Source organism: Eretmochelys imbricata, chromosome 17 (genome assembly GCF_965152235.1).
Source record: "Eretmochelys imbricata isolate rEreImb1 chromosome 17, rEreImb1.hap1, whole genome shotgun sequence".
In the NCBI taxonomy this organism is placed as follows: domain Eukaryota; kingdom Metazoa; phylum Chordata; order Testudines; family Cheloniidae; genus Eretmochelys; species Eretmochelys imbricata.
In genome coordinates this window covers 19,188,981-19,302,621 of record NC_135588.1, presented here as the reverse complement: position 1 = coordinate 19,302,621, position 113,641 = coordinate 19,188,981, and the positions used below count along the sequence as shown (strand labels likewise).

Genomic DNA, 113,641 nt, shown 5'->3' with positions numbered 1-113,641 from the left:
GTATGACCTTCCCTTGGTGAATCCATGCTGGCTGTTCCTGATCACTTTCCTCTCATGCAAGTACTTCAAGATTGATTCTTTGAGGACCTGCTCCATGATTTTTCCAGGGACTGAGGTGAGGCTGACTGGCCTGTAGTTCCCAGGATCCTCCTTCTTCCCTTTTTTAAAGATTGGCACTACATTAGCCTTTTTCCAGTCATCCGGGACTTCCCCGGTTCGCCACGAGTTTTCAAAGATAATGGCCAATGGCTCTGCAATCACAGCCGCCAATTCCTTCAGCACTCTCGGATGCAACTCGTCCGGCCCCATGGACTTGTGCACGTCCAGCTTTTCTAAATAGTCCCTAACCACCTCTATCTCCACAGAGGGCTGGCCATCTCTTCCCCATTTTGTGATGCCCAGCGTAGCAGTCTGGGAGCTGACCTTGTTAGTGAAAACAGAGGCAAAAAAAGCATTGAGTACATTAGCTTTTTCCACATCCTCTGTCACTAGGTTGCCTCCCTCATTCAGTAAGGGGCCCACACTTTCCTTGGCTTTCTTCTTGTTGCCAACATACCTGAAGAAACCCTTCTTGTTACTCTTGACATCTCTCGCTAGCTGCAGCTCCAGGTGCGATTTGGCCCTCCTGATTTCATTCCTACATGCCCGAGCAATATTTTTATACTCTTCCCTGGTCATATGTCCAACCTTCCACTTCTTGTAAGCTTCTTTTTTATGTTTAAGATCCGCTAGGATTTCACCGTTAAGCCAAGCCGGTCGCCTGCCATATTTACTATTCTTTCGACTCATCGGGATGGTTTGTCCCTGTAACCTCAACAGGGATTCCTTGAAATACAGCCAGCTCTCCTGGACTCCTTTCCCCTTCAAGTTAGTCCCCCAGGGGATCCTGGCCATCCGTTCCCTGAGGGAGTCGAAGTCTGCTTTCCTGAAGTCCAGGGTCCGTATCCTGCTGCTTACCTTTCTTCCCTGCGTCAGGATCCTGAACTCAACCAACTCATGGTCACTGCCTCCCAGATTCCCATCCACTTTTGCTTCCCCCACTAATTCTACCCAGTTTGTGAGCAGCAGGTCAAGAAAAGCGCCCCCCCTAGTTGGCTCCTCTAGCACTTGCACCAGGAAATTGTCCCCTACGCTTTCCAAAAACTTCCTGGATTGTCTATGCACCGCAGTATTGCTTTCCCAGCAGATAACAGGAAAATTAAAGTCACCCATGAGAATCAGGGCATGCGATCTAGTAGCTTCCGTGAGCTGCCGGAAGAAAGCCTCATCCACCTCATCCCCCTGGTCCGGTGGTCTATAGCAGACTCCCACCACTACATCACTCTTGTTACACACACTTCTAAACTTAATCCAGAGACACTCAGGTTTTTCTATAGTTTCGTACCGGAGCTCTGAGCAGTCATACTGCTCCTTTACATACAGTGCTACTCCCCCACCTTTTCTGCCCTGCCTGTCCTTCCTGAACAGTTTATAACCATCCATGACAGTACTCCAGTCATGTGAGTTATCCCACCAAGTCTCTGTGATTCCAATCACATCATAGTTCCTTGACATCACCAGGACCTCCAGTTCTCCCTGCTTGTTTCCAAGGCTTTGTGCATTCGTATATAAGCACTTGAGATAACCTGTTGATCGCCCCTCATTCCCAGTATGAGGCAGGAGCCCTCCCCTCACAGACATTTCTGCCTGTGCTTCCTCCCGGTATCCCTCTTTCCCACTTACCTCAGGGCTTTGGTCTCCTTCCCCCGGTGAACCTAGTTTAAAGCCCTCCTCACTAGGTTAGCCAGCCTGCTGGCAAAGATGCTCTTCCCTCTCTTCGTAAGATGGAGCCCGTCTCTGCCCAGCACTCCTCCTTCATGGAACACCATCCCATGGTCAAAGAATCCAAAGCCTTCTGTCAGTCTTTCCTCATTGGCCAGGTTTATTAACCCTTCCCTTATTTTTATTGCTCTCCTCTGAATTCTCTTCAATTTGTCCACATCTGGCTTAAAGTGCGGCACCCAAAACTGGACACGATTCTCTCGCCGAGCTCTCATCCAGCACCAGGCAGGGCGGGACAATTACCTCCTGTGTCTTACCTACAAAACTCCTGTTCATACCCCCCCAGAATCGTTCCCTCTTTCACCACTGCTTCACATTGTTGGCGCCTATTCATTTGTGATTCGCTATCACCCCCAGACCCTTTCCAGCAGGATTACCGCCTAGCCAGTTAGTCCCCGTTCTGAGTTTGAGTTTTCCTTCCTCGGTGTAGCACTTTGCACTTGTCTTTGCTGAATTTCAGCCTGTTGATGTCCAATTCGCCAATTTGTCAAGGCCGTTTTAATACTGCCTTCCAAAGTGCTTGCAACCCCTCCCAGCTCAGCCTCGTCCGCGAACGTTGTGAGGGCTGAGAGGTGGCGGGGGCGGGGAGGTTGAGCTATCCCCTCCCACACCAATCTGTGGCCTGTACTGCAGTGTCTGTTGTTATGGGGGTCTTTCCCCCACCTTCCCCTCTTAGGGTGCAGCTACAGTGCAGTCGGAGGTGCGATTACAACACAGGTAGGCCTACCCAGACGAGCACAGCTCAAAACAGCAGTGTAGATGCAGTGGTGTGGTTTCAACAACGCGAGTATCTAGCCAGGGTCCCGGGTGGGCTCATACAGCCCACGTGAAGCCCAGGCCACCACCCCAGGTCCATTGCATCCACTCCAGGAGCTTCCACAGCTGCGGAGATCGGGTCAGATTTGCCACTTAGTGAAGCTAGAGCAGGGGAAATCTGCAGCCACCCCCTCAGAAACGTGGACATGAAGTGCAGCTGGATAAAGGGGACTCTGACCGAGAACACCCTGTTTTGCAAAGAACTCCCCCTTTACTGTCAGGCTCTTGACGTGGAAAAGAACATACAGATATAGATGCCCAAGCTGGACCAACATCTAAGGAGCTTTCAGTAACAATGTCAAAAGCCGAGGCATGCTCATAGATTTGAACCTCCTGAGTTTGCCCGTGTTGCAGGACAGTGCCCGCTTTGTACCCTGCAGGCAGAGTTTGGTGGGTATATAAGCCCTGCCTCTACATTTTCAGAGGGCATCAGTGGACGAATTCACTGGGCCCTGCATGGAAAGTCTTGGATTGGGTACCTGCTCCCCTTGAGAGCAGACATTAACACATTCCCCCGTCTACAGCCATTTGGGCCCTCTGACCTCCTCTCGCACAGGCTCCCAGATGCCACGCACCGTGTAACCTGCCACACCTCAGCACACGGCTACAATATGCAGCTTTCCCCTGCCAGTGGCGGCCCATGGAGATAACCCGGAGAGGTGAGGACACAGCCTGAACTCTGACGCGTTTGGCTGGGAGACGTCTGAACTCCCCCCGCAAGACCAACGTGCTTGTCTCCTTGTCAAACACAACTGCCGTGGCGACTGGCATTCGGCTTGAGGACCATCTTCACGCAAGCTGCCTGCCCAGAGAGACTCACAGCTCCCACTTTATTCTCCTGGCCCAAAGATTTGGAAGGGGCTCCCTGAGGCCCGGCCCCCCTCCCCATGATGGGCTCTAATCTACACCATGCTTACAGTGTACTGATCTTATCTTGCTTTATGAGGCACAAGGCCCAATTCACTGACTTTCAGTGGAGTGCCGTCCATCTAAGGCACTTAAGTTGCCGCATCACTGTAATACCTGAGCACCATCTTTAATGTATTTCTCCACACACCATCCCCGCACGGCAGGGCACTGTTATTATCCCCATTGCACACCTGGGGAGATGAGGCTCAAAGAGGCTAAGTGACTTACCCAAGGTCACACCAGGAGTCTGTGTCATAGCAAGGACTTGAACCTGGGTCTCCCAACGCCCAGACTAGTCCCCTACCCACCATTTTATTACATCAAAGCCATCAGCAAAGATCATGGCTGCTGGGGCCACATGCCTTTAGATGTCAAAGACCATCCTATTTGGGCCATCAAAGACCACTTCTCGAAAGGGGACAAGCCCCCATGAAAAGTGTGAGGTAACAATGGGGAAAAGTGAGCCCACCTGGATACAGTATCAATCAACCTGACTCTTCACTCACAACTCACGCTCAAACCTTCCTTCCCATTTCCATGCTTCTTGGCTTGGAGGGGCCGGAAGAGCAGCCCAGAAATACCGCAAGACAGGCCTATCCAGTGAGGGCTTGTGACCCAGCCAGAAGTGACCAGCCCCAAACATCTCCCCAGGAAACCAAACTGGGTGAAATCACAAACCCGATGGAGTGAAGAGGGGTTCAGAAAAGCTTCAAATGAGCAACCGAGCTTCCAACCCGACTTTGCTCCTTACAAGTTAAAGATCGATTCAGAAACACCCACCCAAACCTGAATTCCATTCGCTGCCTTGGAAAGACGCCCCGACGTGATACAACCAAAGCCTGGTTTATGTGGTCATGGGCGACCTCCCAGACAGGTGCTGCGTTTGCACTGTAGAACTAAAGACCCTGGAGACCTACAGACAACAGAGCGAGCGCTTTAGACCGAGCGGCACGACGGAGCAAGCGCCGTCATGCGGATCTATAGAAAACGGAGCGAGCGCTGTAATGTACGGGGTGTGCCGCCGTGGAGAATTCCCGACGTCCTGCGCTCTCCTTGCTCGTATGCTGCTCGCCGAGCTCGCAGCGGGGACCCGCCAGCAGACAAACGGCTCCGTTATGAAGGGATGAAAAATAATCTTGTCCCCACTGGTGTGTTTTTCAATACTCCATTCATCCCTAATGTGCCAAGGCTCCATTCCGAATAATGGCACCTTTTGTCCTGCCCGGCCCGCCCCGCCCTCAAGCCTAGACTGGCTGAAAGAGGGCAGATGAGGCTCTCCTGGGCCAGCGGCACATACCTGTTCCCTACCAAGGGAGGACGTGTGGCCAGGCTGAAAGGAAACCATCCCAGCCTTCCCCCAACAAGCACAGCTCCCAGTGCCATCTGCCCTTCCCCGCCTGCTTTAATGCAGTCAGACGGGGGAGGTGGAGCAGTCTTTCCTAATCGCCTTCCCTACGAATGATCATCATCGGTGACTTTTGTGAAAGAGCCAGAGAGCGATGGACAGCCCCTGGCAGGGGCACCAGCCGGTTTTAACCATTAAAATGCCACCCTCCGCTTACCAGACTGCAGTGGCAACACCCAGCCTGTACTGTGTTGCTTGTGTGTGTCAAGTGCCCGGCAGCAATTCACTTAATGGATCCCGGCTCCCAATCCTCCTCCGGCACCAGCCTCCTCAGCTCTCAGCCCCCCGATTCAGGATTACACCCACTCTTCTTTAAACCCCAGGGGAAACCCCTTCATGAATCCCCATTGATCGAAAATTAGCTTTAATCCAGTACTGGTTATCACAACCCTGCAACAAGCACCCTTTCCATCCAGGAGGCTTTCTGAGCCCAATGTGTTATAGAACCATCTTTAAAAAACTGGCATGTATTCTACACCCAGAGTTGATATATTGCTCACAACCTATGCCCTCACCGAAATACTGGACAGGGCATCTGGAGTAACCTACATGCAAAGCAACATTGATATCGCACAGGGCATAGAAAGTCCCTACACTGTCATTCCACAAATTCATAAATCTGATATCAAACAAACGGTGCTTTAAAACAGCTCATTTAAAAATCCTGCCTTCGGCGTGAATTGGAAATGCATTGGATAGAGAAATGAGCCTGTCTTTCATTGTTCTAGGGTTGGATCCATCTCTCTTCGTAGCCATGTCTCCTCTCTAAACTATTTAAACACGCTCATTAAAAAGTAAACTCTTTCCAGCTCCATTTCCCTGCCCAAGTGCTATGGATGGGTAATGATCACACTGATAAACATAAAAAGGGAGTGCCATAAAAATCACGTACCTGCTTGGTATTTTCTTTCCAGTGCAGTGATGGTTCTATAAAATCCCACAAATAAATCTCTTCTTTTGAAATAAAGAAAAGAGCTGGCTAGTTAACGAAAGGAATAAAAATAAATAAATACAGAAGTCACTCCCTGCCTCCCCCACCCGGCACCAGGAAACCAGGAGGAAAGGAAGGAAACTTTGGGGAGAATTTTTTTTTGCAAATGAAAGGGGAAAAAAGTAGGAAGAGGGAAAAAATGTTTCACCCGGCAACCAACGAGCTCCAATCTGTCGTCGCGTTCACCTTTCGGGAATGGAAGTTGCTGCTGTTGGATGTGAAGTTGACTTAAAGCGCTATAGTGTGGAAACAGCCCTGCATTTACAGGATCACATCCTGGGGTGGGTTTTCTCAAGAGGGAAAGAAGAAGAAAGAGAGAAAGAGGGGGAAAGGGACATGTTTAAAGAGACATGGTGGGGTGGGGAATGACTCGGGTTTCAGGCAGGCAGGCAAGAGATACCCTCTTATGTTGGGTTCTAGCTCTGCTGATGAAAAGTGGAGGCTGATTTAGCGTCTTGGAGGAGGGGAGACCACATACTGAAGGCATTTCTATTTGTATTTTTTCTTCTCCTACAAAATGCCTCCACTGGTAGTCTGCGCTAACCGTTCTGCTAGCTTCATGCACGTTGGCCAGATCCCTCGGGATGGCCAGCGGCTGTGATGCACCAGCAGGGAAGGGGTCGCAGAGTCTGATGACCCCTTGGTTAGTGGGCACAGCGTATGCAGGATTGCCAGCCGACAGCCTTGCACTCCTCGGAGTCCAGCCCATTTACACCGGGTAAAAGGGACAGAGCAGGCGTGAAGGAGCCCTAAAATCCTGCGTTCCAGCTGGGGGAGGATTCTCCTGGTGCAGGAACTGTGGAAGACAGGTTGTCCTCCAAGGAGCCCCTTGTAAGCTCTGCCACAATGGTTGTGCCAGGGGTGAGGATGGGGGCTACAGAGGCATGAGGAGGATATGGCTACACTGCACAGCCCGGAGGAGATTCTGGGCAGCACTGCGGCCCATACAGCAACCTAGGGAGGCTGCTGCCTTCTGAGCTGTCTAAGGCCTGGTCTACACTAAAGAGTTTACACTAAAGAGTTAGGTTCATGCATATTTAAAACCTGCACCCCTGAGCAATGCAGTTAAGCCGACCTCGCCCCTGGTGTAGACGGTGCTAGACTTCTTCCATCGGCCTATTTACCGCCTCTCGGGGAGTTGGATTACCTATGCCAATGGCAGAACCGCTCTTGTCTCTGTAGGGAGCGGCTACGCTGAACACTGCATCGCTGTCGCGTTTCCAGTGTAGACAAGCCTGAAGTTACACGGGGGGGCCCTACAGCCTCCTGAACAGCCCAGCATCAGGAGGGCACAATGGTGACTTGACACCAATGGTGATTCTCCTCTTCTGCCCATAGTTCTGCGCTATGCTTCATCCCCCCTGGCTACTAAGCAGGGGGCAATCGAATTCCTTGGGTGACTGGTTTTCATTTGGCTGCACCAAGTCAGGCATATTCGGCGTGTGCATTGAAGTGTTACACCCTTTCCCCATCCACCTCCATTCCACTGCACGCTACACTTCCGCTTTTTCTCCTTAAATAATAATCGAGGGCCAACTTGCGGAATTAGGAGAATGGGCAGGAGTCTAAACCTGTTTCACTCAAGCGCAAAGGGGCCAGAAAAAGGTGCAAGTGGAGTGTATAGGAACTGGGTAGTATCCCTTTAAGTGGGGCGTGAGTCCTCTCGTGGCGCTCACTGTGTTCTGTTGAGGAAGCCGCCCCAGCAGCAGGGCTCTATGTAGCTAGGCCTTGTATGTTTGCTGAAAGTTCGGAAACATGGTTATTTGGAACCCTGCTGTGGTTTCCTCATGTTCTGAATGGTGTCTAAAGAGCAAAGACACAACAGGGAGGAATCCATGATTTCACCCTTACCCCGTTGGCTGGGGTTCTTGCTATGTCCCTCTCTCGTTGCCCTTCAGTGTGCACCTTACAATAGCTTAGACTTCCCTGAACTCAGGCACACCCATGTACGCACATGTCACTTACATGTCACCCTCTGCGGCTGAAGTATTGTTCCCCACTGAGCATCTTCCAAACCGGTAGATAACAGTGAGTGGAATCACTTCCCCTTGACATGCAGCCCATCCAAGCCTCCTGGCTTTAAACCGCTTTTGGAAACCAGTCTGGTTGAAAAATTTCTGCCTAAACTGGTTTTGGACAGAAAATTGGGATTTCGGTTAAATGTTTGTGTGTGTGTGTGTGTGTGTGTATGAAAAGTGTCTGCCTTCCATGGAAAAATTAGATTTTTAATTTAGAAAAAAAAATGCCTGAAAACCAAAATATTTCCATTTGGAAATGCTGCCACTGTGCCCGGGGAGTTGTAGTTCAGAGTGCCTCATGCTGCCATTCTCCTCTATGGGGTGGGCTACCCAGCCAGACTACATCTCCCATGATGCACCCACCCAGTGACTCACATGATGCATCACTCATGCTCTCCCAGAGGGGACACCGTGGTGCATCATGGGTGATGTAGTCTAACCAGGGAGCCCAGCCTATACAGGAAAATGGCAGTATGAGGCACTGTGACAGAATTGCCAAATCAAAGTATTTCAGTTTTCAGCCGAAATTTGCTAGTATTCAAATTTTTTTTTAAAAAAATCCATAAATCCTCTGCATTTTCCAACCAGTTCTATTGAAAACCCATTTATTTCCCAGAGCATTGCCGGTGGAGTCACGTTTGGGCCCCTTCTTTAACGGGGCCAGTGTGCTTATTTTTCATTTTCTATATAATCTTTGAATTCCTACAGCACTTCCTGAGCACCTTGCTGGGGTGGGAGATGGGGCATGGGCCAGAGAAAATGCTTTACAAATAATACTGTTGTGATTGTGTTACAGATAATGGGTCGTGTCCAGCCCTGCCCATGTATCTGTGCAATGTGCAAGGATCACGTATGGATGATGCCAACACACGAAACGTGTGTCCTGCATGGAAGGTGTCCTCAGCCAAGCATGCTCCTGCCACCAACGCTCCAATGACTGATCCCTACGCGCCTTGTACTTTTGTCAACGTGAGCTGGTACAGAAGAACGACTCCCATTGACTGCACTGAGAGATGCGCTGCTTTACACCAGGGCTGAATTTGGTCTATTCTTGTCAAGAAGCCAAAGGGCCAAATCCTGAGCAGTGAGGAAGGTGGGATTGGATGTTCTGAGAAAGATGCAGAATATCTGAAGTACCTGCTCTGTGCACACTCTGAAATACGGATCCTTAGAGAACAGGAGAGGACCAAGATCCGGGGGATGTTATGAACCCAAACTGACCAGTATCTAACTAGCAAATCTTGAATACAGGCTGTGAACACAGGGTCTGCTCCTAGTCCCATTGCAGTCTATGGGGATTTTGCCACTGTCTTCAATGACACAGGAGCCACCCCCTTAGAGTTCTCTCTTTAAACTCCTTTGTTTTGTTTTCAAGCCAGGATCCGAATACAAGTGTCACTAATCGCACTGTTAACCATCTGTTATGACTTTAATCTCTGGACTCAGTAATTAGCAATTAGGCATTTAACGTCTCCTTTCCAGTAACGTCGGAGTTTTAATTAGGCAGCTCGCACATGCAAGAGCGTTGCATTTAAAGTCTAGTTTGCCTCAGCTTTGCTACACTTCTGGCCATCCTGGCCTTTTGCTGGGGGCGTCAGGACTATAAATAGTCTACATCAAAACTGGATCAAGATCTAAATCCCAAGTTTGAACACCCCACACCCAATCTCCTTAAGTCCAGAACTCAGGGATCAGACCAGCAGCCTGAAGAAGTCCTGGGCACTACACTGTTGATCATATAAACTCTCAGGGGGAATTTCATGATGAATCAAGACTGTACTACTTCTAATCTCTTTACTTCCATGGTGTTGGTGCCACCTTGCTTGGCAGTGCCAGGCCCTGCACCAAAGCGGGTCTGGGGACCAGAGAACACCCCCACCCCGATCCTTGCACTGTCAGGGGAGCATGATCAGCAGCTACGTCAGCAACACTATGGATGCCAGGTGGGACAAATGTATTCTGTTTGCTGAACTAGAGAAAGACCCTCACTTGCTAGAACCTGCTGTCTAGGGAATCACCAGGACTCTGCTAATATTCAGGGAGCTCACACAGCAAGAGAAGTCTCCGGCCTGGCCAGGATTCTGCCAACTGATCAAGTCCGTTCTCACGTCCAGCACAGCAGACAAGGGAATGGAGCACCTCGCTGTTCCCTCTGGAAGCTCCAGCAGACCACTCCCCTAGTGGTGTGAGCAGGACCCAGGGCTGCTGTCTTGAGGGGTCTTCTACAGGGGCAGTCACCACAATGAGGGGAGAGGAGCAGGAGAGAGCATGCTCTGGAACTGCTGCAAAGCTACCAGGACATATCATGGTGCTTTTTAGCTAGGGGACAGTGCAATGTAAAGAGCCAGGCCGGTTTTTGCTGAGTTGGGAGGATACAGGGCAGAGGCATGGTTCAGGTCTTTAGCTAGTGAGGCAGGTGGCCACACCAAAAGCCACCCGCACTGCTGGCAAGGATCACGGGGAACAAACACCTACAGGTCCCCGTGGAGTTACAAGCTCAGGAACCAGTCAGAACCACTAAGACTGGAGAGGGGGACACTTTCACTTACCCAGATGGACCGGGCACCGGCTGCTGGCGTTCCCACTGCAGCAGGCTGGATCTGCTGCCCAAGCGACACTAATCCCAGAGGGTGTCCCAGGGACTTAGGATCTGAATCTGGGTTGTGGTTCTTTGCCACTGGTTAGCACAGTGGATGGTCCATCGCCATATGGAGTAAAGGACTGCCACGTTCTTTGAGCTCCTTTTTCGCTTGGGATCATTTTCCAGTCCCTTTAACCCCATCTTTTCGTTTCTGTCCCTTTCGCTTTTCCTGCCTGGAAAGAGAAGGCCCACTTCTCCTTTCACCTGCATTCATGTGAGAGCAGGATCAGGGCCAGAGCTAGTTATTCTGCCTCTGGACAGCGACACTCCACCCAGACAGCCAAACTCAGTCCTTCTTAAAAAGAAAAGGAGTACTTGTGGCACCTTAGAGACTAACCAATTTATTTGAGCATGAGCTTTCGTGCTCACGAAAGCTCATGCTCAAATAAATTGGTTAGTCTCTAAGGTGCCACAAGTACTCCTTTTCTTTTTGCGAATACAGACTAACACGGCTGTTACTCTGAAATCAGTCCTTCTTAAGTCCCCTTTGGCAGCTGCTGCAGATTCCCTAGTGTAGGACAATCCTCAGCTGGCACAGGGCATGTTCTAGGAGTGGTCAGGACAAGGGTGTAGCACGATGCACTGTGGCAATCCTGGCCAGCCGAATAGCTCCTTAGGAACCATTATCTCCTGGTGCAAGTTAGAGCAGCCCCAAGACTGCTCTAATTTGCGCCAGGAACTGATGTGTCTCCCAGCAGCTCCAAGATGGAGGAGAAGGGAGCAGAAAGGCGGTGGGGAGCCATCAATGCCCGTCCCCCATTCACATTTACCAAGCACTGCACAGGTGCAGCTGAGGGGGCTTTTATTTGATTTTTGTGAATGGATTGATTCATTTCCATTTTTTACATGTTTTCGGAAACCTGTGTGCGCTAGTAAATGCTGAAGGAAGGACAAGGGCAGAGGAGAGAAAGGCTGGAGCAGCAGCTGACGTGCCCACGAAATGCTGCTGGCAGACAGCTGCACTCAGAAGCATCTCAGTCAGAGGTGCCCATCCCCGTCCTAAACAAAATCACCTTTGTTTGTCCCTGGTAATCTGCTTCCTGCTGCAGAAGCCACCCTGGCCAGGGGAGAAAGAGCAGCCCAAGGACGCCTTGTTGAAAAGGGGCTGCCTGGAGGGGACTCCGGGGAGTGCTACCTACCCACATGGCTGCCAGCCTCTGATCTCGGGTGGGAGCGTAGAAACCGCACACCACGGGCTGGAAGGGGGCAGGGAGCAGCCCGGGTCCCTTCCCACCTGCCAGGCTGGGGATCATTCAAAGAGGCACCAGGACCCCCCAGGGGAGGCTCCTCGACACAGGGGGCATTCTGGGGACCCTCCGGCAGCCCTTCGATTCGGCAGGGCGGGGACAGCCCCACAGGTGCTGCCGCAGCGGAGTGCGAGTTCGAGCCGCCCCTAAAGCGGCTCCAGCCTGCGCCGGCAGCCGAGCCAGCCCCTGGCAGGGCCAGCCTAGGGGAGGGGTGCAGCCTCCCATCTCGGACACCTCAGCACAGACCTGCATTCATCCGTATCTATCTCGGTACCTCCACGGCCCCCCATCGCTGAGCACCGACAGAAGGTCTGTCGTTTAAAAGCCCCATTTCAGCGGAGATCAGGGCTGGTGAAGATCCAAGCTGCTGCCCCTTGCCCATCTCTGCCCTAGCAGCTGGGCAGGATTCCAAGTTAACTCCCGAGGGGCACTAGGGGGATGGAGCCACTGCCATACCAGCTGGTGCAGGGGGGTGCCCAGGGGGAGTGCCCAGGCCCCACTGCTTTTGCCCCTGTGCAGCCTGTCATGATGGCAGGACTAGCTGCAGCTCTGGCTTCTCTCTGTTCTCTGAGAGCACCGCATCGGGTATCATCATGCCTTTACTTCTCCATTCTCAGACTGGGCTACGGCACCCTGGGGACTGACTGTTCTGACCCAGCAGGTCCAGTCTGGGTTTGGCCGCTGCTGGTTTTCCGTTCGGGAGTCTGAGCGGGGTGAACAGGAGCAGACAGCCTTCTGGAAACCGGAGTGTCGTTGGTTTTAACCCTCGGAACAAAGCATTTAGAGGAAAAGAATTTTAAAACAACAGTCTGCTGATTCTACACACCTCCGTCTTACCGAGAAGCTTCCCATCCCCTGCTGGCAACCCTCACGTTCAGACACCCCAGCAGGTCCTGTGTGTCAAGACCTGACCAACTCCCCCTCCGAGAGAGCGTGTTCCTTTCCAAACTGCTCCAGCCTTTTGATCGAGTGGGTCCCAGGCCTTGGCTCTGCCCATCAAAAGCAGTTGTGCAAGCTGGATGGAACCCAGAGACAGACTCTTCACAGCATCTAGTGCAGGCGCTGTCTCTCTCTTCCCAACCTGGAGGGGGAGCCGCAAAGTGGCTTGCCACAGGCTGGCTGGCCCTTGAAGGGGACCTGGGCTGAGCCTCACCTGTGATGGATCAGTTACCTCCCGGCTGAGGCTGCTCGGCTAGGGATAGGGGATTATCAAAGCCAGAGGGGGTCAGGTGGGGAGAGAGCTCTGGTAGGTCGGGGGAAGGCCTGAAAGGTGGAACTTGTGTTACCAGTTTTACATGCAAGAAATAAAGCTGAAGCCCTAATAGCCTGAACTAGACTCTGGGGTGGGGTCAGTCCTTCCCCAGCTGGGCAGACAGGCCTGCAGGACTTATCTTGAGCCACTCTGTGTCCTTCATGCTTGTTTTCCTTACAGGCCTCTATTCAACTGGGATTAATATTACTGCCGTGCCTAGACCCCTCTATTCAAACAGAAAATATCCCCAATACCAGGTCAGCCTCCAGCATGAATTATTACAGAGCTGCTGTCACGTACTCCACACCCCCTTAGTGTCATGGCTGGGGCACAAAGGGAGGCTGATGAGCCTGGGGTGAACCTTCCCTCTGAATTCCCCACCCCCGGTGGTCAACACCGCTCTCATTTCAGTTCCTGGGGAAAACACTGGCAGTGGGTCTCTTAGCTCAGGCAAAAAGAAAAGGAGTACTTGTGGCACCTTAGAGACTAACAAATTTATTTGAGCATAAGCTTTTGTGAGCTACAGCTCACTTCATCGGATGCATTCAGTGGAAAATACAGTGGGGAGATTGATATACACAGAGAACATGAAACAATGGGTGTTACCATACACACTGTAACGAGAATGGATTTTTTACCTTCAGTCCTTTTGGTATGATGTCCATCTGTTTGCATTTGGAAAGGAAGATGATGTCTGTCTGTATCTGTACGAGTTTTTTCATGAAGTTGATAGATTTCCACTCCATACGGCTAAATTCAGTGCCTTGCATAATGACAGGTTTCAGAGTAGCAGCCGTGTTAGTCTGTATGTGCAAAAAGAAAAGGAGGACTTGTGGCACCTTAGAGACTAACCAATTTATTTGAGCATAAGCTTTCGTGAGCTACAGCTTACTTCATCCATTCTCGTTACAGTGTGTATGGTAACACCCATTGTTTCATGTTCTCTGTGTATTTAAATCTCCCCACTGTATTTTCCACTGAATGCATCCTATGAAGTGAGCTGTAGCTCACAAAAGCTTATGCTCAAATAAATGTGTTAGTCTCTAAGGTGCCACAAGTCCTCCTTTTCTTTTAGCTCAGGCAGTTTAAGATCCATTTCAATCCCGGAAGCCACCGACCCACCAAGGCACATGGGTTAAGAAGTTACAGCCCGTACGTTCCCATCTGCAGCATGTGCTAGGCAGTGATGTGGGCGGCTGCTTTCCAAGGTGTACCGACCAGGCTGTCTCTTGGAAGTCAACGCATAGCTGGCACTGCTCTGTTCCCCTTCCACCCCCACATGGATCCCGCCCAAGTGAAGCATGAGGGCTGCAAACTCACCTCCCCTGAAGCAAAACCAGGAAAAGGCCCTGTGTTCCATTTGGTCTAACGATAACACCCTGTCCTGCCCTCGCCCACCCCTAGAATCTGCCCTGCTCTGCTAACTACTTTTGTGGGGGTTGTTTTTTAGCGGCGGGGCAGAGCTCTGTATACTAGGTGGCACCAGTTTTCAGGGGGAATCCGAAAGCGCTCCAGCAGGAGTTAGTTTAGGAAGAGGTTGAACCTGAGCTCCACTCCGAGTTGTTCCCAGCCCTGGCTCCAAATGAGACTGCCAGGCTGCCTGCTCCTGGGACATTAAAGCAACAGGCAAAGTATGCATGGGGCAAGCTCAGCAACATCTGCCTTTAGCCAACCATGGAGCAGCAAACGAACAACAAATGAAAACAACAGGGGTGAGGAAACAACCTAGGGAAAAGCAGTTGTGAACTAGAGTGTCACTCCAGAACCACCAGCCAGCCCAGGAGAGCTAGAGCACAAGAGGAAATTTACCCCAGTTGAGGATCTGCCCTAAAATGTTTAGCTCTAAGATCTTTCCACCCATACATCTCCAAGAACTGTACAAAGGTGGGGGAACTGAGGCACAGAAGACCTGGGTTCTATTCTTAGCTCGGCCATTGGCTTGATGTGTGACTTTGGCCCAGCCACTTATGCCACAGTAGTCAAATTATGGGATACCTATTTGGAATATCTGTGTTTTTAGGCACCCAACATGACACCCTGGGTAGCTTTCTAGTGGCACCGAGCCCCTGCAACTCCCACTGACTTCAGCTGGAGTTGTTGGGGCAGTGGGAGGGCTCAGCATCTCTGAAAATCAGGCCCTGGGTGTCTCACGTTCAGCACCCGCAATCCAGGGCCATTTCTGAAATATTTATCCTCGGTGACTCAGCCATCGATTTAACAGCAGAGCCAGGAAGAGAAGCCAAGAGGGCTGCAGGCTGGCATCTTGCCCACCACAGCACAACAGCCACTTCCTAGGGACAGAGATGTAGCCTTTCTCCAGTAGCAAAAGCATCAGCTGGTTCCGGGGGGGCCAGAAGACAAGACCACATCTTAGCAAAGCCATGATCCACCTTCTCCGCTATTCTGTCTCTGAGCAGCACCAGATGCGTCAGGGGAAGTACAAATCTAATGACCTGCCTGCAGGGGAAGTTTCTTCCTAACTGCTATCACTTCGGACTTGTTTGCATGGGAGTTATGCCCAAATCAGGTAGGGTGTGAATTTAAAGTCCTTTTGCTATCCTGGTCAATATCCTTATACAGACAGGCCCTGTGTGATTCGTTTCCTCCCTGAAGTATCAACCTAACCCGCATCACTTAGCAGAGCTTGAAGCATGAGGGTTTATATACCTTAGTACAGGTCCTTGGTTCAAAAACACGTGGGAGGTGGTCATCATGGAGAAGTTAACTCAGCCCCTATGGTCCTGCTGCAAGAAAAGAACCAAGGCGAGGACAAATCTTGAGCTAGCCGGTTCCTGTCTACTGACTGCGCTAACAACAGACTCTCCCACGCTGGGTGTTCTCAGTCTGTGCTTTGGCAGGGTGATTTGGATAGCTGGGTACGTGTGTATGGGGTATCGGGAAGTGTCCACCCACGGAGCAGCGTGGGAGGGAATGCGGAGTTGTGCTGGCCCTAGGAATGTGACATGCAACAAGGGAGTCTCTGCAGCCCACATCCTCGAAGGTTTTTAGGCACCTGACGCCCGTGAAATCAATGGGAGTGAGGTGCGGATCTGGGCCCCTGTATCCGGCATGGCTCTGTGCCAATGCTGCCAGAGATTGGGCCCCATCGTGCTGGGTGCTGTCCGTACACATAGTGCTAGACAGTCCCAGCTCCCAAAGAGTTCCCCATCTAAACATCCAAAGGCAATCCCAAACCAGCATTCATCTCTCTCAGCTACCTCTTAGCAGACTGGAAGGCTGGCCTTGTGGTTAAAGCCCTCAACTCAGACTCAGCAGCTCTGTGTGCAGCCCCCAGCGTTGCTGCAAACCTCCCATATGGCCTGGGACAAATCACTTACCCTCTTGGCCTGGATTGTCAAAGGCATTTAGGCTCCCAACTCCCAGCGATTTCACTGCCTCAGTTTCCCAGCTGTAAAACAAGGATGAAAATCCTGTCTTGTCAATGTAGAGGCTCAGCTCTTTGAGGCAGGGGCTGTCTCTTATTGTGTTTGTACAGCACCCAGCACAATGGAGACTCGATCTCGTCTGGGGCCTCTCTGTGCTTCTCTAATACAAAGGTGTCGTTAGACTCTTGTGCTCCAATACAGCGTTGCTGGCTATTTTACCTTGACACTTTATGCCCAGGTGTCAATGAAGATGTCTCATGTAAACACCACTGAGCTCTCTGATAGGGCTCTGGTAGCAAGATCACGTCTCCGCAGCACACAGAAAGGAGCCCTGTTTGTACAAAAGCAGATCTCACCCTGCTTGCACACCCGTTCTGCTGACGACCAAATGCAGAACTTGTTTTCTGGATACGCAACATAACTTCTTCATCTGTTAAAGGGCGGTTCAGGAAGACCCTTTCTAAGGTTTGTAAATGTGGCCCTGGTGTGTAGAGCCATATCTTTACAGCTGTTTGGGTTGACAATCTGAACACTTGGGCTCTGGTTAGTGCAACCTGTCTTTGGAATGCAAATTGTCCGGCCAAAGTTCAGAGGGAGATGCAAAGTGAGACATCACATCCTTATCTGCAAGGCGTGCTGTCAGCAGGCAGCAAGTTGAGGATTATCACCAATGAGCTTCCAGGATCTTTGTGGATGCACACAAATGTAATAGATTGGAGTTTGTCCAAGGAGAACCTTATCTTTACGACCAGGGTGGATCACAAATTGCTTCATCAGACAGCTTTGAAGAACAGTCTGATGATTTAGCAACAACCACACGTATGATGTCGGAGTCATCTGGTACCATTCCATCCATCCATGTCTTCACCGAGTGGTCAGATAGTGTTCCCTGGGCATCTCCAGAGCCTCCAGAAACAGGGCCCAGATTCTCACCTCAGTTACACTGTGCGAACTCATGGCAACTATTCAAGCTGATTGAATCTGGCCCAAGGACAGTTGATCATAACCAAGTCTTTGGTCGGGTCTCCTGTTTTGTTCCCTGGGCTGTTCTGGAAATTGTGGAACCATAGATATATCCCAGGGTAGGTCCTCAGCTGGCGTGAATTGTCATAGCTCCGGTGGTTCCAATGAGGAGCTGCTCCTCTAAAGTCCTGCTGCATCGTGATAGAAAACCGCATTAACCCTGGGAGTTCACAGTGGATGATATTGTCTCCTATCAGATAGAGAACTCTCACCAATATTTGACATGCTGTCTACAGTTTAAAAAAGATACCTCTTTAATACCAGTCACGTTTTGAGCCCTTTCCCTTAAGCCCGTCCCTTGTAATGGTGTCAACTTCTAGTGGTCCTGTTTCTTGGTCCCAGATCATAGAATCATAGAATATCAGGGTTGGAAGGGACCTCAGGGGGTCATCTAGTCCAACCCCCTGCTCAAAGCAAGACCTATCCCCAACTAAATCATCCCAGCCATGGCTTTGTCAAGCCTGAGCTTAAAAACCTCAAAGGAAGGAGATTCCACCACCTCCCTAGGTAACCCATTCCAGTGTTTCACCACCCTCCTAGTGAAATAGTGTTTCCTAATTTCCAACCTAAACCTCCCCCACTTCAACTTGAGACCATTACTCCTTGTTCTGTCATCTGCCACCACTGAGAACAGCTGAGCTCCAGCCTCTTTGGAACCCCCTTTCAGGTAGTTGAAAGCAGCTATCAAATCCCCCCTCATTCTTCTCTTCTGCAGACTAAACAATCCCAGTTCCCTCAGCCTCTCCTCATAAGTCATGTGTTCCAGTCCCCTAATCATTTTTGTTGCCCTCCGCTGGACGCTTTCCAATTTTTCCACATCCTTCTTGTAGTGTGGAGCCCAAAACTGGACACAGTACTCCAGATGAGGCCTCACCAATGTCAAATAGAGGGGAACGATCACGTCCCTCGATCTGCTGGCAATGCCCCTACTTATACAGCCCAAAATGCCGTTAGCCTTCTTGGCAACAACGGCACACTGTTGACTCCTATCCAGCTTCTCATCCACTGTAACCCCTAGGTCCTTTTCTGCAGAACTGCTGCCTAGCCATTCGGTCCCTAGTCTGTAGTGGTACATGGGATTCTTCTGTCCTAAGTGCAGGACTCCACTTGTCCTTGTTGAACCTCATCAGATTTCTTTTGGCCCAATCCTCTAATTTGTCTAGGGCCTTCTGTATCCTACCTCTACCCTCCAGCGTATCTACCTCTCCTCTGAGTTTAGTTTCATCTGCAAACTTGCTGAGGGTGCAATCCACGTCATCCTCCAGATCATTAATGAAGATATTGAACAAGACCGGCCCCAGGACCGACCCTTGGGGCACTCCGCTTGATACCGGCTGCCAACTAGATAGGGAGCTATTGATCACTACACATTGAGCCCGACAATCTAGCCAGCTTTCTATCCACCTTATAGTCCATTCATCCAGCCCATACTTCTTTAACTTGCTGGCAAAAATACTGTGGGAGACCGTGTCAAAACCTTTGCTAAAGTGAAGAAATAACACGTCCACTGCTTTCCCCTCATCCACAGAGCCAGTTATCTCGTCATAGAAGGCAATTAGGTTAGTCATGCATAACTTGCCCTTGGTGAATCCATGCTGACTATTCCTGATCACTTTCCTCTCCTCTAAATGCTTCAGAATTGATTCCTTGAGGACCTGCTCCATGATTTTTCCAGGGACTGAGGTGAGGCTGACTGGCCTGTAGTTCCCAGGATCCTCTTTCTTCCCTTTTTCAAAGATGGGCACTACATTAGCCTTTTTCCAGTCGTCTGGGACTTCCCCCGATTGCCATGAGTTTTCAAGGATAGTGGCCAATGGCTCTGCAATCACATCTGCCAACTCCTTTAGCACTCTCCGATGCAGCGCATCTGGCCCCATGGACTTGTGCTCATCTAGCTTTTCTAAATAGTCCCAAACCACTTCTTTCTCCACAGAGGGCTGGTCAGCTCCTCCCCATGCTGTGCTGCCCAGTGCAGCAGTCTGGGAGCTGACCTTGTTCATGAAGACAGAGGCAAAAAAAGCATTGAGTACATTAGCTTTTTCCACATCCTCTGTCACTAGGTTGCCTCCCTCATTCAGTAAGGGGCCCATACTTTCCTTGACTTTCTTCTTGTTGCTAACATAGCTGAAGAAACCCTTCTTGTTATTCTTAACAGCTCTTGCTAGCTGCACCTCCAGGTGTGATTTGGCCTTCCTGATTTCATCCCTGCATGCCCGAGCAATATTTTTATACTCCTCCCTGGTCATTTGTCCAATCTTCCACTTCTTGTAAGCTTCTTTTTTGTGTTTAAGATCAGCAAGGATTTCACTGTTAAGCCAAGCTGGTCACCTGCCATATTTACTATTCTTTCTACACATCGGGATGGTTTGTTCCTGTAACCTCAATAAGGATTCTTTAAAATATAGCCAGCTCTCCTGGACTCTTTCCCCCGTCATGTTATTCTCCCAGGGGATCCTGCCCATCAGTTCCCTGAGGGAGTCAAAGTCTGCTTTTCAGGGTCCGTATTCTGCTGCTCTCCTTTCTTCCTTGTGTCAGGATCCTGAATTTGACCCTCTCATGGTCACTGCCTCCCAGGTTCCCATCCACTTTTGCTTCCCCTGCTAATTCTTCCCGCTTTGTGAGCAGCAGATATTGCAGGGATATGAAGTTAGTCTGGTAGATCTCAACAGACATTCATTCCACTGGGCCCTGTACTCAAATTGTATTTGATGGTGTGGCTTTGCTAACAACTTGAGTAAGTAGAAGGTCGGCTGAGGACATTGACTGTTGTTCCACATCACCAAGTGGCTACAGTAATACATTTAGGACCAGCAGCCAGCAAAACGTTCATACGACGGACACGATGGATGAAGACGTTGTCTTTACGAAATCCACTTTGACATGAAGAGGAGCACTCCTCCTTGAAGGACCAAAACCAGCTTTGAGTGCATCACACAACTTCTTTGTTGGTCTGACTCAGGCCTGGTCTATGCTAGGAAATTAGGTTGGCAAACTCCATCGCTGAGGGGTGTGAAAAATCCATAGCCCAGAGTGACGCAGTTAAACTGACTTAACCCCTGGTGTAGCCTGCACCGACAGTAGAGTCTTCACCAAATCACGACAGAGGTACTGCTGTAGCATGTTAAGTGTAGACAAGCCCTCAAGGTCTTCTAATAGCCCAGCCAATGTACCTTTAGTCTGATCTTTCACAGCCCTGCACCCAGATCTGCTAATATCGCTCCATCTGTAACATCACCCAGGTCTTTTTAGTCCAGAACCCCCCTCACCTAGCTCTGGCAATGCACCTCAATGCTGACCCTCTTCTTCCAGTCACACCCAACTATCCTCAACACACAGCTCAGCCAGTGCACCTCAGGTTTGACTGAGAGCCTCCTTATTATTCCAGCTCTGCCCGATGCAGCCTCTTGAAGCCTGCACAATAATACTGTAGTATGAATCTGAACCTGTACCCTGTGCCGTGTTTATACAGCCTCCCCCACGCTACCCATACCTGGAATACTGTGTGCAGTTCTGGTCGCCCCATCTCCAGAAAGATGTATTAGAATTGGAAAAGATACAGAGAAGGGCAACAAAAATGATTAGGGGGATGGAACGACTTCTGTATGAGGAGAGATTAATAAGACCGGAACAGTTTTGCTTAGAAAAGAGACGACTAAGGGGGGAGATAATGGTCTATAAAATCATGAATGGTGTGGAGAAAGTTAATAGGGAAGCGTGATTTATTCCTTTACATAACATTAGAACCACAGGTCACCCACTGAAATTAATAAGCAGGAGATTTAGAAAAAACATAAGGAAGTATTTCTTCACACAACGCACAGTCAACCTGTGGAACTCATTGCCAGGGGATGTTGTGAAGGCCAAAAGTAAAACTGGGTTCAAAAAAAGAATTAGTTAATTTCATGGACAGGTCCATCAGTGGCTATTAGCCAAGATGGTCAGATGTAACCCCATGCTCTGGCTAAGCCTCTGACTGCCAGAAGCTGGGACTGGATGACAGGGGATGGATGTCCTGTTCTGTTCATTCCCTCTGTAGCATCTGGCACTGGCCAACGTCAGAGACAGGACACTGAGCTAGATGGACCATTGATCGGACCCAGTATGGCCGTTCTTATGTTCTTTATCTCGCAAACTTTTCCAAATGTTTTGTAAACTTGCAGACACATGTGCACGCTTGGTGAATCTGTAAAACATTTAAAACCTCCTCCCCTGTTCCTGAGATCAGAATCTGACCCTCACTAATTCCAAAGAAAAGAGAAACCAAAGCAGTTCAAAAACATAGAAGAAAGCTGGAGCTATAAATCAATTGCTAAGCAACAGCACTGGTATCTCTCCGGTCACATGCAAGAAGAAGATTTCAACAAAAGGCATCATAATAAAAACTACTAAAGACTCAGAAGGGGGAAAGAGCAAAGTCATGTTGTCCACTGCTCCCCCTACCCGTGCAGGACTGTTCCCTGCAAAATACTTTGTTTAGTCTTTTATAGCTGACCCTGAATTTTGCAGGGGAGAAAACTAACACACTCCACCCCCTATGCTTTTCCAATTTTTCCTTTGGAGACACAAATCTTTTTCTCTCTTTGCAGCTGTTGTCTTTAAGGCAGGGAACATAAAAGTTCTTTAATCTTCCAGGTGATTCTCTTGCTTTGTGCTGCTTCCATAATCCTGCCTTTATCACCCACAGGCAAAAATGTAACGATTCATGTTCATCAGATATGGGTGTTGGAGCTGCCTCTGGTTCTCATTCAGTCCTATTAAGCCTGTTTGATGTCAGGGAGCTAAGGAGCTAAGCAGTGCAGAAAATTTAACAGAGATTTGAGATTAGTCTGCATAAGTAAATCTTCTGTAAAACACCAAGTTACTGATGACTGATTACAATTTTTTTTAAACTAGATTTTCTGTGGTGGAAGCCCCAGATCATAAAATATCCATCTTTAATCCCATTCTCCAGCCTCGCTAGCTGTCTCTGTAACCGGTTGTTTTTGTCAGGCCTTGATAATACAATAGAATCTGATAACATTTTGTATAGCAGCTTTTATCCAACCTCTCTCTGAAAATGCAGTAGGACAGATGTTATTTCCCTCTCCTTGTGCCAGTAAGAGATGAAGAGAAGAGAAGAGACTCAAAGAAGATTTGAAACGAGATGGTTAGAGCAGCTGGGAGGCTACAAGTCTCGCAATATTTGTGGTGTTTCTTAAAGCCCCAGCACCCAGAGTCATGTGATTATGTGAGACTCTCAGCTGTCATTTCAATCAAAAGTGAGTGGCTAGGCTTTCTGGGTGTAGAGAAAAGCTTGAAAGTGGGACCAGCGTGTGACCTGAAGGCAAAAAAATAAACCCAAGTCTCATGGTTTTTAAGCCAAATTTATGATTTGGGGGCAGGGGCGGGGGGTTGGTTCATGGCTTTGGAGCAGCTGGGGTCAGTGACACTGTGCACCTGCCTGTCCCAAGCACAGGAAGGGGTGGCTGAGAACTGGGTCCTGCTTTCATAAGGCAGCAGCTGGGACGGAGTGGCCACCTGCACTCGCCTGAGAGGGGCTTTGAACCGCCTCCCACCTGGGCTGGGATGGGTCTCTCAGCAAACTCCCCGTACACGTGGGTTCCAAGGAGGATCAGGCAATGAATTGGGGGGGGACATTTGCTGGGGGGGGGGGGTTCAAAGGCCCAGAAAGTGCCTGTTGGGCTGGGGGAGCCCCAGTGAGGCCCCAAAGAAACGAGAGGGGGAGTTTGGACGTGGCACATTAAGTCCCCAAAGCTGTGGCAGTAGGAGAAGTTGGAGGACCCCCCCCAAAAGACCCCAAAACTGGAAGGGAGATGGGCTGGGGGAGCCCCAATAAAATCCCCAAAACTGGGGGAGGCTGGGGGAGCCCCCAAAAGAGCCCCCAAAACTGGGGGGTGGGCTGGAGTGGGGGAGCCCCCCAAAAAGCCCCCAAAGCGGTGGCGGGACTGGACTGGACTAGACTGGACTGGAGGAGTCCCCCTCCTCCCCCGAGCTCCGGGCGGGTGGCTGCTGCTGAGGCTGGGGCAGGGCGAGCTAGAGGCGGGGGGTGGGGGAAGGCCGATGGCCGCTCCGTACTACAAGTCCCAGGGTGCCCCGCGCGGGGGGCGCATGCGCGCTGGGCGCTGTGTCTCGGCTGCGAGGGAAGGCGCTGCCCCCAGCAGCTCTCGCTGCCTCCTGCCCAGCGCTGGCCGGAGCGGAGCGGCGCCCGGAGTGGCGGTGAGGGGCGCCCCGGGCCTCTGAACGGCGCGGGTCCCGGGAGATGCCTGGGGGCAGAAGGGGGGTACCTGGGGGTCTGACCTCTGGGGGGGGCAGGCAGGAGGGCGGCGGGGGGGGGAGTCTGGCCCCTGGAAGGGGGGGAGGCCGGGCAGGAGGGCGGCGGGGGGGGGAGTCTGGCCCCTGGAGGGGGGGCCAGGCAGGAGGGCGGGGGGGGAGTCTGGCCCCTGGAGGGGGGGGGAGGCCGGGCAGGAGGGCGGGGGGGGGGAGTCTGGCCCCTGGAGGGGGGGGGAGGCCAGGCAGGAGGGTGGCGGCGGGGGGGGGGAGTCTGGCCCCTGGAGGGGGGGGAGGCCAGGCAGGAGGGTGGCGGCGGGGGGGGGGAGTCTGGCCCCTGGAGGGGGGGGAGGCCAGGCAGGAGGGTGGCGGCGGGGGGGGGGGAGTCTGGCCCCTGGAGGGGGGGGAGGCCAGGCAGGAGGGCGGCGGGGGGGGAGTCTGGCCCCTGGAGGGGGGGGAGGCCAGGCAGGAGGGCGGGGGGGGGAGTCTGGCCCCTGGGGGGGGGGAGGCCAGGCAGGACGGCGGGTGGGGGGGAGTCTGGCCCCTGGAGGCCAGGCAGGACGGCGGGGGGAGGAGTCTGGCCCCTGGAGGGGGGGGAGGCCAGGCAGGAGGGCGAGGGGGGGGAGTCTGGCCCCTGGAGGGGGGGGAGGCCAGGCAGGGGGGGGGGGGGAGTCTGGCCCCTGGAGGGGGGGGGGAGGCCAGGCAGGAGGGCGGGGGGGGGAGTCTGGCCCCTGGAGGGGGGGGAGGCCAAACAGGAGGGCGGGGGGGGGGGAGTCTGGCCCCTGGGGGGCGGGTGGAGGCCAGGCAGGAGGGTTGGGGGGGCGTGACGGTGGGGTTCAGTCACTGTGAGAATCAGAGGGCAGTGTTGTGGGATGGGGGTCTAACTCTGAGGTCTGATCACTGTGGGGTATCTCTGGGAGGGCAGGGAGGTGATGGGTGGAGTAACTTGAGGTTCCCTTGGTGATTTGGGTGGAGGTAACTGATCCCTTCATTTCTTCCTTTCTCTAGTGAGAAGTGTGTCTCTGCGAGTCAGGGGATTTGTCTGTGCCTGGCGCTGGAACTGCTCCTCAGGTTTGGGCACGTCTCATTACTCTGGGTGGGCACTTAAAGCCTCTGTGTGTTCTGGAGATTTTACTCCCACTTTACTATTCAGTCCTCTCTCTTCCCCCGCCCCATCACCCCATCCACTTGGATCTGACAGGCCTTCTCCAGCTCCAGGGACATAAAACCCTTGTGCCCAGCCTACTCTATTACCCCTCTCTGTCCCCCTCCCTAGAGGGCTGTGGGTGTCTACCACCTTCAGCCTCCTCCAGCGTGCACACCCAGCTTTGCAAACAATCTGTCAGTTTGTTCCCCCTTGCCGAGCATGCACCTCCCATTCAACATCACTCCTTTCATTTTCGATATCGACTGTCTCCACTCAAATATGACCCTGGTCTCTTGCAGGTGCTAATGGCAGACACCCCCTAAAATGCAAGGGGAGACTCAGTCCACGCAGTTCATTCCCAGATAACTATACGCTGAGAATTTAAAGTGGCACCAATTAAAGCTAGTTACTTTTAAAAGAATGAGTAAAACAGTTTCAGATCTCACACCTGCCCAAGTCCTCCTGCCAAAGTGCGTGGGTTTAAAATCACATGTTCTTATTTTTTAAAATGTTTCTCCCTCCTGCCCCCATTGCTGTGTGCAAAACCTCCACACACAACAGTGGAAACTGACTAGAATGGCAACCCTGAAACTGACTATGCGCAAGGTGCTGTCAGTGTCGAAGCTGTAAAAACAGAGAGATGCTTTGTCCTGATTATAGCTGCACCCGTGCAAACCCCATGGATGGGCAAAGCTGTACAATGTGAGCTAGTACAGTGTATCATTGCTTGGAGCTGGGGTAAGCTGCACCGATGAATGGAGCTAAGGCTTGCGTCTCTTTCATCCTTCTACTATAGTAACATTTGGCCAGTCCATGCCCAGAAATTCCACTGGCTGAACTAAATCAGTGCATCTCCAATGCACGCTAACTCACAATCAGCTCCTCCTAAGCTGATGTCCATGTTGCGAGGCGGATATGAGTTTAGCTTGCAAAGGGTTTGTGCCAACTTAACTAAATCTGTTTAGAAACCTGTTTAGTTCAATCAGAGCAATTTGTGGTAGCCCAGCCTTTATTTGTTCCTTGGGAAAGCACTTTCAGACAGATGCCAGTTTTTAAACTGATGGTGACCCTTTAAGATAGCAATTTATTTTCATTCTCAAAAGTTATGAAATGTCTAGGACCTAAAGATTTTTTTAAATCTTGCATCTTTTAAAGCAATTTGCTTTGATATTTGGAAGGAAGTTCTGTGGGAGCTGCCTTTTATAGAAATGAGATTAATTTTGACTTGGGGTTAACTTTTCAAGTGCTAAAGGCCCATTTTCACTTAGTTTCAATGAGATCTAGGGCACATAGGGTACATCTACCCAGCAAGCAGGATCCTGCTGCAGCTCTGAAGACCCCACTCCCTAAGCTTCAGATACCGAACATCTACACGCTATTTTTAGTGCTGTAGCGTGAGCCCAATTCTGTAGACCCAGGCTCTGAGACTCACTGCCGTGGGATCCTGCTTGCTGTGTAGACATGCCCTAAATGTCCAGGTGACCTTTGAAAATGTTACCTTGTCTTAACTGTAGGACTTTTCTTCCTCAGGGTCTGATCCTGCAAATGCTACCAGTGTTCCCATGGGGACACCATGCCTGGTACTGTTTACTGGATGAGGCCCTTGGTCCTGCTCCTGCATTTGGACCCACAAGGGTCCAGTTGTAGGTTCTGGACTTTAGACTGTCAGTTGTTCCTGGCAGGCAATATCTGTGGTATTATGTGGCTGCCCATTGCTATAGTATCTGAGGATTGTGAGCCTCACAACACCCTGTGCTATTCCTGTGTTACCGCTGAGAAACAGAAGCAGAGGGTGACTTTCCCAGAGTCATACATGAAGTCTGTGGTAGAGAAGGGAATTGAACCCACATTTCCAGATTCCTAGGGTAGCGTCCTAACCACCAGACCACTCTTCCTCCCTAACTGGGCCTTTTATATGGATCGACCATATAAATAGTCATTTCTGAGTTTGATTCTTTAAAAGGACACTGACCACTTCTTCATAATATTTCTAGTCAGAATTCCTGACCCATGTTACGAAGAGCACTTGGTTTACTAAAATTGAACTAGTGTTGAAAATCTAATTTTCTTTTTGCTGTTCATGCTGATTGTTTATAGTAATTCTCTTAGCCTGGGCAAATAAATATTTGCTGAGATAATATAAGCCAAAAAGTGGAAACTTCCGTTTTGCTTTCAGGCTCTCAGTGGAAAACCCCACCCCCAAGAGAATGTGTGCTTAAAAGCAACTGTTTCTCGTTTTGCATTTAAACAGCACCCTAAAATATCTGTGTAAAACCCTTTTCCACTGGAGTGAAAAGAAATGAATGGATGCATGTCTGTTGGGTTTGGTATAAACGTGTTTATACAGAATCTGAACTGCTGGCCAGCTTTGAGTTGACATTGTTTCTTTAGTGCAAACCTTCCTGATGAAGGGTCTGATCCTGGGAGGTGCTGAGTGCTTTCAGCTCCCCTTGGCTTCGGTAGTAGTGGAGAGAATTTAGAATTTTGCAGGCTGATCTCTGGACTGGTATGATCTGAGGGGAGTGCTCTGTATTAAGTACGTCTCCACTATGAGCTAGGGGCGTGATTCCCCTGCTCATGTACGCACACTGAAACCCATGAGTGTGTACTCAGCTTTGGCTCCGCTGCTGCTCTCTGTGCTTACGTAGCTAGTAATACTCGTGATAGTTCTTACTGAACAGTGCAAGTATGAGTGTGACAGGTTCCCCCCAGGGTGCCACCTGGAACTGGGGTACCATTGAGCCCTCTGACTCACCAGCCTGGGCTCCCTCTCACACTGTGCTGCTGTGAGAAGCTGCAGACCCGCTCCCAGTCCTACACTTCCACCAGCAAACACACAGATTGGGACACACCCAGCTGCAGTTACACACAGGCTGACCAGCCACTGCATGAACCAACAATGGAGAAGCTACAGCCAAAATAACCACCAGCTTCCCAACTTAGGACCCCAGAGCTGTACCATCCTGCCCTGGTCAAAACCCTGACCAGTATGAATTTATTATCCAGTTCGCCTCCCCCTCAATGTGGAGAGGAAATGCCCCTGCCCCTTGAGCTAAGATTCCCAAGCACTTTATTCAAATTCACTGGTTTAGATGAAAACATAAAATAAGTTTATTAATTACAAAAAAATAGATTTTCCGTGATTATAAGTGTTAGCAAACAGATCCTAGCAGATTACCTAGTCAATAAAAAAACCGCAAACTAAGCCTAAAATACCGGAAAGATAGGATATGAATTAACAAATTCTCACCCTGGCTGACGATACCAGCAGGCTTGCAGATTGTCAAGCCACAAGCTGCACTTGCTTTGCATCTTGGGATTCCCACCCCTGTTCCAAGTCCTTTTCTTTAGGAGATTCTCTTAGGTCTTCAGTTGTGGGAGAGTGAAGAACAACCAGTGAGGTCACTCCCTGCCTTATGTAGCTTTAGCATATGACAGGAACCCGATGTCCCAAACTTGGTTTGTGGAAAAACACCTTGATTATCATACACATTGTGAAGAGAGTGGTCACTTTGGATGGACTATTACCAGCAGGAGAGTGAGTTTGTGTGGGAGGGGGCGGAGGGTGAGAAAACCTGGATTTGTGCTGGAAATGGCCCAACTTGATTATCATACACATTGTAAGGAGAGTGGTCACTTTAGATAAGCTATTACCAGCAGGAGAGTGGGGTGGGAGGAGGTATTGTTTCATGGTCTCTGTGTGTATATAATGTCTTCTGCAGTTTCCACGGTATGCATCCGATGAAGTGAGCTGTAGCTCACGAAAGCTCATGCTCAGATAAATTGGTTAGTCTCTAAGGTGCCACAAGTCCTCCTTTTCTTTTTGGAAAAACACTGGTATCCAAGATGGAGTTCCGTGTCATGTGACCTGATCACATGCCTTTGCATACTTTGCTGAGTTATAGCAGCCATTTCTTAGGCCTTGTCTACACTGGTGAAAAAACACCCCCCCGAGCGCTGCACGTTTCAGCGCTGTAACATGCCAGTGTAGACAGTGCACCAGCGCCGGGAGCTGCGTTCCCAGCCCTGGTAGCTACGCCCCTCGTGGAGGTGGGGGGGTTTTTAGAGTGCTGGGAGAGCTGTCTTCCAGCGCTGTGCCGTGACTACCCAAGCCACAGGGCAGCGCTTTAACGTGGCCAGTGGAGACGTTCCCTTACAGGCTCACCAGGTTGGGGAGAAGCTGCTCCTAAGGCTTATTGTTTTTCCTAATGGCCCATTACCCTGAATAGGCTCTTCACAGCCCCCTATCTAGAATGGAAGCACTTTGCCCAGTGGGTGTCACCCAGGTGTGACTGCATGTGAAATACAGATACATAGTCAATATTCATAACTTCAGATACCAAAATGATAATGCATACAAATAACAACATAATCATATTCAACAAAATCGTAACCTTTCCAATGACACCTCATACAAAATGCATCATAATTATGCCATAATCATACAATTATATCACTATGAAGAGTATGGGGTGCAGTGTCCCAATGGGCACATGAATAAGGGACGCAAACCCCAGCTCGCAATGTGTGTAGCCTTAGAGTCTCTTGATCTTGGTTGAGGCCTCTGCTGTAAATACTAACGATTCATTCTGGTAGTGAAAAGGCTCTGGAGCCGGAAAGTTAGTCCGATGACCTTGAATCAGGTTGCCATCTTAATTTTTTAATGGTTGTGAAAGCACTAGGATTGCACAGGGTGGCGAACGAGCGTACAGTTCAGCTCTCTCTTATATCAGGCTGTCTGATTTCCTTCTCTACGTTCACACTGCATTTGCTCGTAGTACTTTTTCTAGTATCCAGGTGGGTTTGCATTTCTACCTCGAAAACGCCCTTTGATATTTTGTCAGCCTGAGATCTGCTCTGTAAAGGAACCTTGTGGGGAGCGAATTATCGATGGACGATTGTAAATGCCCAGTGGTATTTATGCAAGTGGATGTGAGCAATGCATATTCATCTCTTCTGATGCATCCACACTTGTGGCATGCCGTGTCTCGTTAAAGCCCCCTTGTATCTCCCTGAGCTTCGGACTGGCGTGTGCCGTGGTGGAAGACAGTGTTATTTGATGTGATTTTAAAGGACACGGTGGCTCACCTGCCAGTGGGAGTTGAGCTTCAAACTCTTCTTAGAGCATGTTAGAATCCAGCTGCCAGAGCAAAGAGGGCAGCCACCTATTTTGATTCCTCCATTGTAATGGGTACTGGAGCCTGTTACCTGGCATAGTTCCACTCCTGGTTCTATTTGTCTGTTGTGCTAGGCACTGGACAGAAACAATAAGGAACTTATAGTCTAAACAGACAAAGGGTGGGATGGGAAACAGAGGCACAGTGCGGTAATGAGTTGGTCAAGCTCACACTGGAGGTCAGTGTCAGAGCTGGGAACAGAACCCAGGTCTCCTGATTCCTAGGCCAGACCTATGGTCATTACTCTCCCATGAATCCCAGGTCAAGTTTGGGGTACAGGCCATACCATTCCCTGAACCCCAGAGTCAGGGTTGGATACCCTTCTGCAAGATATACTGTAGCCCACAGAGAAGTTAAGGGTTTGATGCAAAAATCACTGGGTGGGGGTCCCTGGCCTGTGTTATGCAGGAGGTCAGACCTGGTGATCAGAATTCTGGCCTTAAACTCTATGAATAAAACTGATATGATCCTAGTAAATTTCACCTGGCTGCTCCAGGTGGGATCAGGCTGGGCCGGATTTGGCCTACAGTGCCCAGGAACAGCGCAGGTACCTGAGATTTCTCTATAGCTGTGAGACTCGTGTTTCTTTCCAGGTATCTCCAGTGACACCCACAGAGAGACCGGAACAATGGATGATGGTCATGGTAGTGCCTCTGTTGCTCCTGTAAATTCACAGGGGAACGAAACTAAAATTTCATTTGATTCGCTGTGGGGCTTGGCAAGCACCACGCGGCGCAGCGGGGCTGTTAGTTTGATCTTCCCTTTGGGGTTTCCGAATTGCACAGGGTATGGGCTGCCTGCAATCCTGTAACAAACGCGCCCTCCTGATGCTGAGTCGTCAGCCAGTTGGAGACCCCTGGCTTAGTGTAGCCTGCACGCCTAGGAATCTTTTAATTCAAATATAATCCATTCACCGCGATATGTAGTCGCTTGTTTGCGGACCTCGCGTTTCCTAAGTGTGGTGTCAGTGATCCTTGCAAATCTTTTCTGGGCATTGTCCTGTTCAAATAGTATGCTGAAAAGCCCTGTGCTTGAAAAGAATCCCACTCTGTCAGCCCTAGAAAACTGCCTACATCCACAGCACAGATCTAAGGCTCCCTGGCCTTTTCTTTTCCACTTGTGAGGCAGGCTACATTGTCATTGAGTTTTTATTAGCACCGATGAGTTCAATCCAGAAATTTTAAAGCGACATTGTCAGCTGGATTGTAGAGCCAAAGTTCAGATTTTTATGTATTTAAAAAGGCTTTTACACAACTGAATAGTTGTTGGGGTTTTTTTTCCCCCCCCTCCAACTTCTGTTTTAAATTTCAGTGGAAACAGACTTTTGGCTTGAACGTTGCCTGGTAGTGCCGTGAACCCAGCTCTGCTGCTCTCTGCTAGGGCTTGAGAAGCAGGAAGTGACTGTGAAGGAGAAAGAAACAAAAACTTTCCAAACTACTTTTGTTGTCAGAGTCCCGAGTCCTGCAGTCAAATCCAGGTGGGTGGATCCTTACATGAGGCTCTGCCCCAGGGGCAGAGATCCACCCGTGCAGGTCTGATTGCTGGATGGGAGCCCAAGTTAATAATCAAGTAGCATAAATGGTGAAAAATAAACTAGAAACTTACAATCTAAAGTGCTGTTAACAACAGGGGAGAAGATATTTTTTAAAACTAAAAGCAAAGTTGTTCTGCTGTGAGATTTAGCACTGACATGTAGCTACTACATCTGGGCCTGCAGATCTCTGAAGAGCTGGACCACTGAATTTAGTAGCTGACACAGTAGACACGTGGGGTCATGGGAGATCTGGGGTAGATATGCTGGTACAGGACCACAGCCATATTCTTCACTGTTCCTAGACTCTACAGGTAAGTGATGCAAATGCAGTGGATGTTAGATATGAGAGATCAGCAACCAGACTGAGAAGTTTGTTAAGTCCTTATCACAATGTACCTCAAACTGTTTCCATCTTACACGCAATAACGGTAGATATGCAAGGGGTGAGGATCGCAGTTCGGGGTGTCAAGTATCAGGGGGTAGCTGTGTTTGTCTGTATCCACATACAAAACGAGGAGTCCAGTGGCACCTTAAAGATTAACAGATTTATTTGGGCATAAGCTTTCGTGGGTAAAAAACCACACTTCTTCAGATGCATGGAGTGAAAATTACAGATGCAGGCATTATATAATGACACGTGAAGAGAAGGGAGTTATCTCACAAGTGGAGAGCCAGTGTTGACAGGGCCAATTCATGCGAGTTTTTTGTTCAGGGTTTGGGTGACCTTAACTTTGGATTTCCAGGCTTTTAAAATGTGTGTGTCACTGTTTGGCGCGGGAGGGGAGTGATGGATTGAGATGAGGTTGGAAGTTTTATTTAATGAAAACAAAAATCAAACAACATTTTTCTCTTAGGTATCACCTACCCCGATAACCTTCAATAACGAATAGAAACATACAGCCTTAACTTCAAGTTGCCAAAGTGCTTTGCCCAAGACATGGAACTTGCGTTTGTTGTTTCACAATCCTTGCAAACAGCTGTAGTCTAGAATTCCATTTAGATGCATAAACTGGGAAGCCCTCGCCCCTTTAGAGTGTCAGTTTTCTGATCCAGGAAATAGTATCAGTTACCTACTGGGCAGTGAATTTTCATTTACACGGAACTCACTTGCAGCCAATCAGGATGTCCTGGTTTGCATATTTAGTGCTGATTGGCAGCTGCAGCTCCTCGAGTTAGCTAAGCATTGTTGACCCCCAAGGAGGTAGACAGTAGACCTTTTGTTATGTGACTCTTTTCAGCCAATCATGACCCAGGATTTCGTTGGCCAGTATGTAAGGAGGATGTCTACCCCCATCTGGGTTTTGAGGCTGTAGTGCTTTGGGGGAAAGCTACCACGTAAGGGGAAAGCGTTAATAGATGTATATCTGCTGTGATCTTTTTTTTTTTCCTTCTGCTGCTGCTATATTTTAACAGGAGCACAAGCCAATTGTGTGACCCCTCCAAAACAGAGCGCGCCTCCCCCTGATGGCCTGCTTTGCTGATAGTTATCCAGGCCACTGTATATATTTGGAAAGGCCAGGAGCCCTTTATGTACAGCTGTCCCTTTCCCAGTGGGGCGCAGAGTACCCCCTGCTTGCAAACATTGGCACCAGATGGGATAGAAAACTCCACAGCAGAGCTCTGAACTGAGATGATCCAAGCTGAGCTCAGCAATGCTGAGCAGCAGTGTGTGAAATCCAACGTAAAAATAACGCACGAGGCAGGTGTTGAGATTTTGCACCTGGGGTTTGTTGAAGTGACTTGTAATTCCAAGCTGTAAAATAACCACTCCTGGGGAATTGTGAGGGTGCTAAGTGACAGCAGCAAATGTCTCGATTTTTTTTCTTTTTTGGTTAATCAAATGATCTGTGGGGGGTCTCGTTTGCTGCTGGTGGCTTGTAAGCCTGGGGGCGTTGGGTAGAACTGCACAGGATGACTCATTCGCTATAGTTTTCTTTAAAATGCATCGCTCTCCTCTTGAGAACGCAGCCATCTGGGTGTCTCTGCTTTATTCCATATGGATGAGTTGGAAATAACCAACCACAGGAGCCGCCCCCGAGGGGTGGGTGCTGCGCCCACAGGAGCCTGGCTGCCCTAGATGCCAAAGGGCCCCGTACAGCAGTGGAGGGTCCGTTGCTACCTGCATCTCCCCAGACTCCTGCTTCTGATTGTGATGGACAAAACCTTCCAGCCGACTGATGGCTGCTCTGTTGGTTAAGTTGTGCCCTGCTCTTGAGCTCTCCAGGGCCCATGGCATTTTAGAAGGCTGTTAGCAGACCGTGTGATACACAGATTAACCCTTTGACTGCGGCATTGGGGGAAGGGTAGCGATTGGTTTTTGGTTGTGTGCGTACAGAGCCTGGCTAATGTGGGCCTGATCCCAGATCAGGGCCTCTAGATCTATTGCAATACCCATAATGAATAACACTGGAAATCCTGGGTTCCTGTAATGCCCCATGTTGGCCTACTTGTCAGTGCTGACATCATGTGCTTGGGGGTCTAACACTGAGAGTCTTTGCCCCCAAAAGCTTACGCTGTCCGTTTGATTGTAACCCCCCCAACGTTGGCAGCAGGATTCAGGCCTGGGTAGGACCCCAAACTACATTTAACCTGCTGGGTTTGACATTGATTCGCTTCTGAGTTGCATGCTTGAAGTGTTCAGCGAGTTCACCTCCCAATTGTCTTTCATGGAGAAATGCATATGCTTCCTCCCCCCGGGTTTGTAGACTTTGCCGCCTACCTGCTGGATTGCCTGCTGTCAGCTCAGGGTCGTCATTCTTAACTCTGTATGTCTTGTGTCTCTCTCTCTTTGCAGGCCTGACGTACGCCCTTGAAGGGGATGGTTTGAAGGTGGGTGGACAACGTGCTCTGGCTCAGCTCACTTTCAGACCTTGGAAAATGGCAGCCGCGCTGGGTGCCGGAAGCGGTTCTGCTGGGCCACCTGGGCTCCCCAATTCCGTGCCAGGGCATGTGGCCCTGCCCGCAGTGGCAGTATGGGAATGGCAGGACGAGTTTGGCAGGTGGAGGCCATACAGAGGGAGCGTATGCAGCTTTATTGAACAGGCTCTCCAGGCCCCTGCACAGAAGGGGAGACGATCAGGACCGGGGCTGGCCAGCAGCAGTATCCCGCTGGGGCAGGCAGACGCCATGCTCGCCCCTTATGTCATCGACATACCAAGCCTGGTGCAGTTCCGACAGGACACAGGTAAGAAACCTCTTTCCTGGCTAATTTTACATGTGCTTAAATGCTTTGCAAGATTGCGGCCTGAGAACCGTATGCCTTCTTCCACCCCCCCGCACATCCCTTCAGGGAAGTTGCATAAAAAGGCCTTTTTGTGATTAAAACACTCCTGTTTGATTCCCTTGTCCCACTCCTCCCCGGCTGCAGCACCAGCTGCTCTGGCTTGGCCTGGTGCCCTGTGAACGCTGCTGAGCTAATGCCTGCAATCCCCACAGAATGACGTAGGGCAGTGCTAGAACACTGCCCCTTCAGATTGACTTTCCTTTCCCACTTTTTTTTCCCCTTTGTTCCAGGGAGGAGGGAGGTTGGCTTTTGAGGGTAAAGTACAGGATTAGTTGCTGGGAAATCTGGGTTCTGTTCCCGCCTTTGCTCCTGACTCACTGCACAACCCAAGGAGGTCTCTCAGGCCAACAGTTTAGTGTCCATTACATCTGGATGATCACCTTTAGTGCCTAGGGGCTGACTTTCTTTTCCCCTGGAAGTAGTGAGCACCTATAACTTCGATGGGGTTTTTGTGCGCTCATCACCTCTGGAAAATCAGGCCTGGGTGTGTCAAAGTGGACACCCAACATTAGTCCCCACTTCTGAAAGCACAAGCCTATCCGTGCCTCAGTTTACCCATCTGTAAAAATGGAGCTAAGTCCTGCCTCCCGAGAAGTGGCAAGGCTTGGTTCACTCTGAGGGCCTTAGAGAAGGGCAGAAATGTTCAGGTTTCTTGAATATAGTAAATCAGTTGGGTTCGCAGAGCGTGAGGGGCGATAAGATGAATCCTAAATGACAGGCCTATAAGCAAGGATGGACATGTTCCCTGCTCATATTCCTACTTTCTTGCTCTAATGTTAGGGTAAGTAGCACACAGCTGAGCTGGGCACCGCTCTGGAAAGTACCTGGAGCTTTGAAACCTGGCTAGGAAGGTGTCCCAAGTGAGAGACTTCATCAGCAAGATGTATGTGTTTGAGAGTGTCTGTCACTGGCGCAGCCCCAGTAGCTCTGAATATTCTTTAGGCACCCAGCAGCCTTGTTTGGTTGGGGCTCATAATGCTCTGAAAACTGCTGTGGAGATCACCAAGCAGGCACCAGGACTGCCTCTTTCCATAATGCTCAGTGACCAAGCTGTGCATAGAACGCAGGAGTCCTAACTCTCAGGCCTTGCTCTCCCCAGTAGCCAATGGTCCCCTCTCTCTAGGCCTCCATTTATTTTCAGAAAGGGTCCCTTTTCTGACACAGCTACAGCAGCATGATTGAATCAGTAACAGTGATGGGCTTTGTCCCAGCTACGTGATGAGTTAAAATGGTCTCAGCACTCAGCAGTGGATCTGGTTCTTAGTGTAGGTGGAATCTTGTGAGCAGCTGGGGTGTAGGACCACCTAGGGAGCACCATTCTCTCCTAATGGCCAAACTGTGAATGGATTATCCTCCCACAGGAGAGGGGCAATCTCTCTGAAAGCAACTACCGACGCTCTATATTATCTTGCTTCTCTCTAGTCCCTTTCACTGGAAAAGATTCCACAGCGCTTCACAGATTGTATTCATGCAGGGACTGCTGAAATGCAGCCAGCTCTGGGGTGGAGGGAGGTGGAATGAACGTTTTGGCAAAGGACCCTGGGGGTCAAACCGCTGCTCTTATGAAACTATAACAGAATCTTTAATGTCGGGGCTGCTGACTCAAGTTTGAGGATCTTGTCTGAAAGTCCCCTCCCCGTGAATGCATGGGGCTCAGTAAATGGATCTTGAAGGGAGGATGGGCCGAGATGGCCTGGCTGGGATTTGGATCTGTGGCTGCAGGGACCGCAGATTCGTTGCTCACGCCATGAAGCTACCTGTTCAGTTTGCATTTCAGTATGATCCTTTAAAACGCTCTTGTTCCCACTATCTCCCCCCCCGCCCCAGCTTCTGGTGGGGCAGTTATGTTCAAAGCTCCCCGGCTTTGAGCAAGGCTCCCCGCCTTTAGACATGAACGTTGTGTAAATGATCAGCCAGCTGACCTTTGTAATGTGCTAGAGGTAAAATAAACTCCGCAGGAAACGTTCCTATGAAAATCGTTAAACAGAACGAAAAAGAGCCCATTGCATTCTCCCCGCTGCTATTCAACAGACAAGCAGGCTCTTCAAAGGAAGCTGGGAAGAATAACAGGAAGCCAGTGTTAACAGGTTTAACATCCCCATAGAAAGGGAGCGACAGCTGCAAAGGCGGCTCTCAAGCGCTGGATTAGGAACGAGCCTCAGCTGCTGGTCTGCGCAGTGTAGCCAGAAGTAAATATCAGGCGGCTTCAGGAACTGTCCTAAAGCTACCCTGTCTGTGTGGCCAAGATAAGAACAGCCAATGCCCTGCCCCCGGGTATCCCAGAGCGGTACCACCTCACACTGTGTGTTGAGACCCAAAAGCCACCTCTTCCCACAGCTGGGGGCTAGCGGGTGCTGCAGTTCCATGCGCTGAAAGCCCTTGTGCTGCATTTATCCTGCAGTCTGCTAGGACGTAGGATGTCACTGCTGGCTTTGAACGCTAGCCCCCAGCTGAGCATCGGTCTCCCACCTTCGTTTTCCCACAGCGCCCATGGTACAGACTCTCTGGGGGGCTGCGTTAGCTCCCAGGGGTGAGGTTTGCTCTGCCTCTCAAGGCTGCGATCTCATCCCCATTGCTCCCCCCAACAAATTCCTTCTCCTATGTGTCTCGCTGTGCATCCAGGGGTGCTGTAAGAGAACATCCCCCTCCTTCACTTCGTTTTCAGGGAGCAGCCAGGTGGGGAGCAGTTCCTAGAACTTGCTTTTGGGCACGTGCTCTGATTTCCCATCCCAGAGCCAGCTCCTCAGCTGGTGGATGTCAGCCTAGCTCTCTTGATGTCCACGTTACACTGATTTACTCCGACTGAGAATCTGACCCACTAGGATTTCCAAGCCTGATGTTTGAGCTACAAGGGCCCTGGGGAAGTAACTAGAGCGCCTTTCCTTTCAGTATTCTAGCTCTTAAGTAGCGTTGGTCACATGTTGTCTCTTGTCATGGTGCTTGCTAGTTAAAGGGTCAATATTCCATCGGTACAGCAAAGTAAACCGAGAGCAGTCAGTGCTCTTGTACGGAGTAGGTCACTTGCTGAGCTAACCTCTGAAGCAGTGATCTGTAACTTCCTAAGCCCCCAGGGCCACAGAATCAATTTCCGTAATACGCTAGAGGACCACAAAACAGCCGTCATGTGAGATACTGAGGTCCTATTACTTGGAGATAGTGCTTTAAAGTAATCACGAAACTCTTTTTTTCATATGGACACATGTAATGGGGTACGTGAGGGGCAGTGTTGTCCAGTGGTCGAGTGAGGACTCCTGGATTCTTTTCCTGTCTAGTCCAGTCATTGACTCGCCTTGGGCAAGTCACTTTGACACCATGCCTTAGTTTCCCCATCATAACGTGGGTACCTCACAGGGTCATGAGGCTTAAGGTTTGCAGAGCATCTGGGCATCCATGGATGACAGGTTCTTGTAAGTCAGGGAGGTCCCCACCCCGCTCTCCCTGCAGCACTCGCAATAGATTATGCTCCATAATCACTTCCTTTATTTTTAACTTATGTAATGAAACCCTGAGGCAGGACTGCACTTACAAACCTAAGCCTTCACTTGAGCCATCTGTTCCTTGGGATGTTCCCTGACCCGCCTGTCCCTTCCTTCTGGCTCTTTTACCTTGAAGAAATTCTCAACCTATTATGCGTTGGAGTTAATGACACCCTCCTTATCTGGTTGCCAGAGTGAGTCACTAGAACAGCTCTGCACCTCTGCAAAGGGTCTTGAAGTCAGACACCTGCAAGTCAGATCCCTACAGCCCAACACTGGTCCCAAAGAGAGCAAAATATGATTAGCCAAACGCATTATACCGGAATCCAAACCAAACCTACAGACACCCAGGAGCAATGTAGAAAGAGGCTGACTTTAGGGGAGTTCCCATGAGACTAAAATGTTTAAAATTCATCTAAATGACTTGGGAAAACGGGACTGAGGAGCCTAAGTGACATAGGCACTTAGGAGGCATTGAAAGTCATTGGGACCGAGGCTCTGACGTGCCTGAGTCACTTAGGCTTGTGAGCCACTTCGGTGCTTTTGAACGTTTTCCCCTGGTGCTTCTCCCTGTACAAGCTCTGTAGCTGCTGAAAAGCCTTCCTCTGTGAATGTGAAGGTTTGCTCATGCCTCCCTGTTTCCCCCCCTTACGCGTGCGTCCCCAAAGACACTAGCACCATGGAGGAGCAGCACTCTGAGGGCCCCTGGGCTGGTTCAGTCCCTGCTGGGGGAAGCCTTTTTTGCTGACTTTTAATTTCCCCTTTTATTGGTTGGTTTCTATCCTCCTTGAGCAGGTTTTAATAAAAACAACCAGGGGAAATGTGCTTCTCAGGTCACTTTGCGGCTGGGAAGCAGAGCCTTTGATATGTGAGCAGGCTTTAGCTCCCGCTGGTCTAGAATAACCCTTGAACCAGCAACTCCACTGTGGTTTTGTTCCCCTTCCCTCTGTATGAACAGCTGCTCTCTCTAGACTTCCCAGACTGCTTTCCCAGGTTTGCCTCTGCCTTTCCTTCGGACTGTTGCACACACGTGTGTATGTGTGGGTGCGGTACCTGGCAAAGTGGCCATTTCAAAGCATCTTCTAGGATTGTTCAATCTCTGAAAGACCCACATCTACTAAGCCACCAGACCTGGGTGGTTGGCCCTTTGGTGGTCACTTCAGAAACGTTCCACTGTCCCTTTTGCTTCTGATTTCCTACAGTGCCCTAAGGAAGTGGATGCCAAATTCCCATGGGAAGTCAAAGAGAGTTGAGTTCTTGACTCCCATAAGCACTTTCAGAAATCTTGCCCCAGGGTGCCACTTCTCCATAGTTACAGTGTTGCTATGTTTTTTGTGGCTTTGACTGATGTCCAGTGTCTGTTTCTCTTGAACCAGGAACCATGCGATCCGTCCGCAGACACCTCTTCGCTCAAGACTCTGCGGCCGGGCAGGGCATCGTGTGGGAGTGGCAGAATGACGAAGGTGGGTGGTCTCCATACGAGATGAAGATCTGTGTGTTCCTGGAGCAAGCCTTCACGCATGGCCTTCAGCATGTAGACCTGAGCTCCTTGGGCTACAACTACGACATTGATTTTGTATCGCTGGTCCAGACCAACAAGACCTCCAGGTTCCGACGAGGTATTCAGAGGCGCATGGACACCCCGTATCCAGTGACCCCGGCCTTGGGGCCCCTTCACATGGCAGTGGCTTGTTCTTGTCAACAGTGCTTGTTGAATAGTGGAACTGGCCCTGTCACCACGCGCTATCGGCACTCCATGATAAACCTCCCCAGTTCATCGGCTGTGCCGCAGGTTTCCAGTCGGACAGCTGCACTAAGCTCTTCTGGGCTTGGCTTTGTGCCCTATAACAAACCGACCTTGTCTGGAGCCAGGTCAACGCCGAGACTCAATACACAGAGTGCATGGGCGCTGCCTCAGTCCGTGGGAGCCGGAGGCCCAAGCCCAGGACTGTCAGCGTCTAATGGAGTCAGGTACAGAAACTGATTGTGTTTAGGGCCTTTGAGAGAGCATAGTCTAACCTGCTAGAATTTGCCATGTAGCGGGCATTTGAATCCAGACCCATATAACCATGGTTGGATGTGATAAAGAAAAGAAAAAACTGGAGTTTGTGCCCTGTCTGGCAGCTTTGTGATGGATAAAGATGGCCTGGAAGGAGGCTACTGCATTCTCCTTCCCTTCTGTTTTTTCACATCAGAAATCCAGGCCAGATCTTCTCTAGAAGTCTCTATGGGCCCTTGGAGAACTTGGTAGGATTCTGATGTGGCACGTTCCAGGAAGGGAGAGGTGGTGAATGGAAGGGACAGGGTTTTATTCAGGCAGTTTAAAACTGAGTTAACACGAAAGCCCCCTGAAAACAGCCAGCTGTAAAAGAGTCGTGTTCAGAACCCCGTCCCTTCACCGAAGGGCCAAGAGTGCTCATGACACGCGTCTGAGACCGCCAGTAAGTCATCCAGGAAAGTCCCTCCTTGATAGCTCTAAGTGTAGTTTTTATGAACCAAAAGTCCTTCCCAGACTTTTTAATCAGCACAAAGAATTTAAAAAAAAAAAAAAAAATGAGAAAAGGATAAATCCAATGATATTTTTCTTGTGCTGCTCACCTTTGAAGGCACTGAGCCAGATTAATCTCTGGTGTATCTGAGGTTCGGGGAGTGATGCTGCTGACGAATTTGACCCATTATATTCGACAGAGCTTCCAGCTTCATAAGGTTAAATGCTGAGGTCTGCCTGGATAATCAGAGACGCAGTTTGTTCTCCATGTGCTCTGATGCCTGAGTAAGGCTAAGATTTTGTCGCGGAGGTCACGGAATCCATGACTTCGAGACCTCTGTGACATTTTCCACTTCAGCCCCGGGCAGCATGGCTGGAGGTGTCAGCTAGCAGGGGCCCCGCAGCTCCCAGCCGCTGCGGGTAGTGGGGAGACCCTGCAGCTCCGAATGAATGCAGGCAGCAGGGAGCGCCCTTTCTGCAGCTCCCAGCCACCACTGGTGGTGGGGTGGGGGCTTGCAACAGGGGGGCCCTCTGCCGCTCCTAGCTGCCGTGGGCGGCAGGGGAGACCCCGCAGCTGGCAGCGGCAGCAGGGGGGACCCAGAAACCCCAGCGGTCATGGGTACTTGGCCCTCCTCACTTCCCTTTTTCATAGAATCGTAGAATATCAGGGTTGGAAGGGACCTCAAGAGGTCATCTAGTCCAACCCCCTGCTCAAAGCAGGACTAATCCCCAACTAAATCATCCCAGCCAGGGCTTTGTCAAGCCTGACCTTAAAAACCTCTAAGGGTGGAGATTCCACCACCTCCCTAGGTAACGCATTCCAGTGTTTCACCACGCTCCTTGTGAAAAAGTTTTTCCTAATATCCAACCTAGACCTCCCCCGCTGCAACTTGAGACCATTGCTCCTTGTTCTGTCATCAGCTACCACTGAGAACAGTCTAGATCCATCCTCTTTGGAACCCCCTTTCAGGTAATTGAAAGCAGCTATCGAATCCCCGCTTATTCTTCTCTTCCACAGACTAAGCAATCCCAGTTCCCTCAGCCTCTTCTCATAAATCATGTGTTCCAGTCCCCTAATCGTTTTTGTTGCCCTCTCCAGGACTCTTTTTCCAATTTTTCCACATCCTTCTTGTAGTGTGGGGCCCAAAACTGGACGCAGTACTCCAGATGAGGCCTCACCAATGTCGAATAGAGGGGAACGATCACGTCCCTTGATCTCCTGGCTATGCCCCTACTTATACAGCCCAAAATGCCATTGGTCTTCTTGGCAACAAGGGCACGCTGTTGACTCCTATCCAGCTTCTCGTCCACTGTAACCCCTAGGTCCTTTTCTGCAGAACTGCTGCCGAGCCGCTCGGTCCCTAGTCTGTAGCGGTGCATAAGATTCTTCCGTCCTAAGGGCAGAGTCATAGTCATTTCTAATAAAAGTCAGGAACAGGTCACGTGGATTTTTGGTCATTGCCGGTGACCTCTCTGTGACTTTTACTAAAAAATAATCATGACAGAATCTTAGCCTTTGCCATGAGCAGCGTCTGTCTGACGTGGTAGGACTGGAAGCACAGCAAAAACGTCACTTTTTGAAAAAACGATCGGAGGCTCGCCTCGTGAAGGCTGGCTGCTTGGGGCTTCTGTTTTCTCCCCTTTCCACTGAGGTCACTCTCTGGTGGGGGCTTATGGACAGCTTCCGAATGTTTTCAAGGGAGTAGCCTAGGTGGAACAGAAGTGTTGCACTTGGTTCCGTGTCCTTTCAAAGGATTTGGCCTCACTTGATTCTGCTTGGCTGCAGTCCTCCCCATTGTACAGAGTTCTGTCATGCGACAGCCACCACTCACTTGGCTGTTCCCTGACACAGGTGAGACAGGTTTCCATCTTGTGGTGAAAGTGGGCTCTTAGCTATGTCTCCTGAACGGGGCTACAGCCTGGCAAAGGGAACCGTGTGGGGGACATGTTTGGTTCCTGCCTACGCTACAAGATGCATGTTTCAATGAGTGTTGCGGCTATGCTGGAGACGGGGCGACTGTGTTGTAACGGGGTGCAGAGGTGGGTGCAGGAGTTCTTATCGATCATTTCACATTGTTCTGCCTTTAACAGCTGCCCCATTTCTGTGTCATGGTGTCACATTTCTGGGAGCGGCTCAGCTGCTGTGTTCATGCCCGTTTCCCAGGAAAGCAAGGAAGCTGAGCGTGCTCTCTCTGCTGTTTATCTGTTAAGGAAGGGACGAGACTCCAGTGTGTACCTGACCTGATAAATGTCTGTAAACTGCCAAATGCGCACCTCTCAGCCCTGTTCTCTGCTTGCTTCCTATCTGGGTTGTAGTGTGACACGGACCTTTTGTGCCACATGCCATGTTTGCTCCCTCCCAGCAGCAGAAGTGTCAGCCAGACTCAGTTCCACAAGTGGAACAAGCGGATGTCCTCCTTTCTTCAAAACCGTTCCGGCCTGCATAGGGGTCTTTCCCTTTACAAATAGTCACAAGGGTAGCAGCAGTAAGAGGTGGATTGTTAGTTGGAAAGCACCTTTCATTCAAAGCGCTCAAAGTGTTTTGCAAACAGAGAAGAGCTGAGACCGCAAATCCCTCCCGTCCGGGAGGTAGATATACATTCCAGTTTACAAATTGGGGAAACTGAGGCACAGGTGGGCCTTCCCTAGGGTCACACAGCAAGTCAGTCACAAGAGTCAGGAATACACTCTAGGGGTTTATCGACACTTTAAAATAATAATAATAATAAAAGCCTGCAGTAGCGAGATTCAGCTCGGAGCCGGAGTTGTCTATTGGGCTAAAAATGGCAGGTTGGAGTTGGAGCCCAGGCTCTGAAACCCAGTGAGCAGGGTGGGTCTCCGAGCCCAGGCTCCAGTCCAAGCTTGAATATCTACAATGCTATTCTTAGCTCTGCAATCCCTAGTCAGTGGATCCAGGCTCTGAGACTGTACCACCAGGTGTGTGTGTTGTTTTGGGGCTGGGGTGGTTGTTCGGGTTTTTTTGCAGTGTAGACAAACCCTGAGACTCACTGGCTGGGGTGTGTTTTTGCAGTGTAGAGGTACTCCAGATCTCCTAACTATTGTTGCACTTGTATGTAGCTTGTGTGGTGCCTTTGTGCTTCATGATACTTCAGCTCCTCCACCCATCAACAAATAATGTCTCCCATCCTCTCAAGCTACAGAACAAATAAGGAAGCATTGAAAGTGGGAATGATTCCCTAATTCTCTACACAAAGCTATTCCTGATGGACAATCAAATTGAGTTGAAAGGAAAACTCCAGTGTAATGTGATCACTGCATCAAACTGCAGAGCTCAGTTGATCACTAAATAATGTTTCTTTAAAGTCTCCAAGGTGCAATTAACACTCCTAAAAAGGAGTACTTGTGGCACCTTAGAGACTAACAAGTTTATTTGAGCATAAGCTTTCGTGAGCTACAGTTCACATCCGATGAAGTGAACTGTAGCTCACGAAAGCTTATGCTCAAATAAACTTGTTAGTCTCTAAGGTGCCACAAGTCCCCCTTTTCTTTTTGCCGGTACAGACTATCCCAGCTGCTACTCTGAAACTTAACGCCCCTAGAGGAAGCTGCTGTCTCAGCAACCTTGTGGTGCAAAATCAGATTGAGAGAATTCATGTCCCATTGGAAAGCATTAGGAAGTCAGGGGGCTCATTTCCAGCTGAATCTTGGAAGTGTTCTCGTTTCTCTGTGCTTTCTAAAGAGCTGAATTTTCTCAGTCCTACTATGCATCATTTGGCTGGGCCTCAGGCGGGGAAGCACAGTATGGTATCATGTGCACTCCCCCAGTAGTGGAGAGGATGGCTGGATAGCAATCCCAAAATAATGGCAGGCAGCGATTTCTGAAAACTGTTTCAGAAATTAAACTGTTATCTGTCCAGCTGTTTTGGGCATTGTCCAGAAACCTCTGCAGGTTTGCCGTTTACAAATTGTCATTTATCTATATGTAAAAAATAGAATTGTTGGTTATACAAAAGACCATGGTTTGTACGCTTTGCTGCAAGGACTGCCTCAGTTCACAGGCGAGTTTGTTACCGTTGCATTCCATCTCTCCGCACTGCTTGCTTTCTGTGCAATAAAACAGAAGAAACCTGCTTGGCCTGCCTGATTAGTCGGTTTCAGATACTTGAAAGGTGCAGTCTGCACGGTCTGAGGATCACAATGCCAGGACCCAGGCAATGACTCCAAAGAGTTCTCTTTGGCTCTCTGGCTGCTTTCTTTCCTCTCTCTGCAACTCCCCTGCCCCCAGGAAAATGCAAAGAACTCCTTAGGAACTGGGTTGGAAGTCAAGAGACTTTGGGTCTTTTCCCAGTTCTGCCATTGAGTTTCTGTGTGGCCTTGGGAAGTCACCTCACCACACTGTGCCTCGGTTTCCTCATTTTCCAGATGAGGATAATGTTGACCTTCCTCTGTAAAATGCTTGAAGATATATAAATGAAAAGCACTAAATATTGTTGGCTCTTAGATCTGTGCTTTAAAAAGGAAATTACCAAAACTAGGACTAATGGAAATGTTTTTGTGACTATTTTTTGTCTGATTTCCAGTGACGACAATTCCCTGTTGTGGATTTTAACCTCACCTAGCAGCGTTTACAAAGCTGGTTGTGGACAGGACACGTGATTTATCTATGGGCCTGATCCTGCAAAGTATTACTCATGTAGCTGTTACTCATGTGAGTGGCCTCATGGAAAGAAAGTGGGAGAACTTCATGTCCAGTGAAAGTTTGCCGGAGCCCATGTGTTTGTAAAGTGCTGCGTACATTTACAGAGCTATGTGTGTTTCACTGTAATAACCCAGACACTGGAACATCGTGTGTGTGCAGGAGAATCTGACCATGAACCTGCTAGTTCACTGTACTAGTTTAATTGTCCAGGTTGATCCAGTGTAAAAATATAAACAACATGAAGGTTGAATAGTCTATAGGACTTTTAAAGTGCTTTGTATTGTTAATACAAGAGGATGGTAGTAAGGGGGATTTGAATGTTTTTTCAAATTATTTTGAGCCTCGGTGTCCTGATTTTAAAAAGAAACATTTACTCTGATTTCTAATATTGCAGTATTATATTTTACATTCAGATGAGACATTTACAGATGAAGCCCTGTCTGAACATTAAATATCTCTAGCATTTTGCATAAGAGGAAAAGATTCTTCCTGTCCCAAATTCCCCTTTTGTTTCCAAACTACTCCACAGTGCTCTAGGCTATTGGCCTAGCTGGCTGCTGGCTTTCCTCCCCAGAGGTGGCTACATTTCAGTGGTGCATTTATATTTATATGTAGTTTGCGAAGTGCATGCTGATCCTTGGGGAAGGAGGCTTTAGGAATGAACAGATAGGCACTGCAGACATCACCTGAAGAAAGACCTTCCCTAAGACTAAGTTAGGTACTAGGTGGTGTGAGCTCTTTGTGGGGTAAGGGCTGCCGTGAAATCAAGCAGGGGGAATAACTGATTCCAGATCATCCTCAATTCTGCAACCTCTGTGGATTTGTGCAAGCAGAAGACAGGCATTCCTCTGGAAGAATACAACCCCTGTCATGTGTCTCCTGGGCTACTGTTTCCTGTACTAAACACACAGCCAGTTTGGAAACACTGGTTCACAAACAGAACCAAACTGTTCTGTCATCTCAGGTGTATTAGGGGATGCTCAGATTAGCTAGCTCCTAACTAATGTGCTTTGTCACTGATGCTGGACCGGATTGATTCTTAATCCACACCGAGCAGCATAGTACCAGAGTGCCCTAAGAGCCATTGCATTTCCTTCTCTTTCCCATGTGGACTAAGCTTTTGGGCAGTTTTCAGTTGGGCCCTGGTTAGGATTTGGACTGTGAGTCCCACATTCCTGGAGGGCCAAAGGGCTGTGAGCTGTTAGTGTATTGAAGGTGGCTTTGGAGATGGGTGCCCATCGGTGAAGTAATGAAACTTGCTGACTTTACTTGTAGACAGTGTGGTGCCCACTACATTCACAATAATCCGTGGCCCATTAAGCCTTTCAGAGGCTGCAGAGGGGCTAGTTGATCAGGCATCTGCTGGGAACAATGCAACACCACAGGGAATGTGGCTTATTCTCTCAGGGTGATTGGAGGGGTGTGGGAGAGACTAGACACACCTGCAAAATATGAAGCAGGAGTGATCCTACCTGCAGACTATGAAATCTGCCTTTGTGGTTTGACCCTCCTGCCTGCTTGCTCAATTTCTGATCACTGTCTGGCTGTTAAAGATTCAATGCATCGAGCAGGAGAGAGCCACTTGACATTGCTGTGGGGAGATCGTCAGACTCACTTTCTGTGGGACTGGAACTTGGTGTGGAGGGTGAGAGTTTTGTTGGCTGCCTTTATGCTGTGAGCTTCTGGCTGTGGAGGTTTCTGCCTTAGCTGTGGGGTGGGTTTGTTTGTTTTTGGGCGGAGGGGGTGGGGGAACAGTATCTAATATTAGCCTGTATCCTAGCCGTACCCTTGTCATTTGTTTCCTGTGCACTCCATGTGAAATTCACTTGAAAAGCTCTTCCTTTATTTGATGCTGGCAGATGTCTGTCAATAGAGCTGGGGAAGACTTTAGGGAGGGTCCAGAGACTGTGCTCTTACACTCCTCCCCCCATCAGTGCAACATTGGAGGAGCAAGCTGAAACCCTGTGAATCAGGAAAGGATGGGCAGTGCAAATCTTTGTGTCAGATGTTGATTCTGGATGCCTTGTGGTCTCCTCCTGACTCTGGATTTTAAATCTCTGGGAGTTTTCTTGTATTCTCTCTTCCCCTCCCGCTTCTGACCCTACACACACGAATTCAAAGGGAAGAGGGACAGTGAGGGTAATTTTGGCCTTAAGTAGCAGCAACTATAGAAGGCAGGCTGTTAAAGGGACAATTTCACCCCTAGCAGACAGCCCTGGATGACTTTTCCCTTTCTTTCCACATGATGGACTTGAGTCGGAAGTCCAGTTAATTATTCCTGGCCGCGGTTCTTTTCTCCGGCTTGTGAAATTCCATTTTCCAACAGAAAATATTCTAATACCCATGCATTAGAGGAAACCTGAGCAGCCGACTCTCACAATGTGTTTCATTTTACTTCTAGCTGTGACATTCCTGGGTTACTTTATACACTAGATTCCCCCCCTCTCCCCTTTTCCCTCCTCAGCTAGGGTTTGTTTCTACAAAACGTTTCTTCTTTTCTTCCCTCACAGTCCATATGCCTCTCCTCCTTTGTCGTTTGTACGTTTCAGGGAAATGTTAGTGTTTGTGGCTGATTCAGTGTCAGTGAAAATGAGACTAATTACCCTGGCAAGAGCTGGGTGTCTGTGTGAGCTTCCAACACAGAGGTCTGCTGATGCATCTCCATTGTGACGTACCCTTGCCAGTTTTGTAGTCCACGCTCAGAGGCCCGACCGTTCTGATGACAGTTCTGAGTCTGGGTTTTGTGACCCTGACCTGTGTGTGCAAGGGGCAGTGAAAAGTTTGAGGTCTCCAGAGCAACCACCCAATGAACAGCTTTGCCCTCCTTTCCTCTCTGGGTATTTCCTGTCCAAAGACTTGTCTACACGGGAGGGGAGCCCTCGGCAAAGTTAATGCGAGCGAACGAAAGTGTGAATTTAAAGTGGATTAGTTAAATCACATTAAACCCCTGTGTGGATGCTCATATTCAGAATTAAAGTGGTCGTAGTTCAGTGTAGCTTTAATTGAATGTAACTGAATTGAGGAATAGGCAGAGCTGCAACCATGTGTCACCCCTGGAGGATATCTAGGTCTGAAACACTATTATAATGTGAATTTCTCTCTACACTGGCAAGAACATGCCATGTTATAATATGGTTTGAATATGAGGTCTGCACTTTTGCAGGAGCAGTTGGCATCGAGCAATGAAATGCATTAATTGTACATTTATCCTGGGCAGTGCAGATGGGGTTCAACAAAGTTTTTCAAAGGTAGATTAAATTCCTGATTCCCTTGGGTCTTTGATAGATCAAGGTAATTACAGAGACGAGCAGGAAACAGTGTGGCCCAATAGGTAGGGCACTGGATTGGAACTCAGGAGACGGGGGGTGAGGGGTTTCCATTCTTGGCCCTGCCACTACCCTGCTGGGTTGCCTTTGGGAGTCATTTCACTTCTGTGCCTTATTTTCCCATCTGTAACATGGGGGTGGGGACGCCGACCTTCTTTTGCAAAGCACTTTGAACCTCTGCAGCTGAAACATCGCTCTGTAAGAATGGTGTATTTTATTATTCCCACTGCCAGCTGGATGTGTAGCAGAGAGAAACTACAATACAGTCAGTGCCTTCCAACTGCTGGTGCCGTGGGCCTGTTGTGAGCTTAGGTGCTTTCTGAAGATAACACCAGGAATGGGAAAGGGTGTATTTCAAAGTGATGGGAACCGCAGCGTAATAATGCTCTTTGCATCACTCTGGTTAATTACAGAGAAGAATAAATCGCTGAAGTTTGGTAAGAAGTGTCCTTGGCGTAATAAAAGACGATCTAACACTGCTGCAGGAAGCTGCTCGACAATGTAATAATTATAAAGCGGACCAAAGTAATCCCTGGTGTAACTCCATTAATGTCGCTGAAATTAAACCAAGGGTAGCTCTGGCCCCAAATGTTGAGTTCAGCAGCATGTGGTAGCAGGAGGCTTTCATAGATGTAAGCTAGTTTCTGTGTTTAAAATCAAAGGGGGGTGAGTTTACAGTGGTTTGACATACACAGTATTTGCAGATTATGGGTGTGGTGCTGAATAGTGACTTTACTGGAAGTGGGTAGATGCTCGATCCTGACAAATGCTGAACGCTATGTGAGAAGCAGCAGGGCCTAGTGGCTAGGGCAAGGCGCAGGGAATCAGTAGGGCTGGGTTCTATTCCTGCTCTGCAACTTTCTCTCTTTCTCCTCCCACCGATTCACCTGTCTTGTCTGTAGACAAGGAGGTAAATTCTTTAGGGCAGGGACTTTCTCACTGTGTGTGTATAGCACAGTGGAGCCCTGATCTCAGCTGGGATACAAAGAGTAACAAACCACTTTCTATTGTTTCCCATTTTGTTTAAAAAAAAAAAAACAAAAAACCTAAAGAAATCTAGCTAAGTGTGATGTTAATTCTGTGAAGTGGGAGTCCAGAATTTTCATCATACCCAGCCATGTGGCCTCACATGAGCAGGTGACTTTATTCCTGCTGTTGCTCAGGATTAACTGCTCACAGTCCATGGGTGCAGCTGGGAGGTTTGATTCGCTCAAGCTAGCCTGCCAAGAGCAGCTAGTCTTGGACTAGCCACCTGCGCTCAGACCCAGGGGGCTGGGCAGGCTTTGCCTTGGGCAGAGATCCATGCCCCTGTTTTCAGGGCACTAGCTTGAGCGCAGCTAGTGCGAGTCTGTCTACTCGGGCCTATGTCATGTCCCCATTATAGCCAAGCTAAATTATTGCAGTGAATCCTTCCTGTTTGTGCCACAGTAAAAACAGTTCTGCAGCTGTTCAGGCTTCTGCTTGACGGGCCTCCACCACCACTCTACGAGCAGCTGTTTGTTCAGGAAGGTGGTGCAAAATGATCATGCATCTGCCAAACATAAGAGAACTATTGTACTTCAAAGGCCTTGGAGGTGTTTGACTTTGGGGTTTTAATCCAAGCTTTAAGCTTTACCGTTCCCCAGCCTGGCATTGTTTTGGTTAGAAACATGTGGGTCAAATCCCAGTGGAGCGTAGACATGGCCTACGCCAACAGGAAGGGTTCTCCCATCGGCGTCGGTAATCTACCCCCTGAGAGGTGGATAGCTTTAGCACTGTCCATATGGGGATTTAGGTCAGTTTAATTATCCTTCAGAGGGGTATTGCTACGCACTGCTTCCCTAATGCTCTTTAGGGAAGTGTCTGTGTCCTGAGCATTAGCAAGGGGCTGCCTCAGCGAGGGGAGTGGGCCCACATTTCCCCCCTCCCTGGGAACGTGCCCTGCTTCACAGAGGTGCTGTGAGGATAGCTGCATTAAAGGCAGGGAGGGGCTCCACTTCTGTGGTGACGGGGGCTGCAGTACTTTGACTGGATAGAGGGTGATACAAACCCCGAGCATTAGGCGTGTTAGTGGGAGTTGCCCAACTTTTGCATGTAGTCTTTTGCCCAGAGTCATTTCCACTCGGGTGTCATGGGAGTAAAATCCACTCTGTCCTAAACAGGCAATTGAAGACCTTTCCATTTAGAAATGGATGTTAAAGAGAGTCTGATTTCTTCCCCAGTGTTTCTGTCCCTGCAAGGAAGGAGGTACAGCAGTGTTGTCATGTCTGTGTTTTTCTCTTTGAGCGGGTGTGTGTGTGTGGCAGAGGCTTTACTTGGTCAGAACTACTTAGTTTAGGTCAAACCAAGTCAGCTCTTCTTGTGCCAAGGTAGACAGAGGGGTTGTAAAATAAGGGCTCTTAAAACAAAGATGCTGCTGAAATAACATTGAGTAATCTCATGCCAAGGCCTCTCTTTCTCGTGCAGCTTCAGACAAGCGTCTGGAAAGTCTGGTGAGCCATATCGGTGTGCGGGCATCTGTCGGAGACATGGACCGAGGGAAATACTGCTCCGTGGGCTTGACTGTGTCAGCAGATGAGAGGAGTTTTTGAGGGGTGTTTCCTGCCCAAAAAAAATGACTTCTGCTGTAGCTCCATTTATGGGAGCAATGGCTGCTACCAGCAGGATCTGTTCCCAGCAGATCCATCCCGCTCCCCTTTGCCCCACTCCTTAACATCTTGTGTAGCCAAATGACAAAAGGCTCCCAATTCATTTCACTGCACCCCGTCAGCTTGGTCAGCTGGCTTGCCCTGTGGTTCTCAGATCTAGGGTCAATCTTTGGTGAGTGGCTCACTGGCACCTTTTTTGCATACACAAAGCTTTATACCCAGGACTGTGGCTTTGAATATACCCGCAAAACCATGTGGTGAGGAGTCTACCCCGCAACAGGACCCATCACTTCCCTCCATTTCACCAGGCTTGGGTCTGTGACCCTAAGAGAGAAAATACGTACTAGGCACAGGAGATGCGTTCTTCCCGCTGTGAAATCCCAAGGTCACTTGTCGTTTCACGAGGGCCCTGACTCCTGCAGTGGTTGAGCAGTATGAGAAACATCCGTGCCTACTCTTGCAAAGCATGGTTTGTCTAGGCTCCCGGCTTGTCGTCGTGGGCGTCCAGCACACGATTTGAGCACAGATTACCCAATGTGCCACCCTTCTGTATACCGTAGCAGTGACAGGAAACCTCGATATATTTGTTCCAGTTGAGGGATTTTGCTTCTGCTTTGCAGGGGGTAGTGGTGCTTTCACCAGTTCAGCTACTCAGTGGATACCTGGTATCTGCATTACTTGGTCTCTCCTTAGCTGGCAAAAATGGGACATGCAGTTCACCCCCAGTGCCCACGAATGCAGGGCAGTAAAAACACCCGAGGCCTGCTACTCTTGAGCTTCCAGTGTTGTTCCCACCACTGAAGTTGCACTTACGAGGAATTACACACGAGGCACCTCTGCTGCTCTCTCTCATCTGCAGAGGCCTTTCTGGAGCTTTTTAGTACTCTTGCAGACGGGGAGGAGAGCTATGCCGTTCTTGTGTCATTCCCTGAAGACGCACCTTGTAAGAGAGCCTCACTTATCCACCCACCTTCCCTGCAGAGCCAAGGAGTTGGTTGTATTCTTTAATGTTTTCTGCCGTTCACAAGAAGGACAAAAAGGGAAGTGATAGCACTAGAGTCTGCAACTCTCCACTCAGCACGAGGGACGAACTGGACTAGCGTGTGTGTGTGTGTGTGTGTGTGTAATGATATGGAGACGCAGTGAAGCGGGAGATAACTCCACCCAGAATAGCGAAGCTGGGGGGATTTCCAGCCGTCATGTGCTGGGATCATGGACCCAAAGCTTAGAACTTGAGAGAACAGATCTTCTGGGTGGGACGTCACTCTGTCCTGTGCGGTGTTCGGGAGGAAGGAGGTGAGCCGTTTTGGTTCAGGGTTGTCAGCTCGGTGACATTGGCAGAGCGATCCTCAAATTCGCCCTCGCTCATTGAGCCTTGAAAACGTTTGTATTCCGTGTTTGGAGCATGAGACGCTTCTTCGCTGTGGCTCTTCTCCTGAGAGACGACCAGGGAGGCGGGTGGTGGTGGGGGAAGAGATTGGGCGAGAGAGGAAATGGAGGAAAAAAAACCACCAAGACGACGTACTGCTGGGAAGAGGCCAAATCAGAAGAGAGACGTCGTGAAGAATGAAATGGGTTTTAGGGTCTAATCCAAGCCCTTTGCAATCCCTGGGGGCCTTTCCAGGGACTTCGGTGGGCTTTGGATCTCACCCTTAGAGAGAGCAGTGAAGTGATGTGTCATTTGAAAAGATTGAGAAATTCTGGACAGCTTAGTGTGAGCGGGGAAAACCCAGTCACTGAAATAACTGTTTGGGGAATCACCACGAGGCAGTATTCTGTAGGGCCAGAAGAAAACATTATAATCCTTTCCTCTGACCACCCCCAAAACTCAGGCTATAGCACCGCCTCCACCAGCGGATTCCTGCATCGAGCCCCTGCCCCCGCGTCTCCAGGCATGTGCGGGAGGAGGAAAAATGGGGGGAGAAAACAGGAAAGTGGGTCTTGAAAGTGATTTTAATAGAGAACCTGCTTTGTGCAGTATTTGGAATCTGATTTTTAATGGCAATCGATCCGATTTCTTTTGGCCTAGAAACAGAAGCTTCTCTTGGTATGTGGGGAGAGGGGGGATCGGTCCGTCCGTCCCAGAGCCCCTAGACCACTTTAATGATCTGAGCCCAAGGAGCCTGTGGCCTTTGCGTTTTGTAAACGTGGTGCTGCTGCTGCTTTTGCCCTAATATCCTGTGCAAAATTGCCCCTCCCCTCCATTGTGCTGTGTGCTTGTCTGTTGCTTTCTTCCCTCCACCCCAGAGATGGCTGCATTTCAGAAGTTTGTGATTCCCTGTCGGGCTTTCTTGAGGTGACAGGCACTGTGTAAACACTATTATTGCTCTCTTACATTGCGTGAACCGGGGTTGACTGACTCTCTCATTGAGGCAGAGCATGGCCGTCTGTCCTCCTTGGTTAATACCCCGACCTAGACTGAAGTGGTTTCACAATCCCAGTACCTGAAACATCAGAGCTGGATGTTCCCTTTACATTTACATGGGCCTTGTCTACATGGGATGCTTCCACACAGCAAGCCAGGGTGTGAATCTACTGGGTTATAGCGGGGACTACATGGCCATCTAGCGTGCTGTAGATTCACACCCTGGTTTGCTGTCCGTGTAGACAAGCCCTTGGTCTCCTTTCCCCACTCCACGTAACCCGAACCCTCTCGCTGTGACCTCTTGTCTCTGTGTGTTTTCAATCTGCTGCCCTCGCTCTCCTTACTAATCCTCATCGTCAGCAGAACACGCTTCTGTGGCCCATGCCCAGGTATTCCAAATTCACCTTAGTATGAAATTCCATCCTCTTGCCACTGGACGGACACACACACGGACACTCACACTCTCTCTCTCTCTCTCTCTAAATTCCTAAAGGAACTAGGCTGGGATTTCCAAATGGGGTTATCAGACTCAAGGGAAATTGGACATCTAACTCCTTTAGGTCTCTTGGACCTCCCATTGCTTTCCCATTCCCATAACCCAGTGCAGTCCAGTGGATAGGGCCCTTGAGCTAGATTCACACCAGACTTCTGCTGTGACTTTCACCTCCCTGTGCTTCATTTTTCCCCATCTGTAAAATAGTGCTCACCTCCATTGTAAAGTGCTTTGAGATCTGCTGCTGAAAGTCACTATATAAGAGGAGGTTGTATTATTATTATGCAGTGAGATTGCTTTTCTTTTCACTAGCATCGACAACCAGTGCAGCAAGTCACCTGGAAGGTCTAATGCCTTTCTGCCTATGCTGTATCTCCAGTTGTACTGTGCTACGTACTAGAGAGAAACCTGAATTCTGCAGTGATTGACTTTGTTAGGTACAATGGGAAAATGTACCGAACACAAGCACAGTACTCTCCGTGGCCGTTGGACAGAACACCACGTGCCGCTGAATTGCCCCATCTTGTCTGTCATCCATGCAGTGATGTTAAACTTTTTGTTTTGTTGTGTTGTTTTTTTTTTCTCCCCAGTGTCCAAAGTCTGCCGGTCGAGATGCCCAAGCCCAGCAAAGTGAACCAAGCTTTGGCAGGTAATGACTCCTCCTCAATTATTTTTCTCCCTAGGTTTTTTTCCTTTCCTTTGTAACTTGCTTCCTTACTTAGCCTCTAATAAGAATCTAGAGGGCCCTGTCGTGTAGCCAGGGCCTGGCACAGAATAGAGAATAAAGCTAGTGTGTTTGAAAATGTTTAGAAAGTGCACACACCAGCAGCTGGTTGGCTTTTCTCAACCACGTTGCGATAAGTACCTACTTGGCTTTGTATTGCTGTCCTTGCTTTGGTAATAGGGTGGGAACAGTCCCACCCTTGTCTTTCTACAATGCCACAGTGTGTAGACTTGTTACCTATAAGGGCAAAGGCTGACAGAGAGAGGGAGTCAAGCATCTGGAACTTGGTTAGCAATTCGGTAGATGAAGCATGAGTTCTCCTGTAACTGCGGGAGTAAGTAGGAGGAGCTTACGTTTGTCGCTGAAGTCTGCAGCTCTGACTCTGAATACTCCCAGGGAGCAGATCTGTTAGGGAAGGAGGAATCCATTTTTACATAAAGAAAAGGAGTACTTGTGGCACCTTAGAGACTAACCAATTTATTTGAGCATGAGCTTTCGTGAGCTACAGCTGCTCACGAAAGCTCATGCTCAAATAAATTGGTTAGTCTCTAAGGTGCCACAAGTACTCCTTTTTTTTTTTGCGAATACAGACTAACACGGCTGTTACTCTGAAACCTGTCATTTTTACATAGTTGCTTTTCAGAGTAGAATTGCTCCCTGCGACTCTAAATGGCGTTGTCTGGATAATGATCCCACACCCGTGTGGTTTGCAGTGTAAACACTGCTAGTCTGCGTCCCAGAGGGTGGAACGCTTGCTGGTATGTTTGCCCCCTCTTAATTCAGCTAGTGCATAGCAACTGGAATTCTAGTTTGGGAGCATCTTCTGAAACTGGAGGTTCTGCTGATCACACGATGTCTTCTGCTTACTAATGCAGTCCATGCACTTTAACAATAGCACTGCCCTGGGACAGAACTGCCACAAGGCCCATATGGTGGTGTCCGATGACGCCCTCGCATGGCAGGACATCTTTGAGTACATAACAGCACACCCCCCACTCCCATCCTTTGTATTCTGTCTGCTTGGACTGTAAGCTCTTTGAGTGGTGGAGCTCGAGGCGAATACTCCACAACCTGGGCGTGTCTGTCCTCCAGCACTGGGGCCGTGTTTGTCGTCGTCTCCATGTCTTATACAGCTAGATAGCACCTCGTGCTCTGTTGGTGCTGTCCAGTTAGTCGTAGCGATTACGTATTGGAAATCATCTAAATGTTCAGCCAAGCATCCGATCCCTCCATCGGCTAGAAATTCTCAAACCTACTTAATGGACAGGAGACACTGGGCCGGACTCAGACCTGGTGTAAGTGACTGACCTCAGTTGAGTTTCACCTTTTATACGTGCTCTGAATTTGGCTCGTTACTATATGCAGTGACATGTCAAATGGACCCATTCTCTTGGCACTGTTACAAAGGAGAGTGTTTCTAGAAAACCCCTGGGTTAACCATATAGAGCCAGATTCAACAAAGCACGTGCTGAAAGGTATTGCTGGATCGGAGCTATGTTAATAACCAGCTGCTGGTATGTTCCGTATACGGGTCATCTGTTCTCAGTTTGGAAGAGGCAATTGGACTTGATGCTTTAATAGAGAAGAACTCCAGGAGGTAACTGGTACCAGCATTTTATCACCACCTTTGTTTAAAAAGCCACTTTTGCAATCAATTCTTCTACTCTTGTTGGAGGCAGGGGGTACAGGAACGAGAATTTTAAAACTTTCAAAATCTCTTTAACTTAAAAATGAGGCCAAGGTCTGTGAGATCACATGTACAGCAGCTGACAAGACGCACACTGCACTACAGGAGTCCAGAAATGCTCCGACTAGGGCATGATCAGTGGGCAAATGCTAGCTTCTAAAAGGCAAACACTCTTCTTGTTTAGACCTGAATCTTTACAGGGCCTGGCTTTGACTGGAGCGGAGGGTGGTAATCTTTAACGGAAGCACCATGCTGCCTTTTGTTCAGTGTGGCAGCCTTTAAAAGGTCTGAGAAGGCTACAGCAGTACACAGTTTTTCTTTTTCAGCAGAAAATCCTTATTCGAACGTGACTGTAAAAGAAGTCACAGGAGAAAGGTGTGGGTAGCTTAACTAGTGTGTGTAAGGAAAGGAAGTGCCTGGGAACATCTATGAAGAGCAGCAGGCAGTGGAGTTCTGGGGACAAGAATACTGAATTTCATCACGGCTTTACTTGACGTGGCCTTTAATTGGTGACCTCTCCTTCCCATCTTATTGGGCTACTGTGTCTTTGGTAACTTTAGGATCTCTCTTTGGAAACTGGAAAAGCCTCCGTTGATCTTGACTCCCCAACTTTTCATGCTTCAGATGATTTAATAAGGCAAAGATCCCCTCCTTGGACACGTTCTGAGCTCCGCTGCACGGTTCTCAAACTAGTTTGTTTTGTGGATTGGCTGTGCAGGTCGCTGGAGAACCATAGAGCCAGGGGAGAACCTCACAGGGGCAGTTCAGTGATGGTCTGTACCACCAATCTTAATAGTCTGCTTATCATTGGCTGTGCAGAGAGTGGCCCTTCTGGGGTGAAAAAGGCAGGCCCAAAACTAAGCCTAGCCAGGTGCTGTAGGGTAATAAATCTATAGCTATGCTGGATTATCTCTCATTTGGTCCATTCATTAGGAAACTAGTTATATTCTGGGACGAATGGACTGATGTCTCAGGAGCTTTGGGTACCAGTCAGATATGCTGCTCCACGTGTTTGAAACGGGCCTTGTAACTAAAAGAAACACCATACTAAAAGTACACTTTGGGGTTCTTTGTATTTACCTTCTGGTTTTTGATATGTTAAGGGGTACATGGCCCCTGGTTTCCAGCTTTAAATCTCCATAACCATGAAGGTCAGGAATTATCTTTTTTTAAAATGCAAGCTGAGATTCTCATGTATTCACATGATTCCAGGGGCTGAGGCTTTGGGAAAAAAAACCCTCAATATCACAAGACCCGCGATGAACATTGTGAGAGTTGGCAATACTGCGTAGGATCTCCATTGCTATTCAAAGCAAAGTTCTGGCCCCGTGCAAGTCTTGACTCTAAAGTACATTTGAACAAAAACTGGCAGCTGGACAAAGTGACATGTTAGAGCTTGCTCACATATCAAGCCTGTGTACACACAACCTGCTACCCCTGTCCCATCCTCAGTCCTTGCACAGCACACAACAGTAAGAATTTCTTTGAATGGGAGACTACTTAGATCCTTGATTGCTGTGACCATTGCTATGGCAAGACTAACCTGGTTTACAACACACGTGTAGTTTGTATGCACAAACAGCATGCTAAAATCTGCACTGAGCTGCAGGTAGATTTTCAAATTCCAACACAGATTCAGTAACAGCAGCCAAATTCTCGGCGGGAGTCAGTGGAGTTACATCAGTAGAGAATTTGTCTCTACTGCAGTGTGGAAGGTGTCAACAAGCCCTAATGTTGCCTGGCTAACCCACTGAGTAGCTCTGAAAATACAGACCCGTAGTGTTCCTAGATAAAAGCTTAGTCCTCATTTGTTGTTCTCCTACCGTGGCAAATCTGCATTCCTTAAAGAGCTATTGCCGGCCACTAGCCAACTTTAAGGAAAACGTAGCTTAAATCATGACATCCTCGTGTGCTGTTTCTTCTGTTTCATCCCCATGGAGATCATCGTGGAAATAGAAAGAGTCAGAACGATCTTTGAGCCTTGTAATATATGCCCTGGTTCTAAGGTGCTGAGCACATGCCTATAAATACTTGTCATTAGTGGATACGAAAGTAATTGGCTCCTTCATCTTGTGAAACTGATGCCAAGAGCCCTAGTGATGAGACAGCGTTAACGGTGTCACTGGGTTGGTCTGTGTTACAATCAGAGGGCTGCTCAGGTAGGCGAACTTGCATGCGCCTTAATCTGCCCAGCACAGGTAAAAATATCCAGGAGCCCACCGCGACATGGACTTGAGCATGAGCTAGGAATGTGGTTATGTACCCTGGGTTCCAGGTGAGCTGGTACAGCCTGGGCTGCTGCTATTTTTAGCTGTGCAAGCTAAATTTAAGCTAGCGTGGGTATGTCTACCCAACCTGCAGTCACCCCTCCGATGGCAGTGTGGACGTACCCAGTGATTTCCGGGTGCTGAAGAGGAGTCAAGCATGATAAGCCACAGTTTCAACAGCAAAGCTGGCTTATGTGCGTAACGAAGCATCACAAGTGATTTTTGCCATCAGGCTTCCCAAGGGTTGATTGCTGAGTACTGAGATTTCCTGTGTTACATTAGACGCTTAAGGGAAAAACAGCTGTTGGCTACGCAAATGATTCAAATGTAAGGGAGCCCAGCCAGTGATGCAACAAGTGACTAGGCTCTTGCTCAGTGATTCCTTGGTTTCAGGAAGGATGTGCTTTGTTACTGTTGCACTCTTCGTTTTGTGCTGCGTTTGATTCCTCTGCCATGTGTTGTCCCCAAAGACAACAGAAAGTAGAGGAGGAGGACAGCCCAGTAGTTCACCTCGTCCATCTTCCTGCCTTAGATGCTCAGAGGAGGAATCTCTCGTGATGGCATGTGAGCATTGCTGTCTATGTGGTTTCACCTCCTGACGTGCTGGGTGGGTATAAAGTTCATGTAATACGTTTCTATTTTATTTATGATGATTCATCACCTCCAATACGCATTGTTAGTATATTGCCCCAGATGCACACTGGGATCAATATTGCTCTGGTAAAGCTTAGCTAATGAAACTGAAATATTCTATGGCCTGTGTTCTACAGGAGGTCAGATTAGAGTATCATAATGGTCCCTTGTGGCCGTAAAAATCTGTTAACTCAGTTTTTCAGATGCACAGTTCTGCAGCTCCTGTGCTTTCTAATGGCATAGGCACAATATTTCAGTGACATCCTCTAGAGCAGTTAAGCTTAGATCATTAATTAACTTTTCAGTTAGATATCAGTTGTATACATTTGAAGATCATCCTGTGTAGCGCTTTGACCAGGTTCAAAGTTCCTTACACACTTTAGCTGATTGATTAACATAATCAAATTGTCCAGTAAAGATGACAGTTAAGAGGAGCTTTACCATTTCTCCTTCTGTGGCAAGCTGAAGAATAGTGTTTACATCCCTGCCTGATCAGAAACTTGTAGGCTGATTTAGTATTTATTAGAAGCAATTTTGCCTAGGGGCTAGAACACAGGACTGGGACTCAAAAGACCTGGATTCTAGTCCTGGCTCTGCCACTGGCCTGCAGGGTAGCCATGGACAAGTCACTTCCCCACTCCTTGCCTCAGTTTCCCCATCTGTAAAATGGGGATAATGATACTGATCTCCTTTATGAAGTGTTTTGAGATCTACAGATGAAAAGCTCTGTATTGAGAGCTAGGTATAATTACCATAGCACCTAGGACCCTAGTTATGGATCAGGATCCCATTGCGCTAGGCGCTGTACAAACACAGAACAAAGAGGTAGTCACTCCCCCAAAGAGCTTACAATCTAGATATGACAAGAGGCAAATGGATTCAGACCAGTAGGGATGTACAGGGAAACAATGAGATGCTCTTGGTGAAAGGCAGTGGACTCAGCACTCCAGCGGTTGTCAAGTGTAGGCTTCATGGCAAAGGGGAGTTTTGAGGAGGGATTTGAAGGAGGCTAATGAGGTAGCTTTGCAGATGTTTACAGGGAGCTCCTCCCAAGAGCCAGGGGCAGCATGGGAGACAGCATGAAGGTGCTTGTTTGGAGATGTAATCAGTAGATCCCTGGGTACTACAGAGATCAAAATATCTTGTCTCCTTCTGAATACGAAAGTGTATTATTCCGAGGCTAATATTCCACTATGGATTTATGAATCTTCCTGCCTTAGTGCCATTTTGACAGTCTAGACAGGCACAAAACACTTTAGTTTTTGCAGCCAAAATTCTTAATAAATGTGGTAAAGCAAATTGTCACTCTTGAATGGTGGTCTGACTCCAGACTCGGCTGGTCTAAACCCACCAATGCTAGGGATGAATTTGTTCGCCCTTCAGCCAAAGAAAAGAATGGAACGTAAGTGCAGCCGGTCAATAATAGCATGATTACAATGGCTGAGGTTAAGAAGGCTGGAATAAAAATGATCCACATGTTCTCCATTAATGAAAAGAAGGCCGTGTTCCATTGCTGTGGAAATCTTAGGATATTGCAAAAGGATGTAAGGTCTAGTCCTGCTTAGTGCATCCTGGAAATTGATGAGTACCCTCAGCTTGCCCTGGAAATCGAGGGTACACAGCAGTCTTGCAGGAACCAGGGTTTTAGTCCAGGATTAAAAAGAAATTTAGATTCTGACTGGCATTTTTCATTGGTAAGCTTATGGGCCTGATTCTTAGCTTTGTGTAAACTGACATAGCTCTGACTTTGGCTATAAATCTGACTTGATTTCTAACAGCTGAGAACCTAGCTCTGGTATCGTTACCAGGACAATAGGTTAGTAGCTCAATGTTTTCACACACTAAAAATCAAGACTCTCTCTTTACCAACACCCCACAGCTGCTGGGGGCTCTCTGCTGCCGCTTAAGGAGTGCGTGTGTGTGTCGTGGTGTGACAGTCCACCCCGGTGGACGCTGTTTGGAGATCAGGAGAACTGGCCTCTAGCACTGAGCGTGGCAGAGGCGGTTGGCTGATGAGGAGGCAGGTAGCTTCCGTTTTCACGTGTCTCTTGATAGCAGGAGTGATGTGAAAGGAAACACAGATATTGACATTCGTCAGAGATTGAGTTCAAAAATAATGTTTCATGTCTGTTGGAGTGTAGCTTATCCATGTACTGTGTGTCTAGATCTCTTTGACAGAACTTCATTAATCTCCTAAAATCCTCTCCCTCCTCTCTCATCTATCCTTTTTTCCTCTTTTATTTTTCTCCCATTTCCCTCTTTCAATCTTCCATTTAAAAGGGGTTGCCTTATTTCTTACATCAACTCTGTTTTAGTCTGACATGCAGTTCTAAAATGCCCATCACCATAATACTTGCCTGTCAGTAACAATTTGTGATAGCTTTTGCAATGCTGTAGAAAGGATACAAATATCAGGCCCAGTTCTTCACTGCCTTGCATCTCTGGTAGTCACTTGTTAGAGAGGAAGGATGGTTTTGTTGTTAAGATGATGGACTGTGGCTTGCGAGATCTCTGTTTAATTCCCAGCTCTGCCATAGGTGTTGCAGGTGACCTTGGGCAAGTCACTTAATCTCTGTGCCCACTTCCCCATCTGTAAAATGAGGTTAATAATCTTTTCTGTCTCCCACCTTCCATGCGCTTTGGATCAGACCCTAACGTTATCAGGTCTTAGAGTCAGGGGCTGTCTGTAGCTGTATAAAGAAGGAGCTGTAGGAGTTACTGTAACGTGTTGTAAAGTAATGTGTTGTACAGAATGCAGTCAGCGCTGAGTGGAGAATGCTTATTGGATAGCATTTCGCCCTGACTTTGCACAGGGGCATTTGGCTATGTAAAATCCATAGATGCTCTTAGTGAGTTATATATTTTAGACCGAGCTGATCGTGTCCCCTATATTTAAGGTTTCTTGAGACGTCCCCTGATAATACCCTGTTTTCAGTTTTTTCTAGTTTGTGTGCATGTACGTGGTATTTTATTGATTTCATTTTGTGCATCTTTTATGCTGCCTTTCCCTCCCCAGCCAAACAAGGGTTTGAAAAACAAAATACTTAAAATATCAGCTAACAGAGTTGTGAGCGATTGGTTACTAACACTCCCCATGTAGGGGGAACCCTAAGAACAGGGAAATATACACATCGCTACATCTTGTGTACTTCCTTGGTGGGTAACTCTTGCTAAATGTTGACCACTGTCGAGCTGCATTTAAAAGGGATTTTCTAAATATCCTGGTGTCTCTCAGGGTAGAATACTTTTCTGTTGGGGAATGAGGCAGACAGGAGGTTCCTTGAATATGTAAGCATTAGGGCAGTTTTATTACATTAGATTGTGTTACAATCCTGTAATGTAATGTAACAGGCCTGTATTTCAATAGTGAATGTTGCAGTATTAGATCAATCGAGTCAACCCTGAAGTTCTGTCTGCCAATTTTCCCTTTAGGGAACAGGTGTCCTTTTAAGAGGAATAATTAACGTTAAGAAACCAAATTCAGCAAATTTGTTGTGGGACTGGGCTGTCCTGTGGCTTTGATTAGCAAAGCACCGAAGAGATCCGGCTGAAGTCAATGGGGCTGCCGTAATGCTTGAAGCTAAGCATGTGCTTAGGTGTTTTAATGAATCTGGGTCAATGTGCAAACATGTCCCAGGCTGTATGATGCCTAGAACATGACACTGAGCCCAATTCTGCTGTTACACTGGTGTGAATCCAGTGTAACTCCATTGAAACCAGTTGAGCCACTTCCAGATTTACACCAGCATAGGGCCCTCAGTCTCAGCCCCAAGGAGTTTACAATCTAAGGAACAGATCTGGAAAGCAATGAGCCTCTTAATGTGGAGTCAAGAGTACTCACCACCTTGCAGAGCTGAGCCTTAAATAGAGACACTTACCGTCTAAATAGCGGAATCCTAAGTCTATGCTAATCCATAGACTCCAAGTCCGAGGTGAAGACAGGGGGCTTCTGTTAAAGCAGCGGCTTCAGGTAGCATTTATCAGATTCATGAACATATTCTTCCGCTTTAATTTACCATCCAAGCTGTTCCTCCTCTGGATTCTCCAGTTTCTGTCCTTGCACTGAAATCAAACTGAATCACCTTTCCCATTTATTTGCTTTACAAATATTTTATGTTCTTTGAATCAAGGGGTTTTTTATTTTCTTTGAAAAATTTATTCCTTTTTTTTTTCTTTAAATAAATTTATTTCCCCCTTGTTTCCTTCCTGCATGTTGATCTCGTGTCCCCTGTAGGCATGACGGCTATGCTGATGTCAGCCACTGGACTTCCCGTGCGTCTGACCTGTGCGCCGCAACCTGCCAGCACCCGTAGAGCCACTAAAAAACACAGCTCAGTTAAGGAAGGGAGGAAAGTGTCCAAGAAAGGTAGATGGTGCTCAAACTCTCTGGTATTTGCTTCAATCTCCTTCTCTTTATCTCTGCACTCACTCTTCATTTCCCCCCCCTTGGCCTGCCTTTCTAAATTGACATGATTGGTGCACTCATTCTATAAAGAGGAGCAGGGCTCTTTCCCTTGCTCTAAATGCTCCTTGCCACAGCGGAAAATAAGATTGTAAAAATAGACCATGCCTCTAACTAACCCAGTCCCTTTCAACCAGTAATTAGCATATTGAATAACCCGGCAGCCAGACACTTAGTTCAGACCTTTCCCACTGGGATCCTCTATCCCTGGCAGCTCGGGCTTGCCGGGCACTCTGAAAGTCAATTATTGTCATCTATTATTTGTATTACAGTAGCAGCAAGGAGAGTCATGGCCCAGGACCCAGTGTGCTGGGGGTCCCTTACTGACCAGGGAGCTAGTGAGTTCCAGAGTTGTGGGGCCGTGGTGGAATACATCATTCAGCTGCTCTCCAGTGGGTCTTCTGCTTGGGTGGCCCTGCCGGTCATCCCTGAGCACAGGGAAAGAGGTGTCTGTCAGACAAGTCAGTCCCTGGCCATTTAGGGCTTTGCAGGATGAAATGTGTTAAACCCACTTCCTACAGCTCAGCATTGGGTTGAACCGGTGGAACGGGGCCTGTTGCATGTTGGTTTCCGGTATCTCTACCCAGAATGACAGCAATAGCCCCTTCTGGGTCCCTGTTGCAAGGCTTAGTCATCTCCTCAGTGGTTTCTCCACTTCCTGCTCTTCCCTGGGTCCAAGCCATGCAGCCTCAGCTTTGCGGAGCCCCTTGTTTCACAAGCCACAGGCTGGGTTGGGAGAGCCGGGCCTGCGTGTTTGTGTGCGCCAGCCCAGCCCCATACTCTACCATGGGGAAAGGCCAACGGCAGAGCTAAGGTGGAAATCTGGGTTAGTGCATCCTGGCACTATTGTGCTGACTCTGCTCGCCAGCCCAGCCACAGAGCCACTGGGATAGTTTCCCTTCCCAGCCCAAGCTAAGCCGCTCGCCCTGGGTGAAGCTGCTGGGCCCAGCTTTCTGCCCGAATAGGGCACTTGGCACAGACCTACGCTACCAAACAGAACGGGTTGGGTACCCAAAGCTGCAGCCCGAGCTGCCCAGCCTCAAGCTAGCAGGAAATGTCGTGGGGATGGGCCACTTCTGCCCGGCCATGCCTCCCAGCAGAGTGCCCCCCCGCATTCTGCACTTTGGGCTGTTTGCAAATGAGGGGGAGGGGCTGAGAGAGGCAACCCAGAAGGTTTAAGCAGCATAGACTCCTAGAAATGTCAGACTAGAGGGGACCTGGTAGGTCATCTAGGCCAGCCCCCTGTGCTGAGGCAGGACCAAGTACACCTAGACCTTCCCTGACGAGTGTTTGTCCAATCATGTGCCACTGGTGACCCCCTCCTACCTGGAAACCCAAATGGGGTCCCTGAAGGGGAAGAGGGAGAAGGTTTTATGAATAGGTTTGGGGGGCAGGGAAAGATACTGGAGATCTTGGCAGGCAATGGAGGGAAGGAGGAAGTGGGTTGCCGGGGGTGGGGAGAGAAAGGTGAAGATCAGGGGACCCTAGAGGGAGGACTAGAGAGGCAGATGGAATGAGCATACACCACCATAGGAGGAGAGCGGTTCTGGGGGAGTAATAAAAGGAGGGGAACAGAAGAGAAGGGAAAAGGGGGAGAGAGACCAGGCTGCGAAGCAGAAGAGGCGAGGAAGGAAAGGATGGTGAGCAAGAAGCTGGGGACACCAGACTTTGGCAAGCGCAGGAGGAACAAGAGAGAAGGTGAGGTGGAGAAGAGACAGTGTGTGGAAATGGAAAGCAGTGCCAAAGGGCCGAGCTGGGTGAAGAGCTCGCTAAGCGGCACCAGCTGACCTGGCGGTATGGGTATTGAGCTCCTGGCATTAATTATTACAGAACGTCTGAGATTGAAACGGGTGCCTGGCACTTCTCACCCACGTAGAGAAAGGGGTGCCTGTACCAATGTGATCTAATGGGGGGGGGGGGGTGGGAAGATGCCCTCAAAGTGACTGAGAACCAGATCCTCACAGGTATTTAGGCACCGAATTGATTTCAGTGGGGGGCGAAGTTCCTGTGTGGATCTGGGCCCACAAGCTTATATCTGGCTCCCAGGTTTACTCTGAATTATTCTGCTGCAGTTCGAGCTGCATTAAAGGCCCAGGAGGGGCAAGTCACAGCGGGGGTGGATGGGCACTTCCCAGCAGAATGCAGCCAGAGGAATTGAATGGGGAGTGAGGGTGTCTGGCCTGCTGGGAGCCAGGGAGCAGCACGAAGGACCAGGGTAGAGCACCGGGCGGGGCTGGAACAGGCCGAGCACAATGGACGGGTGTGGCGGGTGTAATGGGAGACTAGGTCTAGACTCCCAATGGGTGTAAATGGTCATAGCCCCACTGACTTCAATGGAGCTGTTCTCCTTTACCCTAACTGAGGATCTGCCCTTAGACAGATCCTCCTAGCTCAGCCCAAGTGTAAGTTCTGTGGGGCAGCGACTGTAGGTTTGTACAGCGCCTAGCACAACGGGAGCCTCTAAGCACCATCGCACTATTGTGAAAGAGGAACTCTGAGGACGTCACGCTGCAGGACAGGAGGGTTGGTAATGGGGCCAGGACAGTGGGCTGGAGACAGCACTGTGCTGGACTCGGAAAGGGCCCAGGAGTTTCAAGGTGATGGGGAATGAGCCAGGAAGCCAACCGAGGAAGGGGGAAGAGGGTGTCAGTCCCCGGGAGAATGGAGGGGTCAGTGTCCATGATGGGTGTCATGTCACCCTCCTGCCTAATCCATTAGCCCTTCTCCTTCCGTCTGATCCAGCTGGAGCATTGTGTGTGTTGCCCTGTCACCCCCCAGAAGCCACCTTTGATAGGGCGTTTAGCTCTCCCCTGGCTGAGATCTCTTGTGTACTGATGTTTCCCAAGCTGCCAGCCTCACGTGCAGCCTAGAGCTGTTAGCTTCCCTGAGCCCAAATATGGAGCAGTGCTTCCCGCAGCCCTGCCTTGGGCCCAAATGTGAGAGTCACTGAATGAGTTTAGCATTTCCAGCCGGCAGGGGAATAGCTGGGGGCTTTCTGACATTGCATGGAGCTGGCCCTAGACTACACACGCTCAGCTGAATCCTCCTGCCCCAGTCTGCCTGCTGGGACTTGCCAATTGCCTGCCAGCCGGGCTGTGGGAACTCACGTCACTGCCCGCCGGGTAACTCACGTGGACCGACCCTCCTCAGGGTACCAGCACCATCTATCTGCTGGAGGAAATGCACGCTTTTCTTCCAGCCTCTTGTTGAAGCAAAGAGAGTGAGGGGTGGTACCACATCCCTTCTGACAATTGGGCATGGCCTGAGGGGAGCTGAGCAGCTGGCACCGAAAGGATCCAGCCCATTGTTTTTTTTCATTGTTATTTGAGCAGCTCGTGCATGGACATACTTCCCTAGCCAGGCCTTCTCCAGCACAGATGTCCCATATTAATACACAATGGTTGGGTGTCTCCCCCCTAGAAGAGGAGAATGACTTATTCCATCAACCGTTTTGTCTGCTCATTGAAGTTCGTTTGCTTTATGTGTTGTAGGCCCAACCCTGCGTGGTTCTGAGCATTCAGCTCCCTGGGAGTAAAGGGTGCTCAGCACCTCCAAGGATCAGGCTCTCTAAAGTCTTATGTCCCTGCTAGTATTAAAGGTCTCTGTCCCTGCTGGAGATCCTTAGCCATTACTGCCAGGGAAATAAACAAGGGCTACCTGAAGGGTGTTTTTCATTTTAATTATTCTTTTGCCCCGTTGTTCTTTGTAGACCTGGTAGCTGTAAAGATCAGACACGGCAGTTTTATCTCTTTGGTCCTGTTGTGCTCCATAAGTTGTTGTATCGCAAACACACACATTCTTATGTCCCAGCGAGATTTGTAAACCGATGCATCCTTGCTTGAAAGCATCACTGAACAGTGTAAATATTTCTGCTCTCGCTGTTCAGGCCCCTAGAGGCATGGCAGGGGGATGCTTCCTGCACCTAACCGGCAGTACCGTCTAGCGTCCTCAAACCCGGGAGGCTGAAAGGTGTCAGTTTCTCCGATGGCCAATTTTAAGTCCCACATCAGCCACCCCAAATGCCTGGGGTGTTGCAGTTTGTTCCCATAGCAGCACGACAGGATTTCACAGCTGATCGCATGGAGCGTTTTAATGAAGAGAGCCTGTCTGTACCAGCAGTTCCAAGCTACCTGCTGCTTAAAAGAAAGAGCTAAAGAAATCCAAACCGGATTATGCTGCTCTTCTGCAAATGCCTGGCCTGTATTGACTGAGGAAGATAATTAGTAGATGCCCTGTTCTCTCAGCTCTGTCGGTGATTTTCTGGTATCGATGAATCATACAGCTAGTGCATTTCAAGTTACCTCTGCGTTTCTACCTTACATAAAATAGGAAACACACCATTTTCACCTTGGCATAAAGCTACTGCACTAATTCTGCAAGAGAATTAGAATCCAACAATGCAAGGGGGAAAGTAATACAGCGCGTACCTCTAGATTAGATCCACCCCAACCCTTCTTGTTCCCGGCTGTCTTGGAACCAACCAGCTCGGTTGGCTCAATGGAGAAAACCGGAGCAGTAGCCCAACTAGGGTAAATGAAAGGGAATGCTCGTCCTTCCCTGGGGGGAGAGACCAGAGGATGCAGCCAAGGTGACGGTCGAGTGCAGCACGACCAAAACGTCTCGTATCACCAGGCTCTCTAGCTAGTCCTCAGCCATAGCTTCCCTGCTTGTCCCCCTTCCTCTGAGGTGGTTTTTTTTTTTTGGGGGGGGGCAGGAGCAGTGTGGGGTTGCACTATTTCTGTGCCTCATGTTCCCAGTTGCTAGCCTTGTTTCCATGGGGGCTTGGCTAATCTGACGCCATCGTCGTAGTCCAGCAACTCACCCACGCTAGCCCTCAGGCGGACGTAAGCGTTTGCATGTTGTCCTTCCTGTTGTTCTGTGGAGGGCAGAAAGCTGCAGAACGTGGCAGTGATGAACTAAAGGAAAGTGTACCTCCGTCTGAACTTGATGCATTTCACACTCACGCCACAGGAAAGAGCTGAATGGGGGTGGGGTGGGGGGGGTCAAAACTCCTCCTTAAAGAGACAGACCACCCTGTTACAGTGGGGATGGGTTGCTCCACCAGGTGCTATTCCCCAAGCGTCCAATGCCTCATTGGTCTTGTAGACTGGGGGTTCTCAAACTGGGGCTTGGGACCCCTCAGGGGGTCGCAAGGTTATTACATGGGGGGTCGCGAGCTGTCAGCCTCCACCCCAAACCCCGCTTTGCCTCCAGCATTTATGATGGTATTAAATATATTTAAAAGTGTTTTAATATATAAGGGGGGGTTGCACTCAGAGGCTTGCTATGTGAAAGGGGTCACCAGTACAAAAGTCTGAGAACTGCTGTTCTAGCCTCTCCCGATTGCCTCAAGGGAGGTCCTTCCTCTGAGGTCACTAGAGACACAGGATTAGCAAGAGGAAAATAAAATAAAAAGTCCACTCAAGGAATCATCCATGCCAAAGCGCAGGAAAACCGACTGCCCGAAAGCCTGGGCAACACTTCAAGAAACTTCAGGATCCCCCTAGGCACAGCTGGGTTATTCGGAGGAGGGCGAGTCTACACTAGAAACACAACGTCAGCACAGCCGTAGTGCTGCTCAGTATAATAAATCCATGGGGTGGGTGTCAGCAGCAGAAGCTCTTCTGCCCCTATAGCACTGTCCACACCTGTACTTAGGTCGGTGTAAGTGACATCATGCAGGGAGGTGGCTTATTCACACCCGAGTGATGCCAGTTATGCCGCCATGAGTGTGGGCAAGCCCTTAGTGTAAAGCTTTGATCCCTGGCTTCAAAAACAGGAGAAAGCTGTGCAAAAATATTTGGGGGCGGGAGGGGGGGATCACTTTTCCTAACTTTAATTAGAAAGAACGTCTCCATGTTTGGCATGTGTTGTGTGTGAAACAATAGCTGCTGCAAACCATATGGCTCCTTTTAATCGCCAGAAGGAGGTGTGTTCTTGCTGTAAGCCTCCAAAACACAGCTGCTCAATGTTATCTGTGGAAAGCCCTCCTCTTAATAAACCTCCTGCTATCTCCAGAAAATGGGCAGTGCTAGGAAAATAACGTATCCTCACGCCTGTAAAGGAAGGGGCAGTGAACCTTTCTTCCCTTCCCAAATGATCAATAAAGCAACAACGACCGGGGGGTGACAGACAACGTTATTCGAGTATGCTGTAATATTTTTCAACTCAGTGTTGACTCCAAAGAGCTATGGAAGAGTGTTTAGTGTTAGATGAACCAGGGCGGGGGTAGATTTCAAGAAGATTTGGACAAAGGCCCCCGAAGCAAATATCCTTAAGGTCCAGATCGGGGTAGTACAAGGTGGTGCATCTCTTGAATCAGATGTGGTTGTTCTCAGCTTGTGTCTTGACCTCTTGGTAGGTATCATAACTACTTAGGTCTCTGCTTTTAGCTCTCTTTCCAAATTCCCAAATGCTCAGCACCCACCGTTGGGGCCAAATTTTCAAAAGAGCTGAGCAGCTGGCATGCATGAGGCACACTACTATCTCTTGGAGAATCTGGTCACCTACAGTGGTGCCTATGTGGGTCCAGAGATCTTTGAAAAACTGTCTCCAACTGCCCTGAAACCATTGCTCTAGCTTTGCAGGCAGCTTCTTAGGGCTTGACAGGGTTCTTGTAGCTTCTCGTGGGAATTACTGGCATAATACTAATGGATGGGGATATTGGGCCAAAATCTGGTGCCTCTTTGGTAGAAAAATAGCCAGTCGTCTAGTGAATGAATCCATCCTGCTCAAAGCAGGAGACCGAACCTATGGGGGGCCCCTTACTCTCAAACACTCCCCTGTTGGCACCTTCCCTTTGGTGCTGTGGCTTGGCGCAGTATGTCAGTGCCAGAGGGGATTGCATAGGGTGACCCAAGCCGCTCCACCCCATGGACCACTAGGTTACATCCTGTCAAATTATGATGCCTTTTTACCTACCAATTCCTGCGGGGCCCTCTGCTGTGGATACAGGTCTGTGCAGCGTTGAGGCCAGCAAAAACCTTGCTTTCCTCCATCTGCGTAGTGCTTAGCAGAGATGCAAAGCAAAAAGCCAGCGGGAGGCTACGAATTCAGCTGGTGTCATTTGTAGTAACAGGTGTCAGAGGGTCAGCAGCATGGGAGTGTGTGATCATTTTATACCCCAGGTTCAGAGGAGTCACCGTAGGAACTAGCCTCTAGCTTGTGAGATGGCAGAACCATCAGTATTCTGAGGCGGGTGTCCCAGCCGCTGTAATCAGCAAGACACATCCTAGCTTTCGAAGTCTCTGCCTGACCCCATTGTCCTAGCCCCGCTCTGTGGCATTCCTGTCTTCATTTTAACAGAGAGCTTGGATTCTTCTGGGCAGAGAATCTCTCCTTATTTGCTCTGTAAAACCCCACGCTCCTGTGTGGTGCTCCATAAATCCTTCGGGAGAACCCAGGGTTTATGCACCTGGGCAGCGGAAGGTTTGAGCAAGGAGCGTCCTCAGTATTTCTGCACATGGGTGAATCTCGCAAACAGCTTTCGTTCGTTTTGTGCTGTAGAAATGGTGTTATGGTGGCTCCTAAGCAGACCTCGCTGCTGGCGTGACTCCAGCCGTCTGTTTCCCTCTGCCCTTTTGCCGCCTCCTCTGTGTCAGCCTCCTTTCCCTCTCCAGCTCCCAGCCCAGAGGACAAGAAGAATCTTAAAAAGGAACAGCCCAGAAGGAACCACTCCAGGGTGAGGTATCTGGTGCCTGATCCCCCAGTCAGAGCTCAAGCTCCCAGCCGCGGGCCTGAGGCTGGGGTTGACGTGCTATCAGACTGGGCCACCTTGGAAGAAGTGGGTGGTGTTGAGCATCGCCTGCAGCCATGCATGTAGCTAATCTGCTGCTCAGGGCTCAGACCGTGCTCTCCGGCCATAGATCTCAAAGCGCTTCACAAGCCTGCGGGCCGGTTGTCTGCCTCCAGGCTGGTCCGGACCCTGCAGAGCAGGCTTATTTCCCTGCAAGAAAAACTGGAGCCTCTGTCTTTGCAGCAACCGCAACCGCCGGAGAGATTGACAGCCCTGCGCGGCTGGTCCCACCTGCTAGCCATGCATGAAACCAAGTCCCCTCCCCACCAACTCCAGCCCTCTGCATTCCACAGCTGTTAGGCTAAAGTGGCAGTTGCCTTCTAGGAACATCCTCCCACCCACCACCCCCTACCCCCTGGGGATCTTCTGGCAGGGTAAGTGCTGGGCAGGGGGAGCTGGGACCCCCCTCTTCACGCTGTGACTGGCAGAGGGGACTGACTGCACACGCCCTCGCGAGCGCTGCCTCTGCTCCGGGTCTCCCCCTTCTGGCGCCAGAGGGAGTCGGCCTGTTCCGGGTGCAGGTGCTGCCCCTGCGAATGGAGGAGTGGGGGATTGCTTGGAAACACGCCTCGACCCACGCAGGGTCACTCAGCCTTCCCACTCCCGCCGGCTGGTACCAAGCAGCTGGAACACCCCCAGCATCTCCCCGGGGCAGAAGCTGAGATTTTCCGGCTGCTTGAGGGCCCACAGGCCTCCCTTTGGCGCCGAGAGTCTAGACTCCATCATGTCCCTGGGGTTAGACCCGTCCAGATGTGCAGGGGGATGTTTTTGACAGCCTGGCTGGGCAGAGTGCCTTCCCCTTCCCATAAATCCTGCCTTAGCCCTGGCGAGGCATCGATTGGCTGGGGGAGGAACCCAAGTCTACAGCCATCAAATAAGCTGCTGGGTAAGATTTTCACAGCGCTCCTGGTGCCTGGAGCCCAGTACCCCCGACCGCTATCGCCTCTGGCTGCACTGGACGAGCACACGGCTACGAAGGTTCAGAGGGCAGCAGGATCACAGGCAAGGCTGCAGTCTCACTCTCACATTTGATGGGAACTAGAAAGTAAAGGGGAGTCTCAGCTTCCATAGAGGAGAGTATGCCCTCTCTGGGACGGAAGGAACACAAGCCGCTGGATCTAATCTCAGCCGGTTGGAAAGAGAGACCTGAAGATGCACACTGCTTTACCAGTCCGTTGGGTGTGCGGTAGATCCTCTCTCGGACCCCTTCCGAATGCTCAGGGCTCACACTTGCTGTGCGTGCCACCCCACCTACGGTTAAAGGGCTGGAGCTCAGGCCCACCGGAAGAGCCAAGCAAAGGCATGGCCCTTCCCTAAAGAACTGAGCTATAGTGGAGAAGACTGAGAAACATCAGGGCCTCGTCCTTGCCTGCATCTCTTCCCCTCTATCTCATCTCTCTTTCCATGCTCTGTCCCAGGAAACGGCCAGAAGGATAAACCTCACAGTCCACCAACACTTGGGGTCAGGACCGTCCTGCACAAGAATATCCAGACCCTGGGGTTCAGAACAGTAATCCTTCATACTGAGAGAGCCTTTCAGCCCGGAGAGCCCAAAGGTCCGCGGGAAGGGGGAAGAGTTAGGGACTCCTAGAGAATGAGCTAGGAACTTGCCCAGAGTCCCACCGATGAGGCTGTGTTGGAGCTGGGAATAGGCTCCAGGTCTCCAGAGCCCAGGTCTGTACCCTAAGGATAACTTTTGTTGGCTTCATTTGAAGGATGAGTATTCGCCCCTCTCCACCTAGCCAAGTTTTTGGCAGCTGGTCACTTGTATCCCCCACCTTTGGGTTGGTGTCTTTAGGAGCTTCATGAAGATCCTGATTGCCCAACTAAATGAGGAAGGAACACATCTTTCCTCTACCCACCCAACCCTCCCTGAGCCAGTCCAGCCCCTGGCTCCCCTCAGCAAGGCTGAATACAAGAGTGGCATTATCCATTAAGACAAGGACAGTGTTTCAATTCTCACACATACTCCTTTCCCCTCTCAGAGTAGCCCTGGTCTGCTCCCCAGGGCACACTCCTCCCTATAATCTCCCATGGCTCCTCCCCAATCAGGGATGGCCTCTCCCACAGGTGAATGTTCTTCCTCTTAATAGCTCCCTCAAAGGGTGGTGCAAACAGCTTCCTTTCTGAAATTGGGTCTAGCTTTGCTCTATCGGGGGCAGAGCCTTCTTTCAAAAGGGCTCCTTACCACAGGCAGGCAGGCTTCTGGTGAGGAGCCTCTGAGCTATTTGTAGTGTCTGTTTTACAGGCTCCTGATGCAGTCTCAGGTATGGACCTGCCTACAGGGGGGATCTTGGTATCAGCGTGTGCTGCTGTGTGTTTCTGGTTCCTCTGGGCCCAGCTGATAGGTGTTAGTCCCTGGAGCTGCTTTTGTCAGTTGGGACCTTTGAGGGTTCTGTGGGGTGTCTCAGCCTTCTAGGAGCGTGAGCTTTAGCCCGGCCACCTTAGCTTCCCTATCTGGTCATTGTGTCTTGGCTTGTGGAGACAGACCGTTATACCCACAGCTGGAGGGGGGATTCCTGGGGTTCCCCAGTTCTTGTGGCTGTGCAAAACCCCTACTTCCTGTCCTGGGACTGTCTGTGTTCCCCTGGAGAGGGAAGCAAAGTTTGTCAAGGTCTAATATGGGGATGAGCCCAGAAACTGCCCAGCTAGATTGCATCTGTCCTGGCCGAGCAGAGACGCTAAGCATCTTCGCCAGACCCTTTAAGCCGTTATCTGAGTGCAGCCCTTGGGAACAGCATCCTGCCACCTCCTACTGTTCAGAAAGTAATGGCAAACTAAGGCAGGGCCCCTGCCATCTGCTCAGTCCTAGGCTGGCCCTGGCCATCATGGTTTTCTGGGCCCGAGCCTACTTGTCAGGTCAGTCAGGAACCTCCCCCACTCCCCTGAGCATTCCACTTCAGGGAATCTGATGACTAGGAGCGTGAGGATGGGATTTCTTGGCGCAGGCCCGAGTCCTGGTCCCCAATCCCTTCTTGTGTCTCACAGTGTGCAGTAGGGTTTCCTTAAGAGTTTATTCCTTGATGCCCAAAGTTATGGGCTTGCTGCAGTTATCACTGGGCGAGGTTCTCCATTCTGTGCTCTTCAGGAGGTCAGACTAGAGGGTCATCATGGCCCCTTCTGGCCTTTAAAATCTAGGAATCTCTCTTCCAGATATTCGCTAGAAACTCTTTGTTGCTAACATAACTCTGCTGCAGTTGAGGTGTGGGGGGGTCACTTGTCTTGATGTGGCTGGTTTTCCTGCAGCTACAGGCCTTGGGCTGTATCTTTGTCCCTTTGATATTCGTGGGAGTTTAGCCATTGACTACAATGCAAGTCAGAATTAGCCCTCAGAAAGTAGCCTTTCAATAGTTTTTTCTTAATCCAGGAAGGCAGGTGCAATGGAATCGTTACCCGGTGATCTTTCTTACCAGACAAGGTAGCTTTTCATCTCCCCTCTGACTGTCCAGCAGGGTTATTCATTCACGCTTTCTTATTAAGCAGTATGTAGCCTTGAATCTGGCCATGTCTTCTGGGCAAAAGCTGGCTGTCGAGTGCCCCTGGAGTTCTGTGTGACCCAAAACCAGTTCTTCAAGAACTGAAAAGACCAATTCGTCTGATATCCGGAGCGAAGGGCAGCAGAGGTCCCAACTGACAAACCTGAGGCAGCAGAACTCTTGCCCACTTGATCAAGGAATACTTCGCATAAAAGTGGATGGTCCTTTCTATCTGCTTCCTAAAACTGCTTTCTACTCTGAAAAGTGACTGCATGAATGGTACCCATCCGACCCAATCCCTGTGTAATCACAACTGCTCTCTTCAGTGACCAAAATAAGTTGTAACTCCTATGTTTTCCTGTTGGCATTTTTGGGCTGTCGGAGAGAGTGCTGGAACCTAGTCTGGCCTGTTCATCGGTGGTAGAGTTGTTTATTGAGCTGCCTTTAGAGATACTGCTCTTGGCCACACCTTAGCCTAAGAGCCTGCCTCCCGCTCCATAGCGGTGGGGTTAACAGGGGGTGGAATTGGAAGAAGACAGGGTCACCCAGGTGGAACAGCCTAAATGAGCTTTCACTCTTGGGGGCCCTGCAGGAGGCGCACAGGGCGTGTTTGCGGTGCTTAGGGAAATGCCTTTTGGAGTGGTAAACTGAGGAAACCTGACCTGAGAGCCAGCGAATGTAGATTTCCCTCCCAAAGTCCTCTTCCAGAGCAGTTTTGCCCTTCCAGGGACACTGAGAGCAGGGCGTCCTCCTGGGTGGAGAAGCCTGGAGCGTCAGCCACTGAAACTCCTCCTTGTGGTAGGCCTGAGTTCCTCACTGCAAGCTGCCTTTGCCCCAGCCTGTGGGCCCCGCTAGCTTTGTTGGCCGGGATGGAGGAAGAGGAGAAGGGGCAAGGAAGAATTACTTACTGGTAATAGCATTTGTCATGGCACTCCTCTTCCCCCACCCTATGCCCCCCCCCCCCCGGCCCCTCTCTCGTCCGTAGGCCTGTTGGGCTTTACACTAGGGCTGAGTGGGGAGGGAGTGGTCGAGGGCTCTAGACCAGCCGAGTGATTAGTCCTCTCTTTTGCCCTCTGCTAGGTGGAGTCATAACATCGATTGTGCAAATGTTTCCCTTTGCAGGCTGGTGGAAGAGCCTGATCGCGTCTATGATGGACACAGTTACTGGTAAGGAGCTTTGGCGCCCTGCCGTCAGGTTGCATGGCACCTGGTGACAGCGCGAGAGGCCCATTTCCCCTGGCTTGTGTGACCCGTCACAGGTTCTTGGCTCCCAGCTGTGTGGCGGGGGCTTCCTGAGCACCTCCGTCCCACAAGGAGCCAATCCCAGCCTAACCCGTTGAGGAGGCAAGTGAGCTGCTTAATGGAGCCCCCTTGTCCTTTATGACCCCCTGAGTGATGCATCGCAGGGTCAAATGGTCTTCTAGAGCAGTTGAACCCCTGAGCTGCCCACTCTCATTGCATTTCAGTGGGGACTGGGCATGGATGCCCCGAGGCCCCTCTGCCAAACCCAGCCCCAGCATTCTGCTGCCATTCAGCAGGCAGCTCACGGGGTGGTCTGCAAAATGCCACCTGAGCTTTGGGGCGGAGGGGGAGGTTCATCCCATCTCCTGGGGTCAAAGGGAGGAGTTCATTCTCTTTCTACACATGGGCTGGGTCAGGGACCCCTCCCCATCCGACTTGGGATTCTTCCTCCTTTTCCCCATGTTTCAGGGCAGGGGTGGGGGAGCCTCCAGGGGGCTTTTCACCTGTGGGAAAGAGTGTGGTGAAATGCTGGTCGGGAGCGCCTGGCCCCACAGCCCATGCTGGGGATGGCAAGAAGCTGATCTTTGATCGCTGTTTGATGCCCTACCTGATACGGGCTAGAAGTCTCCATTCAGAGCCTCGTGGACCAGTGCCCACCATTGTGGTACATGTTCTCTGCCGTGTAGGTGAGCTCAGTGGAGAGTGCTGTACCTTCCCAACCCCAGGGGTGGTCCTAGACCAGAGTCCGGGTATGTTGGTGGGTGGGAAGGGAGGGATACCCTGGGGTACCAGCAGGGAGGAAATCCATTCCTGTGCTGAAGGGCGAGCCCTGGGACTGCAGTGGGGCATACGTGCTTGGGGAGAACTCGGATGAATATAAGGATTTCAGGCCCTGATCCTCAAAGGTACGTAGGCACAACTTGCATGGAATCAGTGGGATGCCTCAATACCTTTGTAGATCTGGGCCTCTGCCCAGTTAATAATTCTGGAGACTTACATTCATTTTATTAAGAAACCAGCTTATTTTTAGAAACCCCAGTGACTTGCATTCTATGGGAGGTACCAGCCAGGATCAGCCGTGAGACGTTCCCAAGAAAGGCCCTTTCCGAGGAAGGGTTTGCTTTCCTGCTAGGAATGCAATATCCAGTAATGAAGCTTATTGCACTCTTGTGCTCCTTCGTGGCATAAGGAGAACACCCTGACGACTGCTGGATCTGACCATAGTTGTGTCTTCACTTAAGATTTTTCCCTGGCTCTCTGATGTGAGAGCACTAGTGCGTATAGATAACGGTTTTCAGACTAATTATGTCCTATCTATATAGTATGTATCCATGTGCTGCTTTTTTTTTTTTAATGATGTAGGCTACATGACCCTCTTCCACCATTGAGGTGTGTATGGTCCTTGAGCCTGGTTCTGAGACCCAGTGCAGCAAAATACTGGTATTTGAAAGGAGCCAGTGGTCACCTGCAGTATGTGAGGAGGGCATAGCCCAGCAAAGTATCAGAAGACTAGAGAGGATCCTGAGGTCTGCTTCAGATTGACTGAGCATTTGCAGCTCCCGCTGACATCCAATGGAGCGGTGGCTGTTCGCCCCGTGCAGCGGGAGCTTTTACAACCCGATTCTTTATCTACTTGGCTTTTACTGGGTAACGTTTTCTGGCCTGTGTTTTGCAGGAAATCTGACTCTGTGAGCACTGGTCCCTTTTTGGGGGCCTTAAAATCGACACATTTCCTGAACCCCGTAGCATCTGAGCACCAGAGTAGTGTTAACCATTCAGAATGGCCCCTGCTGGACTAACTTGCTCCAACTCTAACCTGTAACCTTTTTCCTTGGCAGGCTGGCCTGCCACTGCTTTGCTTTCCTTCCTTCTTTGCCTCCTCTCGCTCACGTTGTACCTCCTGGAATCTTTATTTCCCTATGGGCTTTTTTTTTTTTTCTTCCCTCCCTTTCTTCAGTGACCCCAAGCGAGCCCGAGCAGGTGGTGAGGAAATACTTGGAAGAGCTGAGAGGAGCCCCTGCTGACGAGGTGAGTGTGAGGAATCAAAGGAGTCTCTGACAACAGTGTTTTCCCCCAAAGAGGGGAAGAATGGAAGGAACGAAAGCAGTTGTGGGCTGGATAAGAGGCCTGCCTTACTTCATACTAGGCAAGGCTCATGTGAAACCTATGCAGCTCTTTAGACTGTTAGCCAGATCCTCCACAGGTCTCTTCACTGACACAATGCTCACCAGCTGGCCCTACACAGATGACTTCCCAGTGGACCCCGTTAATGGTCTTGTCAACACTAGGTGAAAAGGCCTTGTATCTGCAAGGCCTCTCATGCATTGTTAGGTACAGTGTGAGAGCTCCAGGGTCCCTGTTCCTACCAAGATAGCTACCCTGGGACACCACTGCTCTCTACCTTTCTGTTGTGTGTGTCAACTGAAACATCTCCAGACTCCAACGCAGCCAGAGTTTGAAGCAGCCCTAACTTCCCTGTATGTTAGGAAGCACCCAAACGAATGGGAGGCAGTGGTGGATGCTGACTTGGGATCTTAGAGTGGTAGAAGTGCCCCCAAAAGGCTAGGACCTTTATTTAGAGGGTCCCGTGTGCAGACTCGAATGCTTGGAGGAGACAGCTGCAATGTGACCTCTCAGCCGAATATTTGCATCTCAAATGCACGTTGCCCGCAGAGATCTCACGGGGAAAACTGCCTTGCTCAGCAGCTAACAAAATGAACTGCAGTGCCCCTGAGTCCTCTTTGGCTCCAGGAGCTCTGAGGAGGGATACACACTGCTACTTGAGATAGGAAGTTATACAAAGCTGCCGCCTTATTTAGCCTAATACTCAAGTGCAAAAAGGTTTGGCTTCTTTTAATCTATAAAAGAGTGGGCTGCTCATGGACAGAGACCAGACTAGCAAACCCCGCTCCCAGAATGGGCTGGCACAGCTTCCCAGGTCTCTCTCATCCCGTAGCTACGAAAACCTTCTCGTCCCACCACCTCCACCTTTCACCAAAAACTCCAGGGTATAAACTTTCTGTGCTAGCCCCTCCTGGGCTACACACTCATTAGTTGCTGGCCTCTATCCCAAAGGTTAGGATTTCAGGATGTATGTGTAGGACTTTGGGATCCTTCAGGATGGGAGGTGTTGTAAAAATACTTTTTTTAAAAAAAATTTGATTATAGGGACAGGCCTCTAGAGATCACACTGATAGACAAGTCAAATAAAGTAGAAGAATCAGTGTTTTCCCAATAGGTAAAAGCTGCGGGAGGGAGGGGGGCAGAAACTTCCTCAGACTTCAAAGGGGTTTTTTAATGCCACTGTAGACTAATTTCTAAATAGTCTCTCTGGCAAGCTGATGCATCATCAACAAGGCTAATGTTCGCTGCAGCCCGATGCTGGCGGTAAATGGCGTCTCTTCTTGCTCTGTTTCAAGGACTGTATGATCTGTATGGAAAAGCTGGCATCGCCTTCTGGCTACAGCGATGCCTGTGAGGGCAAGACAATCAAGCCGGAAGCGGTGGGGCAACTGACCAAATGCCAGCACGCTTTCCACCTGCTCTGTGTGCTGGCCATGTACGCCAATGGAAACCAGGTACTGCACCACCCCGGGCCAGTTACCTACAAGACCTAGCACAGTGGGGTCCCGATCCATGAGTAGGGCCCAGGATGGCAGTACGGATACTAGTGCTAGAGTCCTCACTACTGTTGTGAAATCCCTCTGATGGTGACCCTTCTCACCCACAGGATGGCAGCCTGCAGTGCCCCTCCTGTAAAACCATCTATGGCGAAAAGACTGGCACTCAGCCAAAAGGGAAGATGGAGGTTTCGACTTTCACTCAATCCCTTCCCGGCCACCAGGACTGCGGGACAATACAGATCGTGTACTCCATTAGCAGGGGGATTCAGGTACGTAGGCAGCTGTAAGCCCCTTGGGGCAGCGACTGTCTCAGGTTCTGTCTGTACAGCACCCAGCCCAAGGAGGCCCTGCTCCATGGCTGAGATACCTAGGTTCTGTCGTCGTGCGCCTAATGAATACAATGAAGTAAAGCTCGTCTCTGCCGTGGTGGAGCATTGAATCTATGAGGCGTGTGGAACTCGCGTCACAATTCTTTTAAGCACCAGCCATGGTAACGCACCGGTGTGTCCCTCTTCCCTCATGCAGTTGGTGATGGCCAAAGGGATCGGACTGGGCACCAAAGGATTAGACGGCTTCAGAGCCTTACGGACCCCAAGGAGGGAGGAGGAGAGAGATTGAAGCTAGAGGAGCAAATGGGGATAGACTGGACATGAGTAAGCTTAGGGTGGAAATTGGGAGGTTTTGAACCATCGGAGGAGTGAGGTTCTGGAACCGCCTCCCCATAGGATTAGTGGAGGCAAGAAACGGAACTAATTAAGCTGGATCTTGATAAGTTTCTGCCTGGGATTATGTGATGGGGTTGCCTGTGATGGCAGAGGACTAGCCTCTGACCCAGGAGGTCCCTTCTACTCCTATGTCCTTAATTCCTCTTATGCTGACCCAATTCTTTGGGTTTATCTAATGGAAGATCCCATGGGATCTGGGTGCCCTACGTTTGGTTTTTTTTTTTTCCAAAGAGCTTGTTAACACACTTGTAAATCCATCATCTATCTACGAACGACCTCTGTGCTCTCTGCTGTGTGAGCATTCGAGTCATAGCCCTGCAGTTAAGAATGCACTGACAAAATGGCTGCCGAGGCTGATTTCCTCACTCGGACTCCATAATGGTCTGTTGAGAGACTATGCCTGGTGGTGGCTGCTGAGCCTGGGTGACATGTGGCATTTGTGTAGCCATGAACCATTTTTCCCTGTCTTGCGTCCTGCCCGAAGCAGCAGTGTTGGGCTTTTTTACCTTGAAAAGGGAGACGCACCAGGGATTCCCTGAAGTCCACCGCAGACTTCCCCATTGCTGCTAATGTAACATGGAAGGTGCCCAGATGCTACGGTGACAACAGGAAAAACTCTCAATGGAAAGATGTTGAGAAGAGATTAACCCTTCTCTCACAGATGGGGAAACTGAGGCATGGCTTGCCCAAGGTCACATAACTGAGCAATTAACGAAGCTTGGGCTGGACCCAGGTCTCCCAGGTGGTCAGCCCTGCTTACAGTCGTAGCAGGCCCCAGGCTGCCTCTCTATCTTGGACTTAATCCCCCCACTCCCCCCCAATGGATCTCCAGGCAAGGCCTTTTCCTCCCCCAGCTGCCTTTCACCTTATTTAGCCATTAACGTCTGTGCAAAATAGCCTTTCTGGCCACCTTCACTGGGGTGACTGCTCTGCCAAGGGTCATGCTGGGGAGAATTGATCCCTCTGTGTTCTGCACAGACTTCAAGTGGCTCAGTTTGTAAACCAGACCTGGCCTAGCTGCAATGCTTGGATGCAGATCCTTAGGGCTCGTCTACACAGGTCCCTAATGCAGACTACAGGGGCGTGATCTCTAGGGCACGTTAGCTGGTCCTTGTAGATGCTGCTGGTGTGCACTAAAAGCTATGTTAGATCACATTCGGGAACTTTTTGGCGCACGTCAGCGGGGTCTGCATGGACTAATGCCAACACATTAGCATGCATTAGAAATCACACTCCCGGGATCCTACAGCGTGTAGCCAAGCCCCTATTTCTCCCAAAGCAGCGGTGTGTTGAGATCAAATTGGCCCAAGTATCCTGGTCTGTCAGGGAGACTCCCGTTTCCAACCCAAATAACTCCAGCCCTGATTTCATAATGCTATCTCCTGCATGGAAACTGCCGTCCCCAGAGTCCACCCCTCTCTCGCTGTGAGCCCGATGTGTGGCTGGTGCCCAGATTCTGGGGAATATAGTTGGCCTCGGCTCTGCCAGCGGGAGTGCTGGAGCGGTGCGGCTGGCCGGTCGGCGGCCAAGGGCAGGGTGGGCGGGGGGATAGGATAGATTTGAAGTGCAGGGCCAAGATGGCAGGGTAGCATAAGGCAGAGGCAGGTGGAGATGGGGGACAGGCACTGGTCAGTATGTCAAGGAGGGGTTCCTGCCCCATTCTCCTCCAAGCCTAGGAAGAGGGTGGATGCGGGGGAACAGTCCCATTCATCCCAGGACTCAGAGCAGCAAGGGAGATTTGGGGGATGGGGAGGGGGTTATACCCCATTTTCCCCAAGTCTGGGGGGGGTGCAACAGGAGGGGGATCGAGGAGGGAGTAATGTTGTGTGTCTTCCCCCCCCCCCCCCCCCCCCGGACTTGGGGCAGCCGGGAGAGGGCAGGTCTACACAGTTCTGTTCTCCTGCTGTTGGAAGAATCAGTCAGTGCCGTCAGCCTGTGAAAGGAGCCGTCGTCGGTACAGAGTTGATGGATTGCCTTTATCTGTTGCAGGGGCCGGAGCACCCCAATCCAGGGATGCCATACACAGCCAGAGGCTTTCCCCGGTACTGTTACCTTCCCGATAACGAGAAGGGCAGAAAGGTAATGAAAGTCCTGATCCAAGTAGTGACTTCACCAGTAACCGGCACTTGGCCTGAGTCTGGCCTTTTTCCAGTGGGGCTGAATGGACTTACTTCAAGTCTTACAAGAGCCCCGCACTCACTCCCAGTCTGGGCAGTAACTGAATTAATGCGGTGGTTCTTAGGTTCGCAGACCACAAGTGACTTGCGATCTTGGTCCGTGGCTGGTGCATCCTCTGCCTGGAGCACGTGCACCTCCTGCCTGATTGTAGGAGGCGTGAAGTGTTTTCTGCAAGGGGCTGAGTGCTTGGACTTCCACTGAGTTAAGTGGGTGCTGGCACTCAGTACCTGGCAGGGTGGGTCCCTTTGGTAACTGCAAGGACAGTCGGGTAAAGGGAGCAGTTTGATAAGGGAGGCCGTGGAATCTCCACGTCTCCTTGATTAATACCCTGTTTTTGGAGGAGGGGAAATGCACGGGAAGCCATCAGTGCTAGCTTGTACCCATACCGGAGATGGACTAGGAGCATCCCTTCCAACCCAAATGGCCAGGGTTCCCCGCTGGGACTGCAGGGCTCCAGTGAGTTAGATTTTAACCGGCTATTTCCCGGGAGAAATCTGCCCCATGGAGTTCATCCAGACACTGTCTCCTCTGCGGGTAACTGTTAAGGATTGACGTGTGTCTAGAAATGGACGGGGTATTGCATAGATCCAGAGAGAGCAGGGCTTGCATCTTCTGCCTCTCTGGGAGGGAAGGAAGTCTGTCTGCTGGTGCTGCAGGTCATTCATAGTGAGACTTACCCACCTTTGCAGAGTGCTTTGAGATCCTCAGACGAAAGGGATTAAGTGTCATCTATTCCCCCCACCCCTTCCCCCGCATTGTACAGCCAGGAAACTCTGGACCAGAGAGGGGAAGTGATCTGCGCCAGCTAGGTCAGGAATAGAGCCCAGGGCTCCTGACTCTCAGCCTGGTGCCCTGACCACTAGGCCATGCTGCCTTCACTCCTTGGGCAGTGCTCCCACCATGTGGCCATAGAGCATGGGAAAGGAGGGAACTGCGGGGAGGGGGAGCCGGCCCTGGACTTGGGTCCAACCAGGAATGGCGATGGAGTGGGAGGGCAGAGTGAACCAGCCTGGAACAGAGCTCGCTCAACCCACTCCCAGCTGGACGGGTCGCACAGAGCCCCAAGCTGCCCAAGACGCTTTGCTGTCTAATGGAGCTGTCCCCTTTGCCATCTCTAGGTCCTGGATCTATTGAGGGTGGCCTGGAAGAGACGCCTAATCTTCACCGTGGGCACTTCCAGCACAACCGGTGAGAGCAACACGGTGGTGTGGAACGAGATTCACCACAAGACGGAGATGGACACCAATCTCAGCGGCCACGGCTACCCCGACCCCAACTACCTGGACAATGTGCTGGCAGAGCTGGCAGCTCAGGGCGTCACCGAGGCCTGCTTGAGACAGTGACTCGCGTCACGTCTGTGCAACGCACGGCGAATGCCTACTCAAGCCTCTGGAGGGCGGCTAGTGCACTTATTCCTGTTGCCTTAAGGTCCTGTCTCTAATCACTTGTCATGTTCTGAGCAATAACACTGTATTTGGGAGTCACGTGGTCTGTACAGTCTGGTTTCTGGAGAGCAGGTTATTTTTGTATAAGCCAAGGGTCCTGATCTTGGTGTCTCAGGCATGACACCGGAGCACTCCTGCAGCCAGGGCATGCTTGGAATGTGCTCCCAAGGTGGCTGATCAACTCGCTTCTCTGTGTACTTTTGCAGCACTCGGGCGGTCCCAGCCCTGCTCCCGTGCTGCGTAAAGGGACGTCTTGCTGGCTCTGGATCAGCAACGAATGGCCAGAAATGTCCGTACTCCTCTGGCTAACGCCCCGAAGCTCTGCTCAGCTGAGTGCATCCTCCCCCTCACCCCCGTCCCCGGGTAGCTGATTTAATACATATGCCTTTGTGCTGTGCTCCTAATAAACGCTGCGTTGCTCTGGAGAGTTGTCATTCGCCTTGAAGGAATCTCTTGTGTCTGATGCTTTCGTTTTTTGGTCTGATACCTGGTCCTTCGCTGGAGCTTGGCTAATGCTGTAGAGAGCCAGGCCTCGTGTTCTTCTGCTAAAGATGGTGGTGGCTGCCCGTCCTGCCGCAACAGGGCTTTTCCCATCAGCTGCGAGCCAGTGTGCTATGGATACAGCAGAAGCAATCCCTGCAAGGGGGAAGGACAGGTCCTGGAGTCCGTGTCCCTTTCCTGGTCGAGGCTTTGCAAATAGTGCCCCAGGCCTCGAGGAAGGAGAGGGGCTTTTCGTTCCCCGGCAGCAGAGTCTAGGAGCAGAGGTCAATTCCCCCCCCTCCTCGGCTCTGTGTACAGATCTGTGCTGCCCCACAGCATTACAGAGCTGTCCAACGGGAGCGGAGAACCAGCAGCAGCAGTCCCCAGGTGAGACAAGGTAGCACGTGACCGCCAGAAAACCTCTCCCTAACTGCAGCTTCTGGCTGAACAAAGCCAGAGGCCGTCCCCCCCACCCTGCACGAAGAACATAGCAGGCTCTAAAATGGGGTAGGAAGGGAGGTATGAGGCTAAACGCAGCTGGAGCCTTCGGGGAGTGATGCAGCGCCCTGAACGCTAGCTTGAAGTGACTTGGCACATCAGACTAGGTGAATCACTCAACAGTGATCAAAAGAAGGGAAGTGGAGGCGCCTAGTGGGGATTACTAAGGCATACTTGGCTGTAGTTAGCCCTACCAGCGTCCTCCCTTTCATTCCTCCCCGGCCCTGTTGCTGGAGTTGAAGTGTTAATTGAGGAGTAAGTGTCTTCCCTTCCAGGCAGGAGTGAGTTAGTAAGGCTAAGCTCTGGTCTACGCAACATAGATCGACGCAAGGCAGCTTACATCAACCTAACTCTGTCTACACTAAAATGTCACTCGCCCCCTTAATAACTCCACCTCCCCGAGAGGCGTAGAGACCAGGTCGACGCAGGGTCCGTGTGGACACCGCCTTGCTTCCGTTGACTGTTGCTAGCTTTCAGAAGCCATCCCACATAGACAGTTCCATCGGTGCAAGGACGCGCACGGCCAACACGAGGGGTGAAGTGTGGATGCCCACCAGTGCTGTAATTACTGCGGTGGCTGTATGCCAATGTAAGTTAGGTCGACTTAATTCCGTCGTGTAGACATGCCGTATGTCTACACTTCAACTGCTACCCGATGCTGTACTTAACCCCCCCTCCCCCAGAAGCCGTGACTGGAAGAATTCTGTCTCCACTGGGGGTTAGTTTGGCAGAGGGGCGGCTCCCATGGTGTGGATTTTTCACACACAGCTAGGCCGCTGTAAGTTTTCAGTGTAGACCAGCCCTTAGGCCCAAAGCACGAATTGTGTCTCATGTAACCCAGGGGCTCAGGGTCTTGGCGAGAACGAAAGGCCACATCTGTGCAGCTGGTGGCCATCAACCCTGTGCTGCAGTTCCCTAAGCACTATGGGAATCATTTGTCTGAGGTTAGCACCTGTAGGGGTGCCCAGGTCTTAAGTGTAGCAGGCTCCTAGAGGAACCATTCGGACAAGCACAGGAAAATGCAGCCGTTCGAATTGTTTCTTCAACCCCAAAAATCCCCGAATGCCCTGAAGAGAGCTGGAGCGCTTCCTCGCTCTTCATCATCCAAGCAAGCTAGTGTCCTAACATGGACGCTCCTTCCCTCTCGGCCCTTAGCCCTGCCCCAGCGGCAGCGGAGAAGACTCCAGCTACGATGAAGCCTCCTCTGGGACATTCACCCAAGAAGAGTAATAAAGCTGCAGCAAATTAGGCCTGCTCTGGGACCAGCCCCTGGTGTTTCCTTCCCCTTGAAACTGTGTGGGCACTGGCGACGTTCTTACACAGCGTGGGCCTTCAGAGTGGCTCCCAGCCGAGCAGGCTGCCTGGCGTTGCTCTCTCTGGTGCTGTGAGAAGTAGATCTGAGATTGGGCATTAAATCAAGTGTAAACAAGTCTGATTTCTCACTTGTAGGGGGCTGGGCTGGTGCTTGTCCAAGCCGCTGAGTCATGAATCCATTGGAGACATCGATCCAATACTTCATGCGCCTGGAAGAAGCAGTGGGAGGCTCAGTAAGATACACACTGGGTGGCTTTTGGGGAGCTGGGTTGAGTTCAGACCATGCCTGTTACTGACCTAAAGTTACTGCCTCATATCTGGGTGGGATCCTATGCACGGCCTCATCCACGCCCAAAAGTTGCACCAATTTGACTAAATTGGTTTAGAAACCAATATGACTAAATCCAGGCCACCCCCCAGTGCGGATGGCCTGGCCCAGATATTCAAAGATATTTAGGTGCCTCACTCCCATTGCCATCAATGGGGTTAGGTGTCTGTCTACCTCTGGGCCATTGGTCTTAGCTCAGTTTGAATTTCAGCAGAGACCAGTTTGGAGGAATGTGGCGAAAGAGCGCCAGGGAGAGAGAAGCAGCAAACCAGCAATGGACTGGTGGCTAAAGGTAAACCAGTGCCAGGCACCAGGGTGGCCCATTTTGGTATAAACACGCCGGGGGAGTTTTAAAAGGTCAGTGCAAGGGAACAAGGAACTAACCAAGCAGCAAGTTCACCAAAGGCTGCGTGTGTTATTCCAACCTCTTGTCCCATAGCGGCATCAGGATGCAGCCAAGCGAGGGCTGGCGTACGTCCTCTGAGCGCAGCAGGCCCTGTGCAGCTCCCGGCAATTGTTTGAAGACATGGTGCGGGAGTGGAGGGGGTGGGGGACAATAAACTCTTTGCTCTGTGTTTGTACAGGACCTAGCACCGTGGGGGTCCTGCTGCATGACTGGGCCTCCTCACTGCTACCGCAATGCAACTGCCGTCTCCTCCCAGAGGATGGCTCCTAGATTCCATGAGAGTTGGGGATAGGCCCGGGGCAGCTCAGCTCAGAAGTGATCCAGCTCTTAACCTGTTTCCCCCTGGCTTGGCTAGTACCCGACACCTGCAGACATGGCTGTGCTTACCCTGCAGCGTGTGAGTGATCCCCGACAGGAGAGGGGGTGAGATGGACCACCGGTCTGAGCCAGGTACGGGATGACTCCGGAGCTCAGCTGAGCACGTGCGTAAGTGATTGCGCACATCCTGCCTCGGTACTGGGTGAGAGAACCCCCGTTAACCCTTAGAGCCCTGCCCAGTCCTGGGGTGTCTTGCACCATCACCACTGTATTATGAGGGTGCTGCTGGGGGGAAGGGAAAGGATTTGTGGGGAGAAGAGGGAATGATCGCTGGAGGCAGCCCTGTTCCTCCTTCCTGGCTCCCTGCCCTGATCTGGGGATCAGCGTGGGACGGGCATAGCAGAGATGAAACCAGCGTTATTCCCAAGCACACGCCACGCTCCGTGCTGGAGAGATCGCTGGCGGCAGAGATGGGGGCCAGGGGGTGACTTGGTGGTGGGGCTCCTGAAGGTTCTCACAGGGGTAACGGGGCAGCTGCTAGGGACCGCGTCAAGGGAGGAGAGGGACAGGCGTCCGTTCTGCTCCTGTTCCACCACAGAGCTCGGACAAGTCTGCTGAGATGGGCTAAGGCCAGGGTAGAATCTTTCTCAAGGGTCTGAAGTCCCGAGCTGGAAGAGGGAGGAGGAACAGAACAGCAGGGGCCTGTCCCGATCCACCGAGGACAGTGACGCTATGTGGCATTTCTCCCCTGTAGATCTCAAAGAGCCGACAGAGGAGGGCACTAATGTCCTCTCCACTTTACGGCTGGGGAAACTGAGGCATGAAGCAACTTGCCCACAGCCGCAGAGCAGGACTGTGGCCACAGGGGAATAGCACCCAGCACGCTAAAGAACGGAAACTGAGGCAGAGTTCGTCCAGCCGCAGCAGCCCCGTGCAAGGTGACGATCCCCGTAGGTGATGCTTTCTTGACACACCGGGTTGTGAGACCAGCTGGGTAAATAATTACCGTGGGGACGGCATCTTGCCCTTCCAAGCGTGCTCAGGGGATATTGTGCATGAATGAGACGGTATTTAGCGTGTGTGGAACAGCCTGGGGGCTTTCCCCCACCCGCTCAGCGTGGGGCTGGGCTCCACGGGACATGGTGCAGCCAGACGCTAGATGACCAGCACTTGGCTGCAGGGTGTGGAGGTCAAACCACCGAGGGCTGCATGCCCGGCCCAGCTGGCCCAAGCCCTGTCTAGAATGGCGGAGGGTGGGAGGAGCCCATGTGAAAGGCTCAGGGGCTGTTTAACCCCGAGCTGAGCACTGACGCTGCAGCAGCCTTTGCCCAAAGGGCTCAACACACACGAACGGAGCTGCTCCGGCGAGAGGAAGGGTGGGTTTGCGGTTAAAGCCCAGTACCGGGCAATCAGCAGCCGTGGCTGCTCTCCCCAGCCCTGCCCCGCCCCGGATTTGCTGGGAGGTCTTTGGGCAAATCACTGCTTATCCTGGGGCTTCAGTTTCCCCTGTCTGTAAAACGGGGATCCTGCCCTGCCGCCGAGTGGAGATGAGGACGGCCAGGCACTGGTGTAATGCCGGGTCTGAGCTGGGGATCCCAACACGGGGGAGATTAACTCCGACAGCGTAGGTCTGAGCAGGAGGGCGGCAAAGCAGAGGAACCCCTCCAATGCTGCAGTACCTGTCTGAGCTGGAAAGCAGATGCATGGCCAGAGGGAGAAGGGAGAAGCTCTTGTAATGCGGCAGGACAGGCCTGACCGAAACCCCCTCCCCACCCAATTGTCTTTTGTCTGGCCCTAGCAGAGTCCCTCTTTCTCACACCCACCCCCTGCATTTCTTTCGTCCTGGGCTTCCTCCATCGCAAATCCCTCGCGTCGTCTTTGAACGGCACAAGTGGGGTTTAGTGTCAGGAGCGGTTCGGCAGGTCACGCCTGCGGCTCTCGCTGGGAATCGGGCTAGAGCCCCAGAGGCCTTATGATGCGGGTTACAATGGAGCGGAACCGGCGGAGGGGAGATTTTGTTTCTTTAACGCCGGCGGTGACTCATGTTTGTTTGTTATTTGTGTATCAGCAGCACCTAAGGCCCCAGCCCCGTTGGGCCACGTGCTGTACAGACCCAGAACAGAAGACAGTCTCTGCCCTGAGGCGCATACAGTCTAAAAGACCAGCCAGAGCCGTTCTGAAGCGTAGGGATCTGAGCCTTGGGCAGTGAGGGGCGAATTTATAACCGCACGTGCAGTATTTTCAAATACAATGCGATCTCCTCCTACAGCCATGGCAGCCTTTCCGAGCACTGAGCACCCAGAGCCCACCCGAGGGTGCAAGCGGCGGCTTGAATTCAATAAGAACTGACCCCAAACCTTCCCTGCAAAGCCAGGGGAGACAGATGAAAGCAGGGAATGATGTAAGTCTCTAGCAGGGTGCATTAACAGGCCTGGATGGGGGCCCAGGAGTGGAGTAGCTCCATGGGCAGGGAAAGGGGGGTTGGAAGCCTGTACAGCTTGCAGGTGGACTAAGCCGGTGCTGTGAGCCCTTTGGCGTGAGCCTGGGACTAGCTGGATGGGCCATGCGGTAAAGAATGCAGAGAATCCAGGTTCTCTCCAATTGTCTATAGCGCGTAGGCCAGGGACGATGGTTTGTTTGTTATTAGCTGGGGCCTGACCCTGTAAATAAGTCAGCGAAGCCTCTGAACTGCGCTCACTGGTTCCAGGGACTCCTTCAACCAGTGACTCATGGTGGCACGCAGATGTATCACCTGGCGAATGCGGGCCACCCCCTAATGCCAGCAAGCCCACCGGCAGAACTCCCCCGGCCTTGACTGGGAGGAGCTCTTGGCATCAGGACACTGTACTGCTGAGTCCCACCGAGGTCCGCAGGGCTCCACGCCAGAGCGTCCTTCTGCCGTGCTGTAATGACGTGGTCACTCAGTGCAGCCGTTCGGCAGGCCCTAGCTGTGCCCCCAACCAGGCTGTGTACAAACCACGGGTCTTTGTTGTTTCCTATGGGTAACGTTGGGAAGAATCAGATCTAACAAACATCTCTTGTGATCACTTTGCTGTGTAGCTCTGCCTGGCTGCCCCCGCCCTGTTAGTGCTCGGAGGGACGGAGGGGATCTTGGCTGTTGGCGGTTACGGTTGTGACTGTGAATGCGGGAGCCCAGCATGTACAAAGAATGATAGAAGATCAGGGCTGAAAGAGACCTCAGGAGGTCATCTGGTCCAACCCCCTGCTCAAAGCAGGACCAACCCCAACTAAATCATCCCAGCCAGGGCTTTGTCAATCCAGGCCTTAAACATGTCTAAGGAAGGAGATTCCACCACCTCCCTAGGGAACTCATTCCAGTGCTTCACCACCCTCCTAGTGAAATAGTGTTTCCTAATATCCAACCTAGACCTCCCTCAATGCAACTCGAGACCATTGCTCCTTGATCTGTCATCTGCTACCACTGAGAACAGCTGAGCACCATCCTCTTTGGAACCCCCCTTCAGGTAGTTGAGGGCTGCTATCAAACGTTTCTAGGTGGACGCCAGCCCGTGGTCTGAGACTAGAGCTAACCCAGCAGCCATTACTATAGCGAGCGGACGGGACCCAGCGTTCTGTTATGAAAACAGCTGTTCATAGACAGCCAGTGTAGGAGCTGTAGCCCGAGAGCTGGCCTCATACACACTGCATGGGTCTGTGAGCCTATGTGCTCCTCCTGGGGCTACGGTAACAGGAATCCCAGTTACCCCTAGCTCCCAAATGGAGATAAGGGGCCAGATGATCACTTGGTGTAAATCAGCATATTGAAGCTATGCTGATTTTCACTTTCCTCCTGCATAGAGTCCCACCGCTTGTTTGTGATAATAGCATCAAGCTCTTAGCTAGCACTCTTCATCAATAGAGCTCAAAGCACCTTCCAAAGGCGGGCGGTAGCATTAGTCCCATTTTACAGAGGAAGTCAACAGGGGGCAGAGCCCATTGCAAATTGGGTCCCGTAACGAGGAACAGCAAAGAACTCGGTACGGTTTGTATGCTGGAGGCAAATCTAATGGGAAGAAAGGTGAATTTGGGGGGCAAAAAATGGAAACCCACCTGAGATCTTAAAGTTGCTTATGGGAATTAAGGACTGCGTGGTTTAGCTTGTTGAGATTACGTTTCAATGGAAATAGAGAAGTGTCAAGATATCTGGCTTTGCTGTCTGGAAACCTGCCGTCTATACTGAGTGCATTCGTGTCTTGCTGTCCTTATTGCAGGTGCAATGTGCGTCTGTACAATGCATCTGTCCGGGTTATGCACACAAGGGGCAAGGCTTGGGTTCAAGCCACTGTAGTTATTGAATGAATAGTGCCAGGACGGGGCCTTATAAAGAGAGGATCAGATACTGGTTCATTTGGCCCCATAAATCTCTCTCTGTGACAAAAATGCTCCCCAAAAAACCCACCCCAAATATTTGGGATTAAACAAGTGGCCCCAATTTATACATCTAGGGGGAAAACCTGGCCCCACTGAAGTCAGTGGCAAAATTCCAAAAGATCTCTGTGGGGCAGGATTTCAGCCAGAGTGTCTGATTCTCCTTAGGTAACATTTTTATGTCATTGGAAAAACACACACACGCGATTTACTGTCCCATCACTGAAAATGCAGTCCGGCCCAGAGAGCTTCCTTTGCCTGGTGATTTGTACAATCCTCTCTCCTAATTACCCTTGAAACAGATCCACCTGTCTCTAGGTAATAACCTCGATGCCGGAACTGGGGACAGGGGCCCTCTCACTTTGCAGGAAGACAGCGTTCTGGAGGAGATATTTCTGAGCTCTCTGGAATGGCAGGAATGCCATGTGAAAGCTGTGGGGGAGGCGTGTTTCCAGCCCCACAGGCCCAGAAGGAGAGGGAGAAGATAGGAATTAGCATGTTGCCGAGGCATGCACAATACAGCTCTGTAGCTCATAAGGCAGCACAGTTCAGTGAGTAAAGGCACCACCTAGGCAGCAGGAAGCTCTGCTACTTGCTCACTGTGCGACCTTGGGCAAGTCACGGGGGCCGAAGTTTTCAAAAGTGACCTTGAAACGTAGCTGCCTCCAATTTTGGGTCCCAGTGTGGGACACATAAAGGGCCTGGCTTGCAGAGGTGCCCACTCAAAGCCACAAGGCTCAAATACTGAGCCACTCAGAATCAGAGCCCACTTTGGGAATGTCAGCTGTGTAGGGCACTGTGCCTCAGTTTCCCCATCTATAAAATGGGCATAATGCTGTTGCTCCATCTGTGTAAAACACTGTGAAATGCCTGACTGAAGAGCTCTCTCCATCCACTAATCACCCCGGTTCTGTTTATAATCAGAGGCCTGGGGCGTAACGCTCGGAGCCGGAGTTGAACCGGCCCCTGCGCTGGTCTGGGTCAATCCTCGCTAGAGATTAACCCAAATCGAACAGGCTGAAGCTGGAGTGGGTTCAGGACAGGTGGCCTGGCAGCCCAGATGTAGGACTGGGACTCAAGAGATGCGCGTTCAAGGTCGAGCTCTGCCGCACATGGGCGCTGACGTTCACGGCCCCGCAATGGGCCAGGGGTTCAAAGAGCCCCACTCCCCTGCAGGCACCTAACGAGGGGGCAGATGTCGGAAAGATCTCAGCAGCCGATGGGCTGAAAATCTGGCCCAGGGGTGGGTGCTGAGCCTCTCTGACCATGCTGGGCCTTCACCTCCCTGTGTCTCCATCAGTAATGCCCTCCTACCGCCGAGGGTCATTTAAAGGGACGGGGGCTATGAAAACACAGCCGAACCCCCCTCAACATCGGGGCTCTTAAGACCAGAAGGGGCCATTGTGATGCTCCTGCAGCGCAAAGGCCAGGGAACCTCATCTAGGCATCCTTGCCTGGAGCTCAGCCTCTTGCCTTCCCTGTGCATGGGGTTCGGATCCAGGCCCCTGGAGAGTAACAATGGCACCCTGGGAGTCAGGCTCCCAGCTGAGGGCCAGGTGGAGCAAGGCAACGCACACGGGGTCCAAGGAAACCCGGCCCCAGGGACATTCGTTCCACTCTTGCAAGCCTGACTGGGGAACGGCCGCTTCTCTTGGGCTCTCTCTACCCCGGCCACTTTCATGACCAGCCTTTGGGGCCCTGGAGCTTTGCTGAAGAACCAGCCTGACCTGTTTGCTATCTGGGCCTCGATCCCCCAGCAAGGAATGCAGGCGGCTGGGAGCTGGGGGGGCGGAGGGCACAGCAGAGACCCTGGGGGCAGGGACATATCTTAACAGGGGGGGGAGAGGGGAGATCTTTCCTCTCTGCCGTCCTCTTCACACTAGTGCACAGGACAGAGAGCGAGGCACGGGGGCCCTCGCTGCCCTGCTCCAGGTCAGGCCAAGACACAGACAGAGAACCCATGCCATCCACTGCTGCAATGGGGCTGCTGCTGATGCTGACTGGGATCAGCGCGGGCAGGGTCCTAGGTGAACCTTTTGACTATTACAGGGGATAGTGGTCTGGTGGTACTGCCTGCTGGGGAGGGGCAGAGCTATGGGGTGGGTGGGCAGAGAAGGGGAAGCTATGGGATGGATGAGTGGGGAGGGATGCTATGCAGTGGATGGGCAGGGAAGGGAGAGCGATGGGGTGGATGAAGGGAGAGGGAAGCTATGGGGCGGAAGGGTGGGGAGGGACGCTATGGGATGGTTGGGAAGGGAGAGGGAAGCTATGGGATGGATGGGCAGAGACGGGAGAGCAATGGGTGGATGAAGGGAGAGGGAAGCTATGGGGTGGAAGGGTGGGGAGGGACGCTATGGGGTGGAGAGAGGAAGGGAGAAGCTGTGGGGTTGAAGGGTCTTGTCCCCTAAATACTTAGCAGAGGGAGAGAATCTGGGGGGACCTTTTCTTCCCCAGAAGGTCTTTGCCAGGGGGATCCAACCCCCGCCCCGACCCGCATATATTGGGAGCTGTTAAACCCCTGCTCAGACTGGTGTTGGGAAGCAGTTTGGGAAGGCCCCTGGGAGGCCCCCTTGACCTCCAGGGCGTTTGGAGTGATCAGATATGGGGCGAGTTCATTAGCTCCCGTTTGGGGCAGTTACCCGCTGGGGAAGGCAGCCCCGGCTTCAGGATGGAGCTGGGCTGGCTTCCACCAGGGCTTTCCCTTGGCGAGAGGGAGCGGGGGCCTTGTCCCAGACTCGGTCCCTCAGCATAGCCTGGGCAGGAGGTGGGTCTCTATTGCTTGGATGGGGATACAGAGCCTTGCACCTCAGGCATGTGGCTTCTGAGCCAGCCCATTGTGGGAACGACTGACAGCGGCTGCCTCGGGCGGGCGGCGATTTGGTGCCTGCCTGCGGACTCGGGTCCAGTTCTCCGCTGCCCCGGTCACCAAATAGCCATGCTGGCTCGCCCTTTGTGCTCAGCCTCAGCAGAGAGGCCACGGGCCACATGATCCCAGAAGCTGGTGCTGCCCACCTCGTGCCAGAGCAGGTGAGCTCCGTGGGGCAGGGACAGTCCACGAGCGGGGCTCCCCGGTGCTACCACACCAACCGCACCCCCAGGGGATCTGGGGAGCAGGCTGCCAGCCCAGCGTGGAGGTCCTAGGCCCGGAGGTCGCAGCGTGCTGAGCTCATCAGCAGGGACGGCGCTCCCGGCGAGGGTTTGTGTTTGCCCAGCAGGGCACAGTGACCCGCTGGTGGTGGTAATTGTGTTGCTGCAGCATGACGTGGCTGGATTCGACCTCGCACCATGTCGGGGCGACACGGCCCCCCGGGGCAGGCAGGCTGCTGCATCGGTACTGACATCACACGACGTCACCAGCTGCCGTGCCCACGGCCTGGGGACTCCTGTGCCTTGCAGGGTGGCCGGCCGGCCGCCGGGACCCACCCTGTCCGTTCAGCTCAGCAGCACGCCCAGCGGGCCCCCCAGTTCTCCCCTACACGGGCTGCTCTAATTTCATGTGGGTGGGGGGGAACTTTGCTCAGCTACACCAGTGTGAATATGGCTTGACTCCGGATTCCCACGGCTCTAACGGACTGAGTTTAGCTGGTCTGCAGGAAGCTATTTCCAGTGGGGGGCATCCATCACCTTGGATGCTGAGGGCCAGATCCTCAGCTGGTGTAAATCAGGGTCGCTCCATGGAAGTCAATGGAGCAATGCCCGTTTACCCCTGTAGCCCAATGACGCCAACTGAGGATCAGGCCCCAAATGCCAGTGGGGTCCATTTCCGTGAATCCGGCTTGTGATCAGAGGCCCGGGTTTGTGCCCAGAAGCACGAAGTCTTAGATCCCTCAGCATTAAGTAGGATAACACTGGATCTTCTTGTGATCCGGAGCCACGTCCAATCCTTTTGTGAGTTGTGCTAAGGGACACACTAGGGTACTGGTTGTGCACGACTGAGCCTTTCTCATCTCGGTCACGGATTCGGGTCCGCTCCAGGTCAGCAGAGAACTCAGCTGCTAAGATCCAGCGGCCCGCTGGTGACCTGTGTGAAATGGGCACAAGGACTGGAACCATTAGCGAGTGCCCTGGTGGGTGGTCTCTGCTCGGAGACCCCAGGCCAGCTTTGGTTCTGTTACACCGCTTCAAAGTGTTGGCGTATTTGGGTGGTTGTGTCCCAGGCATGGATCAAGGCCCCCACGGTGCTAGGAGCTGTACATACTTGCAACCAAGCGTTGGCCCCTGCCACAAAGAGGTGCCAGTCGGAGTGGGAGAGGAGAGACCAGGGGGTGCAGCAAACCAGGGGAACCCAGTGGAACCGAGCCCATCCTGTCACAGCTCACCGGCTGCCTATGCACTCATTTGAGCGGCGTTACTCCAGATTTACGCTCAGAATCCGGCTCAGAATGGTGGAATCTCCATCCTTAGAGGTTTTTAAGGGCCGGCTTGACAAAGCCCTGGCTGGGATGATTTAGTTGGGGATTGGTCCTGCTTTGAGCAGGGGGTTTGAGTAGATGACCTCCTGAGGTCCCTTCCAACCCTGATCTTCTATGATTCTATGAATGCTCACTCTATGACCACAGCTGCCGTGGGCCCATCAGCCCGGTGACAATGCTGGGGAACACCTGCGTTCAGAGGGAAATGAGAAGCATTGGGTTCCCCACCCCTCTCTCTGCTGGGCCCCGTGTCCGCCTCACTTTGTGTGTTCCCCTTTATGTTTCTCCAGAGACTGTCCCCTACACGCCCCAGATCACTGCCAAGTCGCTGGAAGGGAAGCTCACCGCTACCACCTTCACGCTGGACCAGCCCATCTGCATCTTCGACCAGTACGTGAACGGCACCGATGACATCTGGCTCGTCGTTGCCTTCACTAACGGTACGTGTGGCTCCAGACCCCGCCAGGCACCTTTCCCTGCGCCTACAACAGCCTTTGCCAGCCCCAATATGGCACTGTCTGAGGAGGAAGTTCACAGCCGCCTCTATTCCCCTTCTGGCTTTTCCTTCCTCCCTCGCTTGAGAGATTGTAGGGCTGTGTGCCCTCTCTAAGGGGCACCAATTTGCAGCTACCCTGGGTTACCCCCTGCCCTAGTAAAGGCAACGGGGTCAGAGTACAGCACTAGGAGGCCTGTGGTTTAGTCCTGGCTCTGCAACTGTCTCACTCTGTGGCCTTGAGCTAGTCACAGAGGCTCAAATTTTCAAAAGCAACCTCTGAACTTGGCTGCCTCAATTCCTTGAGGCCTGAGCTAGCGAGAAGCTAAATAAGATCCTCTGTCCAGGCCGGATTCAGGCAGGGTGGAAAGCGGCCATCCAAATGAGCTGCCCTGTGCCCAGCCAAGCAGAAGAGGAGCCCGAGGACACCAAAATGTAAATGAGTTCAGAGAAATACGTGTTTGCATGACATTTTAGGCTGGGCTCTAGAGATTCCTAGGAATGTGGGGTTTGCCACACCGGATCAGGCCGCCCCCTGGTCCTTCAGGTTTGGCATCTTGCCTCCAGCTGCGGCTTCAGGAGAACACCTGCTCCCTCGTACACCTAGCCAATTGCACAATGCTGTGAATGGAGCAAAAATACCCCTGCAGCCCTCACCTTACGCCCTGGAGCGTGACTTTGGATTGCTCATATCTGAGCGTGGGGTTCGCTTTACCCAGCCCTTTGAAAAAATCCTGCCACAGATCAAGAAGCTAACGACCTGCCATGGTTCCTAGGGGAGCAAGAATCCTCTGGATTCCTAACCCAGCCAGCCTGGCAGTGATCTCACGTGCATTACCCACTGCCCCATTTCCATGGAGGGCATAGCTGTGCTGGCTCTGTGGAAAAACCGCTGGCCCTGTGCCAACGCAGCCCCCAGTGTAGACGCAGCTAGGCTGACGGAAGAGTGCTCTGCAATGTAGACAGTCTTGCGGCCCCCGCTCCATTCCCCAGCACTGGGAAATCACGAACATCCTGTGCATTTCAGCCCAGCAGCGTGTCTCGCTGCCACCGATTCGCAGCTTTCACCCGTGCGCCATGCCCGCGGCGACGCACTGCTCTCTGTCCCGGCGTGGCAGCACCCTCGCTGGGACCCGCAGGCTTTGGGCACAAGGGTGTCACAGCCCACGGCCTGGCAATGCGCCATCCACGGGCCACTCTCGCGATTTTGCTTCCTCATGTGCACAGGGCAGAATCATTGCCTCACAGCAGGAGAATGCCCACCCGTGGGCCATCCCTCCTGCTTATGTTCACACGGGGACACGTACACTTAGGCCCTGCGGCACTGTGGCACGGCAGCCAGTAATGCAGCAGCTGGGCTGAACAGGGCCCCCTCCCGCCCCCCACCCACCGAGGAGGAGGGTCAGATGTAGGGAAGGACTTCCCTGCAGAGTTAACTCAGGTGATCAGCCCCTGGAGCTGAGCTCCTGGGCTAGGCTCACCCAGGTGTCAACAGCCCTGCCGCAAAGTAACTTCAGGGGGCCCGTCCCATGGTTCATAGCGCTGCAGTGAGCTGAGCGGTGAATTGGGGAGAGCAGGTCTGTCCTCCTGGGCACACGGGGTGAATCGGGGGAAGGCAGCACAGTGATCAGCACTGGCATGGTTCTGCCGGTGTCCCCGCTGGAAAATGGACAGGTGGCTAGCCTGAGGGAAAGCCTCCCTTGGGTCTGAGCCTGTCCCCCCTACTGGGTCAGTTAGTCGGGTTGAAAACGCCACTCAGTTCGGGTGAGAGGGTTTGGTATGTGGACAGGAAGAGGGCTGGGGGCAGCCCAGGAGTACAAGCCAGAGTTAGCTCTGCAGTGAAGCCAGATCCCTGGTCAGGTCACAAGCCCTAACACTGCTCTAGCTAATGGAGATCCTATGTTGGCCCAAGGAGTAGCAGCTTGTGCTTTCAGGGCAGATCAACCCAAGCTCCATCCTTACTCACAGCCACAGGGGGAGGCTGAGTTTGCTCAAGCAATGACCTTAGCAGTCAGGGGTCTGTCCTGGAACAATCCCCATTCCGAACCTGTGCCTTTCTATACTTACGGGGTTTGGGGTGCAAGTTTTTCCAATGTATTTAGGGGCTTTTCTAGGCTCCCTATCTCCACAGCATCTGTGCCACTCAGCACCAATGGATTTTGCTTCCCAGCACATCTGTGACGTAAGGAAAGATTTACAGGTGGGGAAACTGAGGCACTGTGGGATTAAATGACTTGCCCAGGGTCAGCCTTGGAGTCAGTGGCAGAGCTGGGAATGGACCGACCATCTCCCAAGTCAAGTACCTTGACCACCAGCCCAGCCTTCCCGCCTAATCCGGGAACGCCCTCTTCTCTTTCATCCACAGCCACATCCCATTTCAAAAATCCAACCTCCAAGATCCAAATCCCTCCCTACCAGAAGCTATCGACTGCTCTCCATTACATGACGCTGAAGAATTCCATTGCCTTCTACCCGTGTGCTGAAAACAGGGCTGCTAGCGTGCTCCGGGTTGGCAGTGACACCTCCTGCAAAGATGACCGCAGCCTGGAGTACTGCAACGGACCCCTGCCTCATCCTGGGCCTTACAGGTACGACAGTCTGAGCCCAGGCATCCCTGCAGGTCGGAGCCTGGCTGCCCTCTCCCTCATGCTGCGGAAATCAGGAGTAACTCCCAGGCAGACAGCGGACTCACGCGGATGGCGGCAGGAGGAGGCTCAGTCCCGTATAGTTAGAGATTAGAGGTTTATTATCACCTGTATTTGCAGTAGCCCCTAGGAACCACTGTCCTGAACCAGGGCCCCACTGTGCAAGGCGCTGTACAGACACAGCATAGACAGATGGTCCCTGTCCCAAAGAGATTCCTGATAACAAATTCAACCTCTTTAATATTAACTCCCCCTGTCCCTCCATTCCCACCCTCTCTGGCTTTCTGTCTCCTCGGATCCGTGCAGCACCCGTTGCAACCTTCGAAGCTTGCTCTTTCCCAGTCTAGAACTCACTCGCGCACAGAATCCAGCACATGCATTTGCTAAGGAGGCTCCCGGTTCTTTTTAACCCACTCTCTGCAGCTGGGTTGGCTGCGGTGCAAGGAAGTTTAAGGAGCCTGCTAGATCCTGGATCCCGGATCACAGGGCTGAGTCTTCCACCTCTTTCCACTCCAGTCCCTCAGTTGCCTTTTGTAATTAACTGGCTCTTTAACGATGAGTGCCCCAGTGCGTTCATTTCTGCCGTTCTCGCAGTCCTGATGCAAGAGTCACCTGCTCTTCCTCACCTGCCACTCAGAAAACCAGTATTCCTTCTCTCTTCTCACTGTTCTTCCACTCTCTCTCTTTCTCCCCTTATTTCTGAAGCGTTACTCCCCAGCCCCTGTCTTAAGACACCAGCTAACTCCTGAGCACGGCGGGCGGAGTGGTTTGCAGATATCTAATCCCACATGGTGCCAGGGAAAGGGGCACCACCAGGGAAGCAACCAGAGAAGACCCCTGTGCTGGCTACCTGAGCGGAGAATTGGGTTAGATTCTGCCTTTAGTTTACATCCTTCCGGCCCGTTGATTTTAGCGGGGTTGTGCAGGTGTGTCTCAGGGCAGGATCTCACCCAGGAAATTTGCTGGCACCAGGGGGCTTTGCGTTTTGGAGGTTTCTACATACACAGAAAGATACAGAACAAACCTCTACGTCAGAACTGAAGTTCCTCGGGCTGTCTGAGGACAGGTTACTTGCAGTATAACGTTCAGCCACTAGATGTCTCCCTGTGCTCCATATACTTGCAGGCAGGGCGTGGTGCCTGGTAAACAAGGGTAACCAGGCTGGAATTTGAGCTGCGTGGCAACCTGTTTGTGTCTCTAGTCAGTAGCTGTTTTCTTTAACAAATACCTCCTGCTTAAGGAGGACTTTGATTCCATAGACCGTGACTAAGGTTAAGATTTTGTCACTGTTATTTTTAGTAAATGTCATGGCCAGTCACAGGCAATAAACAAAAATTCACTGGAGCCAAAAGGCAGGGAAGAGAGGGCTGGGGGCAGGGGGGTGGAAATGACAGCTGGACCCTGGGGGTAGGGGGCTAAGAGCCCGAGCTGACCGCCCCAGCTCCACCCCCACTGCTGACAGCTGAAGTCATGGAGGTCCAGTAAAGTCACAGAATCTGTGACCTCCGTAACTAAATCGTATCCTTAACCACGATAGTCCGAGTGTCTCTCTTAGCATACACTGCTCCTGCCGTCGACTGTCGTACCTAGGTCCTGATATACCAAAGGCTGATAATACTGAACATCTGACATCTGCTTTGGGGGTCTTTAATCTAGCTGAGAAACTAAGAATAAGATCCACTGTCTGGGGGCTGAGACTCAACAAATTCAGGAATAAGGCATAAGTTTTTAATAGTGAAAGTAATTAGCCACTGGACCAACCAACTTTGAGACCCAGGGCAGTCTCCACCTCCTGAAGTCTCTAAGGCCAGAGCGGATGGCTTTCTAACAAGGACGCTATGGGACAAGTGGGAATTATGGGCTCAACCCAGGCATGAGTGGGGGAGGTTCTGCAGGAGGTCCGGCTACATGATCAGAATGGGCCCTTCCAGCCTTGAATAACTAGGGCTTGGGGTAAAGGTGATGGCAAGGAGAAAGAGCCAGATCCTCTACTGGTGTAATTCACCATAGTGCCATTGGATTCAGTAGAGCTGCAGCGAGATGTACCAGCAGAGGGTCCAAGAGATTGGTGTCTTGGGCCAGCTATCTGGAAACAGCCTGTGGACAGACAAACCCAGTATTTGTCAATGACAAGCTGGGTCAGTTTTGCTCTCCAAGCATGATAGGTCTCGGTGGCTTTGTCGTTTGCAGCTGCATCCCTGATGCTCCAACGTGGGCTGGGCTGGAGCCCTGCCAAATTTCCCTGACCTTCTCTCTCCTTTTGTCGCCCCCTTTTTCAGAGTGAAATTCCTCATCCTGGATACCAATGGGTCCAAGGCAGAGACAAGATGGTCCCAACAAATTATGCTGAAGCAAGGTAACCCTGGAAGAACAGGGAAGGGGCTTCTTGCATTGTAAGCATCTTGGGGGAGGGTTCTTGTCTCCTTTAAGCCCACTCTCAAGGCAGCAAATAGGGACTTGGGTTCCTGACTCACCCTCTGCACACTTCCTAGGGCTTGTTAGACAGGATGGTACATACCAGCCAGAGCTGGCAGTTCCCAGGGTGTCTCCTTGCAGGCCCCCTGTCCCTCCCTGCTCAGAGATACTCCTGAGTTGTCGTTAATTGGGCCCGCCTGGTCTAGTTGCCAGGGTGAGTCAGTAGAACAGCGTTGCACCTCCCTATAGGGCCCTACAGCCTGATACTCGGTCAGAAGCCTTGAGTGACCAGGCTACGTTACAACTCCCTACTGGGAATTGGACACTGAGCTCCCGGGGCATCGCGTCACCCATACAAACCTGGGAGAGGGAAGTGACTGTCCGAGCAGCATTAAGGGAGCTGGCCCTAAACTATCCCAGCTTCCGCCATGCTCCCCGCCATTTCCTCTCCTCCCTTCCCTGCTGGATCCCTTCAGTCCCCACCACCCTCCCTGGCACCTCCCAGCCCGTCCCCTCCGGCTCCCTGCCCGCGGTGAAAGCTTCCCCGGCCATGTGCCCCAGGTCGCAAGGCGCGCTCCATCGACACCTGGCCTGGGAGGCGCAGCGGTACCATGGTCGTCATCACGTCCATCCTCTCCAGCTTCATCGGCATCCTGGTGATCTTGTTCCTCTGCACGGTCGCCTACGAGTGGTGAGTGCCGAAGCCCGGAGGGAAGCGCAGCCCGGTGCAGCCTTGAAGCAGAGACTGGCTCGACCTGGGGGGGGCAGGGGCGGGAATCTGTGAGCCCAGGCCGGTGGGAACGCTCTGGATCTGCTTTCTTTGGGGAATGGCGAGTGAGCTGCCCTCCCCACCTGGCACTCACGCAGCACCGACCCTCTCTGCTCAGCACCCTGGGGTCAGAGGGCAGCAGCTCGGGTGGGGCCCGCAGCACTGGGCCCCCCCCCCACAGGGCACCCCCCCAGCAGCCACTGGCGCTGCGGGAGGATTGGGTGCTGTGTCCGCGGAGCTGCCTGCGTGGTCCGTGGTGCTCACCAGCTGCCTGTTTGTGGCTTGTTTACAGCTTTAAGCTTTGGCGTCGAGAGGAGCCCGCGGTCCCGGAGGAGCCACGCGTCGGGTCCTTCAGAGAGAGGCAGTATGATACCCACCACATCCCCCCGTCGCAGGCTCCAGCCCAGCCCCACAGCGACGTGCCCCGGCCTCACTCGCCGGCCGCCTCCCCATAGGAGCCCAGAGCTTCCCGCAGGCCATCGTCCTGGGCTCAGCAGTCAGCCCACGGGCACCCCCAGAAGCCTCGCATCCCATTTATACACTCCGTGCCCTCCCCATCACGTACCCTGCTGCACGGTGTCCCCTGTAAACCCCGGACCCCAGCGTCCCCATCACGCACCCTGCTGCCCAGCATCCCCTATATACCCTCGATCCCAGCATCCCCTATGCTCCCCAACCCCCAGTGTCCCCATCACGCACGCTGCTGCCTGGTGTCCCCTATACACCCTGGGCCCCAGTGTCCCCTTTGCTCCCCAACCCCCAGCGTCCCCATCACGCCCCATGCCCCAGCATCCCCATCACACATCCTGCTGCCCAGCGTTCCCTCCGTGCCCCAAACCCCAGCATCCCTGTCAGGCGCCCCAGGCCCCAGCCTCCCACACGCTCACCCTGGTGCTCTAGGATCACCAGCTCTGGGAGAGGAGAGGCTCCATGCTCCCCATCTGGGGTATCCAGCCTGGCCTGACCGGCCGTGCTGCTTCCCACTTCCCTGGGACTGACTTTACGGGACACAGAGCAACAGCTGGGGAAGAAGGGGAGTAAACAAGCCACGTCCTCTGCTCCTGCCAGGGTCCTGTCTGTTAACTCCAATAGGCAGGTGCATGGGTCTGGGCACTGGTGACACTCAGGGCACCTCGGTCCTTTGTTTCTCGCAGGCTTTATTCACCTCCTGGAACTGTTTATGAAGCCAGATTAACTGGAGGAGCTAGTGGCAGGGCAATCCCATGATGAGATCAGAGCTCCATTTACAGGACCGGAGGGATTAAAAAGCCCTTGAGAAACAAAGACTATCCCCCCCCCGGCTAATGGGTCCGTGCTTTGATCCCGTTTCTTTACCCCCAGTGTAGGGAATAGGACCCGTCTGTCCTATCAGCAGGAATGTGATGGAGGTGTTCCCGGCCCGCCAGCACTGCAGATGTGGCTGCAGGTTCACGTGGGTGCAGGGCCGGGCCCCGAGCCACGCTCCTCCTGAGCGCTGGGGACGTTTGGGCCCGGATCTAGAGCAGGGATCCTGTCAAAGAGAAGCAAATTCCAGCCAGGGGTGTAGCCGGCTGATTGGCACCTGAACACACAATGACCCCTCGGCACCCCACCTCCCCCCCGCCTGCCGTTGACGCAGGAGCCTTGGGGCTAGAATGACAGCCCTGCCCTGGCCGGGCCCAGGGAGCATTGGCGCACCTGTGCTGGGAGGCCGGAGCCCAGGGGTCTGTGCACAACGCCTGCTGACGGCAGCATGGCTCAGGGCTCTGGAGTGGCTGGGAGGGAGGCGCCTCATCTCTGACGGGGGGGCCCCTTTCTGACGTCTGCAGCCCTGCAACAGAGCCAGCCCCGGGCCCCCTCGGCCAAGCAAGTGCTGAGGAAAGAGGTCAAGCCAAGCCCCACCTGGCCTTCCCAGATCTCTGCCTGGAGTCTGAGAGTCCAGCCCCGCAGGGTCCCGGCCAGGCCCCAGGGGAGGAGCAGGGACTCCACCCAACACCCATGGAAGCCACTGGGCTTGGAGCAGGACCCCAGCTCGGCCGGCTGCCGGATGGAGTGGCCCCTCCGGGCGATGGAGCAGCCCAGCAGCGGTGCGGCGTTAGGTGCTTTCCCCTATAGCCCCTAGAACTTGTTTCAAGGACCAGGGCCCAATCCCTCTCCCTTCCCCTCCCCCATTGGAAGCCATCCTCAGGGACCAGCCGGCCGGCCGGTGTGAGAGGTTCAGCTTCTGTGGTTCTTGTATATACTGCTGGGGGAAGGTGGGTTTCTCTTTTCAACTCATCGGTGCCCGGCCAAGTAAACTGCAGTTTGCATTTTTGAACCGCTGCCTCGCTGTCCTCCTTTGCGCCCTCGGCAGCGGTCGCAGTCCGGGGACTCCCAGCCCTTGGGCCACAGGAGGGAGCTGTACGACAGAACAGCCGACGGGACGCCACAGGCCCACGGAGGGTCCACGCAGCTCGCGTCCCAGCCTTGCCGGGCTTTGCTCACCAGCCCCACCATAGCCCCTGGGGCATGCCAGGCAGCACACCCTGCCATCTTGTGGCTGACCCGTGTAACTGCAAGTAAACGTATCACGATGCCTTGTCATGCTCTTGCATTTATGTGGCGCCTTTCATGCAAAGGGACGGTGCAGCGGGCGTTTACTGGGGCCCAGCGTGCCCAGGTACACCAGGACCATGCCTGCTGCCCCTCAGCCCTGCCAGGCATGAAGTCCTGGCCCCGAGCTGCAAGGAAGGGAGTATTGTCGTGGACAGGAATGGGGCAGTGTGCCTTTTCGAGTGTCTGCTGGGGCGGAAGCCACCAGCCCCTAACACAGCAGCAGTGGGTGTCCCGAGGCCTTGTATGTTTGTAGCTAGTACCTAGTTAGTAACGCACTGATCTGGGGACGTCTGGGCCCATGGGGTTTCCTCAAAATCGTATACGTTCGAGGGAAATCGGTGTGGCCTAGCGGCTCGAGCACAGGTCTGGGCCTCAGCAGAGCTGGGTTCTCCTCCCTTGGGCAAATCACTTTATCTTGGTTCCCCCCTCGGTACAACCGGGGTAACAGTGCTGCCCTCCCTCACAAAGTGCTTTCAGATCTGCTGCTGGCCAGAGCTGGATGGCATTAGTAGTGGTGTGGCAAGAGCAGATGAGGGGTTTGTGGGGCTCTGGGCCAGAGTGAGGGCCCCACCCCTTCCACCTGCAGTCCCCGCCTCCCCTCCCAGCACTCCTGCTGGAGAGCGGGGTCGGGGCGTGGGGGCTTCCCCCACTCCCCAGCGGGTGGATGGAGCGGGACAAGCCCCTATGCCCCAAACCCACTCCCCGGCAGGAGCGCTGGGTGGGTCGGGGTGCCCCGATTGGCTGGGCTAATCCGCCACTGGGCAAGAGCAATAACACATCAAGCGTCTCATCCACAGGAACTCAGTGTTATTCAATGGCCTTTTCCCCGCAGGGCAGAGGGCATGGAACAGCTGCATGGCCCTTACAGCAATGCCTTCACCTCTGCTTTCCTCTTGGGCGATGTCCCTGAGCTTCTGAGCCTCTTGACTCTGCTGGTCAGGCCCTGGCACAAACACCTCCCCGTCCATTAAAACCATTAATGCTGGGGAGGGGCAGGAAGGCATGGGGCGGGGAAGGGGAGATGAGATGGGAGTGGAGGGGAAGGAAGGGAGTGTGAAAGGGGAGGGCAGAGGGGGAGACCAGCTCTGACGTTGTGAGGGCCAGGCGGGGTTGGAGACGAGCGCTGCTGCAGATTAGAGTGGAAGGAATTGTAATCATGCCAGGTGCGCCCCAGAGAGCAGCAGCAGGGTGGGGAGCGGGCGGCAGGGGGAGCAGCAGCTCAGCAGGATTCTGTGCAGCACGTCGGGGCGGGAGAGGAGCTCTCAGAAAAGAACAATCCTGCCGGCTGCCGCCTGGGGCAGCCCATGGGGCGGTCGGGGAGTGGCATGCAGCACGAGCACGGGGCAGAGTGGGAGGCAGCAGTGGGCAGAGCATGGGGACTGGAGGGCAGGAGACGGGGGGTCATGGCTCCCTCTGGCCCTTCCCCTCTGTTTTCCCATCAGTAAACCAGGTCAGTGACCCCGGCCTCATGCGAGCAGTAACTTCTGTTTTCTTCCTGAGCTGCGGAAACCAGGGAGGGGGCTGCCCGTCCTGTGAGCAGAGGCTCCCTGGGGCTGGGGAGTCGCGCCCTGGGCCTGGGGTGTGATCATGTCACGAGTGGGGCTTACCCAGGCTCGGAGAAATTCTTCAGCTTCTTACACACACAGCCATGCACAGACACACACACACACAATGCATGGACACACTCAAACCCGTACATACATCAAACCCATGCACATACACACATTCGCATCTGGTCTGTAGCCCTAAACAGCAATCCTCTAATAAACCCAGCTATCCTGGGCCAGCAGCCCCCATATTGACCCTACGCCCCCTCTCTCCCTCCCTCCCCGAGTGTATATCTCTAGTTGCTTTCTGCTCTTCCGACCGTTAGTCGGTGACCAGTTACTCAGCTCCGAGAACTAAGCAACCAGGTGCACCATGCCACTAGCCACATGGGTAGGCCAGAGCAGAATTCAATCTGCATTTCCTTATCATGTCAGCAGATAAGCTCAATGTTTATTTTCAAGCATTTTTTTCAACATTGATCGATTCAAATTTTCCCAGTTGCAGGAAATTAGGGGACAGGGATCAGGCAACGGGAAGCGTGGTCCAGACAATAATTATTTAATGGCTGTAGCTGCTGAGATGCTAAAGCTTTTATAACCCTCAAAACACAAAAAGAAAAGGAGTACTTGTGGCACCTTAGAGACTAACAAATTTGTTTGAGCATAAGCTTTCGGGGGCTACAGCTCACTTCATCGGCTGCATCGGTCCGCATCACTTGTGGAAAGAGACAACGTCAACGGCCTTAACCCGAGCTCCAAAAAGGTCTCCAGCAGGGGTGTCTTACTGGGCCTGGCTGTACATTTCCATTAGTAGCACCGGAAACCTTTTCTCCTCCTTTTGCGTGTGCGCCTGTGGCAAAATCGACGTTCACCAATACAAACCTGATCCTTCCCAGGGCCGGATAACTGCTCCAGTCCTGTGAGCCCAGGGGGAGGTGCTGCTTCCCCCCATCCCTAGCCTGGAGTGTAGCAGAGATGGGAGCAGCCACAGGGCTCCCCTCCCAGGGGTGCGAGAGCAGGGTCCGGTGCTGTTACATGCCGGCGCCTAAGTAGCCCTGCCCCACCATGGTATGACAGCAGATGAGTCAGGCCCTGTTGGAGCAGCCCAGCCCACTGCGGACAGGTGCACTCGTGGTCAGGTGTGTCCCTCACCGCTCCAGCACTGTGTGGGTTCGTCAGGGGCTGGGAAGGGAGACGCCTGTCAGCTTTGCTCACGCGCTCAGTGACCCGAGCCGGGGAATGCACAGGGAGGGGGGCAATGACCACACCCACCTTGTCTCATTGAGTTCAGTGCTAATGCCTTTTACTGGATCAGCTTCTGCGGGTGAGAGGGACCAGCTGTGGTGCTTACACTGAGCTCTTCTTCACGGCCACCCTGAGCTAAAGGCAGGGGCTGCTCGTATGAGCTGGGATGGTCACAGGCTCAGATCCCCTGTGGCTGAAGCACCGAGCGGGACCCCCAACACGCACTCAGCAGTGGGTCACGCAAGCACTGGGAGCACGGGTGGAGCGTGTGACAAAGTGGGAATGTTTTCTTTGAATACTGTGTGGGTGCCTTAGTTTCCCCTGTGCCTTTCTTAAGTATCTAGGGGCTGGAATAAGGGGGCATGATTGTTGCAGAGCAGAGGGCCAATGTGATGCTGTCTGCACAGAGAATGGCCGACACCCTGTCTCCTGGCAACTGATGGCCTGGGCCCCTCCCCTGCAAGGTGCGAGCTGAAGGTGTTGGAGAACAAAAGAGATTAGGTGGCCCCCGGCCCGGGAAAGGGACAAAGGCTGGAGAAGGAGCCAGGGGGTGTGGCTGGGGGGAGACTGCTGGAGGGGGTCAATTTGAAGCTGGCTAGGGAAATGGAAGGAGGTCCAGATGGGGATCTGGGCTCCCTACCCTCCCCTCCGCTCCCCAAGATGGACCTGACTGAGGGGTCCTGTTTCCTACATCTATAAGCTCTGTTTTGGACTGTGTTTCTGTCATCTAATACACCTTCTGTTTTACTGGCTGGCTGAAAGTCAAAGGTGAATTGCAGGAAGTGAAGGGGTACAGGGCCCTCACTCCCCCACACTCCGTGACAGAGCGTGAGGGGCCTTATTTCATCACAGCGATGACTGCTGGTTAATACCGGCGTTCCTGTGGCTGAAAGCTGGTCCCAGGCTCAGGAACCTCCCCCATGTTTTCTGTACAGTCAGCGTATCGCTTCGGTTACGTGAACAGCGAGGGGATGCTCACCGGGACCGCTGTGCCCTAGAAACCGTGCTGGGAATCTGACGAAAACAGGCTTTGGTACCAGATTCCCAGCTCGGCCAACGAGACCCTAGGAACTTCCTTCCTCCTGGTTAGCCGGAGGCACCTGGAGGAAAACGGTTCCTTACGCGTGACTCGATGGGTCTGAAGCTTTGGGTGCAGATCTGGCCCGGCTCGTCTCTCACCCGGCCAGATTGTAAGCTCCAGTCCCTGCCACTTAGGAAAGGAGCACCGTAGCCATTAGCCGCCATCCTCGCCAACCACAGGCTGGGCTGATCAGGCTTGCCAGTTACAGTCTTCTCCCCCCACAGGTGTCTGGCACCCAGGGTTTGTTTTCACACACACACACACCCCGCCTGCTACAGAGGGGTGGGCCTGGCACAGATCCAGGCTGTTTTCTTCTGAATCCCTCCAACACGGATAGGGAGTTTTCTGACTCCGCTCCTGGTGAGGTCAATTACAAAGGACTGGACTGCAGGGGCTTATCACTGGGCCACCAGTTTGGCCCTTCGCTATAGGGTGACCAGCCCCTTTAAGAGGTAATGGGTCCAGCACCACCTGCCCCTCACTCAGCGCTCCTCCCCAGGTGGGGCACATCATCACAGCGAGGGCCTGTGGCTAAATCACGCTCAGGCCGAGTGATGTAAAAGAAGCCTGCAGCAAGCCGGAGGGAGAGAGGGCGAGCAGACAGGGGGCTGCCTGGAGGGGAAGGAGAGAATTCAAAGGGGGGCCAGCTCGGAGACGCTGATAAAGGGCTGCAGCCTGCCTCTGAGAACGAGGACCACACCCAGAGAGGCACATAGGCCCAGAGGGAGGGCTGCGGGACCCCAACCCGAGAAGGGAGACCATGCCGAGAGAGGCATACAGGCCGGAAGGGAGGGTCGTGGGACCCCTGACCACATCCAGAGAGGCACACAGTCCCAGAGGGAGGGCTGCGGGACCCCTGAATTCAGGGGGAGTTCAAGGGGCTAAAGACGAATTGATCTATTTAGCGACTGAGGAATTCACAGGGGGAATCTCAGGTTAAAGCCATCTGGCCTGGGAGTGGCTTCTTACAAGAACCAGACCAGGGGGAGCAGAGGGCAGCAGCTGTGCACAAGGGGCGTCCGGAGGGAGCGTTGCCTGTCACAACTTCCAAGTGCCTTCAAGGCAGTGGGAACTGGGGGACTCAGCACCTTATCCTCAGGACGTACCGTATGTCCGTAGGAACAGGAGCCCTCTGCACTGAGAGCATTCTGCCTGGGCCCTGCTGGGCAGCTGGGAGACCCCAGCACCTCTCTGAGCCTTAGGTGGAGACATCTCCAAAGGTCTTCCAGCGTCCTGCCTCCGACAGTCACCAGCAGCAGCTGCTTCAGAGGGATACGCAAGAAACCCTGCAACTACGGGGCAACTTGCCACCATCATGCAAACGGTAGCCCCTCAATTCTGCTCTGCATTCAATATAATAAGAGCAGAGGAATTAAGAGGTGCAGACATAGCGGGATCGAATCTGCTCTCAGTTGCCCAGTTCTATGCCGGTGCAGTGGATTTACCCAGGGTAGGGGGATCCGAATCGGGTTCTGTGCGCAGCTGCTCGCCAGCCTGGTTGACCCAGCGATATCGCTCAGAGGGTGAAAAACCCACACCCGAGCGCTGGAGTTAAGCCGACCTAACCCCTGGTGTAGACAGGGCTAGGTTGATGGAAGAATTCTTCCATTGCCCTAGCTACTGCCTCTCGGGAAGAGGGAGTACTTACGCCAAGGGCAGGTAGTGTTTACACTGAAGTGCCTCAGTTATACCAGATTAAATCTGGAGTAACTGCACTGAGGGGAGAGAAGTTATTTCACATATGTGCCCATGTCACAGAGATCAGAATCTGGCCATATGTGTTTGCAGCTGAGGCTTGATCCGGGCTGCAGCACTGATGAGCTGCGGGGGGTGGGCTCTTGCACCATGGTCGGGGGAGATTGTTTGGAAGGGCAGAGAGGAGGCTGGTGCTAATAACTGGTAAGAAGGGAGAGAGACATGCTGGGGCAAGCCATCTTGAGTACTCCCTGGGTTTGCCTGGGCATGTGGCCGTGACACTGGCCTGGTGTTAAAGGGTGAGCCAGGCTCAGATCTCTGTATGCTGTGTTAGATCGGTGCCCCCAGGCAGCTGGCCCAGGGAGTGCGATACAGGACAGCTCTCTCCAGCGATGCCCCAGCTCAGCACCCGTCCCTGGCGCTGCCAAGCCCGGTGCACACTCATGCACAGCAAACGCTCCCCAGGAAACTGGCCCGACCTGTTTGCTGTCAGCTCTCGGAGGAGAGGAGAAGAATGCAGGTGTCCAGGAGAGAGGAGGGTACAGGCGGGACCCACAGGGGCCGGGACACAGAGACCATTCAGCCAGTGATCCTCTCGGCATTACCACGCCGCCAAGAGCCCCGCTCCACCACCTGCCGCCGGGATGTCCCTCCTGCTGGCACTACTCCTGCTGGCCACCACCACCTGCACCGCGAGAGGCCAAGGTGAGTCTTGGGGATGCTGCCTGGTGCCGCAGTCTGGCGAGGAGGGCGATGCAGGGGAGCTCTGGGGGGACTGAATACTGGGGCTGGGGGCGATGGAGCTGGGAACGCCTCGGAACCGGCGTTGGAGCTATTTGCAGAATATGGTGCTAGTGTGAACACAATCAAGACCACAGAGCATCAGGCACCCACGGGTGCTTCAATACACATCCGTGTGAGGCTCAAAGTTCTGCCGTGTCGGAAGCAAATCGCCCCCTGGCTGGGGAGGTGGGATGGGGGTTTCTGCGGGGGAGAACAGGTCTAGGGTGACCAGATGTCCCAATTTTATAGGGACGGTCCCGATATTCGGGGCTTTGTCTTACATAGGTGCCTATTAACCCCACCCCATCCCGATTTTGTCTGGTCAACCTTCAGTGCGTTCTCCCTGCTCATTAATGATAAGGTCATGACTCCCAGCACTGGTCACGGCCAAAACTCTGTGATTAACCCTCCCCACATGCCCAGAGGTGGCTGGTTCTATCCCCATTTTACTGATGGGGAATCTGACGCCAAGAGGGAAAGGGACTCGCCCAAGGTCACACGGCTTGATCTTGCTCCCTCTCTGGGTGTGTGCATGGCCCCCGCCCTGCAGTACGTGTGCCCCTCCTGAGCTCAGGTGTCCTGCCTCCCAGGCCCCCAGCATCAGCAGTGAGGTGCTAGGTGCTGTACAAACACCAGACAAAAATATGGTCCCAGCCCCAGAGTTTACAATCTAAGTAACTGAGCTTGATAGTCTTTTCCCTTACATCAGCAGAATGCCACCAGCTTCATTGCAGTTACTGCTGAGGGGGCATATATATATAAAATTGTACTGTCCCAAGCTCCACCCACAAGCCAAGCTCCACCTACTAACAGTGCCAAATGAGACCCCCCCCACTCCCAGTAGGATGCTCATGTTTTCATTAGGCTTCAGAGTGAACAGCCCCTTGGAATTAATAGAGACCGTCTGCATCTCTCTCAGAGCCACTGTTTCAGGCTGATGGCAAACTCAGGCCTGGGCAACCCAAGTTGCAGCAATTCCACTCAAGTGGTTTCTAAATTGCCTTGTTTCCAAATGAAGCTATATCAATAGTCACTCTTCATCCCGTTTAAGAGGAGAGGCAGTGTTTTAATTCACCTGATTTAGAAATCCCTCTAGCTGCAGTTTGTGTGTGTGTAGCCCAGGCCTTGGGCAGACATCAGTGCATCACTGTATGTCTGGGTCACAACTGGAAGGTTTTATTTGAAACTGGAGGGCCTGGAGACTTCGTTTGATTTTTTTTTTTTTTTTTTAGCAAAATTTTAGATGGCAGCGCACATATTGCAGCCACCACGGGAAAGTCATAATTACACCTTCCCCTCATCTGGCACTTTGCATCCCTAGATCCCAAAGTGCTTTACAGAGGAGTTCAGTGTCCTCAGCCCCATTTTGCAGATGGGGAAAGTGAGGCACAGAGGGCGGAAGTGACTTGCCCAAGGTCACCCAGCAGGTCAGAGCTGGGAATAGAACCCAGCTGTCCTCCGTTCCAGCGCTCTGCTCACTAGGTGATGCTCTCTCCCACTCGCTGTCATCCGCTTGCCTTCCCAATTCAGCAGCAGCAGCCCGAGTTTCAGAGACATCTCGAGGTTTGCTCCTGCGTTTCTGCAGCTGCATTTCTGCCCCCACAGTGACCGGTCAGCTCAGAGCAGAAGGCAAGTGGCTG

General features: G+C 51.7%; 3 protein-coding genes across 10 annotated transcripts in view; all 3 read left to right on the top strand.

Moving 5' to 3' along the window:
* The first annotated feature begins 23,639 nt into the window (after positions 1-23,639).
* Positions 23,640-85,054, top strand: DTX2 (deltex E3 ubiquitin ligase 2). Of its 6 annotated transcripts, none has more exons than XM_077836976.1 (12): positions 23,640-23,725; positions 24,785-24,847; positions 34,429-34,818; positions 39,770-40,364; positions 54,943-55,001; positions 63,898-64,029; positions 76,519-76,563; positions 78,596-78,666; positions 80,058-80,216; positions 80,369-80,530; positions 82,976-83,065; positions 84,283-85,054. In XM_077836976.1, exons 3-12 carry the CDS (start codon positions 34,512-34,514, stop codon positions 84,505-84,507), a joined length of 1,845 nt encoding a protein of 614 aa, XP_077693102.1. In that variant the 5' UTR covers positions 23,640-23,725; positions 24,785-24,847; positions 34,429-34,511; the 3' UTR covers positions 84,508-85,054. The 6 variants fall into 6 exon arrangements, with proteins under 6 accessions (XP_077693102.1, XP_077693101.1, XP_077693106.1 ...); XM_077836975.1 differs by having other exon boundaries at positions 76,477-76,563; XM_077836980.1 differs by lacking the exon at positions 63,898-64,029.
* A 431-nt stretch (positions 85,055-85,485) lies between these two features.
* Positions 85,486-105,638, top strand: LOC144276714 (uroplakin-3b-like). 3 transcript variants are annotated; one of them, XM_077836983.1, is made up of 7 exons: positions 85,486-88,085; positions 88,708-88,891; positions 97,045-97,194; positions 99,613-99,835; positions 102,172-102,248; positions 102,869-102,998; positions 103,369-105,638. In XM_077836983.1, the coding sequence occupies exons 2-7, from the start codon at positions 88,774-88,776 to the stop codon at positions 103,529-103,531; spliced, it is 861 nt and encodes a 286-aa protein (XP_077693109.1). In that variant the 5' UTR covers positions 85,486-88,085; positions 88,708-88,773; the 3' UTR covers positions 103,532-105,638. The 3 variants fall into 3 exon arrangements, with proteins under 3 accessions (XP_077693109.1, XP_077693108.1, XP_077693110.1); XM_077836982.1 differs by having other exon boundaries at positions 85,486-88,121; XM_077836984.1 differs by lacking the exons at positions 85,486-88,085; positions 88,708-88,891 and adding an exon at positions 90,204-90,291.
* A 6,224-nt stretch (positions 105,639-111,862) lies between these two features.
* LOC144276396 (uroplakin-3b-like) overlaps positions 111,863-113,641 on the top strand; it is a 7,650-nt gene continuing 5,871 nt past the window's right edge. The window contains exon 1 of the mRNA XM_077836434.1: positions 111,863-111,923. Coding sequence (XP_077692560.1) covers positions 111,863-111,923 — 61 coding nt within the window. The remainder of the gene's footprint in view (positions 111,924-113,641) is intronic.

Excerpts from the sequence above, each read along its gene's own strand:
- DTX2 (XM_077836975.1), top strand. The coding sequence starts at position 34,512 with ATGGCAGCCGCGCTGGGTGCCGGAAGCGGTTCTGCTGGGCCACCTGGG. Across the intron at positions 40,365-54,942 it reads TCAGCGTCTAATGGAGTCAG|TGTCCAAAGTCTGCCGGTCG; the intron begins GTACAGAAACTG and ends TTTTCTCCCCAG. Across the intron at positions 80,531-82,975 it reads CCATTAGCAGGGGGATTCAG|GGGCCGGAGCACCCCAATCC; the intron begins GTACGTAGGCAG and ends TATCTGTTGCAG.
- LOC144276714 (XM_077836983.1), top strand. The coding sequence starts at position 88,774 with ATGAAGCAACTTGCCCACAGCCGCAGAGCAGGACTGTGGCCACAGGGG. Across the intron at positions 102,249-102,868 it reads ACAAATTATGCTGAAGCAAG|GTCGCAAGGCGCGCTCCATC; the intron begins GTAACCCTGGAA and ends CATGTGCCCCAG. Across the intron at positions 102,999-103,368 it reads TGCACGGTCGCCTACGAGTG|CTTTAAGCTTTGGCGTCGAG; the intron begins GTGAGTGCCGAA and ends GCTTGTTTACAG.